The sequence below is a fragment of the Pongo abelii genome, chromosome 17 (assembly GCF_028885655.2).
Source record: "Pongo abelii isolate AG06213 chromosome 17, NHGRI_mPonAbe1-v2.0_pri, whole genome shotgun sequence".
NCBI classification, from domain to species: Eukaryota; Metazoa; Chordata; class Mammalia; order Primates; family Hominidae; genus Pongo; species Pongo abelii.
In genome coordinates this window covers 17,152,079-17,295,357 of record NC_072002.2, presented here as the reverse complement: position 1 = coordinate 17,295,357, position 143,279 = coordinate 17,152,079, and positions in this window count along the sequence as shown.

Genomic DNA, 143,279 nt, shown 5'->3' with positions numbered 1-143,279 from the left:
TTAAAGAGCATGCTGCCTTCAAGCATCTGTTTAACAAAGCACATCTTGCACCACCCTTAATCCATTTAACCCTGAGTTGACACAGCACATGTTTCAGAGAGCAGGGGGCTGGGGGAAAGGCCATAGATCAACAGCATCCCAAGGCAGAAGAATTTCTCCTAGTCAGAACAAAATGGAGTCTCCTATGCCCACCCCTTTCTACACAGACACAGCAACAATCTGATCTCTCCTTCCTTTCCCCACACTTCCTCCCCTTCTCTTCAACAAAACCGCCATCGTCCTCATGGCCCGCTCCCGATGGTCGCTGTCTCTTCGGAGCTGTTGGGTACACCTCCCAGACAGGGCAGCCGGGCAGAGGCGCTCCTCACTTCCCCGACGGGGCCGCCGGGCAGAGGCGCTCCTCGCTTCCCAGACGGGGCCGCCCGGGCAGAGGCGCTCCTCAGTTCCTCCCAGACCGGGTGGCAGCCGGGCAGAGGCGCTCCTCACCTCCCAGACGGGGCGGCCGGGCAGAGGCGCTCCTCGCTTCCCCGACGGGGCGGCCGAGCAGAGGCGCTCCTCACTTCCCAGAGGGGGCGGCCGAGCAGAGGCGCTCCTCACTTCCCAGAGGGGGCGGCCGGGCAGAGGCGCTCCTCACTTCCCAGACGGGGCGGCCGGGCAGAGACGCTCCTCACTTCCTCCCAGATGGGGTGGCGGCCAGGCAGAGGCGCTCCTCACCTCCCAGACAGGGCGGCCGGGCAGAGGCGCTCCTCACTTCCCAGACTGGGCGGCCGGGCAGAGGCGCTCCTCACCTCCTAGACGGGGCGACCAGGCAGAGGTGCTCCTCACTTCCCAGATGGTGTGGCGGCTGGGCAGAGGTGCTCCTCCCTTCCCAGATGGGGCAGCCAGGCAGAGGCGCTCCTCACTTCCCAGACGGTGTGGCGGCCGGGCAGAGGTGCTCCTCCCTTCCCAGATGGGGCAGCCAGGCAGAGGCGCTCCTCACTTCCTCCCAGACGGGGTGGCGGCCAGGCAGAGGCGCTCCTCACTTCCCAGAGGGGGCGGCCGGGCAGAGGTGCTCCTCACTTCCTCCCAGATGGGGTGGCAGCCGGGCAGAGGCACTCCTCACCTCCCGACGGGGCGGCCGGGCAGATGTGCTCCTCATCTCCCAGACGGGGCGGCCGGGCAGAGGTGCTCCTCATCTCCCAGACGGGGCAGCCGGGTAGAGGTGCTCCTCACTTCCTCCCAGACGGGGTGACGGCCGGGCAGAGGCACTCCTCACCTCCCAGACGGGGCGGCCGGGCAGAGGCGCTCCTCACCTCCCAGACGGAGTGGTCAGGCAGAGGCGCTCCTCACTTCCCATATGGGGTGGCGGCCGGGCAGAGGCGCTCCTCACTTCCCAGATGGGGCAGCCGGGCAGAGGTGCTCCTCACTTCCTCCCAGACGGGGTGGCAGCCGGGCAGAGGCGCTCCTCACCTCCCAGACGGGGTGGCAGGGCAGAGGCGCTCCTCCCTTCCCAGACGGAGTGGCCAGGCAGAGGCGCTCCTCACCTCCCAGAGTGGGCGGCTGGGCAGAGGTGCTCCTCACTTCCTCCCAGACGGGGTGGCGGCCAGGCAGAGGCGCTCCTCACCTCCCAGATGGGGCGGCCGGGCAGAGGCACTCCTCACCTCCCAGAGTGGGCGGCCGGGCAGAGGCGCTCCTCACTTCCCAGAGTGGGCGGCCGGGCAGAGGCGCTCCTCACTTCCCAGAGTGGGCGGCCGGGCAGAGGCGCTCCTCACTTCCCATAGGGGGTGGCAGCCGGGCAGAGGCGCTCCTCACTTCCCAGATGGGGCAGCTGGGCAGAGGTGCTCCTCACTTCCTCCCAGACGGGGTGGCGGCCAGGCAGAGGCGCTCCTCACCTCCCAGATGGGGCGGCCGGGCAGAGGCACTCCTCACCTCCCAGACGGGGCGGCTGGGCAGAGGCGCTCCTCACCTCCCAGAAGGGGCGGCTGGGCAGAGGCGCTCCTCACTTCCCATATGGGGTGGCAGCCGGGCAGAGGCGCTCCTCACTTCCCAGACGGGGTGGCGGCCAGGCAGAGGCGCTCCTCACTTCCCAGATAGGGCAACAGGGCAGAGGCGCTCCTCACTTCCTCCCAGACGGGGCGGCCGGGCAGAGGTGCTCCTCATCTCCCAGACGGGGCAGCCGGGCAGAGGCGCTCCTCACTTCCTCCCAGACAGGGTGGCAGCCGGGCAGAGGCGCTCCTCACATCCCAGATGATGGGCGGCCGGGCAGAGGCGCTCCTCACTTCCCAGATAGGGCGGCCGGGCAGAGGGGCTCCTCACATCCCAGACGATGGGCGGCCAAGCAGAGACGCTCCTCACTTCCTAGACGGGGTGGCGGTGGGGCAGAGGCTGTAATCTTAGCACTTTAAGAGGCCAAGGCAGGAGGCTGGTAGGTGGAGGTTGCAGAGAGCCGAGATCACACCACTGCACTCCAGCCTGAGCACCATTGAGCATTGAGTTAGCAAGACTCCGTCTGCAATCCCAGCACCTCGGGAGGCCGCGGCAGGCAGATCACTCGAGGCCAGGAGCTGGAGACCAGCCCGGTCAACACGGCGAAACCCCGTCTCCACCAAAAATACAAAAACCATTCAGGCGTGGCGGCGCGCGCCTGCAATCCCAGGCACTCGGCAGGCCAAGGCAGGAGAGTCACAGGAGCCCGAGGCAGGGAGGTTGCAGCAAGCCGAGATCCCGGCAGTACAGTCCAGCTTCGGCAACAGAGGGAGACCGAAAAAAGAAGGAGAGGGAGACCGAAAAAAGAGGGGAGAGGGAGAGGGAGAGGGAGAGGGAGAGGGAGAGGGAGAGGGAGAGGGAGAGGGAGAGGGAGAGGGAGAGGGAGAGGGAGAGGGAGAGGGAGAGGGAGAGGGAGAGGGATCCACTTGCAGATTCTATAAGAAGAGTGTTTCCAAACTGCTCTTTCAAAAGGAAGCTTCAAGTCTGTGAGTTGAATGCACTCATCACAAAGAAGTTTCTGAGAATGCTTCCGTCTAGTTTCTATATGAAGATATTTCCTTTTCCAACATAGGCCCCAAAGTGCTCCAAATAAACCCTTGCAGATTCTACAAAAGGAGTGTTTCAAAACTGCTCTTTCTATAGGTAAGTTCAAGTCTGTGAGTTGAATGCACTCAACACAAAGAAGTTTCTGAGAATGCTTCTGTTCAGTTTTTATGTGAAGATATTTCCTTTTCCAGCATAGGCCTCAAACGGCTCCAAATATCCACTTGCAGATTCTACAAAAAGAGTGTTTCCAAACTTCTCTATCAATTGGTAGGTTCAACTCTGTGAGTTGAATGAACTCATCACAAAGAAGTTTCTGAGAATCCTTCTCTCTAGTTTTTATGTGAAGATATTTCCTTTTCCAACGTAGGCCTCAAAGCGCTCCAAATAAACACATGCAGATTCTACAAAAGGAGTGTTTCAAAACTGTTCTATCAAAGGGAACGTTCAAGTCTGTGAGTTGAATGTACTCATCACACAGATGTTTCTCAGAATGCTTCTGTCTAGTTTTTAGGTGAAGAGATTTCATTTCCCAGCATAGGCCTCAAAGCGCTCCAAATATCCACTTGCAGAATCTACGAAAAGAGTGTTTCAAAGCTGCTCTTTCAAAAGCAAGCTTCAAGTCTGTGTGTTGAATGCACTCATCCGAAAGAAGTTTCTGAGAATGCTTCTGTCTAGTTCTTACGTGAAGATATTTCCTTTTCCAGCTTAGGCCTCAAAGCGCTCCAAATAAACACTTGCAAATTCTACAAAAGGAGTGTTTCAAAAGAGTTCTATCAAAAGGAACGTTCAAGTCTGTGAGTTGAATGCACTTATCATACCGAAGTTTCCTGGAATGCTTCTGTCTAGTTTTTATGTGAAGACATTTCCTTTTCCAGCATAGGCCTCAAAGCACTCCAAATATCCACTTGCAGATTCTACAAAAAGAGTGTTTCAAAACTGCTCTATCAAAAGCAAGCTTCAACACTGTGAGTAGAATGCACTCATCACAAAGAAGTTTCTGAGAATGCTTCTGTCTAGTTTTTATGTGAAGATATTTCCTTTTCCAACATAGGCCTCAAAGCGCTCCAAATAAACACTTGCAGATTCTACAAAAGGAGTGTTTCGAAACTGCTCTTTCAAGAGGAACGTTCAAGTCTGTGAGTTGAATGCACTCATCAAACAGAAGTTTCTGAGAATGCTTCTGTCTAGTTTTTATGTGAAGATATTTCCTTTTCCAGCATAGGCCTCAAAACGCTCCAAATATCCTCTTGCAGATTCTACAAAAAGAGTGTTTCAAAACTGTTCTATCAAAAGGAAGGTTCAACTCTGTGAGCTGAATGAATGCATCATGAAGAACTTTCTGAGAATGCTTCTCTGTAGTTTTTAGGTGAAGACATTCCAAAACCCAGCACAGGCCTCGAAGTGCTCCAAATAACCACTTGCAGATTTTACCAAAAGAGTGTTTCAAAACTGCTCTTTCTATAGGTAAGTTCAAGTCTGTGAGTTGAATGCACTCAACACAAAGAAGTTTCTGAGAATGCTTCTGTTCAGTTTTTATGTGAAGATATTTCCTTTTCCAGCATAGACCTCAAACGGCTCCAAATAACCACTTGCAGATTCTACAAAAAGAGTGTTTCCAAACTTCTCTATCAATTGGCAGGTTCAACTCTGTGAGTTGAATGAACTCATCACAAAGAAGTTTCTGAGAATCCTTCTCTCTAGTTTTTATGTGAAGATATTTCCTTTTCCAACGTAGGCCTCAAAGCGCTCCAAATAAACACATGCAGATTCTACAAAAGGAGTGTTTCAAAACTGTTCTATCAAAGGGAACGTTCAAGTCTGTGAGTTGAATGTACTCATCACACAGATGTTTCTCAGAATGCCTCTGTCTGGTTTTTAGGTGAAGAGATTTCATTTCCCAGCATAGGCCTCAAAGCGCTCCAAATATCCACTTGCAGAATCTACGAAAAGAGTGTTTCAAAGCTGCTCTTTCAAAAGCAAGGTTCAAGTCTGTGTGTTGAATGCACTCATCTGAAAGAAGTTGCTGAGAATGCTTCTGTCTAGTTCTTACGTGAAGATATTTCCTTTTCCAGCTTAGGCCTCAAAGCGCTCCAAATAAACACTTGCAAATTCTACAAAAGGAGTGTTTCAAAAGAGTTCTATCAAAAGGAACGTTCAAGTCTGTGAGTTGAATGCACTTATCATACCGAAGTTTCCTGGAATGCTTCTGTCTAGTTTTTATGTGAAGACATTTCCTTTTCCAGCAGAGGCCTCAAAGCACTCCAAATATCCACTTGCAGATTCTAGAAAAAGAGTGTTTCAAAACTGCTCTATCAAAAGCAAGCTTCAACACTGTGAGTAGAATGCACTCATCACAAAGAAGTTTCTGAGAATGCTTCTGTCTAGTTTTTATGTGAAGATATTTCCTTTTCCAACATAGGCCTCAAAGCGCTCCAAATAAACACTTGCAGATTCTACAAAAGGAGTGTTTCGAAACTGCTCTTTCAAGAAGAACGTTCAAGTCTGTGAGTTGAATGCACTCATCACACAGAAGTTTCTGAGAATGCTTCTGTCTAGTTTTTATGTGAAGATGTTTCCTTTTCCAGCATAGGCCTCAAAACGCTCCAAATATCCTCTTGCAGATTCTACAAAAAGAGTGTTTCAAAACTGTTCTATCAAAAGGAAGGTTCAACTCTGTGAGCTGAATGAATGCATCGTGAAGAACTTTCTGAGAATGCTTCTCTGTAGTTTTTAGGTGAAGATATTCCAAAACCCAGCACAGGCCTCGAAGTGCTCCAAATAACCACTTGCAGATTTTACCAAAAGAGTGTTTCAAAACTGCTCTTTCTATAGGTAAGTTCAAGCCTGTGAGTTGAATGCACTCAACACAAAGAAGTTTCTGAGAATGCTTCTGTTCAGTTTTTATGTGAAGATATTTCCTTTTCCAGCATAGGCCTCAAACGGCTCCAAATATCCACTTGCAGATTCTACAAAAACAGTGTTTCCAAACTTCTCTATCAATTGGTAGGTTCAACTCTGTGAGTTGAATGAACTCATCACAAAGAAGTTTCTGAGAATCCTTCTCTCTAGTTTTTATGTGAAGATATTTCCTTTTCCAACATAGGCCTCAAAGCGCTCCAAATAAACACATGCAGATTCTACAAACGGAGTGTTTCAAAACTGTTCTATCAAAGGGAACGTTCAAGTCTGTGAGTTGAATGTACTCATCACACAGATGTTTCTCAGAATGCTTCTGTCTAGTTTTTAGGTGAAGAGATTTCATTCCCAGCATAGGCCTCAAAGCGCTCCAAATATCCACTTGCAGAATCTACGAAAAGAGTGTTTCAAAGCTGCTCTTTCAAAAGCAAGGTTCAAGTCTGTGTGTTGAATGCACTCATCTGAAAGAAGTTTCTGAGAATGCTTCTGTCTAGTTTCTATATGAAGATATTTCCTTTTCCAGCTTAGGCCTCAAAGCGCTCCAAATAAACACTTGCAAATTCTACAAAAGGAGTGTTTCAAAAGAGTTCTATCAAAAGGAACGTTCAAGTCTGTGAGTTGAATGCACTTATCATACCGAAGTTTCCTGGAATGCTTCTGTCTAGTTTTTATGTGAAGACATTTTCTTTTACAGCATAGGCCTCAAAGCACTCCAAATATCCACTTGCAGATTCTACAAAAAGAGTGTTTCAAAACTGCTCTATCAAAAGCAAGCTTCAACACTGTGAGTAGAATGCACTCATCACAAAGAAGTTTCTGAGAATGCTTCTGTCTAGTTTTTATGTGAAGAGATTTCCTTTTCCAACATAGGCCTCAAAGCGCTCCAAATAAACACTTGCAGATTCTACAAAAGGAGTGTTTCGAAACTGCTCTTTCAAGACGAACGTTCAAGTCTGTGAGTTGAATGCACTCATCACACAGAAGTTTCTGAGAATGCTTCTGTCTAGTTTTTATGTGAAGATATTTCCTTTTCCAGCATAGGCCTCAAAACGCTCCAAATATCCTCTTGCAGATTCTACAAAAAGAGTGTTTCAAAACTGTTCTATCAAAAGGAAGGTTCAACTCTGTGAGTTGAATGAATGCATCGTGAAGAACTTTCTGAGAATGCTTCTCTGTAGTTTTTAGGTGAAGATATTCCAAAACCCAGCACAGGCCTCGAAGTGCTCCAAATAACCACTTGCAGATTTTACCAAAAGAGTGTTTCAAAACTGCTCTTTCTATAGGTAAGTTCAAGTCTGTGAGTTGAATGCACTCAACACAAAGAAGTTTCTGAGAATGCTTCTGTTCAGTTTTTATGTGAAGATATTTCCTTTTCCAGCATAGGCCTCAAACGGCTCCAAATATCCACTTGCAGATTCTACAAAAAGAGTGTTTCCAAACTTCTCTATCAATTGGTAGGTTCAACTCTGTGAGTTGAATGAACTCATCACAAAGAAGTTTCTGAGAATCCTTCTCTCTAGCTTTTATGTGAAGATATTTCCTTTTCCAACATAGGCCTCAAGGTGCTCCGAATAAACACTTGCAGATTCTACAAACTTAATGTTTCAAAACTGTTCTATCAAAAGGAACGTTGAAGTCTGTGAGTTGAATGCACTCATCACAAAGAAGTTTCTCAGAATGCTTCCGTCTAGTTTTTAGGTGAAGAGATTTCATTTCCCAGCATAGGCCTCAAAGCGCTCCAAATATCCACTTGCAGATTCTATAAGAAGAGTGTTTCCAAACTGCTCTTTCAAAAGGAAGCTTCAAGTCTGTGAGTTGAATGCACTCATCACAAAGAAGTTTCTGAGAATGCTTCCGTCTAGTTTCTATATGAAGATATTTCCTTTTCCAACATAGGCCCCAAAGTGCTCCAAATAAACCCTTGCAGATTCTACAAAAGGAGTGTTTCAAAACTGCTCTTTCTATAGGTAAGTTCAAGTCTGTGAGTTGAATGCACTCAACACAAAGAAGTTTCTGAGAATGCTTCTGTTCAGTTTTTATGTGAAGATATTTCCTTTTCCAGCATAGGCCTCAAACGGCTCCAAATATCCACTTGCAGATTCTACAAAAAGAGTGTTTCCAAACTTCTCTATCAATTGGTAGGTTCAACTCTGTGAGTTGAATGAACTCATCACAAAGAAGTTTCTGAGAATCCTTCTCTCTAGTTTTTATGTGAAGATATTTCCTTTTCCAACATAGGCCTCAAAGCGCTCCAAATAAACACATGCAGATTCTACAAACGGAGTGTTTCAAAACTGTTCTATCAAAGGGAACGTTCAAGTCTGTGAGTTGAATGTACTCATCACACAGATGTTTCTCAGAATGCTTCTGTCTAGTTTTTAGGTGAAGAGATTTCATTTCCCAGCATAGGCCTCAAAGCGCTCCCAATATCCGCCTGCAGAATCTACGAAAAGAGTGTTTCAAAGCTGCTCTTTCAAAAGCAAGCTTCAAGTCTGTGTGTTGAATGCACTCATCTGAAAGAAGTTTCTGAGAATGCTTCTGTCTAGTTCTTACGTGAAGATATTTCCTTTTCCAGCTTAGGCCTCAAAGCGCTCCCAATAAACACTTGCAAATTCTACAAAAGGAGTGTTTCAAAAGAGTTCTATCAAAAGGAACGTTCAAGTCTGTGAATTGAATGCACTTATCATACCGAAGTTTCCTGGAATGCTTCTGTCTAGTTTTTATGTGAAGACATTTCCTTTTCCAGCATAGGCCTCAAAGCACTCCAAATATCCACTTGCAGATTCTAGAAAAAGAGTGTTTCGAAACTGCTCTATCAAAAGCAAGCCTCAACACTGTGAGTAGAATTCACTCATCACAAAGAAGTTTCTGAGAATGCTTCTGTCTAGTTTTTATGTGAAGATATTTCCTTTTCCAACATAGGCCTCAAAGCGCTCCAAATTAACACTTGCAGATTCTACAAAAGGAGTGTTTCGAAACTGCTCTTTCAAGAGGAACGTTCAAGTCTGTGAGTTGAATGCACTCATCACACAGAAGTTTCTGAGAATGCTTCTGTCTAGTTTTTATGTGAAGGTATTTCCTTTTCCAGCATAGGCCTCAAAACGCTCCAAATATCCTCTTGCAGATTCTACAAAAAGAGTGTTTCAAAACTGTTCTATCAAAAGGAAGGTTCAACTCTGTGAGTTGAATGAATGCATCATGAAGAACTTTCTGAGAATGCTTCTCTGTAGTTTTTAGGTGAAGATATTCCAAAACCCAGCACAGGCCTCGAAGTGCTCCATATAACCACTTGCAGATTTTACCAAAAGAGTGTTTCAAAACTGCTCTTTCTATAGGTAAGTTCAAGTCTGTGAGTTGAATGCACTCAACACAAAGAAGTTTCTGAGAATGCTTCTGTTCAGTTTTTATGTGAAGATATTTCCTTTTCCAGCATAGGCCTCAAACGGCTCCAAATATCCACTTGCAGATTCTACAAAAAGAGTGTTTCCAAACTTCTCTATCAATTGGTAGGTTCAACTCTGTGAGTTGAATGAAGTCATCACAAAGAAGTTTCTGAGAATCCTTCTCTCTAGTTTTTATGTGAAGATATTTCCTTTTCCAACATAGGCCTCAAGGTGCTCCGAATAAACACTTGCAGATTCTACAAACTTAATGTTTCAAAACTGTTCTATCAAAAGGAACGTTGAAGTCTGTGAGTTGAATGCACTCATCACAAGGAAGTTTCTCAGAATGCTTCCGTCTAGTTTTTAGGTGAAGAGATTTCATTATCCAGCATAGGCCTCAAAGCGCTCCAAATATCCACTTGCAGATTCTATAAGAAGAGTGTGTCCAAACTGCTCTTTCAAAAGGAAGCTTCAAGTCTGTGAGTTGAATGCACTCATCACAAAGAAGTTTCTGAGAATGCTTCCGTCTAGTTTCTATATGAAGATATTTCCTTTTCCAACATAGGCCCCAAAGTGCTCCAAATAAACCCTTGCAGATTCTACAAAAGGAGTGTTTCAAAACTGCTCTTTCTATAGGTAAGTTCAAGTCTGTGAGTTGAATGCACTCAACACAAAGAAGTTTCTGAGAATGCTTCTGTTCAGTTTTTATGTGAAGATATTTCCTTTTCCAGCATAGGCCTCAAACGGCTCCAAATATCCACTTGCAGATTCTACAAAAAGAGTGTTTCCAAACTTCTCTATCAATTGGCAGGTTCAACTCTGTGAGTTGAATGAACTCATCACAAAGAAGTTTCTGAGAATCCTTCTCTCTAGTTTTTATGTGAAGATATTTCCTTTTCCAACGTAGGCCTCAAAGCGCTCCAAATAAACACATACAGATTCTACAAAAGGAGTGTTTCAAAACTGTTCTATCAAAGGGAACGTTCAAGTCTGTGAGTTGAATGTACTCATCACAAAGATGTTTCTCAGAATGCCTCTGTCTGGTTTTTAGGTGAAGAGATTTCATTTCCCAGCATAGGCCTCAAAGCGCTCCAAATATCCACTTGCAGAATCTACGAAAAGAGTGTTTCAAAGCTGCTCTTTCAAAAGCAAGCTTCAAGTCTGTGTGTTGAATGCACTCATCTGAAAGAAGTTTCTGAGAATGCTTCTGTCTAGTTCTTACGTGAAGATATTTCCTTTTCCAGCTTAGGCCTCAAAGCGCTCCAAATAAACACTTGCAAATTCTACAAAAGGAGTGTTTCAAAAGAGTTCTATCAAAAGGAACGTTCAAGTCTGTGAGTTGAATGCACTTATCATACCGAAGTTTCCTGGAATGCTTCTGTCTAGTTTTTATGTGAAGACATTTCCTTTTCCAGCATAGGCCTCAAAGCACTCCAAATATCCACTTGCAGATTCTACAAAAAGAGTGTTTCAAAACTGCTCTATCAAAAGCAAGCTTCAACACTGTGAGTAGAATGCACTCATCACAAAGAAGTTTCTGAGAATGCTTCTGTCTAGTTTTTATGTGAAGATATTTCCTTTTCCAACATAGGCCTCAAAGCGCTCCAAATAAACACTTGCAGATTCTACAAAAGGAGTGTTTCGAAACTGCTCTTTCAAGAGGAACGTTCAAGTCTGTGAGTTGAATGCACTCATCACACAGAAGTTTCTGAGAATGCTTCTGTGTAGTTTTTATGTCAAGATGTTTCCTTTTCCAGCATAGGCCTCAAAACGCTCCAAATATCCTCTTGCAGATTCTACAAAAAGAGTGTTTCAAAACTGTTCTATCAAAAGGAAGGTTCAACTCTGTGAGTTGAATGAATGCATCATGAAGAACTTTCTGAGAATGCTTCTCTGTAGTTTTTAGGTGAAGATATTCCAAAACCCAGCACAGGCCTCGAAGTGCTCCAAATAACCACTTGCAGATTTTACCAAAAGAGTGTTTCAAAACTGCTCTTTCCATAGGTAAGTTCAAGTCTGTGAGTTGAATGCACTCAACACAAAGAAGTTTCTGAGAATGCTTCTGTTCAGTTTTTATGTGAAGATATTTCCTTTTCCAGCATAGGCCTCAAACGGCTCCAAATATCCACTTGCAGATTCTACAAAAAGAGTGTTTCCAAACTTCTCTATCAATTGGTAGGTTCAACTCTGTGAGTTGAATGAAGTCATCACAAAGAAGTTTCTGAGAATCCTTCTCTCTAGTTTTTATGTGAAGATATTTCCTTTTCCAACATAGGCCTCAAGGTGCTCCGAATAAACACTTGCAGATTCTACAAACTTAATGTTTCAAAACTGTTCTATCAAAAGGAACGTTGAAGTCTGTGAGGTGAATGCACTCATCACAAAGAAGTTTCTCAGAATGCTTCCGTCTAGTTTTTAGGTGAAGAGATTTCATTTCCCAGCATAGGCCTCAAAGCGCTCCAAATATCCACTTGCAGATTCTATAAGAAGAGTGTTTTCAAACTGCTCTTTCAAAAGGAAGCTTCAAGTCTGTGAGTTGAATGCACTCATCACAAAGAAGTTTCTGAGAATGCTTCCGTCTAGTTTCTATATGAAGATATTTCCTTTTCCAACATAGGCCCCAAAGTGCTCCAAATAAACCCTTACAGATTCTACAAAAGGAGTGTTTCAAAACTGCTCTTTCTATAGGTAAGTTCAAGTCTGTGAGTTGAATGCACTCAACACAAAGAAGTTTCTGAGAATGCTTCTGTTCAGTTTTTATGTGAAGATATTTCCTTTTCCAGCATAGGCCTCAAACGGCTCAAAATATCCACTTGCAGATTCTACAAAAAGAGTGTTTCCAAACTTCTCTATCAATTGGTAGGTTCAACTCTGTGAGTTGAATGAACTCATCCAAAGAAGTTTCTGAGAATCCTTCTCTCTAGTTTTTATGTGAAGATATTTCCTTTTCCAACGTAGGCCTCAAAGCGCTCCAAATAAACACATGCAGATTCTACAAAAGGAGTGTTTCAAAACTGGTCTATCAAAGGGAACGTTCAAGTCTGTGAGTTGAATGTACTCATCACACAGATGTTTCTCAGAATGCTTCTGTCTAGTTTTTAGGTGAAGAGATTTCATTTCCCAGCATAGGCCTCAAAGCGCTCCAAATATCCGCCTGCAGAATCTACGAAAAGAGTGTTTCAAAGCTGCTCTTTCAAAAGCAAGCTTCAAGTCTGTGTGTTGAATGCACTCATCTGAAAGAAGTTTCTGAGAATGCTTCTGTCTAGTTCTTACGTGAAGATATTTCCTTTTCCAGCTTAGGCCTCAAAGCGCTCCCAATAAACACTTGCAAATTCTACAAAAGGAGTGTTTCAAAATAGTTCTATCAAAAGGAACGTTCAAGTCTGTGAGTTGAATGCACTTATCATACCGAAGTTTCCTGGAATGCTTCTGTCTAGTTTTTATGTGAAGACATTTCCTTTTCCAGCATAGGCCTCAAAGCACTCCAAATATCCACTTGCAGATTCTACAAAAAGAGTGTTTCAAAACTGCTCTATCAAAAGCAAGCTTCAACACTGTGAGTAGAATGCACTCATCACAAAGAAGTTTCTGAGAATGCTTCTGTCTAGTTTTTATGTGAAGATATTTCCTTTTCCAACATAGGCCTCAAAGCGCTCCAAATTAACACTTGCAGATTCTACAAAAGGAGTGTTTCGAAACTGCTCTTTCAAGAGGAACGTTCAAGTCTGTGAGTTGAATGCACTCATCACACAGAAGTTTCTGAGAATGCTTCTGTGTAGTTTTTATGTGAAGGTGTTTCCTTTTCCAGCATAGGCCTCAAAACGCTCCAAATATCCTCTTGCAGATTCTACAAAAAGAGTGTTTCAAAACTGTTCTATCAAAAGGAAGGTTCAACTCTGTGAGTTGAATGAATGCATCATGAAGAACTTTCTGAGAATGCTTCTCTGTAGTTTTTAGGTGAAGATATTCCAAAACCCAGCACAGGCCTCGAAGTGCTCCAAATAACCACTTGCAGATTTTACCAAAAGAGTGTTTCAAAACTGCTCTTTCCATAGGTAAGTTCAAGTCTGTGAGTTGAATGCACTCAACACAAAGAAGTTTCTGAGAATGCTTCTGTTCAGTTTTTATGTGAAGATATTTCCTTTTCCAGCATAGGCCTCAAACGGCTCCAAATATCCACTTGCAGATTGTACAAAAAGAGTGTTTCCAAACTTCTCTATCAATTGGTAGGTTCAACTCTGTGAGTTGAATGAAGTCATCACAAAGAAGTTTCTGAGAATCCTTCTCTCTAGTTTTTATGTGAAGATATTTCCTTTTCCAACATAGGCCTCAAGGTGCTCCGAATAAACACTTGCAGATTCTACAAACTTAATGTTTCAAAACTGTTCTATCAAAAGGAACGTTGAAGTCTGTGAGTTGAATGCACTCATCACAAAGAAGTTTCTCAGAATGCTTCCGTCTAGTTTTTAGGTGAAGAGATTTCATTTCCCAGCATAGGCCTCAAAGCGCTCCAAATATCCACTTGCAGATTCTATAAGAAGAGTGTTTCCAAACTGCTCTTTCAAAAGGAAGCTTCCAGTCTGTGAATTGAATGCACTCATCACAAAGAAGTTTCTGAGAATGCTTCCGTCTAGTTTTTAGTTGAAGAGATTTCATTTCCCAGCATAGGCCTCAAAGCGCTCCAAATATCCACTTGCAGATTCTATAAGAAGAGTGTTTCCAAACTGCTCTTTCAAAAGGAAGCTTCCAGTCTGTGAATTGAATGCACTCATCACAAAGAAGTTTCTGAGAATGCTTCCGTCTAGTTTCTATATGAAGATATTTCCTTTTCCAACATAGGCCCCAAAGTGCTCCAAATAAACCCTTGCAGATTCTACAAAAGGAGTGTTTCAAAACTGCTCTTTCTAGAGGTAAGTTCAAGTCTGTGAGTTGAATGCACTCAACACAAAGAAGTTTCTGAGAATGCTTCTGTTCAGTTTTTATGTGAAGATATTTCCTTTTCCAGCATAGGCCTCAAACGGCTCCAAATATCCACTTGCAGATTCTACAAAAAGAGTGTTTCCAAACTTCTCTATCAATTGGTAGGTTCAACTCTGTGAGTTGAATGAACTCATCACAAAGAAGTTTCTGAGAATCCTTCTCTCTAGTTTTTATGTGAAGATATTTCCTTTTCCAACGTAGGCCTCAAAACGCTCCAAATAAACACATGCAGATTCTACAAAAGGAGTGTTTCAAAACTGTTCTATCAAAGGGAACGTTCAAGTCTGTGAGTTGAATGTACTCATCACACAGATGTTTCTCAGAATGCTTCTGTCTAGTTTTTAGGTGAAGAGATTTCATTTCCCAGCATAGGCCTCAAAGCGCTCCAAATATCCACTTGCAGAATCTACGAAAAGAGTGTTTCAAAGCTGCTCTTTCAAAAGCAAGGTTCAAGTCTGTGTGTTGAATGCACTCATCCGAAAGAAGTTTCTGAGAATGCTTCTGTCTAGTTCTTACGTGAAGATATTTCCTTTTCCAGCTTAGGCCTCAAAGCGCTCCCAATAAACACTTGCAAATTCTACAAAAGGAGTGTTTCAAAAGAGTTCTATCAAAAGGAACGTTCAAGTCTGTGAGTTGAATGCACTTATCATACCGAAGTTTCCTGGAATGCTTCTGTCTAGTTTTTATGTGAAGACATTTCCTTTTCCAGCAGAGGCCTCAAAGCACTCCAAATATCCACTTGCAGATTCTACAAAAGAGTGTTTCAAAACTGCTCTATCAAAAGCAAGCTTCAACACTGTGAGTAGAATGCACTCATCACAAAGAAGTTTCTGAGAATGCTTCTGTCTAGTTTTTATGTGAAGATATTTCCTTTTCCAACATAGGCCTCAAAGCGCTCCAAATTAACACTTGCAGATTCTGCAAAAGGAGTGTTTCGAAACTGCTCTTTCAAGAAGAACGTTCAAGTCTGTGAGTTGAATGCACTCATCACACAGAAGTTTCTGAGAATGCTTCTGTCTAGTTTTTATGTGAAGATGTTTCCTTTTCCAGCATAGACCTCAAAACGCTCCAAATATCCTCTTGCAGATTCTACAAAAAGAGTGTTTCAAAACTGTTCTATCAAAAGGAAGGTTCAACTCCGTGAGTTGAATGAATGCATCGTGAAGAACTTTCTGAGAATGCTTCTCTGTAGTTTTTAGGTGAAGATATTCCAAAACCCAGCACAGGCCTCGAAGTGCTCCAAATAACCACTTGCAGATTTTACCAAAAGAGTGTTTCAAAACTGCTCTTTCTATAGGTAAGTTCAAGTCTGTGAGTTGAATGCACTCAACACAAAGAAGTTTCTGAGAATGCTTCTGTTCAGTTTTTATGTGAAGATAATTCCTTTTCCAGCATAGGCCTCAAACGGCTCCAAATATCCACTTGCAGATTCTACAAAAAGAGTGTTTCCAAACTTCTCTATCAATTGGTAGGTTCAACTCTGTGAGTTGAATGAAGTCATCTCAAAGAAGTTTCTGAGAATCCTTCTCTCTAGTTTTTATGTGAAGATGTTTCCTATTCCAACATAGGCCTCAAGGTGCTCCGAATAAACACTTGCAGATTCTACAAACTTAATGTTTCAAAACTGTTCTATCAAAAGGAACGTTGAAGTCTGTGAGTTGAATGCACTCATCACAAAGAAGTTTCTCAGAATTCTTCCGTCTAGTTTTTAGGTGAAGAGATTTCATTTCCCAGCATAGGCCTCAAAGCGCTCCAAATATCCACTTGCAGAATCTACGAAAAGAGTGTTTCAAAGCTGCTCTTTCAAAAGCAAGGTTCAAGTCTGTGTGTTGAATGCACTCATCTGAAAGAAGTTGCTGAGAATGCTTCTGTCTAGTTATTACGTGAAGATATTTCCTTTTCCAGCTTAGGCCTCAAAGCGCTCCAAATAAACACTTGCAAATTCTACAAAAGGAGTGTTTCAAAAGAGTTCTATCAAAAGGAACGTTCAAGTCTGTGAGTTGAATGCACTTATCATACCGAAGTTTCCTGGAATGCTTCTGTCTAGTTTTTATGTGAAGACATTTCCTTTTCCAGCAGAGGCCTCAAAGCACTCCAAATATCCACTTGCAGATTCTAGAAAAAGAGTGTTTCAAAACTGCTCTATCAAAAGCAAGCTTCAACACTGTGAGTAGAATTCACTCATCACAAAGAAATTTCTGAGAATGCTTCTGTCTAGTTTTTATGTGAAGATATTTCCTTTTCCAACATAGGCCTCTAAGCGCTCCAAATAAACACTTGCAGATTCTGCAAAAGGAGTGTTTCGAAACTGCTCTTTCAAGAAGAACGTTCAAGTCTGTGAGTTGAATGCACTCATCACACAGAAGTTTCTGAGAATGCTTCTGTCTAGTTTTTATGTGAAGATGTTTCCTTTTCCAGTATAGGCCTCAAAACGCTCCAAATATCCTCTTGCAGATTCTACAAAAAGATTGTTTCAAAACTGTTCTATCAAAAGGAAGGTTCAACTCTGTGAGTTGAATGAATGCATCATGAAGAACTTTCTGAGAATGCTTCTCTGTAGTTTTTAGGTGAAGATATTCCAAAACCCAGCACAGGCCTCGAAGTGCTCCAAATAACCACTTGCAGATTTTACCAAAAGAGTGTTTCAAAACTGCTCTTTCTATAGGTAAGTTCAAGTCTGTGAGTTGAATGCACTCAACACAAAGAAGTTTCTGAGAATGCTTCTGTTCAGTTTTTATGTGAAGATATTTCCTTTTCCAGCATAGGCCTCAAACGGCTCCAAATATCCACTTGCAGATTCTACAAAAAGAGTTTTTCCAAACTTCTCTAAAAATTGGTAGGTTCAACTCTGTGAGTTGAATGAAGTCATCACAAAGAAGTTTCTGAGAATCCTTCTCTCTAGTTTTTATGTGAAGATATTTCCTTTTCCAACATAGGCCTCAAGGTGCTCCGAATAAACACTTGCAGATTCTACAAACTTAATGTTTCAAAACTGTTCTATCAAAAGGAACGTTGAAGTCTGTGAGTTGAATGCACTCATCACAAAGAAGTTTCTCAGAATGCTTCTGTCTAGTTTTTAGGTGAAGAGATTTCATTTCCCAGCATAGGCCTCAAAGCGCTCCAAATATCCACTTACAGATTCTAAAAGAAGAGTGTTTCCAAACTGCTCTTTCAAAAGGAAGCTTCAAGTCTGTGAGTTGAATGCACTCATCACAAAGAAGTTTCTGAGAATGCTTCCGTCTTGTTTCTATATGAAGATATTTCCTTTTCCAACATAGGCCCCAAAGTGCTCCAAATAAACCCTTGCAGATTCTACAAAAGGAGGGTTTCAAAACTGCTCTTTCTATAGGTAAGTTCAAGTCTGTCAGTTGAATGCACTCAACACAAAGAAGTTTCTGAGAATGCTTCTGTTCAGTTTTTATGTGAAGATATTTCCTTTTCCAGCATAGGCCTCAAACGGCTCCAAATATCCACTTGCAGATTCTACAAAAAGAGTGTTTCCAAACTTCTCTATCAATTGGTAGGTTCAACTCTGTGAGTTGAATGAACTCATCACAAAGAAGTTTCTGAGAATCCTTCTCTCTAGTTTTTATGTGAAGATATTTCCTTTTCCAACGTAGGCCTCAAAGCACTCCAAATAAACACATGCAGATTCTACAAAAGGAGTGTTTCAAAACTGTTCTATCAAAGGGAACGTTCAAGTCTGTGAGTTGAATGTACTCATCACACAGATGTTTCTCAGAATGCTTCTGTCTAGTTTTTAGGTGAAGAGATTTCATTTCCCAGCATAGGCCTCAAAGCGCTCCAAATATCCACTTGCAGAATCTACGAAAAGAGTGTTTCAAAGCTGCTCTTTCAAAAGCAAGGTTCAAGTCTGTGTGTTGAATGCACTCATCCGAAAGAAGTTTCTGAGAATGCTTCTGTCTAGTTCTTACGTGAAGATATTTCCTTTTCCAGCTTAGGCCTCAAAGCGCTCCAAATAAACACTTGCAAATTCTACAAAAGGAGTGTTTCAAAAGAGTTCTATCAAAAGGAACGTTCAAGTCTGTGAGTTGAATGCACTTATCATACCGAAGTTTCCTGGAATGCTTCTGTCTAGTTTTCATGTGAAGACATTTCCTTTTCCAGCATAGGCCTCAAAGCACTCCAAATATCCACTTGCAGATTCTACAAAAAGAGTGTTTCAAAACTGCTCTATCAAAAGCAAGCTTCAACACTGTGAGTAGAATGCACTCATCACAAAGAAGTTTCTGAGAATGCTTCTGTCTAGTTTTTATGTGAAGATATTTCCTTTTCCAACATAGGCCACAAAGCGCTCCAAATAAACACTTGCAGATTCTACAAAAGGAGTGTTTCGAAACTGCTCTTTCAAGAGGAACGTTCAAGTCTGTGAGTTGAATGCCCTCATCACACAGAAGTTTCTGAGAATGCTTCTGTCTAGTTTTTATGTGAAGATATTTCCTTTTCCAGCATAGGCGTCAAAACGCTCCAAATATCCTCTTGCAGATTCTAAAAAAAGAATGTTTCAAAACTGTTCTATCAAAAGGAAGGTTCAACTCTGTGAGTTGAATGAATGCATCATGAAGAACTTTCTGAGTATGCTTCTCTGTAGTTTTTAGGTGAAGATATTCCAAAACCCAGCACAGGCCTCGAAGTGCTCCAAATAACCACTTGCAGATTTTACCAAAAGAGTGTTTCAAAACTGCTCTTTCTATAGGTAAGTTCAAGTCTGTGAGTTGAATGCACTCAACACAAAGAAGTTTCTGAGAATGCTTCTGTTCAGTTTTTATGTGAAGATATTTCCTTTTCCAGCATAGACCTCAAACGGCTCCAAATATCCACTTGCAGATTCTACAAAAAGAGTGTTTCCAAACTTCTCTATCAATTGGTAGGTTCAACTCTGTGAGTTGAATGAACTCATCCCAAAGAAGTTTCTGAGAATCCTTCTCTCTAGTTTTTATGTGAAGATATTTCCTTTTCCAGCATAGGCCTCAAAGCGCTCCAAATAAACACATGCAGATTCTACAAAAGGAGTGTTTCAAAACTGTTCTATCAAAGGGAACGTTCAAGTCTGTGAGTTGAATGTACTCATCACACAGATGTTTCTCAGAATGCTTCTGTCTAGTTTTTAGGTGAAGAGATTTCATTTCCCAGCATAGGCCTCAAAGCGCTTCAAATATCCACTTGCAGAATCTACGAAAAGAGTGTTTCAAAGCTGCTGTTTCAAAAGCAAGGTTCAAGTCTGTGTGTTGAATGCACTCATCCGAAAGAAGTTTCTGAGAATGCTTCTGTCTAGTTCTTACGTGAAGATATTTCCTTTTCCAGCTTAGGCCTCAAAGCGCTCCAAATAAACACTTTCAAATTCTACAAAAGGAGTGTTTCAAAAGAGTTCTATCAAAAGCAACGTTCAAGTCTGTGAGTTGAATGCACTTATCATACCGAAGTTTCCTGGAATGCTTCTGTCTAGTTTTTATGTGAAGACATTTCCTTTTCCAGCAGAGGCCTCAAAGCACTCCAAATATCCACTTGCAGATTCTACAAAAAGAGTGTTTCGAAACTGCTCTATCAAAAGCAAGCTTCAACACTGTGAGTAGAATGAACTCATCGCAAAGAAGTTTCTGAGAATGCTTCTGTCTAGTTTTTATGTGAAGATATTTCCTTTTCCAACATAGGCCTCAAAGTGCTCCAAATAAACACTTGCAGATTCTACAAAAGGAGTGTTTCGAAACTGCTCTTTCAAGAGGAACGTTCAAATCTGTGAGTTAAATGCACTCATCACACAGAAGTTTCTGAGAATGCTTCTGTGTAGTTTTTATGTGAAGATGTTTCCTTTTCCAGCATAGGCCTCAAAACGCTCCAAATATCGTCTTACAGATTCTACAAAAAGAGTGTTTCAAAACTGTTCTATCTAAAGGAAGGTTCAACTCTGTGAGTTGAATGAATGCATCATGAAGAACTTTCTGAGAATGCTTCTCTGTAGTTTTTAGGTGAAGATATTCCAAAACCCAGCACAGGCCTCGAAGTGCTACAAATAACCACTTGCAGATTTTACCAAAAGAGTGTTTCAAAACTGCTCTTTCTATAGGTAAGTTCAAGTCTGTGAGCTGAATGCACTCAACACAAAGAAGTTTCTGAGAATGCTTCTGTTCAGTTTTTATGTGAAGATATTTCCTTTTCCAGCATAGGCCTCAAACGGCTCCAAATATCCACTTGCAGATTCTACAAAAAGAGTGTTTCCAAACTTCTCTATCAATTGGTAGGTTCAACTCCGTGAGTTGAATGAAGTCATCACAAAGAAGTTTCTGAGAATCCTTCTCTCTAGTTTTTATGTGAAGATATTTCCTTTTCCAACATAGGCCTCAAGGTGCTCCGAATAAACACTTGCAGATTCTACAAACTTAATGTTTCAAAACTGTTCTATCAAAAGGAAGGTTGAAGTCTGTGAGTTGAATGCACTCATCACAAAGAAGTTTCTCAGAATGCTTCCGTCTAGTTTTTAGGTGAAGAGATTTCATTTCCCAGCATAGGCCTCAAAGCGCTCCAAATATCCACTTGCAGATTCTATAAGAAGAGTGTGTCCAAACTGCTCTTTCAAAAGGAAGCTTCAAGTCTGTGAGTTGAATGCACTCATCACAAAGAAGTTTCTGAGAATGCTTCCGTCTAGTTTCTATATGAAGATATTTCCTTTTCCAACATAGGCCCCAAAGTGCTCCAAATAAACCCTTGCAGATTCTACAAAAGGAGTGTTTCAAAACTGCTCTTTCTATAGGTAAGTTCAAGTCTGTGAGTTGAATGCACTCAACACAAAGAAGTTTCTGAGAATGCTTCTGTTCAGTTTTTATGTGAAGATATTTCCTTTTCCAGCATAGGCCTCAAACGGCTCCAAATATCCACTTGCAGATTCTACAAAAAGAGTGTTTCCAAACTTCTCTATCAATTGGTAGGTTCAACTCTGTGAGTTGAATGAACTCATCACAAAGAAGTTTCTGAGAATCCTTCTCTCTAGTTTTTATGTGAAGATATTTCCTTTTCCAACGTAGGCCTCAAAGCGCTCCAAATAAACACATGCAGATTCTACAAAAGGAGTGTTTCAAAACTGTTCTATCAAAGGGAACGTTCAAGTCTGTGAGTTGAATGTACTCATCACACAGATGTTTCTCAGAATGCTTCTGTCTAGTTTTTAGGTGAAGAGATTCCATTTCCCAGCATAGGCCTCAAAGCGCTCCAAATATCCACTTGCAGAATCTACCAAAAGAGTGTTTCAAAGCTGCTCTTTCAAAAGCAAGGTTCAAGTCTGTGTGTTGAATAAACTCATCTGAAAGAAGTTTCTGAGAATGCTTCTGTCTAGTTCTTACGTGAAGATATTTCCTTTTCCAGCTTAGGCCTCAAAGCGCTCAAAATAAACACTTGCAAATTCTACAAAAGGAGTGTTTCAAAAGAGTTCTATCAAAAGGAACATTCAAGTCTGTGAGTTGAATGCACTTATCATACCGAAGTTTCCTGGAATGCTTCTGTCTAGTTTTTATGTGAAGACATTTCCTTTTCCAGCTTAGGCCTCAAAGCACTCCAAATATCCACTTGCAGATTCTACAAAAAGAGTGTTTCAAAACTGCTCTATCAAAAGCAAGCTTCAACACTGTGAGTAGAATGCACTCATCACAAAGAAGTTTCTGAGAATGCTTCTGTGTAGTTTTTATGTGAAGATATTTCCTTTTCCAACATAGGCCTCAAAGCGCTCCAAATTAACACTTGCAGATTCTGCAAAAGGAGTGTTTCGAAACTGCTCTTTCAAGAAGAACGTTCAAGTCTGTGAGTTGAATGCACTCATCACACAGAAGTTTCTGAGAATGCTTCTGTCTAGTTTTTATGTGAAGATGTTTCCTTTTCCAGCATAGGCCTCAAAACGCTCCAAATATCCTCTTGCAGATTCTACAAAAAGAGTGTTTCAAAACTGTTCTATCAAAAGGAAGGTTCAACTCTGTGAGTTGAATGAATGCATCGTGAAGAACTTTCTGAGAATGCTTCTCTGTAGTTTTTAGGTGAAGATATTCCAAAACCCAGCACAGGCCTCGAAGTGCTCCAAATAACCACTTGCAGATTTTACCAAAAGAGTGTTTCAAAACTGCTCTTTCTATAGGTAAGTTCAAGTCTGTGAGTTGAATGCACTCAACACAAAGAAGTTTCTGAGAATGCTTCTGTTCAGTTTTTATGTGAAGATATTTCCTTTTCCAGCATAGGCCTCAAACGGCTCCAAATATCCACTTGCAGATTCTACAAAAAGAGTGTTTCCAAACTTCTCTATCAATTGGTAGGTTCAACTCTGTGAGTTGAATGAAGTCATCTCAAAGAAGTTTCTGAGAATCCTTCTCTCTAGTTTTTATGTGAAGATGTTTCCTTTTCCAACATAGGCCTCAAGGTGCTCCGAATAAACACTTGCAGATTCTACAAACTTAATGTTTCAAAACTGTTCTATCAAAAGGAACGTTGAAGTCTGTGAGTTGAATGCACTCATCACAAAGAAGTTTCTCAGAATTCTTCCGTCTAGTTTTTAGGTGAAGAGATTTCATTTCCCAGCATAGGCCTCAAAGCGCTCCAAATATCCACTTGCAGAATCTACGAAAAGAGTGTTTCAAAGCTGCTCTTTCAAAAGCAAAGTTCAAGTCTGTGTGTTGAATGCACTCATCTGAAAGAAGTTGCTGAGAATGCTTCTGTCTAGTTATTACGTGAAGATATTTCCTTTTCCAGCTTAGGCCTCAAAGCGCTCCAAATAAACACTTGCAAATTCTACAAAAGGAGTGTTTCAAAAGAGTTCTATCAAAAGGAACGTTCAAGTCTGTGAGTTGAATGCACTTATCATACCGAAGTTTCCTGGAATGCTTCTGTCTAGTTTTTATGTGAAGACATTTCCTTTTCCAGCAGAGGCCTCAAAGCACTCCAAATATCCACTTGCAGATTCTAGAAAAAGAGTGTTTCAAAACTGCTCTATCAAAAGCAAGCTTCAACACTGTGAGTAGAATTCACTCATCACAAAGAAATTTCTGAGAATGCTTCTGTCTAGTTTTTATGTGAAGATATTTCCTTTTCCAACATAGGCCTCTAAGCGCTCCAAATAAACACTTGCAGATTCTGCAAAAGGAGTGTTTCGAAACTGCTCTTTCAAGAAGAACGTTCAAGTCTGTGAGTTGAATGCACTCATCACACAGAAGTTTCTGAGAATGCTTCTGTCTAGTTTTTATGTGAAGATGTTTCCTTTTCCAGCATAGGCCTCAAAACGCTCCAAATATCCTCTTGCAGATTCTACAAAAAGATTGTTTCAAAACTGTTCTATCAAAAGGAAGGTTCACCTCTGTGAGTTGAATGAATGCATCATGAAGAACTTTCTGAGAATGCTTCTCTGTAGTTTTTAGGTGAAGATATTCCAAAACCCAGCACAGGCCTCGAAGTGCTCCAAATAACCACTTGCAGATTTTACCAAAAGAGTGTTTCAAAACTGCTCTTTCTATAGGTAAGTTCAAGTCTGTGAGTTGAATGCACTCAACACAAAGAAGTTTCTGAGAATGCTTCTGTTCAGTTTTTATGTGAAGATATTTCCTTTTCCAGCATAGGCCTCAAACGGCTCCAAATATCCACTTGCAGATTCTACAAAAAGAGTGTTTCCAAACTTCTCTATCAATTGGTAGGTTCAACTCTGTGAGTTGAATGAAGTCATCACAAAGAAGTTTCTGAGAATCCTTCTCTCTAGTTTTTATGTGAAGATATTTCCTTTTCCAACATAGGCCTCAAGGTGCTCCGAATAAACACTTGCAGATTCTACAAACTTAATGTTTCAAAACTGTTCTATCAAAAGGAACGTTGAAGTCTGTGAGTTGAATGCACTCATCACAAAGAAGTTTCTCAGAATGCTTCCGTCTAGTTTTTAGGTGAAGAGATTTCATTTCCCAGCATAGGCCTCAAAGCGCTCCAAATATCCACTTGCAGATTCTATAAGAAGAGTGTTTCCAAACTGCTCTTTCAAAAGGAAGCTTCAAGTCTGTGAGTTGAATGCACTCATCACAAAGAAGTTTCTGAGAATGCTTCCGTCTAGTTTCTATATGAAGATATTTCCTTTTCCAACATAGGCCCCAAAGTGCTCCAAATAAACCCTTGCAGATTCTACAAAAGGAGTGTTTCAAAACTGCTCTTTCTATAGGTAAGTTCAAGTCTGTGAGTTGAATGCACTCAACACAAAGAAGTTTCTGAGAATGCTTCTGTTCAGTTTTTATGTGAAGATATTTCCTTTTCCAGCATAGGCCTCAAACGGCTCCAAATATCCACTTGCAGATTCTACAAAAAGAGTGTTTCCAAACTTCTCTATCAATTGGTAGGTTCAACTCTGTGAGTTGAATGAACTCATCACAAAGAAGTTTCTGAGAATCCTTCTCTCTAGTTTTTATGTGAAGATATTTCCTTTTCCAACGTAGGCCTCAAAGCGCTCCAAATAAACACATGCAGATTCTACAAAAGGAGTGTTTCAAAACTGTTCTATCAAAGGGAACGTTCAAGTCTGTGAGTTGAATGTACTCATCACACAGATGTTTCTCAGAATGCTTCTGTCTAGTTTTTAGGTGAAGAGATTTCATTTCCCAGCATAGGCCTCAAAGCGCTCCAAATATCCACTTGCAGAATCTACGAAAAGAGTGTTTCAAAGCTGCTCTTTCAAAAGCAAGCTTCAAGTCTGTGTGTTGAATGCACTCATCCGAAAGAAGTTTCTGAGAATGCTTCTGTCTAGTTCTTACGTGAAGATATTTCCTTTTCCAGCTTAGGCCTCAAAGCGCTCCAAATAAACACTTGCAAATTCTACAAAAGGAGTGTTTCAAAAGAGTTCTATCAAAAGGAACGTTCAAGTCTGTGAGTTGAATGCACTTATCATACCGAAGTTTCCTGGAATGCTTCTGTCTAGTTTTTATGTGAAGACATTTCCTTTTCCAGCATAGGCCTCAAAGCACTCCAAATATCCACTTGCAGATTCTACAAAAAGAGTGTTTCAAAACTGCTCTATCAAAAGCAAGCTTCAACACTGTGAGTAGAATGCACTCATCACAAAGAAGTTTCTGAGAATGCTTCTGTCTAGTTTTTATGTGAAGATATTTCCTTTTCCAACATAGGCCTCAAAGTGCTCCAAATAAACACTTGCAGATTCTACAAAAGGAGTGTTTCGAAACTGCTCTTTCAAGAGGAACGTTCAAGTCTGTGAGTTGAATGCACTCATCACACAGAAGTTTCTGAGAATGCTTCTGTCTAGTTTTTATGTGAAGATATTTCCTTTTCCAGCATAGGCCTCAAAACGCTCCAAATATCCTCTTGCAGATTCTACAAAAAGAGTGTTTCAAAACTGTTCTATCAAAAGGAAGGTTCAACTCTGTGAGCTGAATGAATGCATCATGAAGAACTTTCTGAGAATGCTTCTCTGTAGTTTTTAGGTGAAGACATTCCAAAACCCAGCACAGGCCTCGAAGTGCTCCAAATAACCACTTGCAGATTTTACCAAAAGAGTGTTTCAAAACTGCTCTTTCTATAGGTAAGTTCAAGTCAGTGAGTTGAATGCACTCAACACAAAGAAGTTTCTGAGAATGCTTCTGTTCAGTTTTTATGTGAAGATATTTCCTTTTCCAGCATAGACCTCAAACGGCTCCAAATATCCACTTGCAGATTCTACAAAAAGAGTGTTTCCAAACTTCTCTATCAATTGGCAGGTTCAACTCTGTGAGTTGAATGAACTCATCACAAAGAAGTTTCTGAGAATCCTTCTCTCTAGTTTTTATGTGAAGATATTTCCTTTTCCAACGTAGGCCTCAAAGCGCTCCAAATAAACACATGCAGATTCTACAAAAGGAGTGTTTCAAAACTGTTCTATCAAAGGGAACGTTCAAGTCTGTGACTTGAATGTACTCATCACACAGATGTTTCTCAGAATGCCTCTGTCTGGTTTTTAGGTGAAGAGATTTCATTTCCCAGCATAGGCCTCAAAGCGCTCCAAATATCCACTTGCAGAATCTACGAAAAGAGTGTTTCAAAGCTGCTCTTTCAAAAGCAAGGTTCAAGTCTGTGTGTTGAATGCACTCATCTGAAAGAAGTTGCTGAGAATGCTTCTGTCTAGTTATTACGTGAAGATATTTCCTTTTCCAGCTTAGGCCTCAAAGCGCTCCAAATAAACACTTGCAAATTCTACAAAAGGAGTGTTTCAAAAGAGTTCTATCAAAAGGAACGTTCAAGTCTGTGAGTTGAATGCACTTATCATACCGAAGTTTCCTGGAATGCTTCTGTCTAGTTTTTATGTGAAGACATTTCCTTTTCCAGCAGAGGCCTCAAAGCACTCCAAATATCCACTTGCAGATTCTAGAAAAAGAGTGTTTCAAAACTGCTCTATCAAAAGCAAGCTTCAACACTGTGAGTAGAATGCACTCATCACAAAGAAGTTTCTGAGAATGCTTCTGTCTAGTTTTTATGTGAAGAGATTTCCTTTTCCAACATAGGCCTCAAAGCGCTCCAAATAAACACTTGCAGATTCTACAAAAGGAGTGTTTCGAAACTGCTCTTTCAAGAAGAACGTTCTAGTCTGTGAGTTGAATGCACTCATCACACAGAAGTTTCTGAGAATGCTTCTGTCTAGTTTTTATGTGAAGATGTTTCCTTTTCCAGCATAGGCCTCAAAACGCTCCAAATATCCTCTTGCAGATTCTACAAAAAGAGTGTTTCAAAACTGTTCTATCAAAAGGAAGGTTCAACTCTGTGAGTTGAATGAATGCATCGTGAAGAACTTTCTGAGAATGCTTCTCTGTAGTTTTTAGGTGAAGATATTCCAAAACCCAGCACAGGCCTCGAAGTGCTCCAAATAACCACTTGCAGATTTTACCAAAAGAGTGTTTCAAAACTGCTCTTTCTATAGGTAAGTTCAAGCCTGTGAGTTGAATGCACTCAACACAAAGAAGTTTCTGAGAATGCTTCTGTTCAGTTTTTATGTGAAGATATTTCCTTTTCCAGCATAGGCCTCAAACGGCTCCAAATATCCACTTGCAGATTCTACAAAAACAGTGTTTCCAAACTTCTCTATCAATTGGTAGGTTCAACTCTGTGAGTTGAATGAACTCATCACAAAGAAGTTTCTGAGAATCCTTCTCTCTAGTTTTTATGTGAAGATATTTCCTTTTCCAACATAGGCCTCAAAGCGCTCCAAATAAACACATGCAGATTCTACAAACGGAGTGTTTCAAAACTGTTCTATCAAAGGGAACGTTCAAGTCTGTGAGTTGAATGTACTCATCACACAGATGTTTCTCAGAATGCTTCTGTCTAGTTTTTAGGTGAAGAGATTTCATTCCCAGCATAGGCCTCAAAGCGCTCCAAATATCCACTTGCAGAATCTACGAAAAGAGTGTTTCAAAGCTGCTCTTTCAAAAGCAAGGTTCAAGTCTGTGTGTTGAATGCACTCATCTGAAAGAAGTTTCTGAGAATGCTTCTGTCTAGTTTCTATATGAAGATATTTCCTTTTCCAGCTTAGGCCTCAAAGCGCTCCAAATAAACACTTGCAAATTCTACAAAAGGAGTGTTTCAAAAGAGTTCTATCAAAAGGAACGTTCAAGTCTGTGAGTTGAATGCACTTATCATACCGAAGTTTCCTGGAATGCTTCTGTCTAGTTTTTATGTGAAGACATTTCCTTTTACAGCATAGGCCTCAAAGCACTCCAAATATCCACTTGCAGATTCTACAAAAAGAGTGTTTCAAAACTGCTCTATCAAAAGCAAGCTTCAACACTGTGAGTAGAATGCACTCATCACAAAGAAGTTTCTGAGAATGCTTCTGTCTAGTTTTTATGTGAAGAGATTTCCTTTTCCAACATAGGCCTCAAAGCGCTCCAAATAAACACTTGCAGATTCTACAAAAGGAGTGTTTCGAAACTGCTCTTTCAAGACAAACGTTCAAGTCTGTGAGTTGAATGCACTCATCACACAGAAGTTTCTGAGAATGCTTCTGTCTAGTTTTTATGTGAAGATATTTCCTTTTCCAGCATAGGCCTCAAAACGCTCCAAATATCCTCTTGCAGATTCTACAAAAAGAGTGTTTCAAAACTGTTCTATCAAAAGGAAGGTTCAACTCTGTGAGTTGAATGAATGCATCGTGAAGAACTTTCTGAGAATGCTTCTCTGTAGTTTTTAGGTGAAGATATTCCAAAACCCAGCACAGGCCTCGAAGTGCTCCAAATAACCACTTGCAGATTTTACCAAAAGAGTGTTTCAAAACTGCTCTTTCTATAGGTAAGTTCAAGTCTGTGAGTTGAATGCACTCAACACAAAGAAGTTTCTGAGAATGCTTCTGTTCAGTTTTTATGTGAAGATATTTCCTTTTCCAGCATAGACCTCAAACGGCTCCAAATATCCACTTGCAGATTCTACAAAAAGAGTGTTTCCAAACTTCTCTATCAATTGGTAGGTTCAACTCTGTGAGTTGAATGAACTCATCCCAAAGAAGTTTCTGAGAATCCTTCTCTCTAGTTTTTATGTGAAGATATTTCCTTTTCCAGCATAGGCCTCAAAGCGCTCCAAATAAACACATGCAGATTCTACAAAAGGAGTGTTTCAAAACTGTTCTATCAAAGGGAACGTTCAAGTCTGTGAGTTGAATGTACTCATCACACAGATGTTTCTCAGAATGCTTCTGTCTAGTTTTTAGGTGAAGAGATTTCATTTCCCAGCATAGGCCTCAAAGCGCTTCAAATATCCACTTGCAGAATCTACGAAAAGAGTGTTTCAAAGCTGCTGTTTCAAAAGCAAGGTTCAAGTCTGTGTGTTGAATGCACTCATCCGAAAGAAGTTTCTGAGAATGCTTCTGTCTAGTTCTTACGTGAAGATATTTCCTTTTCCAGCTTAGGCCTCAAAGCGCTCCAAATAAACACTTTCAAATTCTACAAAAGGAGTGTTTCAAAAGAGTTCTATCAAAAGCAACGTTCAAGTCTGTGAGTTGAATGCACTTATCATACCGAAGTTTCCTGGAATGCTTCTGTCTAGTTTTTATGTGAAGACATTTCCTTTTCCAGCAGAGGCCTCAAAGCACTCCAAATATCCACTTGCAGATTCTACAAAAAGAGTGTTTCGAAACTGCTCTATCAAAAGCAAGCTTCAACACTGTGAGTAGAATGAACTCATCGCAAAGAAGTTTCTGAGAATGCTTCTGTCTAGTTTTTATGTGAAGATATTTCCTTTTCCAACATAGGCCTCAAAGTGCTCCAAATAAACACTTGCAGATTCTACAAAAGGAGTGTTTCGAAACTGCTCTTTCAAGAGGAACGTTCAAGTCTGTGAGTTAAATGCACTCATCACACAGAAGTTTCTGAGAATGCTTCTGTGTAGTTTTTATGTGAAGATGTTTCCTTTTCCAGCATAGGCCTCAAAACGCTCCAAATATCGTCTTACAGATTCTACAAAAAGAGTGTTTCAAAACTGTTCTATCTAAAGGAAGGTTCAACTCTGTGAGTTGAATGAATGCATCATGAAGAACTTTCTGAGAATGCTTCTCTGTAGTTTTTAGGTGAAGATATTCCAAAACCCAGCACAGGCCTCGAAGTGCTACAAATAACCACTTGCAGATTTTACCAAAAGAGTGTTTCAAAACTGCTCTTTCTATAGGTAAGTTCAAGTCTGTGAGCTGAATGCACTCAACACAAAGAAGTTTCTGAGAATGCTTCTGTTCAGTTTTTATGTGAAGATATTTCCTTTTCCAGCATAGGCCTCAAACGGCTCCAAATATCCACTTGCAGATTCTACAAAAAGAGTGTTTCCAAACTTCTCTATCAATTGGTAGGTTCAACTCCGTGAGTTGAATGAAGTCATCACAAAGAAGTTTCTGAGAATCCTTCTCTCTAGTTTTTATGTGAAGATATTTCCTTTTCCAACATAGGCCTCAAGGTGCTCCGAATAAACACTTGCAGATTCTACAAACTTAATGTTTCAAAACTGTTCTATCAAAAGGAACGTTGAAGTCTGTGAGTTGAATGCACTCATCACAAAGAAGTTTCTCAGAATGCTTCCGTCTAGTTTTTAGGTGAAGAGATTTCATTTCCCAGCATAGGCCTCAAAGCGCTCCAAATATCCACTTGCAGATTCTATAAGAAGAGTGTGTCCAAACTGCTCTTTCAAAAGGAAGCTTCAAGTCTGTGAGTTGAATGCACTCATCACAAAGAAGTTTCTGAGAATGCTTCCGTCTAGTTTCTATATGAAGATATTTCCTTTTCCAACATAGGCCCCAAAGTGCTCCAAATAAACCCTTGCAGATTCTACAAAAGGAGTGTTTCAAAACTGCTCTTTCTATAGGTAAGTTCAAGTCTGTGAGTTGAATGCACTCAACACAAAGAAGTTTCTGAGAATGCTTCTGTTCAGTTTTTATGTGAAGATATTTCCTTTTCCAGCATAGGCCTCAAACGGCTCCAAATATCCACTTGCAGATTCTACAAAAAGAGTGTTTCCAAACTTCTCTATCAATTGGTAGGTTCAACTCTGTGAGTTGAATGAACTCATCACAAAGAAGTTTCTGAGAATCCTTCTCTCTAGTTTTTATGTGAAGATATTTCCTTTTCCAACATAGGCCTCAAAGCGCTCCAAATAAACACATGCAGATTCTACAAACGGAGTGTTTCAAAACTGTTCTATCAAAGGGAACGTTCAAGTCTGTGAGTTGAATGTACTCATCACACAGATGTTTCTCAGAATGCTTCTGTCTAGTTTTTAGGTGAAGAGATTTCATTTCCCAGCATAGGCCTCAAAGCGCTCCCAATATCCGCCTGCAGAATCTACGAAAAGAGTGTTTCAAAGCTGCTCTTTCAAAAGCAAGCTTCAAGTCTGTGTGTTGAATGCACTCATCTGAAAGAAGTTTCTGAGAATGCTTCTGTCTAGTTCTTACGTGAAGATATTTCCTTTTCCAGCATAGGCCTCAAAGCGCTCCCAATAAACACTTGCAAATTCTACAAAAGGAGTGTTTCAAAAGAGTTCTATCAAAAGGAACGTTCAAGTCTGTGAGTTGAATGCACTTATCATACCGAAGTTTCCTGGAATGCTTCTGTCTAGTTTTTATGTGAAGACATTTCCTTTTCCAGCATAGGCCTCAAAGCACTCCAAATATCCACTTGCAGATTCTAGAAAAAGAGTGTTTCGAAACTGCTCTATCAAAAGCAAGCCTCAACACTGTGAGTAGAATGCACTCATCACAAAGAAGTTTCTGAGAATGCTTCTGTCTAGTTTTTATGTGAAGATATTTCCTTTTCCAACATAGGCCTCAAAGCGCTCCAAATTAACACTTGCAGATTCTACAAAAGGAGTGTTTCGAAACTGCTCTTTCAAGAGGAACGTTCAAGTCTGTGAGTTGAATGCACTCATCACACAGAAGTTTCTGAGAATGCTTCTGTCTAGTTTTTATGTGAAGGTATTTCCTTTTCCAGCATAGGCCTCAAAACGCTCCAAATATCCTCTTGCAGATTCTACAAAAAGAGTGTTTCAAAACTGTTCTATCAAAAGGAAGGTTCAACTCTGTGAGTTGAATGAATGCATCATGAAGAACTTTCTGAGAATGCTTCTCTGTAGTTTTTAGGTGAAGATATTCCAAAACCCAGCACAGGCCTCGAAGTGCTCCATATAACCACTTGCAGATTTTACCAAAAGAGTGTTTCAAAACTGCTCTTTCTATAGGTAAGTTCAAGTCTGTGAGTTGAATGCACTCAACACAAAGAAGTTTCTGAGAATGCTTCTGTTCAGTTTTTATGTGAAGATATTTCCTTTTCCAGCATAGGCCTCAAACGGCTCCAAATATCCACTTGCAGATTCTACAAAAAGAGTGTTTCCAAACTTCTCTATCAATTGGTAGGTTCAACTCTGTGAGTTGAATGAAGTCATCACAAAGAAGTTTCTGAGAATCCTTCTCTCTAGTTTTTATGTGAAGATATTTCCTTTTCCAACATAGGCCTCAAGGTGCTCCGAATAAACACTTGCAGATTCTACAAACTTAATGTTTCAAAACTGTTCTATCAAAAGGAACGTTGAAGTCTGTGAGTTGAATGCACTCATCACAAGGAAGTTTCTCAGAATGCTTCCGTCTAGTTTTTAGGTGAAGAGATTTCATTATCCAGCATAGGCCTCAAAGCGCTCCAAATATCCACTTGCAGATTCTATAAGAAGAGTGTGTCCATACTGCTCTTTCAAAAGGAAGCTTCAAGTCTGTGAGTTGAATGCACTCATCACAAAGAAGTTTCTGAGAATGCTTCCGTCTAGTTTCTATATGAAGATATTTCCTTTTCCAACATAGGCCCCAAAGTGCTCCAAATAAACCCTTGCAGATTCTACAAAAGGAGTGTTTCAAAACTGCTCTTTCTATAGGTAAGTTCAAGTCTGTGAGTTGAATGCACTCAACACAAAGAAGTTTCTGAGAATGCTTCTGTTCAGTTTTTATGTGAAGATATTTCCTTTTCCAGCATAGGCCTCAAACGGCTCCAAATATCCACTTGCAGATTCTACAAAAAGAGTGTTTCCAAACTTCTCTATCAATTGGCAGGTTCAACTCTGTGAGTTGAATGAACTCATCACAAAGAAGTTTCTGAGAATCCTTCTCTCTAGTTTTTATGTGAAGATATTTCCTTTTCCAACATAGGCCTCAAAGCGCTCCAAATAAACACATACAGATTCTACAAAAGGAGTGTTTCAAAACTGTTCTATCAAAGGGAACGTTCAAGTCTGTGAGTTGAATGTACTCATCACACAGATGTTTCTCAGAATGCCTCTGTCTGGTTTTTAGGTGAAGAGATTTCATTTCCCAGCATAGGCCTCAAAGCGCTCCAAATATCCACTTGCAGAATCTACGAAAAGAGTGTTTCAAAGCTGCTCTTTCAAAAGCAAGCTTCAAGTCTGTGTGTTGAATGCACTCATCTGAAAGAAGTTTCTGAGAATGCTTCTGTCTAGTTCTTACGTGAAGATATTTCCTTTTCCAGCTTAGGCCTCAAAGCGCTCCACATAAACACTTGCAAATTCTACAAAAGGAGTGTTTCAAAAGAGTTCTATCAAAAGGAACGTTCAAGTCTGTGAGTTGAATGCACTTATCATACCGAAGTTTCCTGGAATGCTTCTGTCTAGTTTTTATGTGAAGACATTTCCTTTTCCAGCATAGGCCTCAAAGCACTCCAAATATCCACTTGCAGATTCTACAAAAAGAGTGTTTCAAAACTGCTCTATCAAAAGCAAGCTTCAACACTGTGAGTAGAATGCACTCATCACAAAGAAGTTTCTGAGAATGCTTCTGTCTAGTTTTTATGTGAAGATATTTCCTTTTCCAACATAGGCCTCAAAGCGCTCCAAATTAACACTTGCAGATTCTACAAAAGGAGTGTTTCGAAACTGCTCTTTCAAGAGGAACGTTCAAGTCTGTGAGTTGAATGCACTCATCACACAGAAGTTTCTGAGAATGCTTCTGTGTAGTTTTTATGTGAAGGTGTTTCCTTTTCCAGCATAGGCCTCAAAACGCTCCAAATATCCTCTTGCAGATTCTACAAAAAGAGTGTTTCAAAACTGTTCTATCAAAAGGAAGGTTCAACTCTGTGAGTTGAATGAATGCATCATGAAGAACTTTCTGAGAATGCTTCTCTGTAGTTTTTAGGTGAAGATATTCCAAAACCCAGCACAGGCCTCGAAGTGCTCCAAATAACCACTTGCAGATTTTACCAAAAGAGTGTTTCAAAACTGCTCTTTCTATAGGTAAGTTCAAGTCTGTGAGTTGAATGCACTCAACACAAAGAAGTTTCTGAGAATGCTTCTGTTCAGTTTTTATGTGAAGATATTTCCTTTTCCAGCATAGGCCTCAAACGGCTCCAAATATCCACTTGCAGATTGTACAAAAAGAGTGTTTCCAAACTTCTCTATCAATTGGTAGGTTCAACTCTGTGAGTTGAATGAAGTCATCACAAAGAAGTTTCTGAGAATCCTTCTCTCTAGTTTTTATGTGAAGATATTTCCTTTTCCAACATAGGCCTCAAGGTGCTCCGAATAAACACTTGCAGATTCTACAAACTTAATGTTTCAAAACTGTTCTATCAAAAGGAACGTTGAAGTCTGTGAGTTGAATGCACTCATCACAAAGAAGTTTCTCAGAATGCTTCCGTCTAGTTTTTAGGTGAAGAGATTTCATTTCCCAGCATAGGCCTCAAAGCGCTCCAAATATCCACTTGCAGATTCTATAAGAAGAGTGTTTCCAAACTGCTCTTTCAAAAGGAAGCTTCAAGTCTGTGAGTTGAATGCACTCATCACAAAGAAGTTTCTGAGAATGCTTCCGTCTAGTTTCTATATGAAGATATTTCCTTTTCCAACATAGGCCCCAAAGTGCTCCAAATAAACCCTTGCAGATTCTACAAAAGGAGTGTTTCAAAACTGCTCTTTCTATAGGTAAGTTCAAGTCTGTGAGTTGAATGCACTCAACACAAAGAAGTTTCTGAGAATGCTTCTGTTCAGTTTTTATGTGAAGATATTTCCTTTTCCATCATAGGCCTCAAACGGCTCCAAATATCCACTTGCACATTCTACAAAAAGAGTGTTTCCAAACTTCTCTATCAATTGGTAGGTTCAACTCTGTGAGTTGAATGAACTCATCACAAAGAAGTTTCTGAGAATCCTTCTCTCTAGTTTTTATGTGAAGATATTTCCTTTTCCAACGTAGGCCTCAAAGCGCTCCAAATAAACACATGCAGATTCTACAAAAGGAGTGTTTCAAAACTGTTCTATCAAAGGGAACGTTCAAGTCTGTGAGTTGAATGTACTCATCACACAGATGTTTCTCAGAATGCTTCTGTCTAGTTTTTAGGTGAAGAGATTTCATTTCCCAGCATAGGCCTCAAAGCGCTCCAAATATCCACTTGCAGAATCTACGAAAAGAGTGTTTCAAAGCTGCTCTTTCAAAAGCAAGGTTCAAGTCTGTGTGTTGAATGCACTCATCCGAAAGAAGTTTCTGAGAATGCTTCTGTCTAGTTCTTACGTGAAGATATTTCCTTTTCCAGCTTAGGCCTCAAAGCGCTCCCAATAAACACTTGCAAATTCTACAAAAGGAGTGTTTCAAAAGAGTTCTATCAAAAGGAACGTTCAAGTCTGTGAGTTGAATGCACTTATCATACCGAAGTTTCCTGGAATGCTTCTGTCTAGTTTTTATGTGAAGACATTTCCTTTTCCAGCATAGGCCTCAAAGCACTCCAAATATCCACTTGCAGATTCTACAAAAAGAGTGTTTCAAAACTGCTCTATCAAAAGCAAGCTTCAACACTGTGAGTAGAATGCACTCATCCACAGAAGTTTCTGAGAATGCTTCTGTCTAGTTTTTATGTGAAGATGTTTCCTTTTCCAGCATAGGCCTCAAAACGCTCCAAATATCCTCTTGCAGATTCTACAAAAAGAGTGTTTCAAAACTGTTCTATCAAAAGGAAGGTTCAACTCTGTGAGTTGAATGAATGCATCATGAAGAACTTTCTGAGAATGCTTCTCCGTAGTTTTTAGGTGAAGATATTCCTAAACCCAGCACAGGCCTCGAAGTGCTCCAAATAACCACTTGCAGATTTTACCAAAAGAGTGTTTCAAAACTGCTCTTTCTATAGGTAAGTTCAAGTCTGTGAGTTGAATGCACTCAACACAAAGAAGTTTCTGAGAATGCTTCTGTTCAGTTTTTATGTGAAGATATTTCCTTTTCCAGCATAGGCCTCAAACGGCTCCAAATATCCACTTGCAGATTCTACAAAAAGAGTGTTTCCAAACTTCTCTATCAATTGGTAGGTTCAAGTCTGTGAGTTGAATGAAGTCATCACAAAGAAGTTTCTGAGAATCCTTCTCTCTAGTTTTTATGTGAAGATATTTCCTTTTCCAACATAGGCCTCAAGGTGCTCCGAATAAACACTTGCAGATTCTACAAACTTAATGTTTCAAAACTGTTCTATCAAAAGGAACGTTGAAGTCTGTGAGTTGAATGCACTCATCACAAAGAAGTTTCTCAGAATGCTTCCGTCTAGTTTTTAGGTGAAGAGATTTCATTTCCCAGCATAGGCCTCAAAGCGCTCCAAATATCCACTTGCAGATTCTATAAGAAGAGTGTTTCCAAACTGCTCTTTCAAAAGGAAGCTTCAAGTCTGTGAGTTGAATGCACTCATCACAAAGAAGTTTCTGAGAATGCTTCCGTCTAGTTTCTATATGAAGATATTTCCTTTTCCAACATAGGCCCCAAAGTGCTCCAAATAAACCCTTGCAGATTCTACAAAAGGAGTGTTTCAAAACTGCTCTTTCTATAGGTAAGTTCAAGTCTGTGAGTTGAATGCACTCAACACAAAGAAGTTTCTGAGAATGCTTCTGTTCAGTTTTTATGTGAAGATATTTCCTTTTCCATCATAGGCCTCAAACGGCTCCAAATATCCACTTGCACATTCTACAAAAAGAGTGTTTCCAAACTTCTCTATCAATTGGTAGGTTCAACTCTGTGAGTTGAATGAACTCATCACAAAGAAGTTTCTGAGAATCCTTCTCTCTAGTTTTTATGTGAAGATATTTCCTTTTCCAACGTAGGCCTCAAAGCGCTCCAAATAAACACATGCAGATTCTACAAAAGGAGTGTTTCAAAACTGTTCTATCAAAGGGAACGTTCAAGTCTGTGAGTTGAATGTACTCATCACACAGATGTTTCTCAGAATGCTTCTGTCTAGTTTTTAGGTGAAGAGATTTCATTTCCCAGCATAGGCCTCAAAGCGCTCCAAATATCCACTTGCAGAATCTACGAAAAGAGTGTTTCAAAGCTGCTCTTTCAAAAGCAAGGTTCAAGTCTGTGTGTTGAATGCACTCATCCGAAAGAAGTTTCTGAGAATGCTTCTGTCTAGTTCTTACGTGAAGATATTTCCTTTTCCAGCTTAGGCCTCAAAGCGCTCCCAATAAACACTTGCAAATTCTACAAAAGGAGTGTTTCAAAAGAGTTCTATCAAAAGGAACGTTCAAGTCTGTGAGTTGAATGCACTTATCATACCGAAGTTTCCTGGAATGCTTCTGTCTAGTTTTTATGTGAAGACATTTCCTTTTCCAGCATAGGCCTCAAAGCACTCCAAATATCCACTTGCAGATTCTACAAAAAGAGTGTTTCAAAACTGCTCTATCAAAAGCAAGCTTCAACACTGTGAGTAGAATGCACTCATCACACAGAAGTTTCTGAGAATGCTTCTGTCTAGTTTTTATGTGAAGATATTTCCTTTTCCAGCATAGGCCTCAAAACGCTCCAAATATCCTCTTGCAGATTCTAAAAAAAGAATGTTTCAAAACTGTTCTATCAAAAGGAATGTTCAACTCTGTGAGTTGAATGAATGCATCATGAAGAACTTTCTGAGTATGCTTCTCTGTAGTTTTTAGGTGAAGATATTCCAAAACCCAGCACAGGCCTCGAAGTGCTCCAAATAACCACTTGCAGATTTTACCAAAAGAGTGTTTCAAAACTGCTCTTTCTATAGGTAAGTTCAAGTCTGTGAGTTGAATGCACTCAACACAAAGAAGTTTCTGAGAATGCTTCTGTTCAGTTTTTATGTGAAGATATTTCCTTTTCCAGCATAGACCTCAAACGGCTCCAAATATCCACTTGCAGATTCTACAAAAAGAGTGTTTCCAAACTTCTCTATCAATTGGTAGGTTCAACTCTGTGAGTTGAATGAACTCATCCCAAAGAAGTTTCTGAGAATCCTTCTCTCTAGTTTTTATGTGAAGATATTTCCTTTTCCAGCATAGGCCTCAAAGCGCTCCAAATAAACACATGCAGATTCTACAAAAGGAGTGTTTCAAAACTGTTCTATCAAAGGGAACGTTCAAGTCTGTGAGTTGAATGTACTCATCACACAGATGTTTCTCAGAATGCTTCTGTCTAGTTTTTAGGTGAAGAGATTCCATTTCCCAGCATAGGCCTCAAAGCGCTCCAAATATCCACTTGCAGAATCTACCAAAAGAGTGTTTCAAAGCTGCTCTTTCAAAAGCAAGGTTCAAGTCTGTGTGTTGAATAAACTCATCTGAAAGAAGTTTCTGAGAATGCTTCTGTCTAGTTCTTACGTGAAGATATTTCCTTTTCCAGCTTAGGCCTCAAAGCGCTCAAAATAAACCCTTGCAAATTCTACAAAAGGAGTGTTTCAAAAGAGTTCTATCAAAAGGAACATTCAAGTCTGTGAGTTGAATGCACTTATCATACCGAAGTTTCCTGGAATGCTTCTGTCTAGTTTTTATGTGAAGACATTTCCTTTTCCAGCTTAGGCCTCAAAGCACTCCAAATATCCACTTGCAGATTCTACAAAAAGAGTGTTTCAAAACTGCTCTATCAAAAGCAAGCTTCAACACTGTGAGTAGAATGCACTCATCACAAAGAAGTTTCTGAGAATGCTTCTGTGTAGTTTTTATGTGAAGATATTTCCTTTTCCAACATAGGCCTCAAAGCGCTCCAAATTAACACTTGCAGATTCTGCAAAAGGAGAGTTTCGAAACTGCTCTTTCAAGAAGAACGTTCAAGTCTGTGAGTTGAATGCACTCATCACACAGAAGTTTCTGAGAATGCTTCTGTCTAGTTTTTATGTGAAGATGTTTCCTTTTCCAGCATAGGCCTCAAAACGCTCCAAATATCCTCTTGCAGATTCTACAAAAAGAGTGTTTCAAAACTGTTCTATCAAAAGGAAGGTTCAACTCTGTGAGTTGAATGAATGCATCGTGAAGAACTTTCTGAGAATGCTTCTCTGTAGTTTTTAGGTGAAGATATTCCAAAACCCAGCACAGGCCTCGAAGTGCTCCAAATAACCACTTGCAGATTTTACCAAAAGAGTGTTTCAAAACTGCTCTTTCTATAGGTAAGTTCAAGTCTGTGAGTTGAATGCACTCAACACAAAGAAGTTTCTGAGAATGCTTCTGTTCAGTTTTTATGTGAAGATATTTCCTTTTCCAGCATAGGCCTCAAACGGCTCCAAATATCCACTTGCAGATTCTACAAAAAGAGTGTTTCCAAACTTCTCTATCAATTGGTAGGTTCAACTCTGTGAGTTGAATGAAGTCATCTCAAAGAAGTTTCTGAGAATCCTTCTCTCTAGTTTTTACGTGAAGATGTTTCCTTTTCCAACATAGGCCTCAAGGTGCTCCGAATAAACACTTGCAGATTCTACAAACTTAATGTTTCAAAACTGTTCTATCAAAAGGAACGTTGAAGTCTGTGAGTTGAATGCACTCTTCACAAAGAAGTTTCTCAGAATTCTTCCGTCTAGTTTTTAGGTGAAGAGATTTCATTTCCCAGCATAGGCCTCAAAGCGCTCCAAATATCCACTTGCAGAATCTACGAAAAGAGTGTTTCAAAGCTGCTCTTTCAAAAGCAAGGTTCAAGTCTGTGTGTTGAATGCACTCATCTGAAAGAAGTTGCTGAGAATGCTTCTGTCTAGTTATTACGTGAAGATATTTCCTTTTCCAGCTTAGGCCTCAAAGCGCTCCAAATAAACACTTGCAAATTCTACAAAAGGAGTGTTTCAAAAGAGTTCTATCAAAAGGAACGTTCAAGTCTGTGAGTTGAATGCACTTATCATACCGAAGTTTCCTGGAATGCTTCTGTCTAGTTTTTATGTGAAGACATTTCCTTTTCCAGCAGAGGCCTCAAAGCACTCCAAATATCCACTTGCAGATTCTAGAAAAAGAGTGTTTCAAAACTGCTCTATCAAAAGCAAGCTTCAACACTGTGAGTAGAATTCACTCATCACAAAGAAATTTCTGAGAATGCTTCTGTCTAGTTTTTATGTGAAGATATTTCCTTTTCCAACATAGGCCTCTAAGCGCTCCAAATAAACACTTGCAGATTCTGCAAAAGGAGTGTTTCGAAACTGCTCTTTCTATAGGTAAGTTCAAGTCTGTGAGTTGAATGCACTCAACACAAAGAAGTTTCTGAGAATGCTTCTGTTCAGTTTTTATGTGAAGATATTTCCTTTTCCAGCATAGGCCTCAAACGGCTCCAAATATCCACTTGCAGATTCTACAAAAAGAGTGTTTCCAAACTTCTCTATCAATTGGTAGGTTCAACTCTGTGAGTTGAATGAACTCATCACAAAGAAGTTTCTGAGAATCCTTCTCTCTAGTTTTTATGTGAAGATATTTCCTTTTCCAACGTAGGCCTCAAAGCGCTCCAAATAAACACATGCAGATTCTACAAAAGGAGTGTTTCAAAACTGTTCTATCAAAGGGAACGTTCAAGTCTGTGAGTTGAATGTACTCATCACACAGATGTTTCTCAGAATGCTTCTGTCTAGTTTTTAGGTGAAGAGATTTCATTTCCCAGCATAGGCCTCAAAGCGCTCCAAATATCCACTTGCAGAATCTACGAAAAGAGTGTTTCAAAGCTGCTCTTTCAAAAGCAAGCTTCAAGTCTGTGTGTTGAATGCACTCATCCGAAAGAAGTTTCTGAGAATGCTTCTGTCTAGTTCTTACGTGAAGATATTTCCTTTTCCAGCTTAGGCCTCAAAGCGCTCCAAATAAACACTTGCAAATTCTACAAAAGGAGTGTTTCAAAAGAGTTCTATCAAAAGGAACGTTCAAGTCTGTGAGTTGAATGCACTTATCATACCGAAGTTTCCTGGAATGCTTCTGTCTAGTTTTCATGTGAAGACATTTCCTTTTCCAGCATAGGCCTCAAAGCACTCCAAATATCCACTTGCAGATTCTACAAAAGGAGTGTTTCAAAACTGCTCTATCAAAAGCAAGCTTCAACACTGTGAGTAGAATGCACTCATCACAAAGAAGTTTCTGAGAATGCTTCTGTCTAGTTTTTATGTGAAGATATTTCCTTTTCCAACATAGGCCTCAAAGCGCTCCAAATAAACACTTGCAGATTCTGCAAAAGGAGTGTTTCGAAACTGCTCTTTCAAGAAGAACGTTCAAGTCTGTGAGTTGAATGCACTCATCACACAGAAGTTTCTGAGAATGCTTCTGTCTAGTTTTTATGTGAAGATGTTTCCTTTTCCAGCATAGGCCTCAAAACGCTCCAAATATCCTCTTGCAGATTCTACAAAAAGAGTGTTTCAAAACTGTTCTATCAAAAGGAAGGTTCAACTCTGTGAGTTGAATGAATGCATCATGAAGAACTTTCTGAGAATGCTTCTCTGTAGTTTTTAGGTGAAGATATTCCAAAACCCAGCACAGGCCTCGAAGTGCTCCAAATAACCACTTGCAGATTTTACCAAAAGAGTGTTTCAAAACTGCTCTTTCTATAGGTAAGTTCAAGTCTGTGAGTTGAATGCACTCAACACAAAGAAGTTAATGAGAATGCTTCTGTTCAGTTTTTATGTGAAGATATTTCCTTTTCCAGCATAGGCCTCAAACGGCTCCAAATATCCACTTGCAGATTCTACAAAAAGAGTGTTTCCAAACTTCTCTATCAATTGGTAGGTTCAACTCTGTGAGTTGAATGAAGTCATCTCAAAGAAGTTTCTGAGAATCCTTCTCTCTAGTTTTTATGTGAAGATATTTCCTTTTCCAACATAGGCCTCAAGGTGCTCCGAATAAACACTTGCAGATTCTACAAACTTAATGTTTCAAAACTGTTCTATCAAAAGGAACGTTGAAGTCTGTGAGTTGAATGCACTCATCACAAAGAAGTTTCTCAGAATGCTTCCGTCTAGTTTTTAGGTGAAGAGATTTCATTTCCCAGCATAGGCCTCAAAGTGCTCCAAATATCCACTTGCAGATTCTTTTTTTTTTTTTTTTTTTTTTTTTTGTGGTTTTTTTATTTATTTATTTATTTATTTATTTATTTATTTTTTTAATTTCTGAAGTATTTATTGATCATTCTTGGGTGTTTCTCGGAGAGGGGGACATGGCAGGGTCATAGGATAATAGTGGAGAGAAGGTCAGGAGATAAACACATGAACAAAGGTCTCTGGTTTTCCTAGGCAGAGGACCCTGCGGCCTTCTGCAGTGTTTGTGCCCCTGAGTACTTGAGATTAGGGAGTGGTGATGACTCTTAAAGAGCATGCTGCCTTCAAGCATCTGTTTAACAAAGCACATCTTGCACCACCCTTAATCCATTTAACCCTGAGTTGACACAGCACATGTTTCAGAGAGCAGGGGGCTGGGGGAAAGGCCATAGATCAACAGCATCCCAAGGCAGAAGAATTTCTCCTAGTCAGAACAAAATGGAGTCTCCTATGCCCACCCCTTTCTACACAGACACAGCAACAATCTGATCTCTCCTTCCTTTCCCCACACTTCCTCCCCTTCTCTTCAACAAAACCGCCATCGTCCTCATGGCCCGCTCCCGATGGTCGCTGTCTCTTCGGAGCTGTTGGGTACACCTCCCAGACAGGGCAGCCGGGCAGAGGCGCTCCTCACTTCCCCGACGGGGCCGCCGGGCAGAGGCGCTCCTCGCTTCCCAGACGGGGCCGCCCGGGCAGAGGCGCTCCTCAGTTCCTCCCAGACCGGGTGGCAGCCGGGCAGAGGCGCTCCTCACCTCCCAGACGGGGCGGCCGGGCAGAGGCGCTCCTCGCTTCCCCGACGGGGCGGCCGAGCAGAGGCGCTCCTCACTTCCCAGAGGGGGCGGCCGAGCAGAGGCGCTCCTCACTTCCCAGAGGGGGCGGCCGGGCAGAGGCGCTCCTCACTTCCCAGACGGGGCGGCCGGGCAGAGACGCTCCTCACTTCCTCCCAGATGGGGTGGCGGCCAGGCAGAGGCGCTCCTCACCTCCCAGACAGGGCGGCCGGGCAGAGGCGCTCCTCACTTCCCAGACTGGGCGGCCGGGCAGAGGCGCTCCTCACCTCCTAGACGGGGCGACCAGGCAGAGGTGCTCCTCACTTCCCAGATGGTGTGGCGGCTGGGCAGAGGTGCTCCTCCCTTCCCAGATGGGGCAGCCAGGCAGAGGCGCTCCTCACTTCCCAGACGGTGTGGCGGCCGGGCAGAGGTGCTCCTCCCTTCCCAGATGGGGCAGCCAGGCAGAGGCGCTCCTCACTTCCTCCCAGACGGGGTGGCGGCCAGGCAGAGGCGCTCCTCACTTCCCAGAGGGGGCGGCCGGGCAGAGGTGCTCCTCACTTCCTCCCAGATGGGGTGGCAGCCGGGCAGAGGCACTCCTCACCTCCCGACGGGGCGGCCGGGCAGATGTGCTCCTCATCTCCCAGACGGGGCGGCCGGGCAGAGGTGCTCCTCATCTCCCAGACGGGGCAGCCGGGTAGAGGTGCTCCTCACTTCCTCCCAGACGGGGTGACGGCCGGGCAGAGGCACTCCTCACCTCCCAGACGGGGCGGCCGGGCAGAGGCGCTCCTCACCTCCCAGACGGAGTGGTCAGGCAGAGGCGCTCCTCACTTCCCATATGGGGTGGCGGCCGGGCAGAGGCGCTCCTCACTTCCCAGATGGGGCAGCCGGGCAGAGGTGCTCCTCACTTCCTCCCAGACGGGGTGGCAGCCGGGCAGAGGCGCTCCTCACCTCCCAGACGGGGTGGCAGGGCAGAGGCGCTCCTCCCTTCCCAGACGGAGTGGCCAGGCAGAGGCGCTCCTCACCTCCCAGAGTGGGCGGCTGGGCAGAGGTGCTCCTCACTTCCTCCCAGACGGGGTGGCGGCCAGGCAGAGGCGCTCCTCACCTCCCAGACGGGGCGGCCGGGCAGAGGCACTCCTCACCTCCCAGAGTGGGCGGCCGGGCAGAGGCGCTCCTCACTTCCCAGAGTGGGCGGCCGGGCAGAGGCGCTCCTCACTTCCCAGAGTGGGCGGCCGGGCAGAGGCGCTCCTCACTTCCCATAGGGGGTGGCAGCCGGGCAGAGGCGCTCCTCACTTCCCAGATGGGGCAGCTGGGCAGAGGTGCTCCTCACTTCCTCCCAGACGGGGTGGCGGCCAGGCAGAGGCGCTCCTCACCTCCCAGATGGGGCGGCCGGGCAGAGGCACTCCTCACCTCCCAGACGGGGCGGCTGGGCAGAGGCGCTCCTCACCTCCCAGAAGGGGCGGCTGGGCAGAGGCGCTCCTCACTTCCCATATGGGGTGGCAGCCGGGCAGAGGCGCTCCTCACTTCCCAGACGGGGTGGCGGCCAGGCAGAGGCGCTCCTCACTTCCCAGATAGGGCAACAGGGCAGAGGCGCTCCTCACTTCCTCCCAGACGGGGCGGCCGGGCAGAGGTGCTCCTCATCTCCCAGACAGGGCAGCCGGGCAGAGGCGCTCCTCACTTCCTCCCAGACAGGGTGGCAGCCGGGCAGAGGCGCTCCTCACATCCCAGATGATGGGCGGCCGGGCAGAGGCGCTCCTCACTTCCCAGATAGGGCGGCCGGGCAGAGGGGCTCCTCACATCCCAGACGATGGGCGGCCAAGCAGAGACGCTCCTCACTTCCTAGACGGGGTGGCGGTGGGGCAGAGGCTGTAATCTTAGCACTTTAAGAGGCCAAGGCAGGAGGCTGGTAGGTGGAGGTTGCAGAGAGCCGAGATCACACCACTGCACTCCAGCCTGAGCACCATTGAGCATTGAGTTAGCAAGACTCCGTCTGCAATCCCAGCACCTCGGGAGGCCGCGGCAGGCAGATCACTCGAGGCCAGGAGCTGGAGACCAGCCCGGTCAACACGGCGAAACCCCGTCTCCACCAAAAATACAAAAACCATTCAGGCGTGGCGGCGCGCGCCTGCAATCCCAGGCACTCGGCAGGCCAAGGCAGGAGAGTCACAGGAGCCCGAGGCAGGGAGGTTGCAGCAAGCCGAGATCCCGGCAGTACAGTCCAGCTTCGGCAACAGAGGGAGACCGAAAAAAGAAGGAGAGGGAGACCGAAAAAAGAGGGGAGAGGGAGAGGGAGAGGGAGAGGGAGAGGGAGAGGGAGAGGGAGAGGGAGAGGGAGAGGGAGAGGGAGAGGGAGAGGGAGAGGGAGAGGGAGAGGGAGAGGGAGAGGGAGAGGGATCCACTTGCAGATTCTATAAGAAGAGTGTTTCCAAACTGCTCTTTCAAAAGGAAGCTTCAAGTCTGTGAGTTGAATGCACTCATCACAAAGAAGTTTCTGAGAATGCTTCCGTCTAGTTTCTATATGAAGATATTTCCTTTTCCAACATAGGCCCCAAAGTGCTCCAAATAAACCCTTGCAGATTCTACAAAAGGAGTGTTTCAAAACTGCTCTTTCTATAGGTAAGTTCAAGTCTGTGAGTTGAATGCACTCAACACAAAGAAGTTTCTGAGAATGCTTCTGTTCAGTTTTTATGTGAAGATATTTCCTTTTCCAGCATAGGCCTCAAACGGCTCCAAATATCCACTTGCAGATTCTACAAAAAGAGTGTTTCCAAACTTCTCTATCAATTGGTAGGTTCAACTCTGTGAGTTGAATGAACTGATCACAAAGAAGTTTCTGAGAATCCTTCTCTCTAGTTTTTATGTGAAGATATTTCCTTTTCCAACGTAGGCCTCAAAGCGCTCCAAATAAACACATGCAGATTCTACAAAAGGAGTGTTTCAAAACTGTTCTATCAAAGGGAACGTTCAAGTCTGTGAGTTGAATGTACTCATCACACAGATGTTTCTCAGAATGCTTCTGTCTAGTTTTTAGGTGAAGAGATTTCATTTCCCAGCATAGGCCTCAAAGCGCTCCAAATATCCACTTGCAGAATCTACGAAAAGAGTGTTTCAAAGCTGCTCTTTCAAAAGCAAGCTTCAAGTCTGTGTGTTGAATGCACTCATCCGAAAGAAGTTTCTGAGAATGCTTCTGTCTAGTTCTTACGTGAAGATATTTCCTTTTCCAGCTTAGGCCTCAAAGCGCTCCAAATAAACACTTGCAAATTCTACAAAAGGAGTGTTTCAAAAGAGTTCTATCAAAAGGAACGTTCAAGTCTGTGAGTTGAATGCACTTATCATACCGAAGTTTCCTGGAATGCTTCTGTCTAGTTTTTATGTGAAGACATTTCCTTTTCCAGCATAGGCCTCAAAGCACTCCAAATATCCACTTGCAGATTCTACAAAAAGAGTGTTTCAAAACTGCTCTATCAAAAGCAAGCTTCAACACTGTGAGTAGAATGCACTCATCACAAAGAAGTTTCTGAGAATGCTTCTGTCTAGTTTTTATGTGAAGATATTTCCTTTTCCAACATAGGCCTCAAAGCGCTCCAAATAAACACTTGCAGATTCTACAAAAGGAGTGTTTCGAAACTGCTCTTTCAAGAGGAACGTTCAAGTCTGTGAGTTGAATGCACTCATCAAACAGAAGTTTCTGAGAATGCTTCTGTCTAGTTTTTATGTGAAGATATTTCCTTTTCCAGCATAGGCCTCAAAACGCTCCAAATATCCTCTTGCAGATTCTACAAAAAGAGTGTTTCAAAACTGTTCTATCAAAAGGAAGGTTCAACTCTGTGAGCTGAATGAATGCATCATGAAGAACTTTCTGAGAATGCTTCTCTGTAGTTTTTAGGTGAAGACATTCCAAAACCCAGCACAGGCCTCGAAGTGCTCCAAATAACCACTTGCAGATTTTACCAAAAGAGTGTTTCAAAACTGCTCTTTCTATAGGTAAGTTCAAGTCTGTGAGTTGAATGCACTCAACACAAAGAAGTTTCTGAGAATGCTTCTGTTCAGTTTTTATGTGAAGATATTTCCTTTTCCAGCATAGACCTCAAACGGCTCCAAATATCCACTTGCAGATTCTACAAAAAGAGTGTTTCCAAACTTCTCTATCAATTGGCAGGTTCAACTCTGTGAGTTGAATGAACTCATCACAAAGAAGTTTCTGAGAATCCTTCTCTCTAGTTTTTATGTGAAGATATTTCCTTTTCCAACGTAGGCCTCAAAGCGCTCCAAATAAACACATGCAGATTCTACAAAAGGAGTGTTTCAAAACTGTTCTATCAAAGGGAACGTTCAAGTCTGTGAGTTGAATGTACTCATCACACAGATGTTTCTCAGAATGCCTCTGTCTGGTTTTTAGGTGAAGAGATTTCATTTCCCAGCATAGGCCTCAAAGCGCTCCAAATATCCACTTGCAGAATCTACGAAAAGAGTGTTTCAAAGCTGCTCTTTCAAAAGCAAGGTTCAAGTCTGTGTGTTGAATGCACTCATCTGAAAGAAGTTGCTGAGAATGCTTCTGTCTAGTTATTACGTGAAGATATTTCCTTTTCCAGCTTAGGCCTCAAAGCGCTCCAAATAAACACTTGCAAATTCTACAAAAGGAGTGTTTCAAAAGAGTTCTATCAAAAGGAACGTTCAAGTCTGTGAGTTGAATGCACTTATCATACCGAAGTTTCCTGGAATGCTTCTGTCTAGTTTTTATGTGAAGACATTTCCTTTTCCAGCAGAGGCCTCAAAGCACTCCAAATATCCACTTGCAGATTCTAGAAAAAGAGTGTTTCAAAACTGCTCTATCAAAAGCAAGCTTCAACACTGTGAGTAGAATGCACTCATCACAAAGAAGTTTCTGAGAATGCTTCTGTCTAGTTTTTATGTGAAGATATTTCCTTTTCCAACATAGGCCTCAAAGCGCTCCAAATAAACACTTGCAGATTCTACAAAAGGAGTGTTTCGAAACTGCTCTTTCAAGAAGAACGTTCAAGTCTGTGAGTTGAATGCACTCATCACACAGAAGTTTCTGAGAATGCTTCTGTCTAGTTTTTATGTGAAGATGTTTCCTTTTCCAGCATAGGCCTCAAAACGCTCCAAATATCCTCTTGCAGATTCTACAAAAAGAGTGTTTCAAAACTGTTCTATCAAAAGGAAGGTTCAACTCTGTGAGCTGAATGAATGCATCGTGAAGAACTTTCTGAGAATGCTTCTCTGTAGTTTTTAGGTGAAGATATTCCAAAACCCAGCACAGGCCTCGAAGTGCTCCAAATAACCACTTGCAGATTTTACCAAAAGAGTGTTTCAAAACTGCTCTTTCTATAGGTAAGTTCAAGCCTGTGAGTTGAATGCACTCAACACAAAGAAGTTTCTGAGAATGCTTCTGTTCAGTTTTTATGTGAAGATATTTCCTTTTCCAGCATAGGCCTCAAACGGCTCCAAATATCCACTTGCAGATTCTACAAAAACAGTGTTTCCAAACTTCTCTATCAATTGGTAGGTTCAACTCTGTGAGTTGAATGAACTCATCACAAAGAAGTTTCTGAGAATCCTTCTCTCTAGTTTTTATGTGAAGATATTTCCTTTTCCAACATAGGCCTCAAAGCGCTCCAAATAAACACATGCAGATTCTACAAACGGAGTGTTTCAAAACTGTTCTATCAAAGGGAACGTTCAAGTCTGTGAGTTGAATGTACTCATCACACAGATGTTTCTCAGAATGCTTCTGTCTAGTTTTTAGGTGAAGAGATTTCATTCCCAGCATAGGCCTCAAAGCGCTCCAAATATCCACTTGCAGAATCTACGAAAAGAGTGTTTCAAAGCTGCTCTTTCAAAAGCAAGGTTCAAGTCTGTGTGTTGAATGCACTCATCTGAAAGAAGTTTCTGAGAATGCTTCTGTCTAGTTTCTATATGAAGATATTTCCTTTTCCAGCTTAGGCCTCAAAGCGCTCCAAATAAACACTTGCAAATTCTACAAAAGGAGTGTTTCAAAAGAGTTCTATCAAAAGGAACGTTCAAGTCTGTGAGTTGAATGCACTTATCATACCGAAGTTTCCTGGAATGCTTCTGTCTAGTTTTTATGTGAAGACATTTCCTTTTACAGCATAGGCCTCAAAGCACTCCAAATATCCACTTGCAGATTCTACAAAAAGAGTGTTTCAAAACTGCTCTATCAAAAGCAAGCTTCAACACTGTGAGTAGAATGCACTCATCACAAAGAAGTTTCTGAGAATGCTTCTGTCTAGTTTTTATGTGAAGAGATTTCCTTTTCCAACATAGGCCTCAAAGCGCTCCAAATAAACACTTGCAGATTCTACAAAAGGAGTGTTTCGAAACTGCTCTTTCAAGACGAACGTTCAAGTCTGTGAGTTGAATGCACTCATCACACAGAAGTTTCTGAGAATGCTTCTGTCTAGTTTTTATGTGAAGATATTTCCTTTTCCAGCATAGGCCTCAAAACGCTCCAAATATCCTCTTGCAGATTCTACAAAAAGAGTGTTTCAAAACTGTTCTATCAAAAGGAAGGTTCAACTCTGTGAGTTGAATGAATGCATCGTGAAGAACTTTCTGAGAATGCTTCTCTGTAGTTTTTAGGTGAAGATATTCCAAAACCCAGCACAGGCCTCGAAGTGCTCCAAATAACCACTTGCAGATTTTACCAAAAGAGTGTTTCAAAACTGCTCTTTCTATAGGTAAGTTCAAGTCTGTGAGTTGAATGCACTCAACACAAAGAAGTTTCTGAGAATGCTTCTGTTCAGTTTTTATGTGAAGATATTTCCTTTTCCAGCATAGGCCTCAAACGGCTCCAAATATCCACTTGCAGATTCTACAAAAAGAGTGTTTCCAAACTTCTCTATCAATTGGTAGGTTCAACTCTGTGAGTTGAATGAACTCATCACAAAGAAGTTTCTGAGAATCCTTCTCTCTAGCTTTTATGTGAAGATATTTCCTTTTCCAACATAGGCCTCAAGGTGCTCCGAATAAACACTTGCAGATTCTACAAACTTAATGTTTCAAAACTGTTCTATCAAAAGGAACGTTGAAGTCTGTGAGTTGAATGCACTCATCACAAAGAAGTTTCTCAGAATGCTTCCGTCTAGTTTTTAGGTGAAGAGATTTCATTTCCCAGCATAGGCCTCAAAGCGCTCCAAATATCCACTTGCAGATTCTATAAGAAGAGTGTTTCCAAACTGCTCTTTCAAAAGGAAGCTTCAAGTCTGTGAGTTGAATGCTCTCATCACAAAGAAGTTTCTGAGAATGCTTCCGTCTAGTTTCTATATGAAGATATTTCCTTTTCCAACATAGGCCCCAAAGTGCTCCAAATAAACCCTTGCAGATTCTACAAAAGGAGTGTTTCAAAACTGCTCTTTCTATAGGTAAGTTCAAGTCTGTGAGTTGAATGCACTCAACACAAAGAAGTTTCTGAGAATGCTTCTGTTCAGTTTTTATGTGAAGATATTTCCTTTTCCAGCATAGGCCTCAAACGGCTCCAAATATCCACTTGCAGATTCTACAAAAAGAGTGTTTCCAAACTTCTCTATCAATTGGTAGGTTCAACTCTGTGAGTTGAATGAACTCATCACAAAGAAGTTTCTGAGAATCCTTCTCTCTAGTTTTTATGTGAAGATATTTCCTTTTCCAACATAGGCCTCAAAGCGCTCCAAATAAACACATGCAGATTCTACAAACGGAGTGTTTCAAAACTGTTCTATCAAAGGGAACGTTCAAGTCTGTGAGTTGAATGTACTCATCACACAGATGTTTCTCAGAATGCTTCTGTCTAGTTTTTAGGTGAAGAGATTTCATTTCCCAGCATAGGCCTCAAAGCGCTCCCAATATCCGCCTGCAGAATCTACGAAAAGAGTGTTTCAAAGCTGCTCTTTCAAAAGCAAGCTTCAAGTCTGTGTGTTGAATGCACTCATCTGAAAGAAGTTTCTGAGAATGCTTCTGTCTAGTTCTTACGTGAAGATATTTCCTTTTCCAGCTTAGGCCTCAAAGCGCTCCCAATAAACACTTGCAAATTCTACAAAAGGAGTGTTTCAAAAGAGTTCTATCAAAAGGAACGTTCAAGTCTGTGAGTTGAATGCACTTATCATACCGAAGTTTCCTGGAATGCTTCTGTCTAGTTTTTATGTGAAGACATTTCCTTTTCCAGCATAGGCCTCAAAGCACTCCAAATATCCACTTGCAGATTCTAGAAAAAGAGTGTTTCGAAACTGCTCTATCAAAAGCAAGCCTCAACACTGTGAGTAGAATGCACTCATCACAAAGAAGTTTCTGAGAATGCTTCTGTCTAGTTTTTATGTGAAGATATTTCTTTTTCCAACATAGGCCTCAAAGCGCTCCAAATTAACACTTGCAGATTCTACAAAAGGAGTGTTTCGAAACTGCTCTTTCAAGAGGAACGTTCAAGTCTGTGAGTTGAATGCACTCATCACACAGAAGTTTCTGAGAATGCTTCTGTCTAGTTTTTATGTGAAGGTATTTCCTTTTCCAGCATAGGCCTCAAAACGCTCCAAATATCCTCTTGCAGATTCTACAAAAAGAGTGTTTCAAAACTGTTCTATCAAAAGGAAGGTTCAACTCTGTGAGTTGAATGAATGCATCATGAAGAACTTTCTGAGAATGCTTCTCTGTAGTTTTTAGGTGAAGATATTCCAAAACCCAGCACAGGCCTCGAAGTGCTCCATATAACCACTTGCAGATTTTACCAAAAGAGTGTTTCAAAACTGCTCTTTCTATAGGTAAGTTCAAGTCTGTGAGTTGAATGCACTCAACACAAAGAAGTTTCTGAGAATGCTTCTGTTCAGTTTTTATGTGAAGATATTTCCTTTTCCAGCATAGGCCTCAAACGGCTCCAAATATCCACTTGCAGATTCTACAAAAAGAGTGTTTCCAAACTTCTCTATCAATTGGTAGGTTCAACTCTGTGAGTTGAATGAAGTCATCACAAAGAAGTTTCTGAGAATCCTTCTCTCTAGTTTTTATGTGAAGATATTTCCTTTTCCAACATAGGCCTCAAGGTGCTCCGAATAAACACTTGCAGATTCTACAAACTTAATGTTTCAAAACTGTTCTATCAAAAGGAACGTTGAAGTCTGTGAGTTGAATGCACTCATCACAAAGAAGTTTCTCAGAATGCTTCCGTCTAGTTTTTAGGTGAAGAGATTTCATTTCCCAGCATAGGCCTCAAAGCGCTCCAAATATCCACTTGCAGATTCTATAAGAAGAGTGTTTCCAAACTGCTCTTTCAAAAGGAAGCTTCCAGTCTGTGAATTGAATGCACTCATCACAAAGAAGTTTCTGAGAATGCTTCCGTCTAGTTTTTAGTTGAAGAGATTTCATTTCCCAGCATAGGCCTCAAAGCGCTCCAAATATCCACTTGCAGATTCTATAAGAAGAGTGTTTCCAAACTGCTCTTTCAAAAGGAAGCTTCCAGTCTGTGAATTGAATGCACTCATCACAAAGAAGTTTCTGAGAATGCTTCCGTCTAGTTTCTATATGAAGATATTTCCTTTTCCAACATAGGCCCCAAAGTGCTCCAAATAAACCCTTGCAGATTCTACAAAAGGAGTGTTTCAAAACTGCTCTTTCTATAGGTAAGTTCAAGCCTGTGAGTTGAATGCACTCAACACAAAGAAGTTTCTGAGAATGCTTCTGTTCAGTTTTTATGTGAAGATATTTCCTTTTCCAGCATAGGCCTCAAACGGCTCCAAATATCCACTTGCAGATTCTACAAAAACAGTGTTTCCAAACTTCTCTATCAATTGGTAGGTTCAACTCTGTGAGTTGAATGAACTCATCACAAAGAAGTTTCTGAGAATCCTTCTCTCTAGTTTTTATGTGAAGATATTTCCTTTTCCAACATAGGCCTCAAAGCGCTCCAAATAAACACATGCAGATTCTACAAACGGAGTGTTTCAAAACTGTTCTATCAAAGGGAACGTTCAAGTCTGTGAGTTGAATGTACTCATCACACAGATGTTTCTCAGAATGCTTCTGTCTAGTTTTTAGGTGAAGAGATTTCATTCCCAGCATAGGCCTCAAAGCGCTCCAAATATCCACTTGCAGAATCTACGAAAAGAGTGTTTCAAAGCTGCTCTTTCAAAAGCAAGGTTCAAGTCTGTGTGTTGAATGCACTCATCTGAAAGAAGTTTCTGAGAATGCTTCTGTCTAGTTTCTATATGAAGATATTTCCTTTTCCAGCTTAGGCCTCAAAGCGCTCCAAATAAACACTTGCAAATTCTACAAAAGGAGTGTTTCAAAAGAGTTCTATCAAAAGGAACGTTCAAGTCTGTGAGTTGAATGCACTTATCATACCGAAGTTTCCTGGAATGCTTCTGTCTAGTTTTTATGTGAAGACATTTCCTTTTACAGCATAGGCCTCAAAGCACTCCAAATATCCACTTGCAGATTCTACAAAAAGAGTGTTTCAAAACTGCTCTATCAAAAGCAAGCTTCAACACTGTGAGTCGAATGCACTCATCACAAAGAAGTTTCTGAGAATGCTTCTGTCTAGTTTTTATGTGAAGAGATTTCCTTTTCCAACATAGGCCTCAAAGCGCTCCAAATAAACACTTGCAGATTCTACAAAAGGAGTGTTTCGAAACTGCTCTTTCAAGACGAACGTTCAAGTCTGTGAGTTGAATGCACTCATCACACAGAAGTTTCTGAGAATGCTTCTGTCTAGTTTTTATGTGAAGATATTTCCTTTTCCAGCATAGGCCTCAAAACGCTCCAAATATCCTCTTGCAGATTCTACAAAAAGAGTGTTTCAAAACTGTTCTATCAAAAGGAAGGTTCAACTCTGTGAGTTGAATGAATGCATCGTGAAGAACTTTCTGAGAATGCTTCTCTGTAGTTTTTAGGTGAAGATATTCCAAAACCCAGCACAGGCCTCGAAGTGCTCCAAATAACCACTTGCAGATTTTACCAAAAGAGTGTTTCAAAACTGCTCTTTCTATAGGTAAGTTCAAGTCTGTGAGTTGAATGCACTCAACACAAAGAAGTTTCTGAGAATGCTTCTGTTCAGTTTTTATGTGAAGATATTTCCTTTTCCAGCATAGGCCTCAAACGGCTCCAAATATCCACTTGCAGATTCTACAAAAAGAGTGTTTCCAAACTTCTCTATCAATTGGTAGGTTCAACTCTGTGAGTTGAATGAACTCATCACAAAGAAGTTTCTGAGAATCCTTCTCTCTAGCTTTTATGTGAAGATATTTCCTTTTCCAACATAGGCCTCAAGGTGCTCCGAATAAACACTTGCAGATTCTACAAACTTAATGTTTCAAAACTGTTCTATCAAAAGGAACGTTGAAGTCTGTGAGTTGAATGCACTCATCACAAAGAAGTTTCTCAGAATGCTTCCGTCTAGTTTTTAGGTGAAGAGATTTCATTTCCCAGCCTAGGCCTCAAAGCGCTCCAAATATCCACTTGCAGATTCTATAGGAAGAGTGTTTCCAAACTGCTCTTTCAAAAGGAAGCTTCAAGTCTGTGAGTTGAATGCACTCATCACAAAGAAGTTTCTGAGAATGCTTCCGTCTAGTTTCTATATGAAGATATTTCCTTTTCCAACATAGGCCCCAAAGTGCTCCAAATAAACCCTTGCAGATTCTACAAAAGGAGTGTTTCAAAACTGCTCTTTCTATAGGTAAGTTCAAGTCTGTGAGTTGAATGCACTCAACACAAAGAAGTTTCTGAGAATGCTTCTGTTCAGTTTTTATGTGAAGATATTTCCTTTTCCAGCATAGGCCTCAAACGGCTCCAAATATCCACTTGCAGATTCTACAAAAAGAGTGTTTCCAAACTTCTCTATCAATTGGTAGGTTCAACTCTGTGAGTTGAATGAACTCATCACAAAGAAGTTTCTGAGAATCCTTCTCTCTAGTTTTTATGTGAAGATATTTCCTTTTCCAACATAGGCCTCAAAGCGCTCCAAATAAACACATGCAGATTCTACAAACGGAGTGTTTCAAAACTGTTCTATCAAAGGGAACGTTCAAGTCTGTGAGTTGAATGTACTCATCACACAGATGTTTCTCAGAATGCTTCTGTCTAGTTTTTAGGTGAAGAGATTTCATTTCCCAGCATAGGCCTCAAAGCGCTCCCAATATCCGCCTGCAGAATCTACGAAAAGAGTGTTTCAAAGCTGCTCTTTCAAAAGCAAGCTTCAAGTCTGTGTGTTGAATGCACTCATCTGAAAGAAGTTTCTGAGAATGCTTCTGTCTAGTTCTTACGTGAAGATATTTCCTTTTCCAGCTTAGGCCTCAAAGCGCTCCCAATAAACACTTGCAAATTCTACAAAAGGAGTGTTTCAAAAGAGTTCTATCAAAAGGAACGTTCAAGTCTGTGAGTTGAATGCACTTATCATACCGAAGTTTCCTGGAATGCTTCTGTCTAGTTTTTATGTGAAGACATTTCCTTTTCCAGCATAGGCCTCAAAGCACTCCAAATATCCACTTGCAGATTCTAGAAAAAGAGTGTTTCGAAACTGCTCTATCAAAAGCAAGCCTCAACACTGTGAGTAGAATGCACTCATCACAAAGAAGTTTCTGAGAATGCTTCTGTCTAGTTTTTATGTGAAGATATTTCCTTTTCCAACATAGGCCACAAAGCGCTCCAAATTAACACTTGCAGATTCTACAAAAGGAGTGTTTCGAAACTGCTCTTTCAAGAGGAACGTTCAAGTCTGTGAGTTGAATGCACTCATCACACAGAAGTTTCTGAGAATGCTTCTGTCTAGTTTTTATGTGAAGGTATTTCCTTTTCCAGCATAGGCCTCAAAACGCTCCAAATATCCTCTTGCAGATTCTACAAAAAGAGTGTTTCAAAACTGTTCTATCAAAAGGAAGGTTCAACTCTGTGAGTTGAATGAATGCATCATGAAGAACTTTCTGAGAATGCTTCTCTGTAGTTTTTAGGTGAAGATATTCCAAAACCCAGCACAGGCCTCGAAGTGCTCCATATAACCACTTGCAGATTTTACCAAAAGAGTGTTTCAAAACTGCTCTTTCTATAGGTAAGTTCAAGTCTGTGAGTTGAATGCACTCAACACAAAGAAGTTTCTGAGAATGCTTCTGTTCAGTTTTTATGTGAAGATATTTCCTTTTCCAGCATAGGCCTCAAACGGCTCCAAATATCCACTTGCAGATTCTACAAAAAGAGTGTTTCCAAACTTCTCTATCAATTGGTAGGTTCAACTCTGTGAGTTGAATGAAGTCATCACAAAGAAGTTTCTGAGAATCCTTCTCTCTAGTTTTTATGTGAAGATATTTCCTTTTCCAACATAGGCCTCAAGGTGCTCCGAATAAACACTTGCAGATTCTACAAACTTAATGTTTCAAAACTGTTCTATCAAAAGGAACGTTGAAGTCTGTGAGGTGAATGCACTCATCACAAGGAAGTTTCTCAGAATGCTTCCGTCTAGTTTTTAGGTGAAGAGATTTCATTATCCAGCATAGGCCTCAAAGCGCTCCAAATATCCACTTGCAGATTCTATAAGAAGAGTGTGTCCAAACTGCTCTTTCAAAAGGAAGCTTCAAGTCTGTGAGTTGAATGCACTCATCACAAAGAAGTTTCTGAGAATGCTTCCGTCTAGTTTCTATATGAAGATATTTCCTTTTCCAACATAGGCCCCAAAGTGCTCCAAATAAACCCTTGCAGATTCTACAAAAGGAGTGTTTCAAAACTGCTCTTTCTATAGGTAAGTTCAAGTCTGTGAGTTGAATGCACTCAACACAAAGAAGTTTCTGAGAATGCTTCTGTTCAGTTTTTATGTGAAGATATTTCCTTTTCCAGCATAGGCCTCAAACGGCTCCAAATATCCACTTGCAGATTCTACAAAAAGAGTGTTTCCAAACTTCTCTATCAATTGGTAGGTTCAACTCTGTGAGTTGAATGAACTCATCCAAAGAAGTTTCTGAGAATCCTTCTCTCTAGTTTTTATGTGAAGATATTTCCTTTTCCAACGTAGGCCTCAAAGCGCTCCAAATAAACACATGCAGATTCTACAAAAGGAGTGTTTCAAAACTGGTCTATCAAAGGGAACGTTCAAGTCTGTGAGTTGAATGTACTCATCACACAGATGTTTCTCAGAATGCTTCTGTCTAGTTTTTAGGTGAAGAGATTTCATTTCCCAGCATAGGCCTCAAAGCGCTCCAAATATCCGCCTGCAGAATCTACGAAAAGAGTGTTTCAAAGCTGCTCTTTCAAAAGCAAGCTTCAAGTCTGTGTGTTGAATGCACTCATCTGAAAGAAGTTTCTGAGAATGCTTCTGTCTAGTTCTTACGTGAAGATATTTCCTTTTCCAGCTTAGGCCTCAAAGCGCTCCAAATAAACACTTGCAAATTCTACAAAAGGAGTGTTTCAAAAGAGTTCTATCAAAAGGAACGTTCAAGTCTGTGAGTTGAATGCACTTATCATACCGAAGTTTCCTGGAATGCTTCTGTCTAGTTTTTATGTGAAGACATTTCCTTTTCCAGCATAGGCCTCAAAGCACTCCAAATATCCACTTGCAGATTCTACAAAAAGAGTGTTTCAAAACTGCTCTATCAAAAGCAAGCTTCAACACTGTGAGTAGAATGCACTCATCACAAAGAAGTTTCTGAGAATGCTTCTGTCTAGTTTTTATGTGAAGATATTTCCTTTTCCAACATAGGCCTCAAAGCGCTCCAAATTAACACTTGCAGATTCTACAAAAGGAGTGTTTCGAAACTGCTCTTTCAAGAGGAACGTTCAAGTCTGTGAGTTGAATGCACTCATCACACAGAAGTTTCTGAGAATGCTTCTGTGTAGTTTTTATGTGAAGGTGTTTCCTTTTCCAGCATAGGCCTCAAAACGCTCCAAATATCCTCTTGCAGATTCTACAAAAAGAGTGTTTCAAAACTGTTCTATCAAAAGGAAGGTTCAACTCTGTGAGTTGAATGAATGCATCATGAAGAACTTTCTGAGAATGCTTCTCTGTAGTTTTTAGGTGAAGATATTCCAAAACCCAGCACAGGCCTCGAAGTGCTCCAAATAACCACTTGCAGATTTTACCAAAAGAGTGTTTCAAAACTGCTCTTTCTATAGGTAAGTTCAAGTCTGTGAGTTGAATGCACTCAACACAAAGAAGTTTCTGAGAATGCTTCTGTTCAGTTTTTATGTGAAGATATTTCCTTTTCCAGCATAGGCCTCAAACGGCTCCAAATATCCACTTGCAGATTGTACAAAAAGAGTGTTTCCAAACTTCTCTATCAATTGGTAGGTTCAACTCTGTGAGTTGAATGAAGTCATCACAAAGAAGTTTCTGAGAATCCTTCTCTCTAGTTTTTATGTGAAGATATTTCCTTTTCCAACATAGGCCTCAAGGTGCTCCGAATAAACACTTGCAGATTCTACAAACTTAATGTTTCAAAACTGTTCTATCAAAAGGAACGTTGAAGTCTGTGAGTTGAATGCACTCATCACAAAGAAGTTTCTCAGAATGCTTCCGTCTAGTTTTTAGGTGAAGAGATTTCATTTCCCAGCATAGGCCTCAAAGCGCTCCAAATATCCACTTGCAGATTCTATAAGAAGAGTGTTTCCAAACTGCTCTTTCAAAAGGAAGCTTCCAGTCTGTGAATTGAATGCACTCATCACAAAGAAGTTTCTGAGAATGCTTCCGTCTAGTTTTTAGTTGAAGAGATTTCATTTCCCAGCATAGGCCTCAAAGCGCTCCAAATATCCACTTGCAGATTCTATAAGAAGAGTGTTTCCAAACTGCTCTTTCAAAAGGAAGCTTCCAGTCTGTGAATTGAATGCACTCATCACAAAGAAGTTTCTGAGAATGCTTCCGTCTAGTTTCTATATGAAGATATTTCCTTTTCCAACATAGGCCCCAAAGTGCTCCAAATAAACCCTTGCAGATTCTACAAAAGGAGTGTTTCAAAACTGCTCTTTCTATAGGTAAGTTCAAGTCTGTGAGTTGAATGCACTCAACACAAAGAAGTTTCTGAGAATGCTTCTGTTCAGTTTTTATGTGAAGATATTTCCTTTTCCAGCATAGGCCTCAAACGGCTCCAAATATCCACTTGCAGATTCTACAAAAAGAGTGTTTCCAAACTTCTCTATCAATTGGTAGGTTCAACTCTGTGAGTTGAATGAACTCATCACAAAGAAGTTTCTGAGAATCCTTCTCTCTAGTTTTTATGTGAAGATATTTCCTTTTCCAACGTAGGCCTCAAAGCGCTCTAAATAAACACATGCAGATTCTACAAAAGGAGTGTTTCAAAACTGTTCTATCAAAGGGAACGTTCAAGTCTGTGAGTTGAATGTACTCATCACACAGATGTTTCTCAGAATTCTTCTGTCTAGTTTTTAGGTGAAGAGATTTCATTTCCCAGCATAGGCCTCAAAGCGCTCCAAATATCCACTTGCAGAATCTACGAAAAGAGTGTTTCAAAGCTGCTCTTTCAAAAGCAAGGTTCAAGTCTGTGTGTTGAATGCACTCATCCGAAAGAAGTTTCTGAGAATGCTTCTGTCTAGTTCTTACGTGAAGATATTTCCTTTTCCAGCTTAGGCCTCAAAGCGCTCCCAATAAACACTTGCAAATTCTACAAAAGGAGTGTTTCAAAAGAGTTCTATCAAAAGGAACGTTCAAGTCTGTGAGTTGAATGCACTTATCATACCGAAGTTTCCTGGAATGCTTCTGTCTAGTTTTTATGTGAAGACATTTCCTTTTCCAGCAGAGGCCTCAAAGCACTCCAAATATCCACTTGCAGATTCTACAAAAAGAGTGTTTCAAAACTGCTCTATCAAAAGCAAGCTTCAACACTGTGAGTAGAATGCACTCATCACAAAGAAGTTTCTGAGAATGCTTCTGTCTAGTTTTTATGTGAAGATATTTCCTTTTCCAACATAGGCCTCAAAGCGCTCCAAATAAACACTTGCAGATTCTACAAAAGGAGTGTTTCGAAACTGCTCTTTCAAGAGGAACGTTCAAGTCTGTGAGTTGAATGCACTCATCACACAGAAGTTTCTGAGAATGCTTCTGTCTAGTTTTTATGTGAAGATGTTTCCTTTTCCAGCATAGGCCTCAAAACGCTCCAAATATCCTCTTGCAGATTCTACAAAAAGAGTGTTTCAAAACTGTTCTATCAAAAGGAAGGTTCAACTCTGTGAGTTGAATGAATGCATCATGAAGAACTTTCTGAGAATGCTTCTCCGTAGTTTTTAGGTGAAGATATTCCTAAACCCAGCACAGGCCTCGAAGTGCTCCAAATAACCACTTGCAGATTTTACCAAAAGAGTGTTTCAAAACTGCTCTTTCTATAGGTAAGTTCAAGTCTGTGAGTTGAATGCACTCAACACAAAGAAGTTTCTGAGAATGCTTCTGTTCAGTTTTTATGTGAAGATATTTCCTTTTCCAGCATAGGCCTCAAACGGCTCCAAATATCCACTTGCAGATTGTACAAAAAGAGTGTTTCCAAACTTCTCTATCAATTGGTAGGTTCAACTCTGTGAGTTGAATGAAGTCATCACAAAGAAGTTTCTGAGAATCCTTCTCTCTAGTTTTTATGTGAAGATATTTCCTTTTCCAACATAGGCCTCAAGGTGCTCCGAATAAACACTTGCAGATTCTACAAACTTAATGTTTCAAAACTGTTCTATCAAAAGGAACGTTGAAGTCTGTGAGTTGAATGCACTCATCACAAAGAAGTTTCTCAGAATGCTTCCGTCTAGTTTTTAGGTGAAGAGATTTCATTTCCCAGCATAGGCCTCAAAGCGCTCCAAATATCCACTTGCAGATTCTATAAGAAGAGTGTTTCCAAACTGCTCTTTCAAAAGGAAGCTTCAAGTCTGTGAGTTGAATGCACTCATCACAAAGAAGTTTCTGAGAATGCTTCCGTCTAGTTTCTATATGAAGATATTTCCTTTTCCAATATAGGCCCCAAAGTGCTCCAAATAAACCCTTGCAGATTCTACAAAAGGAGTGTTTCAAAACTGCTCTTTCTATAGGTAAGTTCAAGTCTGTGAGTTGAATGCACTCAACACAAAGAAGTTTCTGAGAATGCTTCTGTTCAGTTTTTATGTGAAGATATTTCCTTTTCCAGCATAGGCCTCAAACGGCTCCAAATATCCACTTGCAGATTCTACAAAAAGAGTGTTTCCAAACTTCTCTATCAATTGGTAGGTTCAACTCTGTGAGTTGAATGAACTCATCACAAAGAAGTTTCTGAGAATCCTTCTCTCTAGTTTTTATGTGAAGATATTTCCTTTTCCAACGTAGGCCTCAAAGCGCTCCAAATAAACACATGCAGATTCTACAAAAGGAGTGTTTCAAAACTGTTCTATCAAAGGGAACGTTCAAGTCTGTGAGTTGAATGTACTCATCACACAGATGTTTCTCAGAATGCTTCTGTCTAGTTTTTAGGTGAAGAGATTTCATTTCCCAGCATAGGCCTCAAAGCGCTCCAAATATCCGCCTGCAGAATCTACGAAAAGAGTGTTTCAAAGCTGCTCTTTCAAAAGCAAGCTTAAAGTCTGTGTGTTGAATGCACTCATCTGAAAGAAGTTTCTGAGAATGCTTCTGTCTAGTTCTTACATGAAGATATTTCCTTTTCCAGCATAGGCCTCAAAGCGCTCCCAATAAACACTTGCAAATTCTACAAAAGGAGTGTTTCAAAAGAGTTCTATCAAAAGGAACGTTCAAGTCTGTGAGTTGAATGCACTTATCATACCGAAGTTTCCTGGAATGCTTCTGTCTAGTTTTTATGTGAAGACATTTCCTTTTCCAGCATAGGCCTCAAAGCACTCCAAATATCCACTTGCAGATTCTACAAAAAGAGTGTTTCAAAACTGCTCTATCAAAAGCAAGCTTCAACACTGTGAGTAGAATGCACTCATCACAAAGAAGTTTCTGAGAATGCTTCTGTCTAGTTTTTATGTGAAGGTGTTTCCTTTTCCAGCATAGGCCTCAAAACGCTCCAAATATCCTCTTGCAGATTCTACAAAAAGAGTGTTTCAAAACTGTTCTATCAAAAGGAAGGTTCAACTCTGTGAGTTGAATGAATGCATCATGAAGAACTTTCTGAGAATGCTTCTCTGTAGTTTATAGGTGAAGATATTCCAAAACCCAGCACAGGCCTCGAAGTGCTCCAAATAACCACTTGCAGATTTTACCAAAAGAGTGTTTCAAAACTGCTCTTTCTATGGGTAAGTTCAAGTCTGTGAGTTGAATGCACTCAACACAAAGAAGTTTCTGAAAATGCTTCTGTTCAGTCTTTATGTGAAGATATTTCCTTTTCCAGCATAGGCCTCAAACGGCTCCAAATATCCACTTGCAGATTCTACAAAAAGAGTGTTTCCAAACTTCTCTATCAATTGGTAGGTTCAAGTCTGTGAGTTGAATGAAGTCATCACAAAGAAGTTTCTGAGAATCCTTCTCTCTAGTTTTTATGTGAAGATATTTCCTTTTCCAACATAGGCCTCAAGGTGCTCCGAATAAACACTTGCAGATTCTACAAACTTAATGTTTCAAAACTGTTCTATCAAAAGGAACGTTGAAGTCTGTGAGTTGAATGCACTCATCACAAAGAAGTTTCTCAGAATGCTTCCGTCTAGTTTTTAGGTGAAGAGATTTCATTTCCCAGCATAGGCCTCAAAGCGCTCCAAATATCCACTTGCAGATTCTATAAGAAGAGTGTTTCCAAACTGCTCTTTCAAAAGGAAGCTTCAAGTCTGTGAGTTGAATGCACTCATCACAAAGAAGTTTCTGAGAATGCTTCCGTCTAGTTTCTATATGAAGATATTTCCTTTTCCAACATAGGCCCCAAAGTGCTCCAAATAAACCCTTGCAGATTCTACAAAAGGAGTGTTTCAAAACTGCTCTTTCTATAGGTAAGTTCAAGTCTGTGAGTTGAATGCACTCAACACAAAGAAGTTTCTGAGAATGCTTCTGTTCAGTTTTTATGTGAAGATATTTCCTTTTCCAGCATAGGCCTCAAACGGCTCCAAATATCCACTTGCACATTCTACAAAAAGAGTGTTTCCAAACTTCTCTATCAATTGGTAGGTTCAACTCTGTGAGTTGAATGAACTCATCACAAAGAAGTTTCTGAGAATCCTTCTCTCTAGTTTTTATGTGAAGATATTTCCTTTTCCAACGTAGGCCTCAAAGCGCTCCAAATAAACACATGCAGATTCTACAAAAGGAGTGTTTCAAAACTGTTCTATCAAAGGGAACGTTCAAGTCTGTGAGTTGAATGTACTCATCACACAGATGTTTCTCAGAATGCTTCTGTCTAGTTTTTAGGTGAAGAGATTTCATTTCCCAGCATAGGCCTCAAAGCGCTCCAAATATCCACTTGCAGAATCTACGAAAAGAGTGTTTCAAAGCTGCTCTTTCAAAAGCAAGGTTCAAGTCTGTGTGTTGAATGCACTCATCCGAAAGAAGTTTCTGAGAATGCTTCTGTCTAGTTCTTACGTGAAGATATTTCCTTTTCCAGCTTAGGCCTCAAAGCGCTCCCAATAAACACTTGCAAATTCTACAAAAGGAGTGTTTCAAAAGAGTTCTATCAAAAGGAACGTTCAAGTCTGTGAGTTGAATGCACTTATCATACCGAAGTTTCCTGGAATGCTTCTGTCTAGTTTTTATGTGAAGACATTTCCCTTTCCAGCATAGGCCTCAAAGCACTCCAAATATCCACTTGCAGATTCTACAAAAAGAGTGTTTCAAAACTGCTCTATCAAAAGCAAGCTTCAACACTGTGAGTAGAATGCACTCATCACAAAGAAGTTTCTGAGAATGCTTCTGTCTAGTTTTTATGTGAAGATATTTCCTTTTCCAACATAGGCCTCAAAGCGCTCCAAATTAACACTTGCAGATTCTACAAAAGGAGTGTTTCGAAACTGCTCTTTCAAGAGGAACGTTCAAGTCTGTGAGTTGAATGCACTCATCACACAGAAGTTTCTGAGAATGCTTCTGTCTAGTTTTTATGTGAAGGTGTTTCCTTTTCCAGCATAGGCCTCAAAACGCTCCAAATATCCTCTTGCAGATTCTACAAAAAGAGTGTTTCAAAACTGTTCTATCAAAAGGAAGGTTCAACTCTGTGAGTTGAATGAATGCATCATGAAGAACTTTCTGAGAATGCTTCTCCGTAGTTTTTAGGTGAAGATATTCCAAAACCCAGCACAGGCCTCGAAGTGCTCCAAATAACCACTTGCAGATTTTACCAAAAGAGTGTTTCAAAACTGCTCTTTCTATAGGTAAGTTCAAGTCTGTGAGTTGAATGCACTCAACACAAAGAAGTTTCTGAGAATGCTTCTGTTCAGTTTTTATGTGAAGATATTTCCTTTTCCAGCATAGGCCTCAAACGGCTCCAAATATCCACTTGCAGATTCTACAAAAAGAGTGTTTCCAAACTTCTCTATCAATTGGTAGGTTCAACTCTGTGAGTTGAATGAAGTCATCACAAAGAAGTTTCTGAGAATCCTTCTCTCTAGTTTTTATGTGAAGATATTTCCTTTTCCAACATAGGCCTCAAGGTGCTCCGAATAAACACTTGCAGATTCTACAAACTTAATGTTTCAAAACTGTTCTATCAAAAGGAACGTTGAAGTCTGTGAGTTGAATGCACTCATCACAAGGAAGTTTCTCAGAATGCTTCCGTCTAGTTTTTAGGTGAAGAGATTTCATTATCCAGCATAGGCCTCAAAGCGCTCCAAATATCCACTTGCAGATTCTATAAGAAGAGTGTGTCCAAACTGCTCTTTCAAAAGGAAGCTTCAAGTCTGTGAGTTGAATGCACTCATCACAAAGAAGTTTCTGAGAATGCTTCCGTCTAGTTTCTATATGAAGATATTTCCTTTTCCAACATAGGCCCCAAAGTGCTCCAAATAAACCCTTGCAGATTCTACAAAAGGAGTGTTTCAAAACTGCTCTTTCTATAGGTAAGTTCAAGTCTGTGAGTTGAATGCACTCAACACAAAGAAGTTTCTGAGAATGCTTCTGTTCAGTTTTTATGTGAAGATATTTCCTTTTCCAGCATAGGCCTCAAACGGCTCCAAATATCCACTTGCAGATTCTACAAAAAGAGTGTTTCCAAACTTCTCTATCAATTGGCAGGTTCAACTCTGTGAGTTGAATGAACTCATCACAAAGAAGTTTCTGAGAATTCTTCTCTCTAGTTTTTATGTGAAGATATTTCCTTTTCCAACGTAGGCCTCAAAGCGCTCCAAATAAACACATACAGATTCTACAAAAGGAGTGTTTCAAAACTGTTCTATCAAAGGGAACGTTCAAGTCTGTGAGTTGAATGTACTCATCACACAGATGTTTCTCAGAATGCCTCTGTCTGGTTTTTAGGTGAAGAGATTTCATTTCCCAGCATAGGCCTCAAAGCGCTCCAAATATCCACTTGCAGAATCTACGAAAAGAGTGTTTCAAAGCTGCTCTTTCAAAAGCAAGCTTCAAGTCTGTGTGTTGAATGCACTCATCTGAAAGAAGTTTCTGAGAATGCTTCTGTCTAGTTCTTACGTGAAGATATTTCCTTTTCCAGCTTAGGCCTCAAAGCGCTCCAAATAAACACTTGCAAATTCTACAAAAGGAGTGTTTCAAAAGAGTTCTATCAAAAGGAACGTTCAAGTCTGTGAGTTGAATGCACTTATCATACCGAAGTTTCCTGGAATGCTTCTGTCTAGTTTTTATGTGAAGACATTTCCTTTTCCAGCATAGGCCTCAAAGCACTCCAAATATCCACTTGCAGATTCTACAAAAAGAGTGTTTCAAAACTGCTCTATCAAAAGCAAGCTTCAACACTGTGAGTAGAATGCACTCATCACAAAGAAGTTTCTGAGAATGCTTCTGTCTAGTTTTTATGTGAAGATATTTCCTTTTCCAACATAGGCCTCAAAGCGCTCCAAATAAACACTTGCAGATTCTACAAAAGGAGTGTTTCGAAACTGCTCTTTCAAGAGGAACGTTCAAGTCTGTGAGTTGAATGCACTCATCACACAGAAGTTTCTGAGAATGCTTCTGTGTAGTTTTTATGTCAAGATGTTTCCTTTTCCAGCATAGGCCTCAAAACGCTCCAAATATCCTCTTGCAGATTCTACAAAAAGAGTGTTTCAAAACTGTTCTATCAAAAGGAAGGTTCAACTCTGTGAGTTGAATGAATGCATCATGAAGAACTTTCTGAGAATGCTTCTCTGTAGTTTTTAGGTGAAGATATTCCAAAACCCAGCACAGGCCTCGAAGTGCTCCAAATAACCACTTGCAGATTTTACCAAAACAGTGTTTCAAAACTGCTCTTTCCATAGGTAAGTTCAAGTCTGTGAGTTGAATGCACTCAACACAAAGAAGTTTCTGAGAATGCTTCTGTTCAGTTTTTATGTGAAGATATTTCCTTTTCCAGCATAGGCCTCAAACGGCTCCAAATATCCACTTGCAGATTCTACAAAAGGAGTGTTTCCAAACTTCTCTATCAATTGGTAGGTTCAACTCTGTGAGTTGAATGAAGTCATCACAAAGAAGTTTCTGAGAATCCTTCTCTCTAGTTTTTATGTGAAGATATTTCCTTTTCCAACATAGGCCTCAAGGTGCTCCGAATAAACACTTGCAGATTCTACAAACTTAATGTTTCAAAACTGTTCTATCAAAAGGAACGTTGAAGTCTGTGAGGTGAATGCACTCATCACAAAGAAGTTTCTCAGAATGCTTCCGTCTAGTTTTTAGGTGAAGAGATTTCATTTCCCAGCATAGGCCTCAAAGCGCTCCAAATATCCACTTGCAGATTCTATAAGAAGAGTGTTTCCAAACTGCTCTTTCAAAAGGAAGCTTCAAGTCTGTGAGTTGAATGCACTCATCACAAAGAAGTTTCTGAGAATGCTTCCGTCTAGTTTCTATATGAAGATATTTCCTTTTCCAACATAGTCCCCAAAGTGCTCGAAATAAACCCTTACAGATTCTACAAAAGGAGTGTTTCAAAACTGCTCTTTCTATAGGTAAGTTCAAGTCTGTGAGTTGAATGCACTCAACACAAAGAAGTTTCTGAGAATGCTTCTGTTCAGTTTTTATGTGAAGATATTTCCTTTTCCAGCATAGGCCTCAAACGGCTCCAAATATCCACTTGCAGATTCTACAAAAAGAGTGTTTCCAAACTTCTCTATCAATTGGTAGGTTCAACTCTGTGAGTTGAATGAACTCATCCAAAGAAGTTTCTGAGAATCCTTCTCTCTAGTTTTTATGTGAAGATATTTCCTTTTCCAACGTAGGCCTCAAAGCGCTCCAAATAAACACATGCAGATTCTACAAAAGGAGTGTTTCAAAACTGGTCTATCAAAGGGAACGTTCAAGTCTGTGAGTTGAATGTACTCATCACACAGATGTTTCTCAGAATGCTTCTGTCTAGTTTTTAGGTGTAGAGATTTCATTTCCCAGCATAGGCCTCAAAGCGCTCCAAATATCCGCCTGCAGAATCTACGAAAAGAGTGTTTCAAAGCTGCTCTTTCAAAAGCAAGCTTCAAGTCTGTGTGTTGAATGCACTCATCTGAAAGAAGTTTCTGAGAATGCTTCTGTCTAGTTCTTACGTGAAGATATTTCCTTTTCCAGCTTAGGCCTCAAAGCGCTCCCAATAAACACTTGCAAATTCTACAAAAGGAGTGTTTCAAAAGAGTTCTATCAAAAGGAACGTTCAAGTCTGTGAGTTGAATGCACTTATCATACCGAAGTTTCCTGGAATGCTTCTGTCTAGTTTTTATGTGAAGACATTTCCTTTTCCAGCATAGGCCTCAAAGCACTCCAAATATCCACTTGCAGATTCTACAAAAAGAGTGTTTCAAAACTGCTCTATCAAAAGCAAGCTTCAACACTGTGAGTAGAATGCACTCATCACAAAGAAGTTTCTGAGAATGCTTCTGTCTAGTTTTTATGTGAAGATATTTCCTTTTCCAACATAGGCCTCAAAGCGCTCCAAATTAACACTTGCAGATTCTACAAAAGGAGTGTTTCGAAACTGCTCTTTCAAGAGGAACGTTCAAGTCTGTGAGTTGAATGCACTCATCACACAGAAGTTTCTGAGAATGCTTCTGTGTAGTTTTTATGTGAAGGTGTTTCCTTTTCCAGCATAGGCCTCAAAACGCTCCAAATATCCTCTTGCAGATTCTACAAAAAGAGTGTTTCAAAACTGTTCTATCAAAAGGAAGGTTCAACTCTGTGAGTTGAATGAATGCATCATGAAGAACTTTCTGAGAATGCTTCTCTGTAGTTTTTAGGTGAAGATATTCCAAAACCCAGCACAGGCCTCGAAGTGCTCCAAATAACCACTTGCAGATTTTACCAAAAGAGTGTTTCAAAACTGCTCTTTCTATAGGTAAGTTCAAGTCTGTGAGTTGAATGCACTCAACACAAAGAAGTTTCTGAGAATGCTTCTGTTCAGTTTTTATGTGAAGATATTTCCTTTTCCAGCATAGGCCTCAAACGGCTCCAAATATCCACTTGCAGATTGTACAAAAAGAGTGTTTCCAAACTTCTCTATCAATTGGTAGGTTCAACTCTGTGAGTTGAATGAAGTCATCACAAAGAAGTTTCTGAGAATCCTTCTCTCTAGTTTTTATGTGAAGATATTTCCTTTTCCAACATAGGCCTCAAGGTGCTCCGAATAAACACTTGCAGATTCTACAAACTTAATGTTTCAAAACTGTTCTATCAAAAGGAACGTTGAAGTCTGTGAGTTGAATGCACTCATCACAAAGAAGTTTCTCAGAATGCTTCCGTCTAGTTTTTAGGTGAAGAGATTTCATTTCCCAGCATAGGCCTCAAAGCGCTCCAAATATCCACTTGCAGATTCTATAAGAAGAGTGTTTCCAAACTGCTCTTTCAAAAGGAAGCTTCAAGTCTGTGAGTTGAATGCACTCATCACAAAGAAGTTTCTGAGAATGCTTCCGTCTAGTTTCTATATGAAGATATTTCCTTTTCCAACATAGGCCCCAAAGTGCTCCAAATAAACCCTTGCAGATTCTACAAAAGGAGTGTTTCAAAACTGCTCTTTCTATAGGTAAGTTCAAGTCTGTGAGTTGAATGCACTCAACACAAAGAAGTTTCTGAGAATGCTTCTGTTCAGTTTTTATGTGAAGATATTTCCTTTTCCAGCATAGGCCTCAAACGGCTCCAAATATCCACTTGCAGATTCTACAAAAAGAGTGTTTCCAAACTTCTCTATCAATTGGTAGGTTCAACTCTGTGAGTTGAATGAACTCATCACAAAGAAGTTTCTGAGAATCCTTCTCTCTAGTTTTTATGTGAAGATATTTCCTTTTCCAACGTAGGCCTCAAAGCGCTCCAAATAAACACATGCAGATTCTACAAAAGGAGTGTTTCAAAACTGTTCTATCAAAGGGAACGTTCAAGTCTGTGAGTTGAATGTACTCATCACACAGATGTTTCTCAGAATGCTTCTGTCTAGTTTTTAGGTGAAGAGATTTCATTTCCCAGCATAGGCCTCAAAGCGCTCCAAATATCTGCCTGCAGAATCTACGAAAAGAGTGTTTCAAAGCTGCTCTTTCAAAAGCAAGCTTCAAGTCTGTGTGTTGAATGCACTCATCTGAAAGAAGTTTCTGAGAATGCTTCTGTCTAGTTCTTACGTGAAGATATTTCCTTTTCCAGCATAGGCCTCAAAGCGCTCCCAATAAACACTTGTAAATTCTACAAAAGGAGTGTTTCAAAAGAGTTCTATCAAAAGGAACGTTCAAGTCTGTGAGTTGAATGCACTTATCATACCGAAGTTTCCTGGAATGCTTCTGTCTAGTTTTTATGTGAAGACATTTCCTTTTCCAGCATAGGCCTCAAAGCACTCCAAATATCCACTTGCAGATTCTACAAAAAGAGTGTTTCAAAACTGCTCTATCAAAAGCAAGCTTCAACACTGTGAGTAGAATGCACTCATCACAAATAAGTTTCTGAGAATGCTTCTGTCTAGTTTTTATGTGAAGGTGTTTCCTTTTCCAGCATAGGCCTCAAAACGCTCCAAATATCCTCTTGCAGATTCTACAAAAAGAGTGTTTCAAAACTGTTCTATCAAAAGGAAGGTTCAACTCTGTGAGTTGAATGAATGCATCATGAAGAACTTTCTGAGAATGCTTCTCTGTAGTTTTTAGGTGAAGATATTCCAAAACCCAGCACAGGCCTCGAAGTGCTCCAAATAACCACTTGCAGATTTTACCAAAAGAGTGTTTCAAAACTGCTCTTTCTATGGGTAAGTTCAAGTCTGTGAGTTGAATGCACTCAACACAAAGAAGTTTCTGAGAATGCTTCTGTTCAGTTTTTATGTGAAGATATTTCCTTTTCCAGCATAGGCCTCAAACGGCTCCAAATATCCACTTGCAGATTCTACAAAAAGAGTGTTTCCAAACTTCTCTATCAATTGGTAGGTTCAAGTCTGTGAGTTGAATGAAGTCATCACAAAGAAGTTTCTGAGAATCCTTCTCTCTAGTTTTTATGTGAAGATATTTCCTTTTCCAACATAGGCCTCAAGGTGCTCCGAATAAACACTTGCAGATTCTACAAACTTAATGTTTCAAAACTGTTCTATCAAAAGGAACGTTGAAGTCTGTGAGTTGAATGCACTCATCACAAAGAAGTTTCTCAGAATGCTTCCGTCTAGTTTTTAGGTGAAGAGATTTCATTTCCCAGCATAGGCCTCAAAGCGCTCCAAATATCCACTTGCAGATTCTATAAGAAGAGTGTTTCCAAACTGCTCTTTCAAAAGGAAGCTTCAAGTCTGTGAGTTGAATGCACTCATCACAAAGAAGTTTCTGAGAATGCTTCCGTCTAGTTTCTATATGAAGATATTTCCTTTTCCAACATAGGCCCCAAAGTGCTCCAAATAAACCCTTGCAGATTCTACAAAAGGAGTGTTTCAAAACTGCTCTTTCTATAGGTAAGTTCAAGTCTGTGAGTTGAATGCACTCAACACAAAGAAGTTTCTGAGAATGCTTCTGTTCAGTTTTTATGTGAAGATATTTCCTTTTCCAGCATAGGCCTCAAACGGCTCCAAATATCCACTTGCACATTCTACAAAAAGAGTGTTTCCAAACTTCTCTATCAATTGGTAGGTTCAACTCTGTGAGTTGAATGAACTCATCACAAAGAAGTTTCTGAGAATCCTTCTCTCTAGTTTTTATGTGAAGATATTTCCTTTTCCAACGTAGGCCTCAAAGCGCTCCAAATAAACACATGCAGATTCTACAAAAGGAGTGTTTCAAAACTGTTCTATCAAAGGGAACGTTCAAGTCTGTGAGTTGAATGTACTCATCACACAGATGTTTCTCAGAATGCTTCTGTCTAGTTTTTAGGTGAAGAGATTTCATTTCCCAGCATAGGCCTCAAAGCGCTCCAAATATCCACTTGCAGAATCTACGAAAAGAGTGTTTCAAAGCTGCTCTTTCAAAAGCAAGGTTCAAGTCTGTGTGTTGAATGCACTCATCCGAAAGAAGTTTCTGAGAATGCTTCTGTCTAGTTCTTACGTGAAGATATTTCCTTTTCCAGCTTAGGCCTCAAAGCGCTCCCAATAAACACTTGCAAATTCTACAAAAGGAGTGTTTCAAAAGAGTTCTATCAAAAGGAACGTTCAAGTCTGTGAGTTGAATGCACTTATCATACCGAAGTTTCCTGGAATGCTTCTGTCTAGTTTTTATGTGAAGACATTTCCTTTTCCAGCATAGGCCTCAAAGCACTCCAAATATCCACTTGCAGATTCTACAAAAAGAGTGTTTCAAAACTGCTCTATCAAAAGCAAGCTTCAACACTGTGAGTAGAATGCACTCATCACAAAGAAGTTTCTGAGAATGCTTCTGTCTAGTTTTTATGTGAAGATATTTCCTTTTCCAACATAGGCCTCAAAGTGCTCCAAAGTAACACTTGCAGATTCTACAAAAGGAGTGTTTCGAAACTGCTCTTTCAAGAGGAACGTTCAAGTCTGTGAGTTGAATGCACTCATCACACAGAAGTTTCTGAGAATGCTTCTGTCTAGTTTTTATGTGAAGGTGTTTCCTTTTCCAGCATAGGCCTCAAAACGCTCCAAATATCCTCTTGCAGATTCTACAAAAAGAGTGTTTCAAAACTGTTCTATCAAAAGGAAGGTTCAACTCTGTGAGTTGAATGAATGCATCATGAAGAACTTTCTGAGAATGCTTCTCTGTAGTTTTCAGGTGAAGATATTCCAAAACCCAGCACAGGCCTCGAAGTGCTCCAAATAACCACTTGCAGATTTTACCAAAAGAGTGTTTCAAAACTGCTCTTTCTATAGGTAAGTTCAAGTCTGTGAGTTGAATGCACTCAACACAAAGAAGTTTCTGAGAATGCTTCTGTTCAGTTTTTATGTGAAGATATTTCCTTTTCCAGCATAGGCCTCAAACGGCTCCAAATATCCACTTGCAGATTCTACAAAAAGAGTGTTTCCAAACTTCTCTATCAATTGGTAGGTTCAACTCTGTGAGTTGAATGAAGTCATCACAAAGAAGTTTCTGAGAATCCTTCTCTCTAGTTTTTATGTGAAGACATTTCCTTTTCCAACATAGGCCTCAAGGTGCTCCGAATAAACACTTGCAGATTCTACAAACTTAATGTTTCAAAACTGTTCTATCAAAAGGAACGTTGAAGTCTGTGAGTTGAATGCACTCATCACAAAGACGTTTCTCAGAATGCTTCCGTCTAGTTTTTAGGTGAAGAGATTTCATTTCCCAGCATAGGCCTCAAAGCGCTCCAAATATCCACTTGCAGATTCTATAAGAAGATTGTTTCCAAACTGCTCTTTCAAAAGGAAGCTTCCAGTCTGTGAATTGAATGCACTCATCACAAAGAAGTTTCTGAGAATGCTTCCGTCTAGTTTCTATATGAAGATATTTCCTTTTCCAACATAGGCCCCAAAGTGCTCCAAATAAACCCTTGCAGATTCTACAAAAGGAGTGTTTCAAAACTGCTCTTTCTATAGGTAAGTTCAAGTCTGTGAGTTGAATGCACTCAACACAAAGAAGTTTCTGAGAATGCTTCTGTTCAGTTTTTATGTGAAGATATTTCCTTTTCCAGCATAGGCCTCAAACGGCTCCAAATATCCACTTGCAGATTCTACAAAAAGAGTGTTTCCAAACTTCTCTATCAATTGGCAGGTTCAACTCTGTGAGTTGAATGAACTCATCACAAAGAAGTTTCTGAGAATCCTTCTCTCTAGTTTTTATGTGAAGATATTTCCTTTTCCAACGTAGGCCTCAAAGCGCTCCAAATAAACACATACAGATTCTACAAAAGGAGTGTTTCAAAACTGTTCTATCAAAGGGAACGTTCAAGTCTGTGAGTTGAATGTACTCATCACACAGATGTTTCTCAGAATGCCTCTGTCTGGTTTTTAGGTGAAGAGATTTCATTTCCCAGCATAGGCCTCAAAGCGCTCCAAATATCCACTTGCAGAATCTACGAAAAGAGTGTTTCAAAGCTGCTCTTTCAAAAGCAAGCTTCAAGTCTGTGTGTTGAATGCACTCATCTGAAAGAAGTTTCTGAGAATGCTTCTGTCTAGTTCTTACGTGAAGATATTTCCTTTTCCAGCTTAGGCCTCAAAGCGCTCCAAATAAACACTTGCAAATTCTACAAAAGGAGTGTTTCAAAAGAGTTCTATCAAAAGGAACGTTCAAGTCTGTGAGTTGAATGCACTTATCATACCGAAGTTTCCTGGAATGCTTCTGTCTAGTTTTTATGTGAAGACATTTCCTTTTCCAGCATAGGCCTCAAAGCACTCCAAATATCCACTTGCAGATTCTACAAAAAGAGTGTTTCAAAACTGCTCTATCAAAAGCAAGCTTCAACACTGTGAGTAGAATGCACTCATCACAAAGAAGTTTCTGAGAATGCTTCTGTCTAGTTTTTATGTGAAGATATTTCCTTTTCCAACATAGGCCTCAAAGCGCTCCAAATAAACACTTGCAGATTCTACAAAAGGAGTGTTTCGAAACTGCTCTTTCAAGAGGAACGTTCAAGTCTGTGAGTTGAATGCACTCATCACACAGAAGTTTCTGAGAATGCTTCTGTGTAGTTTTTATGTCAAGATGTTTCCTTTTCCAGCATAGGCCTCAAAACGCTCCAAATATCCTCTTGCAGATTCTACAAAAAGAGTGTTTCAAAACTGTTCTATCAAAAGGAAGGTTCAACTCTGTGAGTTGAATGAATGCATCATGAAGAACTTTCTGAGAATGCTTCTCTGTAGTTTTTAGGTGAAGATATTCCAAAACCCAGCACAGGCCTCGAAGTGCTCCAAATAACCACTTGCAGATTTTACCAAAACAGTGTTTCAAAACTGCTCTTTCCATAGGTAAGTTCAAGTCTGTGAGTTGAATGCACTCAACACAAAGAAGTTTCTGAGAATGCTTCTGTTCAGTTTTTATGTGAAGATATTTCCTTTTCCAGCATAGGCCTCAAACGGCTCCAAATATCCACTTGCAGATTCTACAAAAGGAGTGTTTCCAAACTTCTCTATCAATTGGTAGGTTCAACTCTGTGAGTTGAATGAAGTCATCACAAAGAAGTTTCTGAGAATCCTTCTCTCTAGTTTTTATGTGAAGATATTTCCTTTTCCAACGTAGGCCTCAAGGTGCTCCGAATAAACACTTGCAGATTCTACAAACTTAATGTTTCAAAACTGTTCTATCAAAAGGAACGTTGAAGTCTGTGAGGTGAATGCACTCATCACAAAGAAGTTTCTCAGAATGCTTCCGTCTAGTTTTTAGGTGAAGAGATTTCATTTCCCAGCATAGGCCTCAAAGCGCTCCAAATATCCACTTGCAGATTCTATAAGAAGAGTGTTTCCAAACTGCTCTTTCAAAAGGAAGCTTCAAGTCTGTGAGTTGAATGCACTCATCACAAAGAAGTTTCTGAGAATGCTTCCGTCTAGTTTCTATATGAAGATATTTCCTTTTCCAACATAGGCCCCAAAGTGCTCCAAATAAACCCTTGCAGATTCTACAAAAGGAGTGTTTCAAAACTGCTCTTTCTATAGGTAAGTTCAAGTCTGTGAGTTGAATGCACTCAACACAAAGAAGTTTCTGAGAATGCTTCTGTTCAGTTTTTATGTGAAGATATTTCCTTTTCCAGCATAGGCCTCAAACGGCTCCAAATATCCACTTGCAGATTCTACAAAAAGAGTGTTTCCAAACTTCTCTATCAATTGGTAGGTTCAACTCTGTGAGTTGAATGAACTCATCCAAAGAAGTTTCTGAGAATCCTTCTCTCTAGTTTTTATGTGAAGATATTTCCTTTTCCAACGTAGGCCTCAAAGCGCTCCAAATAAACACATGCAGATTCTACAAAAGGAGTGTTTCAAAACTGGTCTATCAAAGGGAACGTTCAAGTCTGTGAGTTGAATGTACTCATCACACAGATGTTTCTCAGAATGCTTCTGTCTAGTTTTTAGGTGTAGAGATTTCATTTCCCAGCATAGGCCTCAAAGCGCTCCAAATATCCGCCTGCAGAATCTACGAAAAGAGTGTTTCAAAGCTGCTCTTTCAAAAGCAAGCTTCAAGTCTGTGTGTTGAATGCACTCATCTGAAAGAAGTTTCTGAGAATGCTTCTGTCTAGTTCTTACGTGAAGATATTTCCTTTTCCAGCTTAGGCCTCAAAGCGCTCCCAATAAACACTTGCAAATTCTACAAAAGGAGTGTTTCAAAAGAGTTCTATCAAAAGGAACGTTCAAGTCTGTGAGTTGAATGCACTTATCATACCGAAGTTTCCTGGAATGCTTCTGTCTAGTTTTTATGTGAAGACATTTCCTTTTCCAGCATAGGCCTCAAAGCACTCCAAATATCCACTTGCAGATTCTACAAAAAGAGTGTTTCAAAACTGCTCTATCAAAAGCAAGCTTCAACACTGTGAGTAGAATGCACTCATCACAAAGAAGTTTCTGAGAATGCTTCTGTCTAGTTTTTATGTGAAGATATTTCCTTTTCCAACATAGGCCTCAAAGCGCTCCAAATTAACACTTGCAGATTCTACAAAAGGAGTGTTTCGAAACTGCTCTTTCAAGAGGAACGTTCAAGTCTGTGAGTTGAATGCACTCATCACACAGAAGTTTCTGAGAATGCTTCTGTGTAGTTTTTATGTGAAGGTGTTTCCTTTTCCAGCATAGGCCTCAAAACGCTCCAAATATCCTCTTGCAGATTCTACAAAAAGAGTGTTTCAAAACTGTTCTATCAAAAGGAAGGTTCAACTCTGTGAGTTGAATGAATGCATCATGAAGAACTTTCTGAGAATGCTTCTCTGTAGTTTTTAGGTGAAGATATTCCAAAACCCAGCACAGGCCTCGAAGTGCTCCAAATAACCACTTGCAGATTTTACCAAAAGAGTGTTTCAAAACTGCTCTTTCTATAGGTAAGTTCAAGTCTGTGAGTTGAATGCACTCAACACAAAGAAGTTTCTAAGAATGCTTCTGTTCAGTTTTTATGTGAAGATATTTCCTTTTCCAGCATAGGCCTCAAACGGCTCCAAATATCCACTTGCAGATTGTACAAAAAGAGTGTTTCCAAACTTCTCTATCAATTGGTAGGTTCAACTCTGTGAGTTGAATGAAGTCATCACAAAGAAGTTTCTGAGAATCCTTCTCTCTAGTTTTTATGTGAAGATATTTCCTTTTCCAACATAGGCCTCAAGGTGCTCCGAATAAACACTTGCAGATTCTACAAACTTAATGTTTCAAAACTGTTCTATCAAAAGGAACGTTGAAGTCTGTGAGTTGAATGCACTCATCACAAAGAAGTTTCTCAGAATGCTTCCGTCTAGTTTTTAGGTGAAGAGATTTCATTTCCCAGCATAGGCCTCAAAGCGCTCCAAATATCCACTTGCAGATTCTATAAGAAGAGTGTTTCCAAACTGCTCTTTCAAAAGGAAGCTTCAAGTCTGTGAGTTGAATGCACTCATCACAAAGAAGTTTCTGAGAATGCTTCCGTCTAGTTTCTATATGAAGATATTTCCTTTTCCAACATAGGCCCCAAAGTGCTCCAAATAAACCCTTGCAGATTCTACAAAAGGAGTGTTTCAAAACTGCTCTTTCTATAGGTAAGTTCAAGTCTGTGAGTTGAATGCACTCAACACAAAGAAGTTTCTGAGAATGCTTCTGTTCAGTTTTTATGTGAAGATATTTCCTTTTCCAGCATAGGCCTCAAACGGCTCCAAATATCCACTTGCAGATTCTACAAAAAGAGTGTTTCCAAACTTCTCTATCAATTGGTAGGTTCAACTCTGTGAGTTGAATGAACTCATCACAAAGAAGTTTCTGAGAATCCTTCTCTCTAGTTTTTATGTGAAGATATTTCCTTTTCCAACGTAGGCCTCAAAGCGCTCCAAATAAACACATGCAGATTCTACAAAAGGAGTGTTTCAAAACTGTTCTATCAAAGGGAACGTTCAAGTCTGTGAGTTGAATGTACTCATCACACAGATGTTTCTCAGAATGCTTCTGTCTAGTTTTTAGGTGAAGAGATTTCATTTCCCAGCATAGGCCTCAAAGCGCTCCAAATATCTGCCTGCAGAATCTACGAAAAGAGTGTTTCAAAGCTGCTCTTTCAAAAGCAAGCTTCAAGTCTGTGTGTTGAATGCACTCATCTGAAAGAAGTTTCTGAGAATGCTTCTGTCTAGTTCTTACGTGAAGATATTTCCTTTTCCAGCATAGGCCTCAAAGCGCTCCCAATAAACACTTGTAAATTCTACAAAAGGAGTGTTTCAAAAGAGTTCTATCAAAAGGAACGTTCAAGTCTGTGAGTTGAATGCACTTATCATACCGAAGTTTCCTGGAATGCTTCTGTCTAGTTTTTATGTGAAGACATTTCCTTTTCCAGCATAGGCCTCAAAGCACTCCAAATATCCACTTGCAGATTCTACAAAAAGAGTGTTTCAAAACTGCTCTATCAAAAGCAAGCTTCAACACTGTGAGTAGAATGCACTCATCACAAATAAGTTTCTGAGAATGCTTCTGTCTAGTTTTTATGTGAAGGTGTTTCCTTTTCCAGCATAGGCCTCAAAACGCTCCAAATATCCTCTTGCAGATTCTACAAAAAGAGTGTTTCAAAACTGTTCTATCAAAAGGAAGGTTCAACTCTGTGAGTTGAATGAATGCATCATGAAGAACTTTCTGAGAATGCTTCTCTGTAGTTTTTAGGTGAAGATATTCCAAAACCCAGCACAGGCCTCGAAGTGCTCCAAATAACCACTTGCAGATTTTACCAAAAGAGTGTTTCAAAACTGCTCTTTCTATGGGTAAGTTCAAGTCTGTGAGTTGAATGCACTCAACACAAAGAAGTTTCTGAGAATGCTTCTGTTCAGTTTTTATGTGAAGATATTTCCTTTTCCAGCATAGGCCTCAAACGGCTCCAAATATCCACTTGCAGATTCTACAAAAAGAGTGTTTCCAAACTTCTCTATCAATTGGTAGGTTCAAGTCTGTGAGTTGAATGAAGTCATCACAAAGAAGTTTCTGAGAATCCTTCTCTCTAGTTTTTATGTGAAGATATTTCCTTTTCCAACATAGGCCTCAAGGTGCTCCGAATAAACACTTGCAGATTCTACAAACTTAATGTTTCAAAACTGTTCTATCAAAAGGAACGTTGAAGTCTGTGAGTTGAATGCACTCATCACAAAGAAGTTTCTCAGAATGCTTCCGTCTAGTTTTTAGGTGAAGAGATTTCATTTCCCAGCATAGGCCTCAAAGCGCTCCAAATATCCACTTGCAGATTCTATAAGAAGAGTGTTTCCAAACTGCTCTTTCAAAAGGAAGCTTCAAGTCTGTGAGTTGAATGCACTCATCACAAAGAAGTTTCTGAGAATGCTTCCGTCTAGTTTCTATATGAAGATATTTCCTTTTCCAACATAGGCCCCAAAGTGCTCCAAATAAACCCTTGCAGATTCTACAAAAGGAGTGTTTCAAAACTGCTCTTTCTATAGGTAAGTTCAAGTCTGTGAGTTGAATGCACTCAACACAAAGAAGTTTCTGAGAATGCTTCTGTTCAGTTTTTATGTGAAGATATTTCCTTTTCCAGCATAGGCCTCAAACGGCTCCAAATATCCACTTGCACATTCTACAAAAAGAGTGTTTCCAAACTTCTCTATCAATTGGTAGGTTCAACTCTGTGAGTTGAATGAACTCATCACAAAGAAGTTTCTGAGAATCCTTCTCTCTAGTTTTTATGTGAAGATATTTCCTTTTCCAACGTAGGCCTCAAAGCGCTCCAAATAAACACATGCAGATTCTACAAAAGGAGTGTTTCAAAACTGTTCTATCAAAGGGAACGTTCAAGTCTGTGAGTTGAATGTACTCATCACACAGATGTTTCTCAGAATGCTTCTGTCTAGTTTTTAGGTGAAGAGATTTCATTTCCCAGCATAGGCCTCAAAGCGCTCCAAATATCCACTTGCAGAATCTACGAAAAGAGTGTTTCAAAGCTGCTCTTTCAAAAGCAAGGTTCAAGTCTGTGTGTTGAATGCACTCATCCGAAAGAAGTTTCTGAGAATGCTTCTGTCTAGTTCTTACGTGAAGATATTTCCTTTTCCAGCTTAGGCCTCAAAGCGCTCCCAATAAACACTTGCAAATTCTACAAAAGGAGTGTTTCAAAAGAGTTCTATCAAAAGGAACGTTCAAGTCTGTGAGTTGAATGCACTTATCATACCGAAGTTTCCTGGAATGCTTCTGTCTAGTTTTTATGTGAAGACATTTCCTTTTCCAGCATAGGCCTCAAAGCACTCCAAATATCCACTTGCAGATTCTACAAAAAGAGTGTTTCAAAACTGCTCTATCAAAAGCAAGCTTCAACACTGTGAGTAGAATGCACTCATCACAAAGAAGTTTCTGAGAATGCTTCTGTCTAGTTTTTATGTGAAGATATTTCCTTTTCCAACATAGGCCTCAAAGCGCTCCAAAGTAACACTTGCAGATTCTACAAAAGGAGTGTTTCGAAACTGCTCTTTCAAGAGGAACGTTCAAGTCTGTGAGTTGAATGCACTCATCACACAGAAGTTTCTGAGAATGCTTCTGTGTAGTTTTTATGTGAAGGTGTTTCCTTTTCCAGCATAGGCCTCAAAACGCTCCAAATATCCTCTTGCAGATTCTACAAAAAGAGTGTTTCAAAACTGTTCTATCAAAAGGGAGGTTCAACTCTGTGAGTTGAATGAATGCATCATGAAGAACTTTCTGAGAATGCTTCTCTGTAGTTTTCAGGTGAAGATATTCCAAAACCCAGCACAGGCCTCGAAGTGCTCCAAATAACCACTTGCAGATTTTACCAAAAGAGTGTTTCAAAACTGCTCTTTCTATAGGTAAGTTCAAGTCTGTGAGTTGAATGCACTCAACACAAAGAAGTTTCTGAGAATGCTTCTGTTCAGTTTTTATGTGAAGATATTTCCTTTTCCAGCATAGGCCTCAAACGGCTCCAAATATCCACTTGCAGATTCTACAAAAAGAGTGTTTCCAAACTTCTCTATCAATTGGTAGGTTCAACTCTGTGAGTTGAATGAAGTCATCACAAAGAAGTTTCTGAGAATCCTTCTCTCTAGTTTTTATGTGAAGACATTTCCTTTTCCAACATAGGCCTCAAGGTGCTCCGAATAAACACTTGCAGATTCTACAAACTTAATGTTTCAAAACTGTTCTATCAAAAGGAACGTTGAAGTCTGTGAGTTGAATGCACTCATCACAAAGACGTTTCTCAGAATGCTTCCGTCTAGTTTTTAGGTGAAGAGATTTCATTTCCCAGCATAGGCCTCAAAGCGCTCCAAATATCCACTTGCAGATTCTATAAGAAGATTGTTTCCAAACTGCTCTTTCAAAAGGAAGCTTCCAGTCTGTGAATTGAATGCACTCATCACAAAGAAGTTTCTGAGAATGCTTCCGTCTAGTTTCTATATGAAGATATTTCCTTTTCCAACATAGGCCCCAAAGTGCTCCAAATAAACCCTTGCAGATTCTACAAAAGGAGTGTTTCAAAACTGCTCTTTCTATAGGTAAGTTCAAGTCTGTGAGTTGAATGCACTCAACACAAAGAAGTTTCTGAGAATGCTTCTGTTCAGTTTTTATGTGAAGATATTTCCTTTTCCAGCATAGGCCTCAAACGGCTCCAAATATCCACTTGCAGATTCTACAAAAAGAGTGTTTCCAAACTTCTCTATCAATTGGTAGGTTCAACTCTGTGAGTTGAATGAACTCATCACAAAGAAGTTTCTGAGAATCCTTCTCTCTAGTTTTTATGTGAAGATATTTCCTTTTCCAACGTAGGCCTCAAAGCGCTCCAAATAAACACATGCAGATTCTACAAAAGGAGTGTTTCAAAACTGTTCTATCAAAGGGAACGTTCAAGTCTGTGAGTTGAATGTACTCATCACACAGATGTTTCTCAGAATGCTTCTGTCTAGTTTTTAGGTGAAGAGATTTCATTTCCCAGCATAGGCCTCAAAGCGCTCCAAATATCCACTTGCAGAATCTACGAAAAGAGTGTTTCAAAGCTGCTCTTTCAAAAGCAAGGTTCAAGTCTGTGTGTTGAATGCACTCATCCGAAGGAAGTTTCTGAGAATGCTTCTGTCTAGTTCTTACGTGAAGATATTTCCTTTTCCAGCTTAGGCCTCAAAGCGCTCCCAATAAACACTTGCAAATTCTACAAAAGGAGTGTTTCAAAAGAGTTCTATCAAAAGGAACGTTCAAGTCTGTGAGTTGAATGCACTTATCATACCGAAGTTTCCTGGAATGCTTCTGTCTAGTTTTTATGTGAAGACATTTCCTTTTCCAGCATAGGCCTCAAAGCACTCCAAATATCCACTTGCAGATTCTACAAAAAGAGTGTTTCAAAACTGCTCTATCAAAAGCAAGCTTCAACACTGTGAGTAGAATGCACTCATCACAAAGAAGTTTCTGAGAATGCTTCTGTCTAGTTTTTATGTGAAGATATTTCCTTTTCCAACATAGGCCTCAAAGCGCTCCAAATTAACACTTGCAGATTCTACAAAAGGAGTGTTTCGAAACTGCTCTTTCAAGAGGAACGTTCAAGTCTGTGAGTTGAATGCACTCATCACACAGAAGTTTCTGAGAATGCTTCTGTGTAGTTTTTATGTGAAGGTGTTTCCTTTTCCAGCATAGGCCTCAAAACGCTCCAAATATCCTCTTGCAGATTCTACAAAAAGAGTGTTTCAAAACTGTTCTATCAAAAGGAAGGTTCAACTCTGTGAGTTGAATGAATGCATCATGAAGAACTTTCTGAGAATGCTTCTCTGTAGTTTTTAGGTGAAGATATTCCAAAACCCAGCACAGGCCTCGAAGTGCTCCAAATAACCACTTGCAGATTTTACCAAAAGAGTGTTTCAAAACTGCTCTTTCTATAGGTAAGTTCAAGTCTGTGAGTTGAATGCACTCAACACAAAGAAGTTTCTGAGAATGCTTCTGTTCAGTTTTTATGTGAAGATATTTCCTTTTCCAGCATAGGCCTCAAACGGCTCCAAATATCCACTTGCAGATTGTACAAAAAGAGTGTTTCCAAACTTCTCTATCAATTGGTAGGTTCAACTCTGTGAGTTGAATGAAGTCATCACAAAGAAGTTTCTGAGAATCCTTCTCTCTAGTTTTTATGTGAAGATATTTCCTTTTCCAACATAGGCCTCAAGGTGCTCCGAATAAACACTTGCAGATTCTACAAACTTAATGTTTCAAAACTGTTCTATCAAAAGGAACGTTGAAGTCTGTGAGTTGAATGCACTCATCACAAAGAAGTTTCTCAGAATGCTTCCGTCTAGTTTTTAGGTGAAGAGATTTCATTTCCCAGCATAGGCCTCAAAGCGCTCCAAATATCCACTTGCAGATTCTATAAGAAGAGTGTTTCCAAACTGCTCTTTCAAAAGGAAGCTTCAAGTCTGTGAGTTGAATGCACTCATCACAAAGAAGTTTCTGAGAATGCTTCCGTCTAGTTTCTATATGAAGATATTTCCTTTTCCAACATAGGCCCCAAAGTGCTCCAAATAAACCCTTGCAGATTCTACAAAAGGAGTGTTTCAAAACTGCTCTTTCTATAGGTAAGTTCAAGTCTGTGAGTTGAATGCACTCAACACAAAGAAGTTTCTGAGAATGCTTCTGTTCAGTTTTTATGTGAAGATATTTCCTTTTCCAGCATAGGCCTCAAACGGCTCCAAATATCCACTTGCAGATTCTACAAAAAGAGTGTTTCCAAACTTCTCTATCAATTGGTAGGTTCAACTCTGTGAGTTGAATGAACTCATCACAAAGAAGTTTCTGAGAATCCTTCTCTCTAGTTTTTATGTGAAGATATTTCCTTTTCCAACGTAGGCCTCAAAGCGTTCCAAATAAACACATGCAGATTCTACAAAAGGAGTGTTTCAAAACTGTTCTATCAAAGGGAACGTTCAAGTCTGTGAGTTGAATGTACTCATCACACAGATGTTTCTCAGAATGCTTCTGTCTAGTTTTTAGGTGAAGAGATTTCATTTCCCAGAATAGGCCTCAAAGCGCTCCAAATATCCGCCTGCAGAATCTACGAAAAGAGTGTTTCAAAGCTGCTCTTTCAAAAGCAAGCTTCAAGTCTGTGTGTTGAATGCACTCATCTGAAAGAAGTTTCTGAGAATGCTTCTGTCTAGTTCTTACGTGAAGATATTTCCTTTTCCAGCATAGGCCTCAAAGCGCTCCCAATAAACACTTGCAAATCCTACAAAAGGAGTGTTTCAAAAGAGTTCTATCAAAAGGAACGTTCAAGTCCGTGAGTTGAATGCACTTATCATACCGAAGTTTCCTGGAATGCTTCTGTCTAGTTTTTATGTGAAGACATTTCCTTTTCCAGCATAGGCCTCAAAGCACTCCAAATATCCACTTGCAGATTCTACAAAAAGAGTGTTTCAAAACTGCTCTATCAAAAGCAAGCTTCAACACTGTGAGTAGAATGCACTCATCACAAAGAAGTTTCTGAGAATGCTTCTGTCTAGTTTTTATGTGAAGGTGTTTCCTTTTCCAGCATAGGCCTCAAAACGCTCCAAATATCCTCTTGCAGATTCTACAAAAAGAGTGTTTCAAAACTGTTCTATCAAAAGGAAGGTTCAACTCTGTGAGTTGAATGAATGCATCATGAAGAGCTTTCTGAGAATGCTTCTCTGTAGTTTTTAGGTGAAGATATTCCAAAACCCAGCACAGGCCTCGAAGTGCTCCAAATAACCACTTGCAGATTTTACCAAAAGAGTGTTTCAAAACTGCTCTTTCTATAGGTAAGTTCAAGTCAGTGAGTTGAATGCGCTCAACACAAAGAAGTTTCTGAGAATGCTTCTGTTCAGTTTTTATGTGAAGATATTTCCTTTTCCAGCATAGGCCTCAAACGGCTCCAAATATCCACTTGCAGATTCTACAAAAAGAGTGTTTCCAAACTTCTCTATCAATTGGTAGGTTCAACTCTGTGAGTTGAATGAAGTCATCACAAAGAAGTTTCTGAGAATCCTTCTCTCTAGTTTTTATGTGAAGATATTTCCTTTTCCAACATAGGCCTCAAGGTGCTCCGAATAAACACTTGCAGATTCTACAAACTTAATGTTTCAAAACTGTTCTATCAAAAGGAACGTTGAAGTCTGTGAGCTGAATGCACTCATCACAAAGAAGTTTCTCAGAATGCTTCCATCTAGTTTTTAGGTGAAGAGATTTCATTTCCCAGCATAGGCCTCAAAGCGCTCCAAATATCCACTTGCAGATTCTATAAGAAGAGTGTTTCCAAACTGCTCTTTCAAAAGGAAGCTTCAAGTCTGTGAGTTGAATGCACTCATCACAAAGAAGTTTCTGAGAATGCTTCCGTCTAGTTTCTATATGAAGATATTTCCTTTTCCAACATAGGCCCCAAAGTGCTCCAAATAAACCCTTGCAGATTCTACAAAAGGAGTGTTTCAAAACTGCTCTTTCTATAGGTAAGTTCAAGTCTGTGAGTTGAATGCACTCAACACAAAGAAGTTTCTGAGAATGCTTCTGTTCAGTTTTTATGTGAAGATATTTCCTTTTCCAGCATAGGCCTCAAACGGCTCCAAATATACACTTGCAGATTCTACAAAAAGAGTGTTTCCAAACTTCTCTATCAATTGGTAGGTTCAACTCTGTGAGTTGAATGAAGTCATCACAAAGAAGTTTCTGAGAATCCTTCTCTCTAGTTTTTATGTGAAGATATTTCCTTTTCCAACGTAGGCCTCAAAGCGCTCCAAATAAACACATGCAGATTCTACAAAAGGAGTGTTTCAAAACTGTTCTATCAAAGGGAACGTTCAAGTCTGTGAGTTGAATGTACTCATCACACCGATGTTTCTCAGAATGCTTCTGTCTAGTTTTTAGGTGAAGAGATTTCATTTCCCAGCATAGGCCTCAAAGCGCTCCAAATATCCGCCTGCAGAATCTACGAAAAGAGTGTTTCAAAGCTGCTCTTTCAAAAGCAAGCTTCAAGTCTGTATGTTGAATGCACTCATCCGAAAGAAGTTTCTGAGAATGCTTCTGTCTAGTTCTTACGTGAAGATATTTCCTTTTCCAGCTTAGGCCTCAAAGCGCTCCAAATAAACACTTGCAAATTCTACAAAAGGAGTGTTTCAAAAGAGTTCTATCAAAAGGAACGTTCAAGTCTGTGAGTTGAATGCACTTATCATACCGAAGTTTCCTGGAATGCTTCTGTCTAGTTTTTATGTGAAGACATTTCCTTTTCCAGCAGAGGCCTCAAAGCACTCCAAATATCCACTTGCAGATTCTACAAAAAGAGTGTTTCAAAACTGCTCTATCAAAAGCAAGCTTCAACACTGTGAGTAGAATGCACTCATCACAAAGAAGTTTCTGAGAATGCTTCTGTCTAGTTTTTATGTGAAGATATTTCCTTTTCCAACATAGGCCTCAAAGCGCTCCAAATAAACACTTGCAGATTCTACAAAAGGAGTGTTTCGAAACTGCTCTTTCAAGAGGAACGTTCAAGTCTGTGAGTTGAATGCACTCATCACACAGAAGTTTCTGAGAATGCTTCTGTCTAGTTTTTATGTGAAGATGTTTCCTTTTCCAGCATAGGCCTCAAAACGCTCCAAATATCCTCTTGCAGATTCTACAAAAAGAGTGTTTCAAAACTGTTCTATCAAAAGGAAGGTTCAACTCTGTGAGTTGAATGAATGCATCATGAAGAACTTTCTGAGAATGCTTCTCTGTAGTTTTTAGGTGAAGATATTCCTAAACCCAGCACAGGCCTCGAAGTGCTCCAAATAACCACTTGCAGATTTTACCAAAAGAGTGTTTCAAAACTGCTCTTTCTATAGGTAAGTTCAAGTCTGTGAGTTGAATGCACTCAACACAAAGAAGTTTCTGAGAATGCTTCTGTTCAGTTTTTATGTGAAGATATTTCCTTTTCCAGCATAGGCCTCAAACGGCTCCAAATATTCACTTGCAGATTCTACAAAAAGAGTGTTTCCAAACTTCTTTATCAATTGGTAGGTTCAACTCTGTGAGTTGAATGAAGTCATCACAAAGAAGTTTCTGAGAATCCTTCTCTCTAGTTTTTATGTGAAGATATTTCCTTTTCCAACATAGGCCTCAAGGTGCTCCGAATAAACACTTGCAGATTCTACAAACTTAATGTTTCAAAACTGTTCTATCAAAAGGAACGTTGAAGTCTGTGAGTTGAATGCACTCATCACAAAGAAGTTTCTCAGAATGCTTCCGTCTAGTTTTTAGGTGAAGAGATTTCATTTCCCAGCATAGGCCTCAAAGCGCTCCAAATATCCACTTGCAGATTCTATAAGACGAGTGTTTCCAAACTGCTCTTTCAAAAGGAAGCTTCAAGTCTGTGAGTTGAATGCACTCATCACAAAGAAGTTTCTGAGAATGCTTCCGTCTAGTTTCTATATGAAGATATTTCCTTTTCCAACATAGGCCCCAAAGTGCTCCAAATAAACCCTTGCAGATTCTACAAAAGGAGTGTTTCAAAACTGCTCTTTCTATAGGTAAGTTCAAGTCTGTGAGTTGAATGCACTCAACACAAAGAAGTTTCTGAGAATGCTTCTGTTCAGTTTTTATGTGAAGATATTTCCTTTTCCAGCATAGGCCTCAAACGGCTCCAAATATACACTTGCAGATTCTACAAAAAGAGTGTTTCCAAACTTCTCAATCAATTGGTAGGTTCAACTCTGTGAGTTGAATGAACTCATCACAAAGAAGTTTCTGAGAATCCTTCTCTCTAGTTTTTATGTGAAGATATTTCCTTTTCCAACGTAGGCCTCAAAGCGCTCCAAATAAACACATGCAGATTCTACAAAAGGAGTGTTTCAAAACTGTTCTATCAAAGGGAACGTTCAAGTCTGTGAGTTGAATGTACTCATCACACAGATGTTTCTCAGAATGCTTCTGTCTAGTTTTTAGGTGAAGAGATTTCATTTCCCAGAATAGGCCTCAAAGCGCTCCAAATATCCGCCTGCAGAATCTACGAAAAGAGTGTTTCAAAGCTGCTCTTTCAAAAGCAAGCTTCAAGTCTGTGTGTTGAATGCACTCATCTGAAAGAAGTTTCTGAGAATGCTTCTGTCTAGTTCTTACGTGAAGATATTTCCTTTTCCAGCATAGGCCTCAAAGCGCTCCCAATAAACACTTGCAAATTCTACAAAAGGAGTGTTTCAAAAGAGTTCTATCAAAAGGAACGTTCAAGTCCGTGAGTTGAATGCACTTATCATACCGAAGTTTCCTGGAATGCTTCTGTCTAGTTTTTATGTGAAGACATTTCCTTTTCCAGCATAGGCCTCAAAGCACTCCAAATATCCACTTGCAGATTCTACAAAAAGAGTGTTTCAAAACTGCTCTATCAAAAGCAAGCTTCAACACTGTGAGTAGAATGCACTCATCACAAAGAAGTTTCTGAGAATGCTTCTGTCTAGTTTTTATGTGAAGGTGTTTCCTTTTCCAGCATAGGCCTCAAAACGCTCCAAATATCCTCTTGCAGATTCTACAAAAAGAGTGTTTCAAAACTGTTCTATCAAAAGGAAGGTTCAACTCTGTGAGTTGAATGAATGCATCATGAAGAGCTTTCTGAGAATGCTTCTCTGTAGTTTTTAGGTGAAGATATTCCAAAACCCAGCACAGGCCTCGAAGTGCTCCAAATAACCACTTGCAGATTTTACCAAAAGAGTGTTTCAAAACTGCTCTTTCTATAGGTAAGTTCAAGTCTGTGAGTTGAATGCACTCAACACAAAGAAGTTTCTGAGAATGCTTCTGTTCAGTTTTTATGTGAAGATATTTCCTTTTCCAGCATAGGCCTCAAACGGCTCCAAATATCCACTTGCAGATTCTACAAAAAGAGTGTTTCCAAACTTCTGTATCAATTGGTAGGTTCAACTCTGTGAGTTGAATGAGGTCATCACAAAGAAGTTTCTGAGAATCCTTCTCTCTAGTTTTTATGTGAAGATATTTCCTTTTCCAACATAGGCCTCAAGGTGCTCCGAATAAACACTTGCAGATTCTACAAACTTAATGTTTCAAAACTGTTCTATCAAAAGGAACGTTGAAGTCTGTGAGTTGAATGCACTCATCACAAAGAAGTTTCTCAGAATGCTTCCGTCTAGTTTTTAGGTGAAGAGATTTCATTTCCCAGCATAGGCCTCAAAGCGCTCCAAATATCCACTTGCAGATTCTATAAGAAGAGTGTTTCCAAACTGCTCTTTTAAAAGGAAGCTTCAAGTCTGTGAGTTGAATGCACTCATCACAAAGAAGTTTCTGAGAATGCTTCCGTCTAGTTTCTATATGAAGATATTTCCTTTTCCAACATAGGCCCCAAAGTGCTCCAAATAAACCCTTGCAGATTCTACAAAAGGAGTGTTTCAAAACTGCTCTTTCTATAGGTAAGTTCAAGTCTGTGAGTTGAATGCACTCAACACAAAGAAGTTTCTGAGAATGCTTCTGTTCAGTTTTTATGTGAAGATATTTCCTTTTCCAGCATAGGCCTCAAACGGCTCCAAATATCCACTTGCAGATTCTACAAAAAGAGTGTTTCCAAACTTCTCTATCAATTGGTAGGTTCAACTCTGTGAGTTGAATGAACTCATCACAAAGAAGTTTCTGAGAATCCTTCTCTCTAGTTTTTATGTGAAGATATTTCCTTTTCCAACGTAGGCCTCAAAGCACTCCAAATAAACACATGCAGATTCTACAAAAGGAGTGTTTCAAAACTGTTCTATCAAAGGGAACGTTCAAGTCTGTGAGTTGAATGTACTCATCACACAGATGTTTCTCAGAATGCTTCTGTCTAGTTTTTAGTTGAAGAGATTTCATTTCCCAGCATAGGCCTCAAAGCGCTCCAAATATCCGCCTGCAGAATCTACGAAAAGAGTGTTTCAAAGCTGCTCTTTCAAAAGCAAGCTTCAAGTCTGTGTGTTGAATGCACTCATCCGAAAGAAGTTTCTGAGAATGCTTCTGTCTAGTTCTTACGTGAAGATATTTCCTTTTCCAGCTTAGGCCTCAAAGCGCTCCCAATAAACACTTGCAAATTCTACAAAAGGAGTGTTTCAAAAGAGTTCTATCAAAAGGAACGTTCAAGTCTGTGAGTTGAATGCACTTATGATACAGAAGTTTCCTGGAATGCTTCTGTCTAGTTTTTATGTGAAGACATTTCCTTTTCCAGCATAGGCCTCAAAGCACTCCAAATATCCACTTGTAGATTCTACAAAAAGAGTGTTTCAAAACTGCTCTATCAAAAGCAAGCTTCAACACTGTGAGTAGAATGCACTCATCACAAAGAAGTTTCTGAGAATGCTTCTGTCTAGTTTTTATGTGAAGATATTTCCTTTTCCAACATAGGCCTCAAAGCGCTCCAAATTAACACTTGCAGATTCTACAAAAGGAGTGTTTCGAAACTGCTCTTTCAAGAGGAACGTTCAAGTCTGTGAGTTGAATGCACTCATCACACAGAAGTTTCTGAGAATGCTTCTGTCTAGTTTTTATGTGAAGGTGTTTCCTTTTCCAGCATAGGCCTCAAAACGCTCCAAATATCCTCTTGCAGATTCTACAATAAGAGTGTTTCAAAACTGTTCTATCAAAAGAAAGGTTCAACTCTGTGAGTTGAATGAATGCATCATGAAGAACTTTTTGAGAATGCTTCTCTGTAGTTTTTAGGTGAAGATATTCCAAAACCCAGCACAGGCCTCGAAGTGCTCCAAATAACCACTTGCAGATTTTACCAAAAGAGTGTTTCAAAACTGCTCTTTCTATAGGTAAGTTCAAGTCTGTGAGTTGAATACACTCAATACAAAGAAGTTTCTGAGAATGCTTCTGTTCAGTTTTTATGTGAAGATATTTCCTTTTCCAGCATAGGCCTCAAACGGCTCCAAATATCCACTTGCAGATTCTACAAAAAGAGTGTTTCCAAACTTCTCTATCAATTGGTAGGTTCAACTCTGTGAGTTGAATGAAGTCATCACAAAGAAGTTTCTGAGAATCCTTCTCTCTAGTTTTTATGTGAAGATATTTCCTTTTCCAACATAGGCCTCAAGGTGCTCCGAATAAACACTTGCAGATTCTACAAACTTAATGTTTCAAAACTGTTCTATCAAAAGGAACGTTGAAGTCTGTGAGTTGAATGCACTCATCACAAAGAAGTTTCTCAGAATGCTTCCGTCTAGTTTTTAGGTGAAGAGATTTCATTTCCCAGCATAGGCCTCAAAGCGCTCCAAATATCCACTTGCAGATTCTATAAGAAGAGTGTTTCCAAACTGCTCTTTTAAAAGGAAGCTTCAAGTCTGTGAGTTGAATGCACTCATCACAAAGAAGTTTCTGAGAATGCTTCCGTCTAGTTTCTATATGAAGATATTTCCTTTTCCAACATAGGCCCCAAAGTGCTCCAAATAAACCCTTGCAGATTCTACAAAAGGAGTGTTTCAAAACTGCTCTTTCTATAGGTAAGTTCAAGTCTGTGAGTTGAATGCACTCAACACAAAGAAGTTTCTGAGAATGCTTCTGTTCAGTTTTTATGTGAAGATATTTCCTTTTCCAGCATAGGCCTCAAACGGCTCCAAATATCCACTTGCAGATTCTACAAAAAGAGTGTTTCCAAACTTCTCTATCAATTGGTAGGTTCAACTCTGTGAGTTGAATGAAGTCATCACAAAGAAGTTTCTGAGAATCCTTCTCTCTAGTTTTTATGTGAAGATATTTCCTTTTCCAACGTAGGCCTCAAAGCGCTCCAAATAAACACATGCAGATTCTACAAAAGGAGTGTTTCAAAACTGTTCTATCAAAGGGAACGTTCAAGTCTGTGAGTTGAATGTACTCATCACACAGATGTTTCTCAGAATGCTTCTGTCTAGTTTTTAGTTGAAGAGATTTCATTTCCCAGCATAGGCCTCAAAGCGCTCCAAATATCCGCCTGCAGAATCTACGAAAAGAGTGTTTCAAAGCTGCTCTTTCAAAAGCAAGCTTCAAGTCTGTGTGTTGAATGCACTCATCCGAAAGAAGTTTCTGAGAATGCTTCTGTCTAGTTCTTACGTGAAGATATTTCCTTTTCCAGCTTAGGCCTCAAAGCGCTCCCAATAAACACTTGCAAATTCTACAAAAGGAGTGTTTCAAAAGAGTTCTATCAAAAGGAACGTTCAAGTCTGTGAGTTGAATGCACTTATGATACAGAAGTTTCCTGGAATGCTTCTGTCTAGTTTTTATGTGAAGACATTTCCTTTTCCAGCATAGGCCTCAAAGCACTCCAAATATCCACTTGTAGATTCTACAAAAAGAGTGTTTCAAAACTGCTCTATCAAAAGCAAGCTTCAACACTGTGAGTAGAATGCACTCATCACAAAGAAGTTTCTGAGAATGCTTCTGTCTAGTTTTTATGTGAAGATATTTCCTTTTCCAACATAGGCCTCAAAGCGCTCCAAATTAACACTTGCAGATTCTACAAAAGGAGTGTTTCGAAACTGCTCTTTCAAGAGGAACGTTCAAGTCTGTGAGTTGAATGCACTCATCACACAGAAGTTTCTGAGAATGCTTCTGTCTAGTTTTTATGTGAAGGTGTTTCCTTTTCCAGCATAGGCCTCAAAACGCTCCAAATATCCTCTTGCAGATTCTACAATAAGAGTGTTTCAAAACTGTTCTATCAAAAGGAAGGTTCAACTCTGTGAGTTGAATGAATGCATCATGAAGAACTTTTTGAGAATGCTTCTCTGTAGTTTTTAGGTGAAGATATTCCAAAACCCAGCACAGGCCTCGAAGTGCTCCAAATAACCACTTGCAGATTTTACCAAAAGAGTGTTTCAAAACTGCTCTTTCTATAGGTAAGTTCAAGTCTGTGAGTTGAATGCACTCAATACAAAGAAGTTTCTGAGAATGCTTCTGTTCAGTTTTTATGTGAAGATATTTCCTTTTCCAGCATAGGCCTCAAACGGCTCCAAATATCCACTTGCAGATTCTACAAAAAGAGTGTTTCCAAACTTCTCTATCAATTGGTAGGTTCAACTCTGTGAGTTGAATGAAGTCATCACAAAGAAGTTTCTGAGAATCCTTCTCTCTAGTTTTTATGTGAAGATATTTCCTTTTCCAACATAGGCCTCAAGGTGCTCCGAATAAACACTTGCAGATTCTACAAACTTAATGTTTCAAAACTGTTCTATCAAAAGGAACGTTGAAGTCTGTGAGTTGAATGCACTCATCACAAAGAAGTTTCTCAGAATGCTTCCGTCTAGTTTTTAGGTGTAGAGATTTCATTTCCCAGCATAGGCCTCAAAGCGATCCAAATATCCACTTGCAGATTCTATAAGAAGAGTGTGTCCAAACTGCTCTTTCAAAAGGAAGCTTCCTGTCTGTGAATTGAATGCACTCATCACAAAGAAGTTTCTGAGAATGCTTCCGTCTAGTTTCTATATGAAGATATTTCCTTTTCCAACATAGGCCCCAAAGTGCTCCAAATAAACCTTTGCAGATTCTACAAAAGGAGTGTTTCAAAACTGCTCTTTCTATAGGTAAGTTCAAGTCTGTGAGTTGAATGCACTCAACACAAAGAAGTTTCTGAGAATGCTTCTGTTCAGTTTTTATGTGAAGATATTTCCTTTTCCAGCATAGGCCTCAAACGGCTCCAAATATCCACTTGCAGATTCTACAAAAAGAGTGTTTCCAAACTTCTCTATCAATTGGTAGGTTCAACTCTGTGAGTTGAATGAACTCATCCCAAAGAAGTTTCTGAGAATCCTTCTCTCTAGTTTTTATGTGAAGATATTTCCTTTTCCAACGTACGCCTCAAAGCGCTCCAAATAAACACATGCAGATTCTACAAAAGGAGTGTTTCAAAACTGTTCTATCAAAGGGAACGTTCAAGTCTGTGAGTTGAATGTACTCATCACACAGATGTTTCTCAGAATGCTTCTGTCTAGTTTTTAGGTGAAGAGATTTCATTTCCCAGCATAGGCCTCAAAGCGCTCCAAATATCCACTTGCAGAATCTACGAAAAGAGTGTTTCAAAGCTGCTCTTTCAAAAGCAAGGTTCAAGTCTGTGTGTTGAATGCACTCATCCGAAAGAAGTTTCTGAGAATGCTTCTGTCTAGTTCTTACGTGAAGATATTTCCTTTTCCAGCTTAGGCCTCAAAGCGCTCCAAATAAACACTTGCAAATTCTACAAAAGGAGTGTTTCAAAAGAGTTCTATCAAAAGGAACGTTCAAGTCTGTGAGTTGAATGCACTTATCATACCGAAGTTTCCTGGAATGCTTCTGTCCAGTTTTTATGTGAAGACATTTCCTTTTCCAGCATAGGCCTCAAAGCACTCCAAATATCCACTTGCAGATTCTACAAAAAGAGTGTTTCAAAACTGCTCTATCAAAAGCAAGCTTCAACACTGTGAGTAGAATGCACTCATCACAAAGAAGTTTCTGAGAATGCTTCTGTCTAGTTTTTATGTGAAGATATTTCCTTTTCCAACATAGGCCTCAAAGCGCTCCAAATTAACACTTGCAGATTCTACAAAAGGAGTGTTTCGAAACTGCTCTTTCAAGAGGAACGTTCAAGTCTGTGAGTTGAATGCACTCATCACACAGAAGTTTCTGAGAATGCTTCTGTCTAGTTTTTAAGTAAAGATATTTCCTTTTCCAGCATAGGCCTCAAAACGCTCCAAATATCCTCTTGCAGATTCTACAAAAAGAGTGTTTCAAAACTGTTCTATCAAAAGGAAGGTTCAACTCTGTGAGTTGAATGAATGCATCATGAAGAACTTTCTGAGAATGCTTCTCTGTAGTTTTTAGGTGAAGATATTCCAAAACCCAGCACAGGCCTCGAAGTGCTCCAAATAACCACTTGCAGATTTTACCAAAAGAGTGTTTCAAAACTGCTCTTTCTATAGGTAAGTTCAAGTCTGTGAGTTGAATGCACTCAACACAAAGAAGTTTCTGAGAATGCTTCTGTTCAGTTTTTATGTGAAGATATTTCCTTTTCCAGCATAGGCCTCAAACGGCTCCAAATATCCACTTGCAGATTCTACAAAAAGAGTGTTTCCAAACTTCTCTATCAATTGGTAGGTTCAACTCTGTGAGTTGAATGAAGTCATCTCAAAGAAGTTTCTGAGAATCCTTCTCTCTAGTTTTTATGTGAAGATATTTCCTTTTCCAACATAGGCCTCAAGGTGCTCCGAATAAACACTTGCAGATTCTACAAACTTAATGTTTCAAAACTGTTCTATCAAAAGGAACGTTGAAGTCTGTGAGTTGAATGCACTCATCACAAAGAAGTTTCTCAGAATGCTTCCGTCTAGTTTTTAGGTGAAGAGATTTCATTTCCCAGCATAGGCCTCAAAGCGCTCCAAATATCCACTTGCAGATTCTATAAGAAGAGTGTTTCCAAACTGCTCTTTCAAAAGGAAGCTTCAAGTCTGTGAGTTGAATGCACTCATCACAAAGAAGTTTCTGAGAATGCTTCCGTCTAGTTTCTATATGAAGATATTTCCTTTTCCAACATAGGCCCCAAAGTGCTCCAAATAAACCCTTGCAGATTCTACAAAAGGAGTGTTTCAAAACTGCTCTTTCTATAGGTAAGTTCAAGTCTGTGAGTTGAATGCACTCAACACAAAGAAGTTTCTGAGAATGCTTCTGTTCAGTTTTTATGTGAAGATATTTCCTTTTCCAGCATAGGCCTCAAACGGCTCCAAATATCCACTTGCAGATTCTACAAAAAGAGTGTTTCCAAACTTCTCTATCAATTGGTGGGTTCAACTCTGTGAGTTGAATGAACTCATCACAAAGAAGTTTCTGAGAATCCTTCTCTCTAGTTTTTATGTGAAGATATTTCCTTTTCCAACGTAGGCCTCAAAGCGCTCCAAATAAACACATGCAGATTCTACAAAAGGAGTGTTTCAAAACTGTTCTATCAAAGGGAACGTTCAAGTCTGTGAGTTGAATGTACTCATCACACAGATGTTTCTCAGAATGCTTCTGTCTAGTTTTTAGGTGAAGAGATTTCATTTCCCAGCATAGGCCTCAAAGCGCTCCAAATATCCGCCTGCAGAATCTACGAAAAGAGTGTTTCAAAGCTGCTCTTTCAAAAGCAAGCTTCAAGTCTGTGTGTTGAATGCACTCATCCGAAAGAAGTTTCTAAGAATGCTTCTGTCTAGTTCTTACGTGAAGATATTTCCTTTTCCAGCTTAGGCCTCAAAGCGCTCCCAATAAACACTTGCAAATTCTACAAAAGGAGTGTTTCAAAAGAGTTCTATCAAAAGGAACGTTCAAGTCTGTGAGTTGAATGGACTTATCATACCGAAGTTTCCTGGAATGCTTCTGTCTAGTTTTTATGTGAAGACATTTCCTTTTCCAGCATAGGCCTGAAAGCACTCCAAATATCCACTTGCAGATTCTACAAAAAGCGTGTTTCAAAACTGCTCTATCAAAAGCAAGCTTCAACACTGTGAGTAGAATGCACTCATCACAAAGAAGTTTCTGAGAATGCTTCTGTCTAGTTTTTATGTGAAGATATTTCCTTTTCCAACATAGGCCTCAAAGCGCTCCAAATTAACACTTGCAGATTCTACAAAAGGAGTGTTTCGAAACTGCTCTTTCAAGAGGAACGTTCAAGTCTGTGAGTTGAATTCACTCATCACACAGAAGTTTCTGAGAATGCTTCTGTCTAGTTTTTATGTGAAGATGTTTCCTTTTCCAGCATAGGCCTCAAAACGCTCCAAATATCCTCTTGCAGATTCTACAAAAAGAGTGTTTCAAAACTGTTCTATCAAAAGGAAGGTTCAACTCTGTGAGTTGAATGAATGCATCATGAAGAACTTTCTGAGAATGCTTCTCTGTAGTTTTTAGGTGAAGATATTCCAAAACCCAGCACAGGCCTCGAAGTGCTCCAAATAACCACTTGCAGATTTTACCAAAAGAGTGTTTCAAAACTGCTCTTTCTATAGGTAAGTTCAAGTCTGTGAGTTGAATGCACTCAACACAAAGAAGTTTCTGAGAATGCTTCTGTTCAGTTTTTATGTGAAGATATTTCCTTTTCCAGCATAGGCCTCAAACGGCTCCAAATATCCTCTTGCAGATTCTACAAAAAGAGTGTTTCCAAACTTCTGTATCAATTGGTAGGTTCAACTCTGTGAGTTGAATGAGGTCATCACAAAGAAGTTTCTGAGAATCCTTCTCTCTAGTTTTTATGTGAAGATATTTCCTTTTCCAACATAGGCCTCAAGGTGCTCCGAATAAACACTTGCAGATTCTACAAACTTAATGTTTCAAAACTGTTCTATCAAAAGGAACGTTGAAGTCTGTGAGTTGAATGCACTCATCACAAAGAAGTTTCTCAGAATGCTTCCGTCTAGTTTTTAGGTGAAGAGATTTCATTTCCCAGCATAGGCCTCAAAGCGCTCCAAATATCCACTTGCAGATTCTATAAGAAGAGTGTTTCCAAACTGCTCTTTTAAAAGGAAGCTTCAAGTCTGTGAGTTGAATGCACTCATCACAAAGAAGTTTCTGAGAATGCTTCCGTCTAGTTTCTATATGAAGATATTTCCTTTTCCAACATAGGCCCCAAAGTGCTCCAAATAAACCCTTGCAGATTCTACAAAAGGAGTGTTTCAAAACTGCTCTTTCTATAGGTAAGTTCAAGTCTGTGAGTTGAATGCACTCAACACAAAGAAGTTTCTGAGAATGCTTCTGTTCAGTTTTTATGTGAAGATATTTCCTTTTCCAGCATAGGCCTCAAACGGCTCCAAATATCCACTTGCAGATTCTACAAAAAGAGTGTTTCCAAACTTCTCTATCAATTGGTAGGTTCAACTCTGTGAGTTGAATGAACTCATCACAAAGAAGTTTCTGAGAATCCTTCTCTCTAGTTTTTATGTGAAGATATTTCCTTTTCCAACGTAGGCCTCAAAGCGTTCCAAATAAACACATGCAGATTCTACAAAAGGAGTGTTTCAAAACTGTTCTATCAAAGGGAACGTTCAAGTCTGTGAGTTGAATGTACTCATCACACAGATGTTTCTCAGAATGCTTCTGTCTAGTTTTTAGGTGAAGAGATTTCATTTCCCAGAATAGGCCTCAAAGCGCTCCAAATATCCGCCTGCAGAATCTACGAAAAGAGTGTTTCAAAGCTGCTCTTTCAAAAGCAAGCTTCAAGTCTGTGTGTTGAATGCACTCATCTGAAAGAAGTTTCTGAGAATGCTTCTGTCTAGTTCTTACGTGAAGATATTTCCTTTTCCAGCATAGGCCTCAAAGCGCTCCCAATAAACACTTGCAAATCCTACAAAAGGAGTGTTTCAAAAGAGTTCTATCAAAAGGAACGTTCAAGTCCGTGAGTTGAATGCACTTATCATACCGAAGTTTCCTGGAATGCTTCTGTCTAGTTTTTATGTGAAGACATTTCCTTTTCCAGCATAGGCCTCAAAGCACTCCAAATATCCACTTGCAGATTCTACAAAAAGAGTGTTTCAAAACTGCTCTATCAAAAGCAAGCTTCAACACTGTGAGTAGAATGCACTCATCACAAAGAAGTTTCTGAGAATGCTTCTGTCTAGTTTTTATGTGAAGGTGTTTCCTTTTCCAGCATAGGCCTCAAAACGCTCCAAATATCCTCTTGCAGATTCTACAAAAAGAGTGTTTCAAAACTGTTCTATCAAAAGGAAGGTTCAACTCTGTGAGTTGAATGAATGCATCATGAAGAGCTTTCTGAGAATGCTTCTCTGTAGTTTTTAGGTGAAGATATTCCAAAACCCAGCACAGGCCTCGAAGTGCTCCAAATAACCACTTGCAGATTTTACCAAAAGAGTGTTTCAAAACTGCTCTTTCTATAGGTAAGTTCAAGTCAGTGAGTTGAATGCACTCAACACAAAGAAGTTTCTGAGAATGCTTCTGTTCAGTTTTTATGTGAAGATATTTCCTTTTCCAGCATAGGCCTCAAACGGCTCCAAATATCCACTTGCAGATTCTACAAAAAGAGTGTTTCCAAACTTCTCTATCAATTGGTAGGTTCAACTCTGTGAGTTGAATGAAGTCATCACAAAGAAGTTTCTGAGAATCCTTCTCTCTAGTTTTTATGTGAAGATATTTCCTTTTCCAACATAGGCCTCAAGGTGCTCCGAATAAACACTTGCAGATTCTACAAACTTAATGTTTCAAAACTGTTCTATCAAAAGGAACGTTGAAGTCTGTGAGCTGAATGCACTCATCACAAAGAAGTTTCTCAGAATGCTTCCATCTAGTTTTTAGGTGAAGAGATTTCATTTCCCAGCATAGGCCTCAAAGCGCTCCAAATATCCACTTGCAGATTCTATAAGAAGAGTGTTTCCAAACTGCTCTTTCAAAAGGAAGCTTCAAGTCTGTGAGTTGAATGCACTCATCACAAAGAAGTTTCTGAGAATGCTTCCGTCTAGTTTCTATATGAAGATATTTCCTTTTCCAACATAGGCCCCAAAGTGCTCCAAATAAACCCTTGCAGATTCTACAAAAGGAGTGTTTCAAAACTGCTCTTTCTATAGGTAAGTTCAAGTCTGTGAGTTGAATGCACTCAACACAAAGAAGTTTCTGAGAATGCTTCTGTTCAGTTTTTATGTGAAGATATTTCCTTTTCCAGCATAGGCCTCAAACGGCTCCAAATATACACTTGCAGATTCTACAAAAAGAGTGTTTCCAAACTTCTCTATCAATTGGTAGGTTCAACTCTGTGAGTTGAATGAAGTCATCACAAAGAAGTTTCTGAGAATCCTTCTCTCTAGTTTTTATGTGAAGATATTTCCTTTTCCAACGTAGGCCTCAAAGCGCTCCAAATAAACACATGCAGATTCTACAAAAGGAGTGTTTCAAAACTGTTCTATCAAAGGGAACGTTCAAGTCTGTGAGTTGAATGTACTCATCACACCGATGTTTCTCAGAATGCTTCTGTCTAGTTTTTAGGTGAAGAGATTTCATTTCCCAGCATAGGCCTCAAAGCGCTCCAAATATCTGCATGCAGAATCTACGAAAAGAGTGTTTCAAAGCTGCTCTTTCAAAAGCAAGCTTCAAGTCTGTATGTTGAATGCACTCATCCGAAAGAAGTTTCTGAGAATGCTTCTGTCTAGTTCTTACGTGAAGATATTTCCTTTTCCAGCTTAGGCCTCAAAGCGCTCCCAATAAACACTTGCAAATTCTACAAAAGGAGTGTTTCAAAAGAGTTCTATCAAAAGGAACGTTCAAGTCTGTGAGTTGAATGGACTTATCATACCGAAGTTTCCTGGAATGCTTCTGTCTAGTTTTTATGTGAAGACATTTCCTTTTCCAGCATAGGCCTCAAAGCACTCCAAATATCCACTTGCAGATTCTACAAAAAGCGTGTTTCAAAACTGCTCTATCAAAAGCAAGCTTCAACACTGTGAGTAGAATGCACTCATCACAAAGAAGTTTCTGAGAATGCTTCTGTCTAGTTTTTATGTGAAGATATTTCCTTTTCCAACATAGGCCTCAAAGCGCTCCAAATTAACACTTGCAGATTCTACAAAAGGAGTGTTTCGAAACTGCTCTTTCAAGAGGAACGTTCAAGTCTGTGAGTTGAATGCACTCATCACACAGAAGTTTCTGAGAATGCTTCTGTCTAGTTTTTATGTGAAGGTGTTTCCTTTTCCAGCATAGGCCTCAAAACGCTCCAAATATCCTCTTGCAGATTCTACAAAAAGAGTGTTTCAAAACTGTTCTATCAAAAGGAAGGTTCAACTCTGTGAGTTGAATGAATGCATCATGAAGAACTTTCTGAGAATGCTTCTCTGTAGTTTTTAGGTGAAGATATTCCAAAACCCAGCACAGGCCTCGAAGTGCTCCAAATAACCACTTGCAGATTTTACCAAAAGAGTGTTTCAAAACTGCTCTTTCTATAGGTAAGTTCAAGTCTGTGAGTTGAATGCACTCAACACAAAGAAGTTTCTGAGAATGCTTCTGTTCAGTTTTTATGTGAAGATATTTCCTTTTCCAGCATAGGCCTCAAACCGCTCCAAATATCCACTTGCAGATTCTACAAAAAGAGTGTTTCCAAACTTCTCTATCAATTGGTAGGTTCAACTCTGTGAGTTGAATGAAGTCATCACAAAGAAGTTTCTGAGAATCCTTCTCTCTAGTTTTTATGTGAAGATATTTCCTTTTCCAACATAGGCCTCAAGGTGCTCCGAATAAACACTTGCAGATTCTACAAACTTAATGTTTCAAAACTGTTCTATCAAAAGGAATGTTGAAGTCTGTGAGTTGAATCCACTCATCACAAAGAAGTTTCTCAGAATGCTTCCGTCTAGTTTTTTGGTGAAGAGATTTCATTTCCCAGCATAGGCCTCAAAGCGCTCCAAATATCCACTTGCAGATTCTATAAGAAGAGTGTTTCCAAACTGCTCTTTAAAAAGGAAGCTTCCAGTCTGTGAATTGAATGCACTCACCACAAAGAAGTTTCTGAGAATGCTTCCGTCTAGTTTCTATATGAAGATATTTCCTTTTCCAACATAGGACCCAAAGTGCTCCAAATAAACCCTTGCAGATTCTACAAAAGGAGTGTTTCAAAACTGCTCTTTCTATAGGTAAGTTCAAGTCTGTGAGTTGAATGCACTCAACACAAAGAAGTTTCTGAAAATGCTTCTGTTCAGTTTTTATGTGAAGATATTTCCTTTTCCAGCATAGGCCTCAAACGGCTCCAAATATCCACTTGCAGATTCTACAAAAAGAGTGTTTCCAAACTTCTCTATCAATTGGTAGGTTCAACTCTGTGAGTTGAATGAACTCATCACAAAGAAGTTTCTGAGAATCCTTCTCTCTAGTTTTTATGTGAAGATATTTCCTTTTCCAACGTAGGCCTCAAAGCGTTCCAAATAAACACATGCAGATTCTACAAAAGGAGTGTTTCAAAACTGTTCTATCAAAGGGAACGTTCAAGTCTGTGAGTTGAATGTACTCATCACACAGATGTTTCTCAGAATGCTTCTGTCTAGTTTTTAGGTGAAGAGATTTCATTTCCCAGAATAGGCCTCAAAGCGCTCCAAATATCCGCCTGCAGAATCTACGAAAAGAGTGTTTCAAAGCTGCTCTTTCAAAAGCAAGCTTCAAGTCTGTGTGTTGAATGCACTCATCTGAAAGAAGTTTCTGAAAATGCTTCTGTCTAGTTCTTACGTGAAGATATTTCCTTTTCCAGCATAGGCCTCAAAGCGCTCCCAATAAACACTTGCAAATCCTACAAAAGGAGTGTTTCAAAAGAGTTCTATCAAAAGGAACGTTCAAGTCCGTGAGTTGAATGCACTTATCATACCGAAGTTTCCTGGAATGCTTCTGTCTAGTTTTTATGTGAAGACATTTCCTTTTCCAGCATAGGCCTCAAAGCACTCCAAATATCCACTTGCAGATTCTACAAAAAGAGTGTTTCAAAACTGCTCTATCAAAAGCAAGCTTCAACACTGTGAGTAGAATGCACTCATCACAAAGAAGTTTCTGAGAATGCTTCTGTCTAGTTTTTATGTGAAGGTGTTTCCTTTTCCAGCATAGGCCTCAAAACGCTCCAAATATCCTCTTGCAGATTCTACAAAAAGAGTGTTTCAAAACTGTTCTATCAAAAGGAAGGTTCAACTCTGTGAGTTGAATGAATGCATCATGAAGAGCTTTCTGAGAATGCTTCTCTGTAGTTTTTAGGTGAAGATATTCCAAAACCCAGCACAGGCCTCGAAGTGCTCCAAATAACCACTTGCAGATTTTACCAAAAGAGTGTTTCAAAACTGCTCTTTCTATAGGTAAGTTCAAGTCAGTGAGTTGAATGCACTCAACACAAAGAAGTTTCTGAGAATGCTTCTGTTCAGTTTTTATGTGAAGATATTTCCTTTTCCAGCATAGGCCTCAAACGGCTCCAAATATCCACTTGCAGATTCTACAAAAAGAGTGTTTCCAAACTTCTCTATCAATTGGTAGGTTCAACTCTGTGAGTTGAATGAAGTCATCACAAAGAAGTTTCTGAGAATCCTTCTCTCTAGTTTTTATGTGAAGATATTTCCTTTTCCAACATAGGCCTCAAGGTGCTCCGAATAAACACTTGCAGATTCTACAAACTTAATGTTTCAAAACTGTTCTATCAAAAGGAACGTTGAAGTCTGTGAGCTGAATGCACTCATCACAAAGAAGTTTCTCAGAATGCTTCCATCTAGTTTTTAGGTGAAGAGATTTCATTTCCCAGCATAGGCCTCAAAGCGCTCCAAATATCCACTTGCAGATTCTATAAGAAGAGTGTTTCCAAACTGCTCTTTCAAAAGGAAGCTTCAAGTCTGTGAGTTGAATGCACTCATCACAAAGAAGTTTCTGAGAATGCTTCCGTCTAGTTTCTATATGAAGATATTTCCTTTTCCAACATAGGCCCCAAAGTGCTCCAAATAAACCCTTGCAGATTCTACAAAAGGAGTGTTTCAAAACTGCTCTTTCTATAGGTAAGTTCAAGTCTGTGAGTTGAATGCACTCAACACAAAGAAGTTTCTGAGAATGCTTCTGTTCAGTTTTTATGTGAAGATATTTCCTTTTCCAGCATAGGCCTCAAACGGCTCCAAATATACACTTGCAGATTCTACAAAAAGAGTGTTTCCAAACTTCTCTATCAATTGGTAGGTTCAACTCTGTGAGTTGAATGAAGTCATCACAAAGAAGTTTCTGAGAATCCTTCTCTCTAGTTTTTATGTGAAGATATTTCCTTTTCCAACGTAGGCCTCAAAGCGCTCCAAATAAACACATGCAGATTCTACAAAAGGAGTGTTTCAAAACTGTTCTATCAAAGGGAACGTTCAAGTCTGTGAGTTGAATGTACTCATCACACCGATGTTTCTCAGAATGCTTCTGTCTAGTTTTTAGGTGAAGAGATTTCATTTCCCAGCATAGGCCTCAAAGCGCTCCAAATATCCGCATGCAGAATCTACGAAAAGAGTGTTTCAAAGCTGCTCTTTCAAAAGCAAGCTTCAAGTCTGTATGTTGAATGCACTCATCCGAAAGAAGTTTCTGAGAATGCTTCTGTCTAGTTCTTACGTGAAGATATTTCCTTTTCCAGCTTAGGCCTCAAAGCGCTCCCAATAAACACTTGCAAATTCTACAAAAGGAGTGTTTCAAAAGAGTTCTATCAAAAGGAACGTTCAAGTCTGTGAGTTGAATGGACTTATCATACCGAAGTTTCCTGGAATGCTTCTGTCTAGTTTTTATGTGAAGACATTTCCTTTTCCAGCATAGGCCTCAAAGCACTCCAAATATCCACTTGCAGATTCTACAAAAAGCGTGTTTCAAAACTGCTCTATCAAAAGCAAGCTTCAACACTGTGAGTAGAATGCACTCATCACAAAGAAGTTTCTGAGAATGCTTCTGTCTAGTTTTTATGTGAAGATATTTCCTTTTCCAACATAGGCCTCAAAGCGCTCCAAATTAACACTTGCAGATTCTACAAAAGGAGTGTTTCGAAACTGCTCTTTCAAGAGGAACGTTCAAGTCTGTGAGTTGAATGCACTCATCACACAGAAGTTTCTGAGAATGCTTCTGTCTAGTTTTTATGTGAAGGTGTTTCCTTTTCCAGCATAGGCCTCAAAACGCTCCAAATATCCTCTTGCAGATTCTACAAAAAGAGTGTTTCAAAACTGTTCTATCAAAAGGAAGGTTCAACTCTGTGAGTTGAATGAATGCATCATGAAGAACTTTCTGAGAATGCTTCTCTGTAGTTTTTAGGTGAAGATATTCCAAAACCCAGCACAGGCCTCGAAGTGCTCCAAATAACCACTTGCAGATTTTACCAAAAGAGTGTTTCAAAACTGCTCTTTCTATAGGTAAGTTCAAGTCTGTGAGTTGAATGCACTCAACACAAAGAAGTTTCTGAGAATGCTTCTGTTCAGTTTTTATGTGAAGATATTTCCTTTTCCAGCATAGGCCTCAAACCGCTCCAAATATCCACTTGCAGATTCTACAAAAAGAGTGTTTCCAAACTTCTCTATCAATTGGTAGGTTCAACTCTGTGAGTTGAATGAAGTCATCACAAAGAAGTTTCTGAGAATCCTTCTCTCTAGTTTTTATGTGAAGATATTTCCTTTTCCAACATAGGCCTCAAGGTGCTCCGAATAAACACTTGCAGATTCTACAAACTTAATGTTTCAAAACTGTTCTATCAAAAGGAATGTTGAAGTCTGTGAGTTGAATCCACTCATCACAAAGAAGTTTCTCAGAATGCTTCCGTCTAGTTTTTTGGTGAAGAGATTTCATTTCCCAGCATAGGCCTCAAAGCGCTCCAAATATCCACTTGCAGATTCTATAAGAAGAGTGTTTCCAAACTGCTCTTTAAAAAGGAAGCTTCCAGTCTGTGAATTGAATGCACTCACCACAAAGAAGTTTCTGAGAATGCTTCCGTCTAGTTTCTATATGAAGATATTTCCTTTTCCAACATAGGACCCAAAGTGCTCCAAATAAACCCTTGCAGATTCTACAAAAGGAGTGTTTCAAAACTGCTCTTTCTATAGGTAAGTTCAAGTCTGTGAGTTGAATGCACTCAACACAAAGAAGTTTCTGAAAATGCTTCTGTTCAGTTTTTATGTGAAGATATTTCCTTTTCCAGCATAGGCCTCAAACGGCTCCAAATATCCACTTGCAGATTCTACAAAAAGAGTGTTTCCAAACTTCTCTATCAATTGGTAGGTTCAACTCTGTGAGTTGAATGAACTCATCACAAAGAAGTTTCTGAGAATCCTTCTCTCTAGTTTTTATGTGAAGATATTTCCTTTTCCAACGTACGCCTCAAAGCACTACAAATAAACACATGCAGATTCTACAAAAGGAGTGTTTCAAAACTGTTCTATCAAAGGGAACGTTCAAGTCTGTGAGTTGAATGTACTCATCACACAGATGTTTCTCAGAATGCTTCTGTCTAGTTTTTAGGTGAAGAGATTTCATTTCCCAGCATAGGCCTGAAAGCGCTCCAAATATCCACTTGCAGAATCTACGAAAAGAGTGTTTCAAAGCTGCTCTTTCAAAAGCAGGGTTCAAGTCTGTGTGTTGAATGCACTCATCCGAAAGAAGTTTCTGAGAATGCTTCTGTCTAGTTCTTACGTGAAGATATTTCCTTTTCCAGCTTAGGCCTCAAAGCGCTCCAAATAAACACTTGCAAATTCTACAAAAGGAGTGTTTCAAAAGAGTTCTATCAAAAGGAACGTTCAAGTCTGTGAGTTGAATGCACTTATCATACCGAAGTTTCCTGGAATGCTTCTGTCTAGTTTTTATGTGAAGACATTTCCTTTTCCAGCAGAGGCCTCAAAGCACTCCAAATATCCACTTGCAGATTCTACAAAAAGAGTGTTTCAAAACTGCTCTATCAAAAGCAAGCTTCAACACTGTGAGTAGAATGCACTCATCACAAAGAAGTTTCTGAGAATGCTTCTGTCTAGTTTTTATGTGAAGATATTTCCTTTTCCAACATAGGCCTCAAAGCGCTCCAAATAAACACTTGCAGATTCTACAAAAGGAGTGTTTCGAAACTGCTCTTTCAAGAGGAACGTTCAAGTCTGTGAGTTGAATGCACTCATCACACAGAAGTTTCTGAGAATGCTTCTGTCTAGTTTTTATGTGAAGATGTTTCCTTTTCCAGCATAGGCCTCAAAACGCTCCAAATATCCTCTTGCAGATTCTACAAAAAGAGTGTTTCAAAACTGTTCTATCAAAAGGAAGGTTCAACTCTGTGAGTTGAATGAATGCATCATGAAGAACTTTCTGAGAATGCTTCTCTGTAGTTTTTAGGTGAAGATATTCCTAAACCCAGCACAGGCCTCGAAGTGCTCCAAATAACCACTTGCAGATTTTACCAAAAGAGTGTTTCAAAACTGCTCTTTCTATAGGTAAGTTCAAGTCTGTGAGTTGAATGCACTCAACACAAAGAAGTTTCTGAGAATGCTTCTGTTCAGTTTTTATGTGAAGATATTTCCTTTTCCAGCATAGGCCTCAAACGGCTCCAAATATTCACTTGCAGATTCTACAAAAAGAGTGTTTCCAAACTTCTTTATCAATTGGTAGGTTCAACTCTGTGAGTTGAATGAAGTCATCACAAAGAAGTTTCTGAGAATCCTTCTCTCTAGTTTTTATGTGAAGATATTTCCTTTTCCAACATAGGCCTCAAGGTGCTCCGAATAAACACTTGCAGATTCTACAAACTTAATGTTTCAAAACTGTTCTATCAAAAGGAACGTTGAAGTCTGTGAGTTGAATGCACTCATCACAAAGAAGTTTCTCAGAATGCTTCCGTCTAGTTTTTAGGTGAAGAGATTTCATTTCCCAGCATAGGCCTCAAAGCGCTCCAAATATCCACTTGCAGATTCTATAAGACGAGTGTTTCCAAACTGCTCTTTCAAAAGGAAGCTTCAAGTCTGTGAGTTGAATGCACTCATCACAAAGAAGTTTCTGAGAATGCTTCCGTCTAGTTTCTATATGAAGATATTTCCTTTTCCAACATAGGCCCCAAAGTGCTCCAAATAAACCCTTGCAGATTCTACAAAAGGAGTGTTTCAAAACTGCTCTTTCTATAGGTAAGTTCAAGTCTGTGAGTTGAATGCACTCAACACAAAGAAGTTTCTGAGAATGCTTCTGTTCAGTTTTTATGTGAAGATATTTCCTTTTCCAGCATAGGCCTCAAACGGCTCCAAATATACACTTGCAGATTCTACAAAAAGAGTGTTTCCAAACTTCTCAATCAATTGGTAGGTTCAACTCTGTGAGTTGAATGAAGTCATCACAAAGAAGTTTCTGAGAATCCTTCTCTCTAGTTTTTATGTGAAGATATTTCCTTTTCCAACGTAGGCCTCAAAGCGCTCCAAATAAACACATGCAGATTCTACAAAAGGAGTGTTTCAAAACTGTTCTATCAAAGGGAACGTTCAAGTCTGTGAGTTGAATGTACTCATCACACAGATGTTTCTCAGAATGCTTCTGTCTAGTTTTTAGTTGAAGAGATTTCATTTCCCAGCATAGGCCTCAAAGCGCTCCAAATATCCGCCTGCAGAATCTACGAAAAGAGTGTTTCAAAGCTGCTCTTTCAAAAGCAAGCTTCAAGTCTGTGTGTTGAATGCACTCATCCGAAAGAAGTTTCTGAGAATGCTTCTGTCTAGTTCTTACGTGAAGATATTTCCTTTTCCAGCTTAGGCCTCAAAGCGCTCCCAATAAACACTTGCAAATTCTACAAAAGGAGTGTTTCAAAAGAGTTCTATCAAAAGGAACGTTCAAGTCTGTGAGTTGAATGCACTTATGATACAGAAGTTTCCTGGAATGCTTCTGTCTAGTTTTTATGTGAAGACATTTCCTTTTCCAGCATAGGCCTCAAAGCACTCCAAATATCCACTTGTAGATTCTACAAAAAGAGTGTTTCAAAACTGCTCTATCAAAAGCAAGCTTCAACACTGTGAGTAGAATGCACTCATCACAAAGAAGTTTCTGAGAATGCTTCTGTCTAGTTTTTATGTGAAGATATTTCCTTTTCCAACATAGGCCTCAAAGCGCTCCAAATTAACACTTGCAGATTCTACAAAAGGAGTGTTTCGAAACTGCTCTTTCAAGAGGAACGTTCAAGTCTGTGAGTTGAATGCACTCATCACACAGAAGTTTCTGAGAATGCTTCTGTCTAGTTTTTATGTGAAGGTGTTTCCTTTTCCAGCATAGGCCTCAAAACGCTCCAAATATCCTCTTGCAGATTCTACAATAAGAGTGTTTCAAAACTGTTCTATCAAAAGGAAGGTTCAACTCTGTGAGTTGAATGAATGCATCATGAAGAACTTTTTGAGAATGCTTCTCTGTAGTTTTTAGGTGAAGATATTCCAAAACCCAGCACAGGCCTCGAAGTGCTCCAAATAACCACTTGCAGATTTTACCAAAAGAGTGTTTCAAAACTGCTCTTTCTATAGGTAAGTTCAAGTCTGTGAGTTGAATGCACTCAATACAAAGAAGTTTCTGAGAATGCTTCTGTTCAGTTTTTATGTGAAGATATTTCCTTTTCCAGCATAGGCCTCAAACGGCTCCAAATATCCACTTGCAGATTCTACAAAAAGAGTGTTTCCAAACTTCTCTATCAATTGGTAGGTTCAACTCTGTGAGTTGAATGAAGTCATCACAAAGAAGTTTCTGAGAATCCTTCTCTCTAGTTTTTATGTGAAGATATTTCCTTTTCCAACATAGGCCTCAAGGTGCTCCGAATAAACACTTGCAGATTCTACAAACTTAATGTTTCAAAACTGTTCTATCAAAAGGAACGTTGAAGTCTGTGAGTTGAATGCACTCATCACAAAGAAGTTTCTCAGAATGCTTCCGTCTAGTTTTTAGGTGTAGAGATTTCATTTCCCAGCATAGGCCTCAAAGCGATCCAAATATCCACTTGCAGATTCTATAAGAAGAGTGTGTCCAAACTGCTCTTTCAAAAGGAAGCTTCCTGTCTGTGAATTGAATGCACTCATCACAAAGAAGTTTCTGAGAATGCTTCCGTCTAGTTTCTATATGAAGATATTTCCTTTTCCAACATAGGCCCCAAAGTGCTCCAAATAAACCTTTGCAGATTCTACAAAAGGAGTGTTTCAAAACTGCTCTTTCTACAGGTAAGTTCAAGTCTGTGAGTTGAATGCACTCAACACAAAGAAGTTTCTGAGAATGCTTCTGTTCAGTTTTTATGTGAAGATATTTCCTTTTCCAGCATAGGCCTCAAACGGCTCCAAATATCCACTTGCAGATTCTACAAAAAGAGTGTTTCCAAACTTCTCTATCAATTGGTAGGTTCAACTCTGTGAGTTGAATGAACTCATCCCAAAGAAGTTTCTGAGAATCCTTCTCTCTAGTTTTTATGTGAAGATATTTCCTTTTCCAACGTACGCCTCAAAGCGCTCCAAATAAACACATGCAGATTCTACAAAAGGAGTGTTTCAAAACTGTTCTATCAAAGGGAACGTTCAAGTCTGTGAGTTGAATGTACTCATCACACAGATGTTTCTCAGAATGCTTCTGTCTAGTTTTTAGGTGAAGAGATTTCATTTCCCAGCATAGGCCTCAAAGCGCTCCAAATATCCACTTGCAGAATCTACGAAAAGAGTGTTTCAAAGCTGCTCTTTCAAAAGCAAGGTTCAAGTCTGTGTGTTGAATGCACTCATCCGAAAGAAGTTTCTGAGAATGCTTCTGTCTAGTTCTTACGTGAAGATATTTCCTTTTCCAGCTTAGGCCTCAAAGCGCTCCAAATAAACACTTGCAAATTCTACAAAAGGAGTGTTTCAAAAGAGTTCTATCAAAAGGAACGTTCAAGTCTGTGAGTTGAATGCACTTATCATACCGAAGTTTCCTGGAATGCTTCTGTCCAGTTTTTATGTGAAGACATTTCCTTTTCCAGCATAGGCCTCAAAGCACTCCAAATATCCACTTGCAGATTCTACAAAAAGAGTGTTTCAAAACTGCTCTATCAAAAGCAAGCTTCAACACTGTGAGTAGAATGCACTCATCACAAAGAAGTTTCTGAGAATGCTTCTGTCTAGTTTTTATGTGAAGATATTTCCTTTTCCAACATAGGCCTCAAAGCGCTCCAAATTAACACTTGCAGATTCTACAAAAGGAGTGTTTCGAAACTGCTCTTTCAAGAGGAACGTTCAAGTCTGTGAGTTGAATGCACTCATCACACAGAAGTTTCTGAGAATGCTTCTGTCTAGTTTTTATGTAAAGATATTTCCTTTTCCAGCATAGGCCTCAAAACGCTCCAAATATCCTCTTGCAGATTCTACAAAAAGAGTGTTCCAAAACTGTTCTATCAAAAGGAAGGTTCAACTCTGTGAGTTGAATGAATGCATCATGAAGAACTTTCTGAGAATGCTTCTCTGTAGTTTTTAGGTGAAGATATTCCAAAACCCAGCACAGGCCTCGAAGTGCTCCAAATAACCACTTGCAGATTTTACCAAAAGAGTGTTTCAAAACTGCTCTTTCTATAGGTAAGTTCAAGTCTGTGAGTTGAATGCACTCAACACAAAGAAGTTTCTGAGAATGCTTCTGTTCAGTTTTTATGTGAAGATATTTCCTTTTCCAGCATAGGCCTCAAACGGCTCCAAATATCCACTTGCAGATTCTACAAAAAGAGTGTTTCCAAACTTCTCTATCAATTGGTAGGTTCAACTCTGTGAGTTGAATGAAGTCATCTCAAAGAAGTTTCTGAGAATCCTTCTCTCTAGTTTTTATGTGAAGATATTTCCTTTTCCAACATAGGCCTCAAGGTGCTCCGAATAAACACTTGCAGATTCTACAAACTTAATGTTTCAAAACTGTTCTATCAAAAGGAACGTTGAAGTCTGTGAGTTGAATGCACTCATCACAAAGAAGTTTCTCAGAATGCTTCCGTCTAGTTTTTAGGTGAAGAGATTTCATTTCCCAGCATAGGCCTCAAAGCGCTCCAAATATCCACTTGCAGATTCTATAAGAAGAGTGTTTCCAAACTGCTCTTTCAAAAGGAAGCTTCAAGTCTGTGAGTTGAATGCACTCATCACAAAGAAGTTTCTGAGAATGCTTCCGTCTAGTTTCTATATGAAGATATTTCCTTTTCCAACATAGGCCCCAAAGTGCTCCAAATAAACCCTTGCAGATTCTACAAAAGGAGTGTTTCAAAACTGCTCTTTCTATAGGTAAGTTCAAGTCTGTGAGTTGAATGCACTCAACACAAAGAAGTTTCTGAGAATGCTTCTGTTCAGTTTTTATGTGAAGATATTTCCTTTTCCAGCATAGGCCTCAAACGGCTCCAAATATCCACTTGCAGATTCTACAAAAAGAGTGTTTCCAAACTTCTCTATCAATTGGTGGGTTCAACTCTGTGAGTTGAATGAACTCATCACAAAGAAGTTTCTGAGAATCCTTCTCTCTAGTTTTTATGTGAAGATATTTCCTTTTCCAACGTAGGCCTCAAAGCGCTCCAAATAAACACATGCAGATTCTACAAAAGGAGTGTTTCAAAACTGTTCTATCAAAGGGAACGTTCAAGTCTGTGAGTTGAATGTACTCATCACACAGATGTTTCTCAGAATGCTTCTGTCTAGTTTTTAGGTGAAGAGATTTCATTTCCCAGCATAGGCCTCAAAGCGCTCCAAATATCCGCCTGCAGAATCTACGAAAAGAGTGTTTCAAAGCTGCTCTTTCAAAAGCAAGCTTCAACTCTGTGTGTTGAATGCACTCATCCGAAAGAAGTTTCTGAGAATGCTTCTGTCTAGTTCTTACGTGAAGATATTTCCTTTTCCAGCTTAGGCCTCAAAGCGCTCCCAATAAACACTTGCAAATTCTACAAAAGGAGTGTTTCAAAAGAGTTCTATCAAAAGGAACGTTCAAGTCTGTGAGTTGAATGCACTTATGATACAGAAGTTTCCTGGAATGCTTCTGTCTAGTTTTTATGTGAAGACATTTCCTTTTCCAGCATAGGCCTCAAAGCACTCCAAATATCCACTTGTAGATTCTACAAAAAGAGTGTTTCAAAACTGCTCTATCAAAAGCAAGCTTCAACACTGTGAGTAGAATGCACTCATCACAAAGAAGTTTCTGAGAATGCTTCTGTCTAGTTTTTATGTGAAGATATTTCCTTTTCCAACATAGGCCTCAAAGCGCTCCAAATTAACACTTGCAGATTCTACAAAAGGAGTGTTTCGAAACTGCTCTTTCAAGAGGAACGTTCAAGTCTGTGAGTTGAATGCACTCATCACACAGAAGTTTCTGAGAATGCTTCTGTCTAGTTTTTATGTGAAGGTGTTTCCTTTTCCAGCATAGGCCTCAAAACGCTCCAAATATCCTCTTGCAGATTCTACAATAAGAGTGTTTCAAAACTGTTCTATCAAAAGGAAGGTTCAACTCTGTGAGTTGAATGAATGCATCATGAAGAACTTTTTGAGAATGCTTCTCTGTAGTTTTTAGGTGAAGATATTCCAAAACCCAGCACAGGCCTCGAAGTGCTCCAAATAACCACTTGCAGATTTTACCAAAAGAGTGTTTCAAAACTGCTCTTTCTATAGGTAAGTTCAAGTCTGTGAGTTGAATGCACTCAATACAAAGAAGTTTCTGAGAATGCTTCTGTTCAGTTTTTATGTGAAGATATTTCCTTTTCCAGCATAGGCCTCAAACGGCTCCAAATATCCACTTGCAGATTCTACAAAAAGAGTGTTTCCAAACTTCTCTATCAATTGGTAGGTTCAACTCTGTGAGTTGAATGAAGTCATCACAAAGAAGTTTCTGAGAATCCTTCTCTCTAGTTTTTATGTGAAGATATTTCCTTTTCCAACATAGGCCTCAAGGTGCTCCGAATAAACACTTGCAGATTCTACAAACTTAATGTTTCAAAACTGTTCTATCAAAAGGAACGTTGAAGTCTGTGAGTTGAATGCACTCATCACAAAGAAGTTTCTCAGAATGCTTCCGTCTAGTTTTTAGGTGTAGAGATTTCATTTCCCAGCATAGGCCTCAAAGCGATCCAAATATCCACTTGCAGATTCTATAAGAAGAGTGTGTCCAAACTGCTCTTTCAAAAGGAAGCTTCCTGTCTGTGAATTGAATGCACTCATCACAAAGAAGTTTCTGAGAATGCTTCCGTCTAGTTTCTATATGAAGATATTTCCTTTTCCAACATAGGCCCCAAAGTGCTCCAAATAAACCTTTGCAGATTCTACAAAAGGAGTGTTTCAAAACTGCTCTTTCTACAGGTAAGTTCAAGTCTGTGAGTTGAATGCACTCAACACAAAGAAGTTTCTGAGAATGCTTCTGTTCAGTTTTTATGTGAAGATATTTCCTTTTCCAGCATAGGCCTCAAACGGCTCCAAATATCCACTTGCAGATTCTACAAAAAGAGTGTTTCCAAACTTCTCTATCAATTGGTAGGTTCAACTCTGTGAGTTGAATGAACTCATCCCAAAGAAGTTTCTGAGAATCCTTCTCTCTAGTTTTTATGTGAAGATATTTCCTTTTCCAACGTACGCCTCAAAGCGCTCCAAATAAACACATGCAGATTCTACAAAAGGAGTGTTTCAAAACTGTTCTATCAAAGGGAACGTTCAAGTCTGTGAGTTGAATGTACTCATCACACAGATGTTTCTCAGAATGCTTCTGTCTAGTTTTTAGGTGAAGAGATTTCATTTCCCAGCATAGGCCTCAAAGCGCTCCAAATATCCACTTGCAGAATCTACGAAAAGAGTGTTTCAAAGCTGCTCTTTCAAAAGCAAGGTTCAAGTCTGTGTGTTGAATGCACTCATCCGAAAGAAGTTTCTGAGAATGCTTCTGTCTAGTTCTTACGTGAAGATATTTCCTTTTCCAGCTTAGGCCTCAAAGCGCTCCAAATAAACACTTGCAAATTCTACAAAAGGAGTGTTTCAAAAGAGTTCTATCAAAAGGAACGTTCAAGTCTGTGAGTTGAATGCACTTATCATACCGAAGTTTCCTGGAATGCTTCTGTCCAGTTTTTATGTGAAGACATTTCCTTTTCCAGCATAGGCCTCAAAGCACTCCAAATATCCACTTGCAGATTCTACAAAAAGAGTGTTTCAAAACTGCTCTATCAAAAGCAAGCTTCAACACTGTGAGTAGAATGCACTCATCACAAAGAAGTTTCTGAGAATGCTTCTGTCTAGTTTTTATGTGAAGATATTTCCTTTTCCAACATAGGCCTCAAAGCGCTCCAAATTAACACTTGCAGATTCTACAAAAGGAGTGTTTCGAAACTGCTCTTTCAAGAGGAACGTTCAAGTCTGTGAGTTGAATGCACTCATCACACAGAAGTTTCTGAGAATGCTTCTGTCTAGTTTTTATGTAAAGATATTTCCTTTTCCAGCATAGGCCTCAAAACGCTCCAAATATCCTCTTGCAGATTCTACAAAAAGAGTGTTTCAAAACTGTTCTATCAAAAGGAAGGTTCAACTCTGTGAGTTGAATGAATGCATCATGAAGAACTTTCTGAGAATGCTTCTCTGTAGTTTTTAGGTGAAGATATTCCAAAACCCAGCACAGGCCTCGAAGTGCTCCAAATAACCACTTGCAGATTTTACCAAAAGAGTGTTTCAAAACTGCTCTTTCTATAGGTAAGTTCAAGTCTGTGAGTTGAATGCACTCAACACAAAGAAGTTTCTGAGAATGCTTCTGTTCAGTTTTTATGTGAAGATATTTCCTTTTCCAGCATAGGCCTCAAACGGCTCCAAATATCCACTTGCAGATTCTACAAAAAGAGTGTTTCCAAACTTCTCTATCAATTGGTAGGTTCAACTCTGTGAGTTGAATGAAGTCATCTCAAAGAAGTTTCTGAGAATCCTTCTCTCTAGTTTTTATGTGAAGATATTTCCTTTTCCAACATAGGCCTCAAGGTGCTCCGAATAAACACTTGCAGATTCTACAAACTTAATGTTTCAAAACTGTTCTATCAAAAGGAACGTTGAAGTCTGTGAGTTGAATGCACTCATCACAAAGAAGTTTCTCAGAATGCTTCCGTCTAGTTTTTAGGTGAAGAGATTTCATTTCCCAGCATAGGCCTCAAAGCGCTCCAAATATCCACTTGCAGATTCTATAAGAAGAGTGTTTCCAAACTGCTCTTTCAAAAGGAAGCTTCAAGTCTGTGAGTTGAATGCACTCATCACAAAGAAGTTTCTGAGAATGCTTCCGTCTAGTTTCTATATGAAGATATTTCCTTTTCCAACATAGGCCCCAAAGTGCTCCAAATAAACCCTTGCAGATTCTACAAAAGGAGTGTTTCAAAACTGCTCTTTCTATAGGTAAGTTCAAGTCTGTGAGTTGAATGCACTCAACACAAAGAAGTTTCTGAGAATGCTTCTGTTCAGTTTTTATGTGAAGATATTTCCTTTTCCAGCATAGGCCTCAAACGGCTCCAAATATCCACTTGCAGATTCTACAAAAAGAGTGTTTCCAAACTTCTCTATCAATTGGTGGGTTCAACTCTGTGAGTTGAATGAACTCATCACAAAGAAGTTTCTGAGAATCCTTCTCTCTAGTTTTTATGTGAAGATATTTCCTTTTCCAACGTAGGCCTCAAAGCGCTCCAAATAAACACATGCAGATTCTACAAAAGGAGTGTTTCAAAACTGTTCTATCAAAGGGAACGTTCAAGTCTGTGAGTTGAATGTACTCATCACACAGATGTTTCTCAGAATGCTTCTGTCTAGTTTTTAGGTGAAGAGATTTCATTTCCCAGCATAGGCCTCAAAGCGCTCCAAATATCCGCCTGCAGAATCTACGAAAAGAGTGTTTCAAAGCTGCTCTTTCAAAAGCAAGCTTCAAGTCTGTGTGTTGAATGCACTCATCCGAAAGAAGTTTCTAAGAATGCTTCTGTCTAGTTCTTACGTGAAGATATTTCCTTTTCCAGCTTAGGCCTCAAAGCGCTCCCAATAAACACTTGCAAATTCTACAAAAGGAGTGTTTCAAAAGAGTTCTATCAAAAGGAACGTTCAAGTCTGTGAGTTGAATGGACTTATCATACCGAAGTTTCCTGGAATGCTTCTGTCTAGTTTTTATGTGAAGACATTTCCTTTTCCAGCATAGGCCTCAAAGCACTCCAAATATCCACTTGCAGATTCTACAAAAAGAGTGTTTCAAAACTGCTCTATCAAAAGCAAGCTTCAACACTGTGAGTAGAATGCACTCATCACAAAGAAGTTTCTGAGAATGCTTCTGTCTAGTTTTTATGTGAAGATATTTCCTTTTCCAACATAGGCCTCAAAGCGCTCCAAATTAACACTTGCAGATTCTACAAAAGGAGTGTTTCGAAACTGCTCTTTCAAGAGGAACGTTCAAGTCTGTGAGTTGAATGCACTCATCACACAGAAGTTTCTGAGAATGCTTCTGTCTAGTTTTTATGTGAAGGTGTTTCCTTTTCCAGCATAGGCCTCAAAACGCTCCAAATATCCTCTTGCAGATTCTACAAAAAGAGTGTTTCAAAACTGTTCTATCAAAAGGAAGGTTCAACTCTGTGAGTTGAATGAATGCATCATGAAGAACTTTCTGAGAATGCTTCTCTGTAGTTTTTAGGTGAAGATATTCCAAAACCCAGCACAGGCCTCGAAGTGCTCCAAATAACCACTTGCAGATTTTACCAAAAGAGTGTTTCAAAACTGCTCTTTCTATAGGTAAGTTCAAGTCTGTGAGTTGAATGCACTCAACACAAAGAAGTTTCTGAGAATGCTTCTGTTCAGTTTTTATGTGAAGATATTTCCTTTTCCAGCATAGGCCTCAAACGGCTCCAAATATCCATTTGCAGATTCTACAAAAAGAGTGTTTCCAAACTTCTCTATCAATTGGTAGGTTCAACTCTGTGAGTTGAATGAAGTCATCACAAAGACGTTTCTGAGAATCCTTCTCTCTAGTTTTTATGTGAAGATATTTCCTTTTCCAACATAGGCCTCAAGGTGCTCCGAATAAACACTTGCAGATTCTACAAACTTAATGTTTCAAAACTGTTCTATCAAAAGGAACGTTGAAGTCTGTGAGTTGAATGCACTCATCACAAAGAAGTTTCTCAGAATGCTTCCGTCTAGTTTTTAGGTGAAGAGATTTCATTTCCCAGCATAGGCCTCAAAGCGCTCCAAATATCCACTTGCAGATTCTATAAGAAGAGTGTTTCCAAACTGCTCTTTCAAAAGGAAGCTTCAAGTCTGTGAGTTGAATGCACTCATCACAAAGAAGTTTCTGAGAATGCTTCCATCTAGTTTCTATATGAAGATATTTCCTTTTCCAACATAGGCCCCAAAGTGCTCCAAATAAACCCTTGCAGATTCTACAAAAGGAGTGTTTCAAAACTGCTCTTTCTATAGGTAAGTTCAAGTCTGTGAGTTGAATGCACTCAACACAAAGAAGTTTCTGAGAATGCTTCTGTTCAGTTTTTATGTGAAGATATTTCCTTTTCCAGCATAGGCCTCAAACGGCTCCAAATATCCACTTGCAGATTCTACAAAAAGAGTGTTTCCAAACTTCTCTATCAATTGGTAGGTTCAACTCTGTGAGTTGAATGAACTCATCACAAAGAAGTTTCTGAGAATCCTTCTCTCTAGTTTTTATGTGAAGATATTTCCTTTTCCAACGTAGGCCTCAAAGCGCTCCAAATAAACACATGCAGATTCTACAAAAGGAGTGTTTCAAAACTGTTCTATCAAAGGGAACGTTCAAGTCTGTGAGTTGAATGTACTCATCACAGAGATGTTTCTCAGAATGCTTCTGTCTAGTTTTTAGTTGAAGAGATTTCATTTCCCAGCATAGGCCTCAAAGCGCTCCCAATATCCGCCTGCAGAATCTACGAAAAGAGTGTTTCAAAGCTGCTCTTTCAAAAGCAAGCTTCAAGTCTGTGTGTTGAATGCACTCATCCGAAAGAAGTTTCTGAGAATGCTTCTGTCTAGTTCTTACGTGAAGATATTTCCTTTTCCAGCTTAGGCCTCAAAGCGCTCCAAATAAACACTTGCAAATTCTACAAAAGGAGTGTTTCAAAAGAGTTCTATCAAAAGGAACGTTCAAGTCTGTGAGTTGAATGCACTTATCATACCGAAGTTTCCTGGAATGCTTCTGTCTAGTTTTTATGTGAAGACATTTCCTTTTCCAGCATAGGCCTCAAAGCACTCCAAATATCCACTTGTAGATTCTACAAAAAGAGTGTTTCAAAACTGCTCTATCAAAAGCAAGCTTCAACACTGTGAGTAGAATGCACTCATCACAAAGAAGTTTCTGAGAATGCTTCTGTCTAGTTTTTATGTGAAGATATTTCCTTTTCCAACATAGGCCTCAAAGCGCTCCAAATTAACACTTGCAGATTCTACAAAAGGAGTGTTTCGAAACTGCTCTTTCAAGAGGAACGTTCAAGTCTGTGAGTTGAATGCACTCATCACACAGAAGTTTCTGAGAATGCTTCTGTCTAGTTTTTATGTGAAGGTGTTTCCTTTTCCAGCATAGGCCTCAAAACGCTCCAAATATCCTCTTGCAGATTCTACAATAAGAGTGTTTCAAAACTGTTCTATCAAAAGGAAGGTTCAACTCTGTGAGTTGAATGAATGCATCATGAAGAACTTTTTGAGAATGCTTCTCTGTAGTTTTTAGGTGAAGATATTCCAAAACCCAGCACAGGCCTCGAAGTGCTCCAAATAACCACTTGCAGATTTTACCAAAAGAGTGTTTCAAAACTGCTCTTAATATAGGTAAGTTCAAGTCTGTGAGTTGAATGCACTCAATACAAAGAAGTTTCTGAGAATGCTTCTGTTCAGTTTTTATGTGAAGATATTTCCTTTTCCAGCATAGGCCTCAAACGGCTCCAAATATCCACTTGCAGATTCTACAAAAAGAGTGTTTCCAAACTTCTCTATCAATTGGTAGGTTCAACTCCGTGAGTTGAATGAAGTCATCACAAAGAAGTTTCTGAGAATCCTTCTCTCTAGTTTTTATGTGAAGATATTTCCTTTTCCAACATAGGCCTCAAGGTGCTCCGAATAAACACTTGCAGATTCTACAAACTTAATGTTTCAAAACTGTTCTATCAAAAGGAACGTTGAAGTCTGTGAGTTGAATGCACTCATCACAAAGAAGTTTCTCAGAATGCTTCCGTCTAGTTTTTAGGTGTAGAGATTTCATTTCCCAGCATAGGCCTCAAAGCGATCCAAATATCCACTTGCAGATTCTATAAGAAGAGTGTTTCCAAACTGCTCTTACAAAAGGAAGCTTCCTGTCTGTGAATTGAATGCACTCATCACAAAGATGTTTCTGAGAATGCTTCCGTCTAGTTTCTATATGAAGATATTTCCTTTTCCAACATAGGCCCCAAAGTGCTCCAAATAAACCCTTGCAGATTCTACAAAAGGAGTGTTTCAAAACTGCTCTTTCTATAGGTAAGTTCAAGTCTGTGAGTTGAATGCACTTAACACAAAGAAGTTTCTGAGAATGCTTCTGTTCAGTTTTTATGTGAAGATATTTCCTTTTCCAGCATAGGCCTCAAACGGCTCCAAATATCCACTTGCAGATTCTACAAAAAGAGTGTTTCCAAACTTCTCCATCAATTGGTAGGTTCAACTCTGTGAGTTGAATGAACTCATCCCAAAGAAGTTTCTGAGAATCCTTCTCTCTAGTTTTTATGTGAAGATATTTCCTTTTCCAACGTACGCCTCAAAGCACTCCAAATAAACACATGCAGATTCTACAAAAGGAGTGTTTCAAAACTGTTCTATCAAAGGGAACGTTCAAGTCTGTGAGTTGAATGTACTCATCACACAGATGTTTCTCAGAATGCTTCTGTCTAGTTTTTAGGTGAAGAGATTTCATTTCCCAGCATAGGCCTCAAAGCGCTCCAAATATCCACTTGCAGAATCTACGAAAAGAGTGTTTCAAAGCTGCTCTTTCAAAAGCAAGGTTGAAGTCTGTGTGTTGAATGCACTCATCCGAAAGAAGTTTCTGAGAATGCTTCTGTCTAGTTCTTACGTGAAGATATTTCCTTTTCCAGCTTAGGCCTCAAAGCGCTCCAAATAAACACTTGCAAATTCTACAAAAGGAGTGTTTCAAAAGAGTTCTATCAAAAGGAACGTTCAAGTCTGTGAGTTGAATGCACTTATCATACCGAAGTTTCCTGGAATGCTTCTGTCTAGTTTTTATGTGAAGACATTTCCTTTTCCAGCATAGGCCTCAAAGCACTCCAAATATCCACTTGCAGATTCTAGAAAAAGAGTGTTTCAAAACTGCTCTATCAAAAGCAAGCTTCAACACTGTGAGTAGAATGCACTCATCACAAAGAAGTTTCTGAGAATGCTTCTGTCTAGTTTTTATGTGAAGATATTTCCTTTTCCAACATAGGCCTCAAAGCGCTCCAAATAAACACTTGCAGATTCTACAAAAGGAGTGTTTCGAAACTGCTCTTTCAAGAGGAACGTTCAAGTCTGTGAGTTGAATGCACTCATCACACAGAAGTTTCTGAGAATGCTTCTGTCTAGTTTTTATGTAAAGATATTTCCTTTTCCAGCATAGGCCTCAAAACGCTCCAAATATCCTCTTGCAGATTCTACAAAAAGAGTGTTTCAAAACTGTTCTATCAAAAGGAAGGTTCAACTCTGTGAGTTGAATGAAAGCATCATGAAGAACTTTCTGAGAATGCTTCTCTGTAGTTTTTAGGTGAAGATATTCCAAAACCCAGCACAGGCCTCGAAGTGCTCCAAATAACCACTTGCAGATTTTACCAAAAGAGTGTTTCAAAACTGCTCTTTCTATAGGTAAGTTCAAGTCTGTGAGTTGAATGCACTCAACACAAAGAAGTTTCTGAGAATGCTTCTGTTCAGTTTTTATGTGAAGATATTTCCTTTTCCAGCATAGGCCTCAAACGGCTCCAAATATCCATTTGCAGATTCTACAAAAAGAGTGTTTCCAAACTTCTCTATCAATTGGTAGGTTCAACTCTGTGAGTTGAATGAAGTCATCACAAAGAAGTTTCTGAGAATCCTTCTCTCTAGTTTTTATGTGAAGATATTTCCTTTTCCAACATAGGCCTCAAGGTGCTCCGAATAAACACTTGCAGATTCTACAAACTTAATGTTTCAAAACTGTTCTATCAAAAGGAACGTTGAAGTCTGTGAGTTGAATGCACTCATCACAAAGAAGTTTCTCAGAATGCTTCCGTCTAGTTTTTAGGTGAAGAGATTTCATTTCCCAGCATAGGCCTCAAAGCGCTCCAAATATCCACTTGCAGATACTATAAGGAGAGTGTGTCCAAACTGCTCTTTCAAAAGGAAGCTTCAAGTCTGTGAGTTGAATGCACTCATCACAAAGAAGTTTCTGAGAATGCTTCCGTCTAGTTTCTATATGAAGATATTTCCTTTTCCAACATAGGCCCCAAAGTGCTCCAAATAAACCCTTGCAGATTCTACAAAAGGAGTGTTTCAAAACTGCTCTTTCTATAGGTAAGTTCAAGTCTGTGAGTTGAATGCACTCAACACAAAGAAGTTTCTGAGAATGCTTCTGTTCAGTTTTTATGTGAAGATATTTCCTTTTCCAGCATAGGCCTCAAACGGATCCAAATATCCACTTGCAGATTCTACAAAAAGAGTGTTTCCAAACTTCTCTATCAATTGGTAGGTTCAACTCTGTGAGTTGAATGAACTCATCACAAAGTAGTTTCTGAGAATCCTTTTCTCTAGTTTTTATGTGAAGATATTTCCTTTTCCAACGTAGGCCTCAAAGCGCTCCAAATAAACACATGCAGATTCTACAAAAGGAGTGTTTCAAAACTGTTCTATCAAAGGGAACGTTCAAGTCTGTGAGTTGAATGTACTCATCACACAGATGTTTCTCAGAATGCTTCTGTCTAGTTTTTAGGTGAAGAGATTTCATTTCCCAGCATAGGCCTCAAAGCGCTCCAAATATCCACTTGCAGAATCTACAAAAAGAGTGTTTCAAAGCTGCTCTTTCAAAAGCAAGGTTCAAGTCTGTGTGTTGAATGCACTCATCAGAAAGAAGTTTCTGAGAATGCTTCTGTCTAGTTCTTACGTGAAGATATTTCCTTTTCCAGCTTAGGCCTCAAAGCGCTCCAAATAAACACACGCAGATTCTACAAAAGGAGTGTTTCAAAAGAGTTCTATCAAAAGGAACGTTCAAGTCTGTGAGTTGAATGCACTTATCATACCGAAGTTTCCTGGAATGCTTCTGTCTAGTTTTTATGTGAAGACATTTCCTTTTCCAGCATAGGTCTCAAAGCACTCCAAATATCCACTTGCAGATTCTACAAAAAGAGTGTTTCAAAACTGCTCTATCAAAAGCAAGCTTCAACACTGTGAGTAGAATGCACTCATCACAAAGAAGTTTCTGAGAATGCTTCTGTGTAGTTTTTATGTGAAGATATTTCCTTTTCCAACATAGGCCTCAAAGCGCTCCAAATTAACACTTGCAGATTCTGCAAAAGGAGAGTTTCGAAACTGCTCTTTCAAGAAGAACGTTCAAGTCTGTGAGTTGAATGCACTCATCACACAGAAGTTTCTGAGAATGCTTCTGTCTAGTTTTTATGTGAAGATGTTTCCTTTTCCAGCATAGGCCTCAAAACGCTCCAAATATCCTCTTGCAGATTCTACAAAAAGAGTGTTTCAAAACTGTTCTATCAAAAGGAAGGTTCAACTCTGTGAGTTGAATGAATGCATCGTGAAGAACTTTCTGAGAATGCTTCTCTGTAGTTTTTAGGTGAAGATATTCCAAAACCCAGCACAGGCCTCGAAGTGCTCCAAATAACCACTTGCAGATTTTACCAAAAGAGTGTTTCAAAACTGCTCTTTCTATAGGTAAGTTCAAGTCTGTGAGTTGAATGCACTCAACACAAAGAAGTTTCTGAGAATGCTTCTGTTCAGTTTTTATGTGAAGATATTTCCTTTTCCAGCATAGGCCTCAAACGGCTCCAAATATCCACTTGCAGATTCTACAAAAAGAGTGTTTCCAAACTTCTCTATCAATTGGTAGGTTCAACTCTGTGAGTTGAATGAAGTCATCTCAAAGAAGTTTCTGAGAATCCTTCTCTCTAGTTTTTACGTGAAGATGTTTCCTTTTCCAACATAGGCCTCAAGGTGCTCCGAATAAACACTTGCAGATTCTACAAACTTAATGTTTCAAAACTGTTCTATCAAAAGGAACGTTGAAGTCTGTGAGTTGAATGCACTCTTCACAAAGAAGTTTCTCAGAATTCTTCCGTCTAGTTTTTAGGTGAAGAGATTTCATTTCCCAGCATAGGCCTCAAAGCGCTCCAAATATCCACTTGCAGAATCTACGAAAAGAGTGTTTCAAAGCTGCTCTTTCAAAAGCAAGGTTCAAGTCTGTGTGTTGAATGCACTCATCTGAAAGAAGTTGCTGAGAATGCTTCTGTCTAGTTATTACGTGAAGATATTTCCTTTTCCAGCTTAGGCCTCAAAGCGCTCCAAATAAACACTTGCAAATTCTACAAAAGGAGTGTTTCAAAAGAGTTCTATCAAAAGGAACGTTCAAGTCTGTGAGTTGAATGCACTTATCATACCGAAGTTTCCTGGAATGCTTCTGTCTAGTGTTTATGTGAAGACATTTCCTTTTCCAGCAGAGGCCTCAAAGCACTCCAAATATCCACTTGCAGATTCTAGAAAAAGAGTGTTTCAAAACTGCTCTATCAAAAGCAAGCTTCAACACTGTGAGTAGAATTCACTCATCACAAAGAAATTTCTGAGAATGCTTCTGTCTAGTTTTTATGTGAAGATATTTCCTTTTCCAACATAGGCCTCTAAGCGCTCCAAATAAACACTTGCAGATTCTGCAAAAGGAGTGTTTCGAAACTGCTCTTTCTATAGGTAAGTTCAAGTCTGTGAGTTGAATGCACTCAACACAAAGAAGTTTCTGAGAATGCTTCTGTTCAGTTTTTATGTGAAGATATTTCCTTTTCCAGCATAGGCCTCAAACGGCTCCAAATATCCACTTGCAGATTCTACAAAAAGAGTGTTTCCAAACTTCTCTATCAATTGGTAGGTTCAACTCTGTGAGTTGAATGAACTCATCACAAAGAAGTTTCTGAGAATCCTTCTCTCTAGTTTTTATGTGAAGATATTTCCTTTTCCAACGTAGGCCTCAAAGCGCTCCAAATAAACACATGCAGATTCTACAAAAGGAGTGTTTCAAAACTGTTCTATCAAAGGGAACGTTCAAGTCTGTGAGTTGAATGTACTCATCACACAGATGTTTCTCAGAATGCTTCTGTCTAGTTTTTAGGTGAAGAGATTTCATTTCCCAGCATAGGCCTCAAAGCGCTCCAAATATCCACTTGCAGAATCTACGAAAAGAGTGTTTCAAAGCTGCTCTTTCAAAAGCAAGCTTCAAGTCTGTGTGTTGAATGCACTCATCCGAAAGAAGTTTCTGAGAATGCTTCTGTCTAGTTCTTACGTGAAGATATTTCCTTTTCCAGCTTAGGCCTCAAAGCGCTCCAAATAAACACTTGCAAATTCTACAAAAGGAGTGTTTCAAAAGAGTTCTATCAAAAGGAACATTCAAGTCTGTGAGTTGAATGCACTTATCATACCGAAGTTTCCTGGAATGCTTCTGTCTAGTTTTCATGTGAAGACATTTCCTTTTCCAGCATAGGCCTCAAAGCACTCCAAATATCCACTTGCAGATTCTACAAAAGGAGTGTTTCAAAACTGCTCTATCAAAAGCAAGCTTCAACACTGTGAGTAGAATGCACTCATCACAAAGAAGTTTCTGAGAATGCTTCTGTCTAGTTTTTATGTGAAGATATTTCCTTTTCCAACATAGGCCTCAAAGCGCTCCAAATAAACACTTGCAGATTCTGCAAAAGGAGTGTTTCGAAACTGCTCTTTCAAGAACAACGTTCAAGTCTGTGAGTTGAATGCACTCATCACACAGAAGTTTCTGAGAATGCTTCTGTCTAGTTTTTATGTGAAGATGTTTCCTTTTCCAGCATAGGCCTCAAAACGCTCCAAATATCCTCTTGCAGATTCTACAAAAAGAGTGTTTCAAAACTGTTCTATCAAAAGGAAGGTTCAACTCTGTGAGTTGAATGAATGCATCATGAAGAACTTTCTGAGAATGCTTCTCTGTAGTTTTTAGGTGAAGATATTCCAAAACCCAGCACAGGCCTCGAAGTGCTCCAAATAACCACTTGCAGATTTTACCAAAAGAGTGTTTCAAAACTGCTCTTTCTATATGTAAGTTCAAGTCTGTGAGTTGAATGCACTCAACACAAAGAAGTTAATGAGAATGCTTCTGTTCAGTTTTTATGTGAAGATATTTCCTTTTCCAGCATAGGCCTCAAACGGCTCCAAATATCCACTTGCAGATTCTACAAAAAGAGTGTTTCCAAACTTCTCTATCAATTGGTAGGTTCAACTCTGTGAGTTGAATGAAGTCATCTCAAAGAAGTTTCTGAGAATCCTTCTCTCTAGTTTTTATGTGAAGATATTTCCTTTTCCAACATAGGCCTCAAGGTGCTCCGAATAAACACTTGCAGATTCTACAAACTTAATGTTTCAAAACTGTTCTATCAAAAGGAACGTTGAAGTCTGTGAGTTGAATGCACTCATCACAAAGAAGTTTCTCAGAATGCTTCCGTCTAGTTTTTAGGTGAAGAGATTTCATTTCCCAGCATAGGCCTCAAAGTGCTCCAAATATCCACTTGCAGATTCTTTTTTTTTTTTTTTTTTTTTTTTTTGTGGTTTTTTTATTTATTTATTTATTTATTTATTTTTTTAATTTCTGAAGTATTTATTGATCATTCTTGGGTGTTTCTCGGAGAGGGGGACATGGCAGGGTCATAGGATAATAGTGGAGAGAAAGTCAGGAGATAAACACATGAACAAAGGTCTCTGGTTTTCCTAGGCAGAGGACCCTGCGGCCTTCTGCAGTGTTTGTGCCCCTGAGTACTTGAGATTAGGGAGTGGTGATGACTCTTAAAGAGCATGCTGCCTTCAAGCATCTGTTTAACAAAGCACATCTTGCACCACCCTTAATCCATTTAACCCTGAGTTGACACAGCACATGTTTCAGAGAGCAGGGGGCTGGGGGAAAGGCCATAGATCAACAGCATCCCAAGGCAGAAGAATTTCTCCTAGTCAGAACAAAATGGAGTCTCCTATGCCCACCCCTTTCTACACAGACACAGCAACAATCTGATCTCTCCTTCCTTTCCCCACACTTCCTCCCCTTCTCTTCAACAAAACCGCCATCGTCCTCATGGCCCGCTCCCGATGGTCGCTGTCTCTTCGGAGCTGTTGGGTACACCTCCCAGACAGGGCAGCCGGGCAGAGGCGCTCCTCACTTCCCCGACGGGGCCGCCGGGCAGAGGCGCTCCTCGCTTCCCAGACGGGGCCGCCCGGGCAGAGGCGCTCCTCAGTTCCTCCCAGACCGGGTGGCAGCCGGGCAGAGGCGCTCCTCACCTCCCAGACGGGGCGGCCGGGCAGAGGCGCTCCTCGCTTCCCCGACGGGGCGGCCGAGCAGAGGCGCTCCTCACTTCCCAGAGGGGGCGGCCGAGCAGAGGCGCTCCTCACTTCCCAGAGGGGGCGGCCGGGCAGAGGCGCTCCTCACTTCCCAGACGGGGCGGCCGGGCAGAGACGCTCCTCACTTCCTCCCAGATGGGGTGGCGGCCAGGCAGAGGCGCTCCTCACCTCCCAGACAGGGCGGCCGGGCAGAGGCGCTCCTCACTTCCCAGACTGGGCGGCCGGGCAGAGGCGCTCCTCACCTCCTAGACGGGGCGACCAGGCAGAGGTGCTCCTCACTTCCCAGATGGTGTGGCGGCTGGGCAGAGGTGCTCCTCCCTTCCCAGATGGGGCAGCCAGGCAGAGGCGCTCCTCACTTCCCAGACGGTGTGGCGGCCGGGCAGAGGTGCTCCTCCCTTCCCAGATGGGGCAGCCAGGCAGAGGCGCTCCTCACTTCCTCCCAGACGGGGTGGCGGCCAGGCAGAGGCGCTCCTCACTTCCCAGAGGGGGCGGCCGGGCAGAGGTGCTCCTCACTTCCTCCCAGATGGGGTGGCAGCCGGGCAGAGGCACTCCTCACCTCCCGACGGGGCGGCCGGGCAGATGTGCTCCTCATCTCCCAGACGGGGCGGCCGGGCAGAGGTGCTCCTCATCTCCCAGACGGGGCAGCCGGGTAGAGGTGCTCCTCACTTCCTCCCAGACGGGGTGACGGCCGGGCAGAGGCACTCCTCACCTCCCAGACGGGGCGGCCGGGCAGAGGCGCTCCTCACCTCCCAGACGGAGTGGTCAGGCAGAGGCGCTCCTCACTTCCCATATGGGGTGGCGGCCGGGCAGAGGCGCTCCTCACTTCCCAGATGGGGCAGCCGGGCAGAGGTGCTCCTCACTTCCTCCCAGACGGGGTGGCAGCCGGGCAGAGGCGCTCCTCACCTCCCAGACGGGGTGGCAGGGCAGAGGCGCTCCTCCCTTCCCAGACGGAGTGGCCAGGCAGAGGCGCTCCTCACCTCCCAGAGTGGGCGGCTGGGCAGAGGTGCTCCTCACTTCCTCCCAGACGGGGTGGCGGCCAGGCAGAGGCGCTCCTCACCTCCCAGACGGGGCGGCCGGGCAGAGGCACTCCTCACCTCCCAGAGTGGGCGGCCGGGCAGAGGCGCTCCTCACTTCCCAGAGTGGGCGGCCGGGCAGAGGCGCTCCTCACTTCCCAGAGTGGGCGGCCGGGCAGAGGCGCTCCTCACTTCCCATAGGGGGTGGCAGCCGGGCAGAGGCGCTCCTCACTTCCCAGATGGGGCAGCTGGGCAGAGGTGCTCCTCACTTCCTCCCAGACGGGGTGGCGGCCAGGCAGAGGCGCTCCTCACCTCCCAGATGGGGCGGCCGGGCAGAGGCACTCCTCACCTCCCAGACGGGGCGGCTGGGCAGAGGCGCTCCTCACCTCCCAGAAGGGGCGGCTGGGCAGAGGCGCTCCTCACTTCCCATATGGGGTGGCAGCCGGGCAGAGGCGCTCCTCACTTCCCAGACGGGGTGGCGGCCAGGCAGAGGCGCTCCTCACTTCCCAGATAGGGCAACAGGGCAGAGGCGCTCCTCACTTCCTCCCAGACGGGGCGGCCGGGCAGAGGTGCTCCTCATCTCCCAGACGGGGCAGCCGGGCAGAGGCGCTCCTCACTTCCTCCCAGACAGGGTGGCAGCCGGGCAGAGGCGCTCCTCACATCCCAGATGATGGGCGGCCGGGCAGAGGCGCTCCTCACTTCCCAGATAGGGCGGCCGGGCAGAGGGGCTCCTCACATCCCAGACGATGGGCGGCCAAGCAGAGACGCTCCTCACTTCCTAGACGGGGTGGCGGTGGGGCAGAGGCTGTAATCTTAGCACTTTAAGAGGCCAAGGCAGGAGGCTGGTAGGTGGAGGTTGCAGAGAGCCGAGATCACACCACTGCACTCCAGCCTGAGCACCATTGAGCATTGAGTTAGCAAGACTCCGTCTGCAATCCCAGCACCTCGGGAGGCCGCGGCAGGCAGATCACTCGAGGCCAGGAGCTGGAGACCAGCCCGGTCAACACGGCGAAACCCCGTCTCCACCAAAAATACAAAAACCATTCAGGCGTGGCGGCGCGCGCCTGCAATCCCAGGCACTCGGCAGGCCAAGGCAGGAGAGTCACAGGAGCCCGAGGCAGGGAGGTTGCAGCAAGCCGAGATCCCGGCAGTACAGTCCAGCTTCGGCAACAGAGGGAGACCGAAAAAAGAAGGAGAGGGAGACCGAAAAAAGAGGGGAGAGGGAGACGGAGAGGGAGAGGGAGAGGGAGAGGGAGAGGGAGAGGGAGAGGGAGAGGGAGAGGGAGAGGGAGAGGGAGAGGGAGAGGGAGAGGGAGAGGGAGAGGGAGAGGGAGAGGGAGAGGGATCCACTTGCAGATTCTATAAGAAGAGTGTTTCCAAACTGCTCTTTCAAAAGGAAGCTTCAAGTCTGTGAGTTGAATGCACTCATCACAAAGAAGTTTCTGAGAATGCTTCCGTCTAGTTTCTATATGAAGATATTTCCTTTTCCAACATAGGCCCCAAAGTGCTCCAAATAAACCCTTGCAGATTCTACAAAAGGAGTGTTTCAAAACTGCTCTTTCTATAGGTAAGTTCAAGTCTGTGAGTTGAATGCACTCAACACAAAGAAGTTTCTGAGAATGCTTCTGTTCAGTTTTTATGTGAAGATATTTCCTTTTCCAGCATAGGCCTCAAACGGCTCCAAATATCCACTTGCAGATTCTACAAAAAGAGTGTTTCCAAACTTCTCTATCAATTGGTAGGTTCAACTCTGTGAGTTGAATGAACTCATCACAAAGAAGTTTCTGAGAATCCTTCTCTCTAGTTTTTATGTGAAGATATTTCCTTTTCCAACGTAGGCCTCAAAGCGCTCCAAATAAACACATGCAGATTCTACAAAAGGAGTGTTTCAAAACTGTTCTATCAAAGGGAACGTTCAAGTCTGTGAGTTGAATGTACTCATCACACAGATGTTTCTCAGAATGCTTCTGTCTAGTTTTTAGGTGAAGAGATTTCATTTCCCAGCATAGGCCTCAAAGCGCTCCAAATATCCACTTGCAGAATCTACGAAAAGAGTGTTTCAAAGCTGCTCTTTCAAAAGCAAGGTTCAAGTCTGTGTGTTGAATGCACTCATCCGAAAGAAGTTTCTGAGAATGCTTCTGTCTAGTTCTTACGTGAAGATATTTCCTTTTCCAGCTTAGGCCTCAAAGCGCTCCAAATAAACACTTGCAAATTCTACAAAAGGAGTGTTTCAAAAGAGTTCTATCAAAAGGAACGTTCAAGTCTGTGAGTTGAATGCACTTATCATACCGAAGTTTCCTGGAATGCTTCTGTCTAGTTTTTATGTGAAGACATTTCCTTTTCCAGCATAGGCCTCAAAGCACTCCAAATATCCACTTGCAGATTCTACAAAAAGAGTGTTTCAAAACTGCTCTATCAAAAGCAAGCTTCAACACTGTGAGTAGAATGCACTCATCACAAAGAAGTTTCTGAGAATGCTTCTGTCTAGTTTTTATGTGAAGATATTTCCTTTTCCAACATAGGCCTCAAAGCGCTCCAAATAAACACTTGCAGATTCTACAAAAGGAGTGTTTCGAAACTGCTCTTTCAAGAGGAACGTTCAAGTCTGTGAGTTGAATGCACTCATCAAACAGAAGTTTCTGAGAATGCTTCTGTCTAGTTTTTATGTGAAGATATTTCCTTTTCCAGCATAGGCCTCAAAACGCTCCAAATATCCTCTTGCAGATTCTACAAAAAGAGTGTTTCAAAACTGTTCTATCAAAAGGAAGGTTCAACTCTGTGAGCTGAATGAATGCATCATGAAGAACTTTCTGAGAATGCTTCTCTGTAGTTTTTAGGTGAAGACATTCCAAAACCCAGCACAGGCCTCGAAGTGCTCCAAATAACCACTTGCAGATTTTACCAAAAGAGTGTTTCAAAACTGCTCTTTCTATAGGTAAGTTCAAGTCTGTGAGTTGAATGCACTCAACACAAAGAAGTTTCTGAGAATGCTTCTGTTCAGTTTTTATGTGAAGATATTTCCTTTTCCAGCATAGACCTCAAACGGCTCCAAATATCCACTTGCAGATTCTACAAAAAGAGTGTTTCCAAACTTCTCTATCAATTGGCAGGTTCAACTCTGTGAGTTGAATGAACTCATCACAAAGAAGTTTCTGAGAATCCTTCTCTCTAGTTTTTATGTGAAGATATTTCCTTTTCCAACGTAGGCCTCAAAGCGCTCCAAATAAACACATGCAGATTCTACAAAAGGAGTGTTTCAAAACTGTTCTATCAAAGGGAACGTTCAAGTCTGTGAGTTGAATGTACTCATCACACAGATGTTTCTCAGAATGCCTCTGTCTGGTTTTTAGGTGAAGAGATTTCATTTCCCAGCATAGGCCTCAAAGCGCTCCAAATATCCACTTGCAGAATCTACGAAAAGAGTGTTTCAAAGCTGCTCTTTCAAAAGCAAGGTTCAAGTCTGTGTGTTGAATGCACTCATCTGAAAGAAGTTGCTGAGAATGCTTCTGTCTAGTTATTACGTGAAGATATTTCCTTTTCCAGCTTAGGCCTCAAAGCGCTCCAAATAAACACTTGCAAATTCTACAAAAGGAGTGTTTCAAAAGAGTTCTATCAAAAGGAACGTTCAAGTCTGTGAGTTGAATGCACTTATCATACCGAAGTTTCCTGGAATGCTTCTGTCTAGTTTTTATGTGAAGACATTTCCTTTTCCAGCAGAGGCCTCAAAGCACTCCAAATATCCACTTGCAGATTCTAGAAAAAGAGTGTTTCAAAACTGCTCTATCAAAAGCAAGCTTCAACACTGTGAGTAGAATGCACTCATCACAAAGAAGTTTCTGAGAATGCTTCTGTCTAGTTTTTATGTGAAGATATTTCCTTTTCCAACATAGGCCTCAAAGCGCTCCAAATAAACACTTGCAGATTCTACAAAAGGAGTGTTTCGAAACTGCTCTTTCAAGAAGAACGTTCAAGTCTGTGAGTTGAATGCACTCATCACACAGAAGTTTCTGAGAATGCTTCTGTCTAGTTTTTATGTGAAGATGTTTCCTTTTCCAGCATAGGCCTCAAAACGCTCCAAATATCCTCTTGCAGATTCTACAAAAAGAGTGTTTCAAAACTGTTCTATCAAAAGGAAGGTTCAACTCTGTGAGCTGAATGAATGCATCGTGAAGAACTTTCTGAGAATGCTTCTCTGTAGTTTTTAGGTGAAGATATTCCAAAACCCAGCACAGGCCTCGAAGTGCTCCAAATAACCACTTGCAGATTTTACCAAAAGAGTGTTTCAAAACTGCTCTTTCTATAGGTAAGTTCAAGCCTGTGAGTTGAATGCACTCAACACAAAGAAGTTTCTGAGAATGCTTCTGTTCAGTTTTTATGTGAAGATATTTCCTTTTCCAGCATAGGCCTCAAACGGCTCCAAATATCCACTTGCAGATTCTACAAAAACAGTGTTTCCAAACTTCTCTATCAATTGGTAGGTTCAACTCTGTGAGTTGAATGAACTCATCACAAAGAAGTTTCTGAGAATCCTTCTCTCTAGTTTTTATGTGAAGATATTTCCTTTTCCAACATAGGCCTCAAAGCGCTCCAAATAAACACATGCAGATTCTACAAACGGAGTGTTTCAAAACTGTTCTATCAAAGGGAACGTTCAAGTCTGTGAGTTGAATGTACTCATCACACAGATGTTTCTCAGAATGCTTCTGTCTAGTTTTTAGGTGAAGAGATTTCATTCCCAGCATAGGCCTCAAAGCGCTCCAAATATCCACTTGCAGAATCTACGAAAAGAGTGTTTCAAAGCTGCTCTTTCAAAAGCAAGGTTCAAGTCTGTGTGTTGAATGCACTCATCTGAAAGAAGTTTCTGAGAATGCTTCTGTCTAGTTTCTATATGAAGATATTTCCTTTTCCAGCTTAGGCCTCAAAGCGCTCCAAATAAACACTTGCAAATTCTACAAAAGGAGTGTTTCAAAAGAGTTCTATCAAAAGGAACGTTCAAGTCTGTGAGTTGAATGCACTTTTCATACCGAAGTTTCCTGGAATGCTTCTGTCTAGTTTTTATGTGAAGACATTTCCTTTTACAGCATAGGCCTCAAAGCACTCCAAATATCCACTTGCAGATTCTACAAAAAGAGTGTTTCAAAACTGCTCTATCAAAAGCAAGCTTCAACACTGTGAGTAGAATGCACTCATCACAAAGAAGTTTCTGAGAATGCTTCTGTCTAGTTTTTATGTGAAGAGATTTCCTTTTCCAACATAGGCCTCAAAGCGCTCCAAATAAACACTTGCAGATTCTACAAAAGGAGTGTTTCGAAACTGCTCTTTCAAGACGAACGTTCAAGTCTGTGAGTTGAATGCACTCATCACACAGAAGTTTCTGAGAATGCTTCTGTCTAGTTTTTATGTGAAGATATTTCCTTTTCCAGCATAGGCCTCAAAACGCTCCAAATATCCTCTTGCAGATTCTACAAAAAGAGTGTTTCAAAACTGTTCTATCAAAAGGAAGGTTCAACTCTGTGAGTTGAATGAATGCATCGTGAAGAACTTTCTGAGAATGCTTCTCTGTAGTTTTTAGGTGAAGATATTCCAAAACCCAGCACAGGCCTCGAAGTGCTCCAAATAACCACTTGCAGATTTTACCAAAAGAGTGTTTCAAAACTGCTCTTTCTATAGGTAAGTTCAAGTCTGTGAGTTGAATGCACTCAACACAAAGAAGTTTCTGAGAATGCTTCTGTTCAGTTTTTATGTGAAGATATTTCCTTTTCCAGCATAGGCCTCAAACGGCTCCAAATATCCACTTGCAGATTCTACAAAAAGAGTGTTTCCAAACTTCTCTATCAATTGGTAGGTTCAACTCTGTGAGTTGAATGAACTCATCACAAAGAAGTTTCTGAGAATCCTTCTCTCTAGCTTTTATGTGAAGATATTTCCTTTTCCAACATAGGCCTCAAGGTGCTCCGAATAAACACTTGCAGATTCTACAAACTTAATGTTTCAAAACTGTTCTATCAAAAGGAACGTTGAAGTCTGTGAGTTGAATGCACTCATCACAAAGAAGTTTCTCAGAATGCTTCCGTCTAGTTTTTAGGTGAAGAGATTTCATTTCCCAGCATAGGCCTCAAAGCGCTCCAAATATCCACTTGCAGATTCTATAAGAAGAGTGTTTCCAAACTGCTCTTTCAAAAGGAAGCTTCAAGTCTGTGAGTTGAATGCACTCATCACAAAGAAGTTTCTGAGAATGCTTCCGTCTAGTTTCTATATGAAGATATTTCCTTTTCCAACATAGGCCCCAAAGTGCTCCAAATAAACCCTTGCAGATTCTACAAAAGGAGTGTTTCAAAACTGCTCTTTCTATAGGTAAGTTCAAGTCTGTGAGTTGAATGCACTCAACACAAAGAAGTTTCTGAGAATGCTTCTGTTCAGTTTTTATGTGAAGATATTTCCTTTTCCAGCATAGGCCTCAAACGGCTCCAAATATCCACTTGCAGATTCTACAAAAAGAGTGTTTCCAAACTTCTCTATCAATTGGTAGGTTCAACTCTGTGAGTTGAATGAACTCATCACAAAGAAGTTTCTGAGAATCCTTCTCTCTAGTTTTTATGTGAAGATATTTCCTTTTCCAACATAGGCCTCAAAGCGCTCCAAATAAACACATGCAGATTCTACAAACGGAGTGTTTCAAAACTGTTCTATCAAAGGGAACGTTCAAGTCTGTGAGTTGAATGTACTCATCACACAGATGTTTCTCAGAATGCTTCTGTCTAGTTTTTAGGTGAAGAGATTTCATTTCCCAGCATAGGCCTCAAAGCGCTCCCAATATCCGCCTGCAGAATCTACGAAAAGAGTGTTTCAAAGCTGCTCTTTCAAAAGCAAGCTTCAAGTCTGTGTGTTGAATGCACTCATCTGAAAGAAGTTTCTGAGAATGCTTCTGTCTAGTTCTTACGTGAAGATATTTCCTTTTCCAGCTTAGGCCTCAAAGCCCTCCCAATAAACACTTGCAAATTCTACAAAAGGAGTGTTTCAAAAGAGTTCTATCAAAAGGAACGTTCAAGTCTGTGAGTTGAATGCACTTATCATACCGAAGTTTCCTGGAATGCTTCTGTCTAGTTTTTATGTGAAGACATTTCCTTTTCCAGCATAGGCCTCAAAGCACTCCAAATATCCACTTGCAGATTCTAGAAAAAGAGTGTTTCGAAACTGCTCTATCAAAAGCAAGCCTCAACACTGTGAGTAGAATGCACTCATCACAAAGAAGTTTCTGAGAATGCTTCTGTCTAGTTTTTATGTGAAGATATTTCCTTTTCCAACATAGGCCACAAAGCGCTCCAAATTAACACTTGCAGATTCTACAAAAGGAGTGTTTCGAAACTGCTCTTTCAAGAGGAACGTTCAAGTCTGTGAGTTGAATGCACTCATCACACAGAAGTTTCTGAGAATGCTTCTGTCTAGTTTTTATGTGAAGGTATTTCCTTTTCCAGCATAGGCCTCAAAACGCTCCAAATATCCTCTTGCAGATTCTACAAAAAGAGTGTTTCAAAACTGTTCTATCAAAAGGAAGGTTCAACTCTGTGAGTTGAATGAATGCATCATGAAGAACTTTCTGAGAATGCTTCTCTGTAGTTTTTAGGTGAAGATATTCCAAAACCCAGCACAGGCCTCGAAGTGCTCCATATAACCACTTGCAGATTTTACCAAAAGAGTGTTTCAAAACTGCTCTTTCTATAGGTAAGTTCAAGTCTGTGAGTTGAATGCACTCAACACAAAGAAGTTTCTGAGAATGCTTCTGTTCAGTTTTTATGTGAAGATATTTCCTTTTCCAGCATAGGCCTCAAACGGCTCCAAATATCCACTTGCAGATTCTACAAAAAGAGTGTTTCCAAACTTCTCTATCAATTGGTAGGTTCAACTCTGTGAGTTGAATGAAGTCATCACAAAGAAGTTTCTGAGAATCCTTCTCTCTAGTTTTTATGTGAAGATATTTCCTTTTCCAACATAGGCCTCAAGGTGCTCCGAATAAACACTTGCAGATTCTACAAACTTAATGTTTCAAAACTGTTCTATCAAAAGGAACGTTGAAGTCTGTGAGTTGAATGCACTCATCACAAGGAAGTTTCTCAGAATGCTTCCGTCTAGTTTTTAGGTGAAGAGATTTCATTATCCAGCATAGGCCTCAAAGCGCTCCAAATATCCACTTGCAGATTCTATAAGAAGAGTGTGTCCAAACTGCTCTTTCAAAAGGAAGCTTCAAGTCTGTGAGTTGAATGCACTCATCACAAAGAAGTTTCTGAGAATGCTTCCGTCTAGTTTCTATATGAAGATATTTCCTTTTCCAACATAGGCCCCAAAGTGCTCCAAATAAACCCTTGCAGATTCTACAAAAGGAGTGTTTCAAAACTGCTCTTTCTATAGGTAAGTTCAAGTCTGTGAGTTGAATGCACTCAACACAAAGAAGTTTCTGAGAATGCTTCTGTTCAGTTTTTATGTGAAGATATTTCCTTTTCCAGCATAGGCCTCAAACGGCTCCAAATATCCACTTGCAGATTCTACAAAAAGAGTGTTTCCAAACTTCTCTATCAATTGGCAGGTTCAACTCTGTGAGTTGAATGAACTCATCACAAAGAAGTTTCTGAGAATCCTTCTCTCTAGTTTTTATGTGAAGATATTTCCTTTTCCAACGTAGGCCTCAAAGCGCTCCAAATAAACACATACAGATTCTACAAAAGGAGTGTTTCAAAACTGTTCTATCAAAGGGAACGTTCAAGTCTGTGAGTTGAATGTACTCATCACACAGATGTTTCTCAGAATGCCTCTGTCTGGTTTTTAGGTGAAGAGATTTCATTTCCCAGCATAGGCCTCAAAGCGCTCCAAATATCCACTTGCAGAATCTACGAAAAGAGTGTTTCAAAGCTGCTCTTTCAAAAGCAAGCTTCAAGTCTGTGTGTTGAATGCACTCATCTGAAAGAAGTTTCTGAGAATGCTTCTGTCTAGTTCTTACGTGAAGATATTTCCTTTTCCAGCTTAGGCCTCAAAGCGCTCCAAATAAACACTTGCAAATTCTACAAAAGGAGTGTTTCAAAAGAGTTCTATCAAAAGGAACGTTCAAGTCTGTGAGTTGAATGCACTTATCATACCGAAGTTTCCTGGAATGCTTCTGTCTAGTTTTTATGTGAAGACATTTCCTTTTCCAGCATAGGCCTCAAAGCACTCCAAATATCCACTTGCAGATTCTACAAAAAGAGTGTTTCAAAACTGCTCTATCAAAAGCAAGCTTCAACACTGTGAGTAGAATGCACTCATCACAAAGAAGTTTCTGAGAATGCTTCTGTCTAGTTTTTATGTGAAGATATTTCCTTTTCCAACATAGGCCTCAAAGCGCTCCAAATAAACACTTGCAGATTCTACAAAAGGAGTGTTTCGAAACTGCTCTTTCAAGAGGAACGTTCAAGTCTGTGAGTTGAATGCACTCATCACACAGAAGTTTCTGAGAATGCTTCTGTGTAGTTTTTATGTCAAGATGTTTCCTTTTCCAGCATAGGCCTCAAAACGCTCCAAATATCCTTTTGCAGATTCTACAAAAAGAGTGTTTCAAAACTGTTCTATCAAAAGGAAGGTTCAACTCTGTGAGTTGAATGAATGCATCATGAAGAACTTTCTGAGAATGCTTCTCTGTAGTTTTTAGGTGAAGATATTCCAAAACCCAGCACAGGCCTCGAAGTGCTCCAAATAACCACTTGCAGATTTTACCAAAAGAGTGTTTCAAAACTGCTCTTTCCATAGGTAAGTTCAAGTCTGTGAGTTGAATGCACTCAACACAAAGAAGTTTCTGAGAATGCTTCTGTTCAGTTTTTATGTGAAGATATTTCCTTTTCCAGCATAGGCCTCAAACGGCTCCAAATATCCACTTGCAGATTCTACAAAAAGAGTGTTTCCAAACTTCTCTATCAATTGGTAGGTTCAACTCTGTGAGTTGAATGAAGTCATCACAAAGAAGTTTCTGAGAATCCTTCTCTCTAGTTTTTATGTGAAGATATTTCCTTTTCCAACATAGGCCTCAAGGTGCTCCGAATAAACACTTGCAGATTCTACAAACTTAATGTTTCAAAACTGTTCTATCAAAAGGAACGTTGAAGTCTGTGAGGTGAATGCACTCATCACAAAGAAGTTTCTCAGAATGCTTCCGTCTAGTTTTTAGGTGAAGAGATTTCATTTCCCAGCATAGGCCTCAAAGCGCTCCAAATATCCACTTGCAGATTCTATAAGAAGAGTGTTTTCAAACTGCTCTTTCAAAAGGAAGCTTCAAGTCTGTGAGTTGAATGCACTCATCACAAAGAAGTTTCTGAGAATGCTTCCGTCTAGTTTCTATATGAAGATATTTCCTTTTCCAACATAGGCCCCAAAGTGCTCCAAATAAACCCTTACAGATTCTACAAAAGGAGTGTTTCAAAACTGCTCTTTCTATAGGTAAGTTCAAGTCTGTGAGTTGAATGCACTCAACACAAAGAAGTTTCTGAGAATGCTTCTGTTCAGTTTTTATGTGAAGATATTTCCTTTTCCAGCATAGGCCTCAAACGGCTCCAAATATCCACTTGCAGATTCTACAAAAAGAGTGTTTCCAAACTTCTCTATCAATTGGTAGGTTCAACTCTGTGAGTTGAATGAACTCATCCAAAGAAGTTTCTGAGAATCCTTCTCTCTAGTTTTTATGTGAAGATATTTCCTTTTCCAACGTAGGCCTCAAAGCGCTCCAAATAAACACATGCAGATTCTACAAAAGGAGTGTTTCAAAACTGGTCTATCAAAGGGAACGTTCAAGTCTGTGAGTTGAATGTACTCATCACACAGATGTTTCTCAGAATGCTTCTGTCTAGTTTTTAGGTGAAGAGATTTCATTTCCCAGCATAGGCCTCAAAGCGCTCCAAATATCCGCCTGCAGAATCTACGAAAAGAGTGTTTCAAAGCTGCTCTTTCAAAAGCAAGCTTCAACTCTGTGTGTTGAATGCACTCATCTGAAAGAAGTTTCTGAGAATGCTTCTGTCTAGTTCTTACGTGAAGATATTTCCTTTTCCAGCTTAGGCCTCAAAGCGCTCCCAATAAACACTTGCAAATTCTACAAAAGGAGTGTTTCAAAATAGTTCTATCAAAAGGAACGTTCAAGTCTGTGAGTTGAATGCACTTATCATACCGAAGTTTCCTGGAATGCTTCTGTCTAGTTTTTATGTGAAGACATTTCCTTTTCCAGCATAGGCCTCAAAGCACTCCAAATATCCACTTGCAGATTCTACAAAAAGAGTGTTTCAAAACTGCTCTATCAAAAGCAAGCTTCAACACTGTGAGTAGAATGCACTCATCACAAAGAAGTTTCTGAGAATGCTTCTGTCTAGTTTTTATGTGAAGATATTTCCTTTTCCAACATAGGCCTCAAAGCGCTCCAAATTAACACTTGCAGATTCTACAAAAGGAGTGTTTCGAAACTGCTCTTTCAAGAGGAACGTTCAAGTCTGTGAGTTGAATGCACTCATCACACAGAAGTTTCTGAGAATGCTTCTGTGTAGTTTTTATGTGAAGGTGTTTCCTTTTCCAGCATAGGCCTCAAAACGCTCCAAATATCCTCTTGCAGATTCTACAAAAAGAGTGTTTCAAAACTGTTCTATCAAAAGGAAGGTTCAACTCTGTGAGTTGAATGAATGCATCATGAAGAACTTTCTGAGAATGCTTCTCTGTAGTTTTTAGGTGAAGATATTCCAAAACCCAGCACAGGCCTCGAAGTGGTCCAAATAACCACTTGCAGATTTTACCAAAAGAGTGTTTCAAAACTGCTCTTTCTATAGGTAAGTTCAAGTCTGTGAGTTGAATGCACTCAACACAAAGAAGTTTCTGAGAATGCTTCTGTTCAGTTTTTATGTGAAGATATTTCCTTTTCCAGCATAGGCCTCAAACGGCTCCAAATATCCACTTGCAGATTGTACAAAAAGAGTGTTTCCAAACTTCTCTATCAATTGGTAGGTTCAACTCTGTGAGTTGAATGAAGTCATCACAAAGAAGTTTCTGAGAATCCTTCTCTCTAGTTTTTATGTGAAGATATTTCCTTTTCCAACATAGGCCTCAAGGTGCTCCGAATAAACACTTGCAGATTCTACAAACTTAATGTTTCAAAACTGTTCTATCAAAAGGAACGTTGAAGTCTGTGAGTTGAATGCACTCATCACAAAGAAGTTTCTCAGAATGCTTCCGTCTAGTTTTTAGGTGAAGAGATTTCATTTCCCAGCATAGGCCTCAAAGCGCTCCAAATATCCACTTGCAGATTCTATAAGAAGAGTGTTTCCAAACTGCTCTTTCAAAAGGAAGCTTCCAGTCTGTGAATTGAATGCACTCATCACAAAGAAGTTTCTGAGAATGCTTCCGTCTAGTTTTTAGTTGAAGAGATTTCATTTCCCAGCATAGGCCTCAAAGCGCTCCAAATATCCACTTGCAGATTCTATAAGAAGAGTGTTTCCAAACTGCTCTTTCAAAAGGAAGCTTCCAGTCTGTGAATTGAATGCACTCATCACAAAGAAGTTTCTGAGAATGCTTCCGTCTAGTTTCTATATGAAGATATTTCCTTTTCCAACATAGGCCCCAAAGTGCTCCAAATAAACCCTTGCAGATTCTACAAAAGGAGTGTTTCAAAACTGCTCTTTCTATAGGTAAGTTCAAGCCTGTGAGTTGAATGCACTCAACACAAAGAAGTTTCTGAGAATGCTTCTGTTCAGTTTTTATGTGAAGATATTTCCTTTTCCAGCATAGGCCTCAAACGGCTCCAAATATCCACTTGCAGATTCTACAAAAACAGTGTTTCCAAACTTCTCTATCAATTGGTAGGTTCAACTCTGTGAGTTGAATGAACTCATCACAAAGAAGTTTCTGAGAATCCTTCTCTCTAGTTTTTATGTGAAGATATTTCCTTTTCCAACATAGGCCTCAAAGCGCTCCAAATAAACACATGCAGATTCTACAAACGGAGTGTTTCAAAACTGTTCTATCAAAGGGAACGTTCAAGTCTGTGAGTTGAATGTACTCATCACACAGATGTTTCTCAGAATGCTTCTGTCTAGTTTTTAGGTGAAGAGATTTCATTCCCAGCATAGGCCTCAAAGCGCTCCAAATATCCACTTGCAGAATCTACGAAAAGAGTGTTTCAAAGCTGCTCTTTCAAAAGCAAGGTTCAAGTCTGTGTGTTGAATGCACTCATCTGAAAGAAGTTTCTGAGAATGCTTCTGTCTAGTTTCTATATGAAGATATTTCCTTTTCCAGCTTAGGCCTCAAAGCGCTCCAAATAAACACTTGCAAATTCTACAAAAGGAGTGTTTCAAAAGAGTTCTATCAAAAGGAACGTTCAAGTCTGTGAGTTGAATGCACTTATCATACCGAAGTTTCCTGGAATGCTTCTGTCTAGTTTTTATGTGAAGACATTTCCTTTTACAGCATAGGCCTCAAAGCACTCCAAATATCCACTTGCAGATTCTACAAAAAGAGTGTTTCAAAACTGCTCTATCAAAAGCAAGCTTCAACACTGTGAGTAGAATGCACTCATCACAAAGAAGTTTCTGAGAATGCTTCTGTCTAGTTTTTATGTGAAGAGATTTCCTTTTCCAACATAGGCCTCAAAGCGCTCCAAATAAACACTTGCAGATTCTACAAAAGGAGTGTTTCGAAACTGCTCTTTCAAGACGAACGTTCAAGTCTGTGAGTTGAATGCACTCATCACACAGAAGTTTCTGAGAATGCTTCTGTCTAGTTTTTATGTGAAGATATTTCCTTTTCCAGCATAGGCCTCAAAACGCTCCAAATATCCTCTTGCAGATTCTACAAAAAGAGTGTTTCAAAACTGTTCTATCAAAAGGAAGGTTCAACTCTGTGAGTTGAATGAATGCATCGTGAAGAACTTTCTGAGAATGCTTCTCTGTAGTTTTTAGGTGAAGATATTCCAAAACCCAGCACAGGCCTCGAAGTGCTCCAAATAACCACTTGCAGATTTTACCAAAAGAGTGTTTCAAAACTGCTCTTTCTATAGGTAAGTTCAAGTCTGTGAGTTGAATGCACTCAACACAAAGAAGTTTCTGAGAATGCTTCTGTTCAGTTTTTATGTGAAGATATTTCCTTTTCCAGCATAGGCCTCAAACGGCTCCAAATATCCACTTGCAGATTCTACAAAAAGAGTGTTTCCAAACTTCTCTATCAATTGGTAGGTTCAACTCTGTGAGTTGAATGAACTCATCACAAAGAAGTTTCTGAGAATCCTTCTCTCTAGCTTTTATGTGAAGATATTTCCTTTTCCAACATAGGCCTCAAGGTGCTCCGAATAAACACTTGCAGATTCTACAAACTTAATGTTTCAAAACTGTTCTATCAAAAGGAACGTTGAAGTCTGTGAGTTGAATGCACTCATCACAAAGAAGTTTCTCAGAATGCTTCCGTCTAGTTTTTAGGTGAAGAGATTTCATTTCCCAGCATAGGCCTCAAAGCGCTCCAAATATCCACTTGCAGATTCTATAAGAAGAGTGTTTCCAAACTGCTCTTTCAAAAGGAAGCTTCAAGTCTGTGAGTTGAATGCACTCATCACAAAGAAGTTTCTGAGAATGCTTCCGTCTAGTTTCTATATGAAGATATTTCCTTTTCCAACATAGGCCCCAAAGTGCTCCAAATAAACCCTTGCAGATTCTACAAAAGGAGTGTTTCAAAACTGCTCTTTCTATAGGTAAGTTCAAGTCTGTGAGTTGAATGCACTCAACACAAAGAAGTTTCTGAGAATGCTTCTGTTCAGTTTTTATGTGAAGATATTTCCTTTTCCAGCATAGGCCTCAAACGGCTCCAAATATCCACTTGCAGATTCTACAAAAAGAGTGTTTCCAAACTTCTCTATCAATTGGTAGGTTCAACTCTGTGAGTTGAATGAACTCATCACAAAGAAGTTTCTGAGAATCCTTCTCTCTAGTTTTTATGTGAAGATATTCCCTTTTCCAACATAGGCCTCAAAGCGCTCCAAATAAACACATGCAGATTCTACAAACGGAGTGTTTCAAAACTGTTCTATCAAAGGGAACGTTCAAGTCTGTGAGTTGAATGTACTCATCACACAGATGTTTCTCAGAATGCTTCTGTCTAGTTTTTAGGTGAAGAGATTTCATTTCCCAGCATAGGCCTCAAAGCGCTCCCAATATCCGCCTGCAGAATCTACGAAAAGAGTGTTTCAAAGCTGCTCTTTCAAAAGCAAGCTTCAAGTCTGTGTGTTGAATGCACTCATCTGAAAGAAGTTTCTGAGAATGCTTCTGTCTAGTTCTTACGTGAAGATATTTCCTTTTCCAGCTTAGGCCTCAAAGCGCTCCCAATAAACACTTGCAAATTCTACAAAAGGAGTGTTTCAAAAGAGTTCTATCAAAAGGAACGTTCAAGTCTGTGAGTTGAATGCACTTATCATACCGAAGTTTCCTGGAATGCTTCTGTCTAGTTTTTATGTGAAGACATTTCCTTTTCCAGCATAGGCCTCAAAGCACTCCAAATATCCACTTGCAGATTCTAGAAAAAGAGTGTTTCGAAACTGCTCTATCAAAAGCAAGCCTCAACACTGTGAGTAGAATGCACTCATCACAAAGAAGTTTCTGAGAATGCTTCTGTCTAGTTTTTATGTGAAGATATTTCCTTTTCCAACATAGGCCACAAAGCGCTCCAAATTAACACTTGCAGATTCTACAAAAGGAGTGTTTCGAAACTGCTCTTTCAAGAGGAACGTTCAAGTCTGTGAGTTGAATGCACTCATCACACAGAAGTTTCTGAGAATGCTTCTGTCTAGTTTTTATGTGAAGGTATTTCCTTTTCCAGCATAGGCCTCAAAACGCTCCAAATATCCTCTTGCAGATTCTACAAAAAGAGTGTTTCAAAACTGTTCTATCAAAAGGAAGGTTCAACTCTGTGAGTTGAATGAATGCATCATGAAGAACTTTCTGAGAATGCTTCTCTGTAGTTTTTAGGTGAAGATATTCCAAAACCCAGCACAG